This window comes from Archocentrus centrarchus, chromosome 17 (assembly GCF_007364275.1).
Source record: "Archocentrus centrarchus isolate MPI-CPG fArcCen1 chromosome 17, fArcCen1, whole genome shotgun sequence".
Taxonomy (NCBI): Eukaryota; Metazoa; Chordata; class Actinopteri; order Cichliformes; family Cichlidae; genus Archocentrus; species Archocentrus centrarchus.
The window spans coordinates 1386470-1530648 of NC_044362.1; the positions used below are offsets into that span (position 1 = coordinate 1386470).

A 144179-nucleotide genomic window follows, 5' to 3' on the forward strand; every position below is an offset into this window, starting at 1 on the left:
GGTCAGTAAACTCAGTCTGAGCTGTTTGTCCACATTTTTATCTTCACTTTCTGTCTCCTGCAGTTTGTCCGTCAGGCTCAATAATTAGATTTTATAAATTAAATGTGAAATTAGGATTCAGCTTCATCTGATGGAGATTGTGTAAATGATGACAGCAGACATTATGATGAAATGATATATTTGATAATTCAATTCAATTCAATTCAATTCAATTTTATTTATATAGCGCCAAATCACAACAAACTGTCGCCTCAAGCTGCTTTGTATTGTGGGTAAAGACCCTACAATAATACAGAGAAAACCCAACAGTCAAAACGACCCCCTATGAGCAGCACTTGGCGACAGTGGGAAGGAAAAACTCCCTTTTAACAGGAAGAAACCTCCAGCAGAACCAGGCTCAGGGAGGGGCAGTCATCTGCTGAGACCGGTTGGGCTGAGGGGAGAGAAAAGACATGCTGTGGAAGAGAGACAGAGATTAATATCAATTAATGATTAAATGCAGAGTGGAGTATAAACAAAGTAAATAAGGTGAATGAGAAGAACCAGTGCATTATGTGAACCCCCCAGCAGACTAGGCCTATAGCAGCATAACTAAGGGATGGTTCAGGGTCACCTGATCCAGCCCTAACTATAAGCTTTATCATAAAGGAAAGTTTTAAGCCTAATCTTAAAAATAGAGAGGGTGTCTGTCTCCCCAATCCAAGCTGGAAGCTGGTTCCACAGAAGAGGCGCCTGAAAGCTGAAGGCTCTGCCTCCCATTCTACTCTTAAGTATCCTAGGAACCACAAGTAAGCCAGCAGTCTGAGAGCGAAGTGCTCTATTGGGATGATATGGTACTATGAGGTCTTTGAGATAAGATGGGGCCTGATTATTCAGGACCTTGTATGTGAGGAGAAGGATTTTAAATTCTATTCTAGATTTAACAGGGAGCCAATGAAGAGAAGCCAATATGGGAGAAATCTGCTCTCTCTTTCTAGTCCCTGTCAGTACTCTAGCTGCAGCATTTTGGATCAGCTGAAGGCTTTTCAGGGAGCTTTTAGGACAGCCTGATAATAATGAATTACAATAGTCCAGCCTAGAAGTAATAAATGCATGAATGAGCTTTTCAGCATCACTCTGAGAAAGGATGTTTCTAATTTTAGAAATATTGCGCAAATGCAAAAAAGCGGTCCTACATATTTGTTTAATATGTGCATTGAAGGACATATCCTGGTCAAAAATGACTCCAAGATTTCTCACAGTGTTACTGGAGGCCAAAGTAATGCCATCCAGAGTAAGTATCTGGTTAGACACCATGTTTCTAAGATTTGTGGGGCCGAGAACAAGAACTTCAGTTTTATCTGAATTTAGAAGCAGGAAATTAGAGGTCATCCAGGTCTTAATGTCTTTAAGACATTCCTGCAGTTTAATTAATTGATGTGTGTCATCTGGCTTCATTGATAGGTAAAGCTGAGTATCATCTGCATAACAATGAAAATTGATGCAGTGCTTTCTAATAATACTGCCTAAGGGAAGCATGTATAATGTAAATAAAATTGGTCCTAGCACAGAACCCTGTGGAACTCCATAATTAACCTTAGTGTGTGAAGAAGACTCCCCATTTACATGAACAAATTGGAGTCTATGAGATAAATATGATTCAAACCACTGCAGTGCAGTACCTTTAATACCTATAGCAAGCTCTAATCTCTGTAATAAAATGTTATGGTCAACAGTATCAAAAGCTGCACTGAGGTCCAACAGGACAAGAACAGAGATGAGTCCACTGTCAGAGGCTCTAAGAAGATCATTGGTAACCTTCACTAATGCTGTTTCTGTACTGTGATGAATTCTGAAACCTGACTGAAACTCTTCAAATAAACCGTTCCTCTGCAGATGATCAGTTAGCTGTTTTACAACTACTCTTTCAAGAGTCTTTGAGAGAAAAGGAAGGTTGGAGATTGGCCTATAATTAGCTAAGACAGCTGGGTCAGTGATGGCTTTTTAAGTAGAGGTGTAATTACAGCCACCTTGAAGGTCTGTGGTACATAGCCAACTAATAAAGACTGATTGATCATTTTTAAGATTGAAGCATCAATAAATGGAAAGACTTCTTTGAACAGTCTAGTAGGAATGGGATCTAATAAACATGTTGCTGGTTTGGAGGAAGTAACTATTGAAGTTAACTCTGAAAGATCAACTGGAGCAAAAGAGTCTAAACAAATACCAGCAGTGCTGAAAGCAGCCGAACATGAAGAATAATCTTTGAGATGGTTATGAATAATTTTTTCTCTAATGTCTAAAATTTTATTTGTAAAGAAATCCATGAAGTCACTACTAGTTAACGTGAAAGGAATACTCGGCTCTACAGAGCTCTGACTCTTTGTCAGCCTGGCTACAGTGCTGAAAACAAACCTGGGGTTGTTCTTATTTTCTTCAACTAATGATGAATAGTAAGATGTCCTAGCTTTACGGAGGGCTTTTTTATAGAGCAATAAACTCTTTTTCCAGGCTAAATGAGCATCTTCTAATTTAGTGAGACGCCATTCCCTCTCCAGCTTTCGGGTTATCTGCTTTAAGCTGTGCGTTTGTGAATTATACCACGGAGTCAGGCACTTCTGATTTGAAGCTTTCCTTTTCAGAGGAGCCACAGTATCCAAAGTTATACGCAGTGAGGATGTAAAACTATTGACGAGATAATCGACCTCACTGGGAGCAGAGTTTAGGTAGCTGCTCTGCACTGTGTTGGCACTGAAGAGCATAACAATGAAGGAATTAGATCCTTAAACTTAGTTACAGCACTTTCAGAAAGACTTTTACTGTAATAAAACTTATTCCCCACTGCTGTGTAATCCAAACAACTGTTATTCTGTCTATGATGATGTCAGAGTGGGTCAGGCTGATTAAAGTGACTCGTCATGCTCCACACTGACACGTGCGATCCTCCATCATCGGATTAAAATGGAGGCTCCGCTCTTTATTTACCCGTTGCCATGGTGAATCCTGGTATCAGCGCTCCATTGATGATGGCTTTCTTTCCTTACTCATGTGCTGAATCAGGGTGATCATACTCAGGGTTGACTGAACTGACTCTGATCAGCTGTTCTGGAACGGGAAATTCAGAGTTGCCGATCTCAGAGTTGATCAACTCAGGGTCTGTTTTTTAAACTCAGAGTTTGTTGAACCTGCTTCCTGGAATAGGCCCATTGTGCTAGTGATTTCAACACTGGTTCTTCTGTCGCTTTTTACAATTCCTGGGAGCAGTCAATGTGGTTTGTTGAGTCTTTACTTCCTTTCAAGGTAGTTGGAACCCCTCTGAATCAGGTCTCCATTCAGCACATTCGTGTTTTAAGGCCAAGAAAATGAAAGCCAGACAGACAGCACATGAACAATGTTCTTCCACTGCAGCACAATGAGGAAGAAATAATGTCATTGGATGAGCTGAAGTTCAGTGCAATCATTAGATCATTGCTTCAGTTCATCTCAGCCAATCAAATAGTTTTGTGCTTCCACAGCAGCTCTGTCTCTGTCTCTGATCTTTACTGCTTCATTTCTCTGTTGTCTTTGTCATCAGTCCAATGACACAAGAATCAGAGGTTTAACAGTGTGTGGCTCCCTCTAGTGGATGTTGTGGAGTATTCTGTTGTCTTTGCTCCAAAGGTTTTTGTACAGAGTTTTGCTGTTTCCTGTCACTGTGGGCTGCACAGCACAGTAGTACACAGCAGAGTCAGACATTGCAGCAGAGATGATGCTCATCTTGATTTGGTTTCCCTCCACTTGAATCTTCAGTCCAGGAATTTTTTCTGCTAGTACTGATCCTGAATACGTGTGTGAGATCAGGAACTCTGGTGCTTTTCCTGGATATTGTCGATACCAAAAGAAATAATCTCCAGTTGTCACTTTGTAAGTGTAGGACAGAGTAACAGTGCTGCCTTCTAAACTGGACTCTTCTTTCTTTTCTGGGGTGAGTTGTTGACAGCTGATGCCTGAAAGAGGAGAAATAAACTTTAAACCATTTTACAAAACTCTGAAAACATAAACAAATTCATAGAACAGCACAGTAAATAAGTTTTTAACTTATTGTTATTGTTAGTATCTGTAGCAGTAAGAGTATTCAAAGCATTTCCAAACTGTTGGATAAATTGAGTATTTCTTGTCTTATTTGTAGCATACCTGTTAGGAGAGTGAGCATCAGTAGAGAAACTGTAGCAGAGTCCAGTGACAGCATTTTGGAGGAAATTTTTCTGATCTGTAAGCTGATCTCTGCTGAATATTTCAGTTTTTGTCTCTTCTGTAGTTCAGGAACAGCTCGGCTCCTCCCTGAGTCTCTGTGCCTCCTCTTTGATCTTCACGTCTCTGTTTCACTTCCTGCTGGTGAGCAGACCGACAGCAGCAGTTTGAAACCCTGTGAGGTCGGATGTTAACTGGAATTAAGAGGATGGATGGCTTTCTCTGTTGACAGATACAGGGATGTCATTTTTCCATTTCAATCCTGTTTTTGTGCGTTGATCATAAAACAGAAACTTTGTGCCAAATATTTTCTCAGATTATGTCAGCTGTGGGCCGAACATCATCAGACAGTTTAACAGATTTGATTTAACATGTAATAAACCAGCTGCTACATGTGGTAGAATATAAAGTAATGTTCAGACAACTATAAAATAAGAATAGATTATATGTTATTTCCTCATGAGGCTGTATGTCAATAAAAAGAAGATCACCCAGGATTGAACCCTGTGGTGCACCACAAAAATAACAGCTTGATGAGAAAACACAGAAACTTAGTTTTAAAACTCGAGAATAATAACAGTTAAATGTGACTCCAGGAGGCAGCTCTGAATTTAGATGCTGGAATCTAACTTTGGCATCTGTCAGTCAAAAGGTTAGAACTGAAAAACTTGTACATAGCTCTCTATATTTAAGCTGTATGTAAATTGAGAGATAGAGAAACAGAAAGACAGACATGATCCGATTACAAAGGAGGCGGGAAGAAATTCTTCCCGTACTTTCGGATGCGTCTGGCATTGACATTACGGGAGCCTGGACTGTAATAATCATGTAATAATAGTCATGGCCGGGGAGGAAAACGGGCGAGGAAGGACAAACACGTAGGACTCCAGAGATGGGTATAACTTAAAGGTATTTATTGGGACCGGACAAAAAGAAATACAAAACCTTTTGGGAGGAGGAGGAAGACGAAGGGAGCACAGGAAACACTGGAACACGGGGACACGTAGGTACACAACATCAATGACGCGACAAAGAACACATGGAAACTGAGGGCTTAAATAAACAATGGGTAATCAGGGGAAGAGGAAACAGCAGGGCACAGCAGGTGAGGCAAATGAAACTAATAACACAGAGGAAGCAAACTAAACACAGGGAAAATCACACTGGCAAAATAAAACAGGAAGTGATAAACCAAGGAACACGCAGACGAGTCACAACACGGGGAACAAGACAAACCTACTGGGAGGAGAAGCTCAGGAAATAAACTAAACACAAAACGCTGGGCAAACGGCCCAGGACGTGACAAATAAATTACCTCCTCACCTCTCAGCATCTGCTTTCTCTGGATCCACACTATTAGACATTATTATTATCATTATCATTATTTTTTCATTATTATTTCATCATGATTTCAAGTGCTGTAACAGAATTTCCCAATTATGGGATAATTAAAAGATTTCTCACCTCATCAAATTTACTGCTGATTAGAAAATTATTTAACACATTACCATCAGAGAAAGTGTGGTAGAAACGAGAGTTTCCTGAACCCATGTTGGTTTATTTATAATGCCAGAGAAAGATATGATCACAACACACTGATCGTTAAGGCAGATTATTCTTCATTTCCTGGAGGAAATCAAAGATCACCTGAAACCTGAAACTAGAACAAGTTGTGTAACAGTTGCACCAAAGCATCCTGTAGGTTTTTTTTTCTGTTTTGTTTTTGTTTTTTTCTATGAAGTCAAGCTCAGCTTTAAAAAATTCTTACTTTCTAACAGGTGGCATCAGGATTCATGTCATCACTCACACAAAGAAATACTGAATCATTATGAACCTTTATTTAAGCAGGAAGTGAAACTCTTGAGATGAAGAGTCTCTGAGAGTGTCCTGGGCCCAGATACACAAAAACCTTCAGCTTCATTCAGATTTCAGATGATTTGAATTTCAGGACCACTGACAGCGACAATGTTTCCTCCTGACTGTTGATGCTGATATAAAGTGTTGGTTTGTGGTTGATGTGGATTTGCTGCTCATGTGAATCCTCCCACAGTGTTTCATTAGCAGCTGTAACCACAGTGACTCTGATAAAACAGGAATTAGCAGAATCCATCTGATATGAAGCTGTGCTTTGAATACCACTTCCCTCCTCTTTGAAGAGTAGTCAGATATCTGTGTTCAGGTTTTTGTACAGCCTCTTCTACACTTTGTATCACTGTGTTTCTAGAGCACAGTAGTAGAGAGCTGTGTCTGCCAGGGTTAGAGCTTTAATGGTCAGTTTAGTTGATGTATCTGTTGTTTCTGATTCATATCGATTATCAGGAATATAATCATCACCACTCTTTGATTTTGCTCCTTTGTAAAGTATAAACTGAGGAGCCTGAAGGTCAGAATGATGTCTGTACCAGTTAAGCCAAACATCAGCTGCACTTGTCTCATAGCTACATGTAAGTGTGACAGTTTGTCCTTCTGTTTCAGTGACTTCATCTTGTTGAGGAGAGATTGTGTCTCCAACTGTTGGTCCTGGAAAAAGCAGATAAAATGAAGCCATCAGACTAACATTGTCCATGAGGCTGAGAGGAGAAGACAGTGGGAATCAGGAAAAGTAGGAAAGAAGTGAAAATCTACAATCCTCCAGACCAATGATTCATTCCTACCACAGGGTTCAGAACAGAGAAAGAAACGTTGCGTTCTGAGAAAGAGAAAAAAGTTCACCTATGAAGTGAGATGAAAACAAAAAGAGGTGCAGCAACATGTCTTTGGAGCTGCTGAAGCCAGACACACAGCACATGAACAATGTTCTTCCACTGCAGCAGGTTCATCCGGCTGGGCTTTGATTTCCTCCAACTTTTTGCTCTGCAGACAGAAATCATCTCATTGGTTGAGCTGGACTTTTGTGGGCGGGGCCTTTGGCTGATTTTGCAGCTCCAACATTGAAGTCAGTGAAACAGTCAAATATACAGAGATGATAAATAATAAACATGTTGAAGTGGCTCTTTATGCCCATGTCATTCAGATTTTCTTTGTTATTTGAAGATTCATATCTCAGGTGATAAAATGTGACTCAGCAGCTTTTTCACTGGGCTGCATTTAGAGAAACATGAAATGCTGCTTTGACTAAAAAGGAAAGGAGGTCCTGACATACAGGATTGATGAGCTGCTGGAATATGGTTATATTTCTGTTCTGCTCAACTTTGTTATCCCAAACTGCCAGTCAAGCATCTCATACAGCCAGCAGACACTGCTTGATATTGGTGTGAACTGCATAAACAGTTTATTTAATGACCTTCAATTTCCTCAGGAAATCCAAAGGATGCCATGGACGGCTGAATCAACTCCGCCAGGCAAATGGAATTGGTGCAGATGCCGAGAACAAAAATGAAAGCAGGGAAAGTGGGGCAGAGTACTGGCTAAAATAAAGCTAAAACCACACCAACCACCTGCTCCCAGCATTTTTCTTACTAACGTTAAACAAAATGGATGAACTGTGACTCTGGACTAAAACACAGATGTATCAGAGAATCTAACATCATGATTCCAACAGACACGTGGCTCAACACGAAGGAGGTGGACAGACACAGTTTGTTCAGTGGACAGAGTGGCAGAGGATTCCAGCAAGACCAGGGGAGGGGGACTGTGCATTTATATATATATATATATACATATATAAAGCATCTGGCAATATGGACCCTGAAAAGGATTAGCAGAAAAAAATGGATCATGTGTGTTTCTAACTGTTTGGGCCTCTGCTCCTACAGCTGCACTGGTCTGTGCCAAACACACACACACAGACACACACACAATGATTATCTCAAAGAGTTTCTGTGTTTTTACTCTGCAGACATATTTCGGGTTTAAATATTTCCTTTCAGAATTAATATCCCAAAAAAACCTTCATAAGAGATTCTCTGCAGACATTTTGACTTCAAAGGACCAAACCACTGAAGTTTAACAGTGTGTGTCTCCCTCTAGTGGATGTTGTGGAGTATTCTGTTGTCTTTGCTCCAAAGGTTTTTGTACAGAGTTTTGCTGTTTCCTGTCACTGTGGGCCTCAGAGCACAGTAGTACACAGCAGAGTCTGTCACTGCAGCAGAGGAGATCTGAAGATCCATTCCCTTTTTATCATCACTCACATGAAAACTTAGTCCAGAGACTGGATCTGACACCTTCATCCCTGTTCCTGTGTGTGAGATCAGGAACTCTGGTGGTTTTCCTGGATATTGTCGATACCAGTAGAAATAATCAGTGCCATCTGCAGCTCTGGAGTATTTGTAGGACAGAGTAACAGCGCTGCCTTCTACACTGATCACTTCTTTGTTGTTTGGAGTCAGTTCATCACAGCTGACACCTAAAGGAACAGAAACATGTTAATCCTTTTAAACATCATTAAAATTATTTTTAAAAACCCACAGATTGTAACATACCTGTTAGAATCATGATAATCAGTAAGGAAAGTTCATAACAGTCCAAAGACAACATGTTGATGGTTTGTGTGCTGATCTCTGATGAATGTGGAGGTTTCTCTCTCTTCTAGTTCAGGAACAGCTCAGCTCCTCCCTGAATCTCTCCTCCTCCTCTCTGATCTGGATTTGATCTTCTCTCAGTTCCTCCTGCTTTAAACACTAGTAGCAGCATTTTTCACTTTAGGGTGGGAGCTCATATTTCAGCTCTGTGCTGCTTCATTTCACAGATAATTATTGCTGGAAATACTTGTTCCATATTTTATAAGCTTTGCAATCACAGAAAATAATTTCTGCTGGTTTGCAATATTTTTCAAAGGTAAGAAAATAATTTCATTTATTCAATTAATAGAAGAGATTTGGATGCAGTTTAAAATACACGAAGGTTCAAAACACCACATCACTCAGGAAACATAATTTTTTCTTAAATCATATACTTTTATTGTCTCCATTTGGTTCCTCATTTATAAAATCATCACAGAAAAACACATACAGTACTAAGCATCGCCCTGACCTCAAACTTGTTGGATATGTTTTGCTAAACATTTATTTTATAAATATATTTTTTGGATGAGGGGTTGTTTGATGGTCTGGAACAAAAACAAACAAGCACAAAAAAAATAAATGAATTTTTAAAAAGTACATTTAATAATTGTGCCATTTTTCTTTATTTGTGATCAAATTTAAAAAGATCAAAAAACATTAAAAATATTTCCTGTATTTTTAATAATAAACTGATGCTCTGATCATAAAGTCTCTGGAGCTGAATGAGAACCTACACAGACATTCTGATCATCAAAGCTCATAAAATGCTTCAAAGCCATTTTTTTAGGAAGATACTTTGAAAGCTTGTGTCTACTTCATTTCACAGTTGAGAAAGAGAAGTAATTAAATATTTTTTTAATAGACAGTGGGTATAATAATATCAGTAGTTTTTTTTCATAATTGTATCTCATGAGTGATAATAATCTACACTTACACTCCTGCACATCCACCTTACGTGGCTGCTTAGGAGACGACTGGCCTCAGGTTTTCTCCAAAATTCCCCCCTAAAATCCACATTTTAGTTTTCACAGTTGGTTACAATTAAAACGTAAAGATTTTCAAATTCAGAATGAGTCAGAAAAGTCATTATTTTACTCAAAACCCGCTTGAGATCAGAGTGGCAGACTTCCAGGACTCACAGATGGCAGCGTGACGTGCCAACTCTGAATCTCGTGGGTTGTCATTAGTTAAATAAACAGTATTGAGTCTCTGAATGAATCTGAACGAATTTGAAGTGTGTGGCTCCCTCTAGTGGATGTTGTGGAGTATTCTGTTGTCTTTGCTCCAAAGGTTTTTGTACAGAGTTTTGCTGTTTCCTGTCACTGTGGGCCTCAGAGCACAGTAGTACACAGCAGAGTCTGTCACTGCAGCAGAGGAGATCTGAAGATCCAGTCGGGATCTTCCAGACAATTTCGTGGAGAACCTTGCAGCTGATTTCAGAGATGATGATGGTGTTGAAATATTCATCCCTGAGATGTGCAGGAGGAACTCTGGTGGTTTTCCTGGATATTGTCGATACCAGAAGAAATGATCATTAAGATCTGCATCACTGGAGTAAGTGTAGGACAGAGTCACAGTGGTGCCTTCTAAACTGGACTCTTCCTCCTTGACTGCAGTGAGTTGATCACAGCTGACACCTAAAGAGAGAAATGTTGATAAAGACGATGTTAAACTGTGAGCACCTGTTCCAGTGATTTCTAGCAAACAGATCCTTTAAAGACATTTCTTCTTCCTGCTTTAACCTACCTGTTAGTGGGATCAGAAACAAAGGAAACATGAGCCAGTAATGCAGTGACAGCATCTTCCACACACTATCTGTTCTGTATGCTTTAGATACTGAATGGATCTGACAGTGGGAGTCCTTTTCTGCTCTGTGACAGTGTTGCTCCTCCTTCAGCCTGTTCCTCCTCTCATATCACTGTATGTTAAAAACACCAAAACCACACCTCACTACATTTGACAGCTTTCAGCACAGACTCACAAACCTCTCAGTGCACTTTGTGCTTCATCTTCCAGTAAACAAAGATATGAAACACAATCATCTGCAGCACTGCTGAATCCATGCTGTGATTTCAATAAACTTTCAGACAGTTTAGTTTATTCCTCACTCTTTATTATTTTTATTTTTTGATTCCTTTTTGTAATCATGGTGTCCTGCTGTTGAATCCTCATACAGTCTGTGATCAGACTCTGTCCTACTTTATCCTGGAGGCCAGTTTTTATGCATTTTATTTGATTCTTTATCCACCAATCAGAGTAGCCCAGTGAGCCTTAAATTTCCTAATAATGTCAGCAGCTGTGTTCTCTGGATCACCAGGCTGAAGGGCTGATGCTCTTATAAACTAGATTCATTATTGTCTCCCTTTTCTCCTCAGAAGACTCTCCACATCTCTCTTTCACAAGCTACACTTCCACAATAAAGTCCACGGCTTCATTCTGTTTCACCTTTGTTTCAACTCCAGAAGCTTTGGACACTCTGCAAAATGTAAACAAAAGCAATATAACATAGAAAATATATCAAATATTTAAACTGAGACATTTTATTATTTCATGAAAATATGAGCTCATTACATTTCTGGAATGGTTAACCCACCAATGAGCACAAGTTCTTTAATCAAATATAAATTTAATGAAATATGATTATTGCTGCTATTCATGAATTTACAAATTCATTGTTTTACAAAAAAAAAGCTGAAAAAATAGCAGCGTGTGATATTTTTGTTTAAGAAGTCAAATTATTCACTTCATTCCTGAACAGGGAAAAATTATTTTAGTACTTGAATGTAATCTGATTGATTTCTGAGTTCTCAGTGTGCCGGCTCAGATTTGTGTATATTATATTCGGTCTGCTATTTACCTGATGATTAACAGTATAATTCTTAGTTTTAAGCACTGAATGTTTTCTATGTTCTGTTATGAATTAAATATTAAATATGCGTTTATAAGATCTGCAAGTCAATACATTCTGTTTTAATTACATTTTCCACAGCATCCAACTTTTTTGGAGATGAGGTTTCAGGATTTCTAGGATCCGGGATCACTCCGTTATCCGTTATCATGGATGGATGGATGGATGGATGGATGGTTATCACTCCGAGATGTTCAAACCTGAAGAAAATGGAACAGAACTGAGCCGCCCTGCTTCGCGGATCTTCAGCGTGTAACACCGGGCGGATGTAAACAAAGAAACGCCGGAAGCTTCAGTGTGAGTGAGCAGGAAGTGGTCGTGTTGTGGTGTCTGAGCTGAGTCTCTGAGCTGTTGGAGTAACAATGCCTTCAGTTCAGTATCTGAGAGAGTTTATCAACGAGCGGCTAACTGCTGCTGCTGAAGAAATATTCACAGAGTTTGAAAAAACGATCGTCCAGTACGAGGAAGAGATCGACCGTCAGCGCAGACTGCTGGATATCACCTGGAAACCTGAGATAAAGCTGCACAGGACAGGTGAGGCTGGCGTGAGATGACGGTCGCCCCCCTCCTCATCAGCTGTGCGGGGGACAGAAATAATGTGCAGCAACCATGCTGTAACGCGGACACTTAAGATGAGATTGGAGTTGTTTTGCTGTCTGAAGTAAAATGAGAATATTTACATGTTCATTCAGTGTTATTGAGTTAGATTCAATTGTAAGAAGAAAGGCCCCCTCTGCCAGCTCTAAGGGTTTATATGTCAGGACATAATAATAATAATAATAATAATATGCTCCATACCAGGTTCTAAAATTATTTCATTGCAACTCCAACTGATCTGCAACACGTGGCAGCATTTAACATAAAATAAAGCAATATGGAGAAGCGGTGTGTGTGTAAAACTAACTGAGGATTTATGCTTCAGCCTGCAAACCGCTGTGGACCCTCCAGCATGACCTGCGCTGTAACCTGACCTCCCCACACACTGCAGCTGCACAGCTGCTGTGATCGGCCAGCTACTGTTTCACTGCAGTTTTTGAATTTATCACTGTAAAACCCTACGACACGACCGCCCGCTGATCAGCGGATAACGCAGCAGCACGAGCAGCGACATCGGGCTCTGAAGAGGGAAACAGAGTAACTGAACCACACCACACAGGTGGGAAGTGTATGAAGCATTTGTGTACTCTGTGGTCGAGGCTCTACATAGATTCAGTATTGAAGTATAAATTGAGCTTCATGGAGTTACACAGCCCGACAGGGATGTTTCTGCGCGTAGGTCAGTGAGAGCCAGCCTGGGTTACAGCATAGAGGCAGAAGCACACAGACAGTGCTGCACTGGTCTTAACTCTCCGTTTCACTTCAGCTCTTGAATGTTAGAACATCTGTCTCCTCTGAGGCAGCCCAAAGAACCAACAACAGTACAAGAGCTGTTCCACCTACACACGACACAGCTGACAGTATAAAACTTTAGACACTGGCCTGCAAAACCGTACACAGGACCAAAGTCCACCTTGACGGTGTCTTCAGGATCACATGATGTGGTCCTGTTAGCTTCCCTGAGTGAGAGCCAGTGCTTATGGTAACATTTGATACCAAAATTCTGAAAATGCAACAGTAATGTTTTTTTTTTGTTCTGTACTTTAAGTGGAGTAGACAGCACATGTAGTGAGTAGTATTATTTATAAAAAAATGATACTCTGTTTCAAATCAATACTATAAATTACTTACTAGTAATTATAAATTACTATAAATTACTTACTAGTAATTATAAATTACTATAAATTAGATCAGATAGGCAGGCACACTGCCCCTCCCCTCAATAACAGCCGAACGCATAAAAGGCAGCAAAACAAACTTAGTGACGCTTCGTAAAGACTGACTCCCCGGTCTTTATGAGGAATTTCAAACTGGTGGCAGTCTACCTTTACAGGTATTTAATCAGCAGTGAAAATGTAGTGCTGAGTCAGCAGAAGCACAGGAACTAAACAGGACTGCAGCTTTTGTTTAAAAACAGCCGTGCCTCTTAATTTTGTCATTTCTCTCCTCGTAGTATCAACATTAGTGCTGAGTATCAAGTATTTTTGGGGGGGTATCTGTAAGTTAGCACCTCTAAGTCTGGGGTTGTGGTCCTCTCCTTGGAGAGGTTATTAGGCATGTGAAACAGGGAGGAGACCCTGTGGCAGACCCACGAGGAAGAGTGAGTTTTGGGCCTCTGTGCTTAAAAAGCAGTGGATGTTGGATAGGTGGATTCCGGTGGTTCTGTGGGGTTCTGTGTTTGCAGCAGTCAGCAGCAGAGCTGACACAACTCAGGGAACAATGGAACAAATATTCCATTATTGTTCCATTTTATCTGGAAAGCCATTGAGATCAAGCCTGAGCTTTTGAGTTTGATTTTCTTTAAGTGGCATACTTGTGCTGTAGAGTTTAGCAGTTTAAAGTTGTATGTATTTTATCAGATGTCTTTTTGTGTGGTTGCATTAACAACTTTTTTCTTCTGTCATTCCAGAGGAACATGTCGGTGAGGAGGTGGAGGAGGAGGTTCTCACTGAGCAGCAGCTCTGTAACCAGGAGAAGAGCTCCAGTCTGGAACCGGAGGAACCAGAACCTCAACAGATAAAAGAGGAACAGGAGGAACTCTGCAGCAGTCAGGAGGGACAGCAGCTTGTACCAAAGGAGGAGACCGATACCTTTATGGTGACTGCTGCTGCTTATGAGGAAAGAGACCACAGTGAACCAGAACCAGACAGGGAGCAGCTCCTGTCTCACAGCTCTGCTGGAGCTGAGAGCCAAAATCAGGAAGGAAGCAAGTTTGAAGATCCAGGATCAACCAGAAATACAGAGTCAAAGTTAAAAAGACATCATAAAAACAGAGGTTACAGTAACAATGCAGAAGACTCTCCCATGTCAGAGAGTCACTGTAACACTGACACTGGTAAAAATTCCATAAAATGTGATGTTTGTGGAAAGGTCTTTAAGAAAAAGTCCCAAATGAATGAACATCACAGAGTCCACACAGGTGAGAAACCATATTCATGCCAGACATGTGGGAAAACTTTTACTCGAAGGCGTAGTTTGTTGGTTCATATAAGAATCCACACAGGTGAGAAGCCGTATTCTTGCCAAGTTTGTGGGAAATGTTTTACGGAAAGGAACAGTTTGTTGGTCCACATGCGAGTCCACACAGGTGAGAAGCCGTATTCTTGTAAAACATGTGGTAAAAATTTTACCCAAAGAAGTAATTTGTTGGTCCACATGCGAGTCCACACAGGTCAGAAGCCGTATTATTGTAAAACATGTGGTAAAAGTTTCCTGGGCAGCGAGCAGTTGACAGTTCACTTGAAAAACCATGCAGCTGAGAAGCCGTATCACTGTAAAACCTGCGGGAAAATGTTCCGAAGTCATTGTCATTTGTTGGTTCACATGAGGGTTCACACAGGTGAGAAGCCCTATCTTTGTAAAACATGTGGGAAACGTTTTACTCAGAGGGGAAACTTGTTGGTCCATATGAGGACCCACACAGGTGAGAAGTCGTAGTAGAGTGAAAAACTGGTAGAGAAAAACTATCAGCGACTCCAAGCTCAAAAAAAAACATCCAAGAACACCTGAAGCTTCAGAGTAAAGCTTTTGGATTTAAGTCACCTTTAGACTGATTCAGCTCCAAGCATTTCAGTGTATTACATGTCACAATGTAAGACACATTCATCTCTGTTTTCCATTCTGTCAGACTGGATGTGTTGAAGCGTTTGTGTTTTTCAGTGAAAACATGGTTAATTTCTCAGAAATGTGTTGCAGTTATGATTTTTTTTTTTTTTTAAACCCGTCACTTTAAAAGGCTCTGAGGTGAATATTAATTTAATTTTTGCTCTGTAACATTAGATGTGCGGCACTTACTTTAAACACTGGGATTACTGAGACACTTGGAAGGAAAGATTACTTATTATCTCCATGTGTGCGCTGTAGAATATTCAGATATCATCAACAGCCTCCATGAGTTGCTTTATTTTTACTCTTTCTGTTCCAGAAAACAAGTTTAGTGAAAACTCTCAGTTTATAAAATCTGATACGAAGGTTAACTTAAACTCTGAGTTAATTTCTGTGGTAACAGACGCTCTGAACCTAATCAGCTCATTGGCAGGTTTTTATCAACAAACTCTGGCTCCTCCCCCTCCTGCTACACCTGGACCAGCTGATACTCCATTTCATGTCAGAGTACATTAATCAGAATAAATGTACCTCTTTACAATGACTGAATTCTTTATTGTATTTAACCTGAGCACTTTTATAATCTGTCATCTGATCAGTGGACGTCACCTGTCGGCCGCTTCCTCTGAAACATTTACTGTGCAAAAAGCTGTAGGCACAAAAAACACAGATCAGTGATCAGCCATTTATGGTGTTGTTACTGTTCGGTGATGGTTTGTATAAGATTGAGATGATGATTTGAGTGAAGATTAGTCTGAAAGAACTTTTTTCTGTTGTCTTTGTCATCAGTCCAATGACACAAGAATCAGAGGTTTAACAGTGTGTGTCTCCCTCTAGTGGATGTTGTGGAGTATTCTGTTGTCTTTGCTCCAAAGGTTTTTGTACAGAGTTTTGCTGTTTCCTGTCACTGTGGGCCTCAGAGCACAGTAGTACACAGCAGAGTCAGACAGCTGAAGCTTCTGGATCTTCAGAGGAACTGATCTGATGACAGAATCCAGTGTGGATGAAAATCTCTCCTTGAACTCGTCTGCTGTGTTTCCTTCATCCCCACTAACACGGAACAGAATGAATTTGGGGCTGTTGTTTCCATCCTGTTTGTACCAGAAGAGATTATTACTGGTAGTACTGCTGTTATACAGACAGTCAAGTGTTACTGTGTCTCCTTCAGCAGCAGTCTTGTCTCCTTTTGGTTGCAGCACGTTGTCTTTTTGTGCTCTGCATTCTGTAAAACACCAACAAACAGCATCAGTGTGCTGTTAAAGAATCATGTCAGTGTTGGATTGATATCAAAGAAACAGAGTTGTGTTCATACCAAGGCACACAGCAGCCAGCAGCACTGAGATGAACAGAGGCGTCATATCTGCAGTGTAGAGTAACTGTGAGCTACAGCAAGTAGAAAGAAGCTGTGATCTCTCTGTTTAGTCTTCATCAACACTAAGTTGGTGGATTAGAAGGAGGAGCCTGATCACAGTGAAGGACTCATTCACAGCCCTGTGTTACTCCCCCTGCTGATCTAAAGGCTTCTGTTGCTGCAATACATGAATGAACTGTCCCAGCTGTCATAGGGCACGAGGCAGGGTAAACCCTGGAGAGGTAGCCACAGCAGAACACTCTGCATATTTGATATGGCAGATTTTTATGCTGCATGCCCTTCCTGAAGAGACCCCAAAGGGATTTGCATCTTATCCTGGTCTCTAGCCAGCCAGGGACCAGTTTTTTTTTTTTTTTTTTTTAAATATATATTCTGTTTACTGCTTTGGTTGCTGAAACTCAGGAATTTCCCCCCTTTTGAAATTCATAATCCTTATATCCTTATCTTTGCCACTAACAGGTCCACTACATCACATTTTAGTCTGTGTGTACGATCACAGACAGGACAGTGATGGTGGATGTTAATCTGAACAATATCTATTTTTGGAATATCCTGCAAAACTTGATCATCTGTCAGTGTTTCAGCTTTTACTTGGTAATAATATTCGGTTGATTCAAAGAACCTGCAAAGAACCTATCAAACATGAGAAGGTTTAACAGTGTGTGGCTCCCTCTAGTGGATGTTGTGGAGTATTCTGTTGTCTTTGCTCCAAAGGTTTTTGTACAGAGTTTTGCTGTTTCCTGTCACTGTGGGCCTCACAGCACAGTAGTACACAGCAGAGTCTGTCACTGCAGCAGAGGAGATCTGCAGATCCATTCCTGTTTTATCATCACTCACGTGAAAAGACAGTTCTGGGACTGGAGCTAATATTTTCTCTCCTGTCCCTGTGTGAGAGATCAGGAACTCCGGTGGTTTTCCTGGATATTGTCGATACCAGAAGAAGGAATCTCTGCCATCAGCAGCTTTGGAGTATTTGTAGGACAGAGTAACAGCGCTGCCTTCTACACTGATCACTTCTTTGTTGTTTGGAGTCAGTTCATCACAGCTGACACCTAAAGGAACAAAAGCATGTTTAATACTTTTATACATCATAACAATTAAAATGTATTTCGTAACACACCTATAGTAACGTACCTGTCAGACTCATGATAATCAGTAAAGAAAGTCCATAACAGTCCAAAGACAACATGTTGAATGAAGGTAAAGTTGATGGTTTGTGTGCTGAACTCTGATGAATGTGGAGGTTTCTCTCTCTTCTAGTTCAGGAACAGCTCAGCTCCTCCCTGAATCTCTCCTCCTCCTCTCTGATCTGGATTTGATCTTCTCTCAGTTCCTCCTGCTTTACACACTAGTAGCCAGTGATGTCAGTAACCCGTTACTTAGTAACATGTTACTCTACTCTGACTACTTTTTTTCCCTGAGACGCTTTCTTCTTGCGTCTCAGGGAGTGACGTCTGGCCGATAAGACAATTAAGTAACATTTTCAGCATGAGGACAATAATAGCACAGCGACACAAACAAAAACAATGGAGGGAGGACAGAGATGCACGTTTTCTAGCTGGAAATACAGGCACTTTTTTGAGTTTGTGTCAGCTGAAGATGACAATATCAAGGTTAGCTGTGCTCTCTGTGCTGGCGACAAAGTGCTATCTAGCTTCAGAAACACTGTGTCGGATTTGAAGAAACATTTGGAGTCGCAGCACGGCGCAGTCACACTTCCAGAGCGAGTCCCACCGGGTGGATCGAAGCAGATTATTGTATAGTCATTTTTATTTATTTATTTAATTTATTTATTTTTGGGCCAAAAAGTGATCCCAATGTTTCTATGTGCTTTTATATGTGATGTCTTTGTTTATATCGGTAAATAGAGTGCAGTCAGCATGATTTATGAAGGGCTCATAAATAAAAATGAAGAAATAACTTGTTTTTCACAAATCGTTACGAGTTTATGTGTTTTTATACCTATATTATAATCAGTCCTGTGTCCTTTTTGGCCACTTTAAATATTTTTATAGAACTGTGATGTTATATATGTTGTGATTTCTGCAACATATATAACATCACAGTTCTATAAAAATATTTGAAGTGTGATGTTATATATGTTGTGATTTCTGCAACCTTCTGAGACAGATTTCTGTTTAAAAAGGCATTTTTAAAGTCAATGACAGGTTTTATCTTGATAAAAAATAAACATATAAAAGTCACTGAGTGCAGCTTCTACCTTGTGATAGAAATGCTGTTTCTCTCTCAAAATGACCTGATATCATTCATGAGAGATATGTTTGACATGTTTCACAGATTATAGGTCAACAAGTCATTTGCAGCCATTTAAATACAGACAATCATTTTTTGGCAAATACAGAAAATCGCTTCTGAATGTTGAATGTAACTAAGAAAGTAACTTGTGATCTAGCTTAGTTATTTTTAAAATTAAGTAATCGGTAAGGTAACTAAGTTACTTTTTCAAGGAGTAATCAGATTACTCTTTCAAGGTAACTATGCCATTACTGCTATTAGGAGCATTTTTCACTTTAAGGTGGGAGCTCGTTTTTCAGCTCTGTGCTGCTTCAGTCCACAGATAATTCATGCTGGAAATATGCAGGTGGCATCAGGATTCATGTCATCACTCACACCAAGAAATACTGAATCATTATGAACCTTTATTTAAGCAGGAACAGAAATTCTTAAGGTGAAGAGTCTCTGAGAGTGTCCTGGGCCCAGATACACAAAAACCTTTGGCTTCATTCAGATTTCAGATGATTTGCATTTCAGAACCACTGACAGCGATGATGTTTCCTCCTGACTGTTGATGCTGATATAAAGTGTTGATTTGTGGTTGATGTGGATTTGCTGCTCATGTGAATCCTCCCACAGTGTTTCATTAGCAGCTGTAACCACAGTGACTCTGATAAAACAGGAATCAGCAGAATCATCTGATATGAAGCTGTGCTTTGAATACCACTTCCCTCCTCTTTGAAGAGTAGTCAGATATCTGTGTTCAGGTTTTTGTACAGCCTCTTCTACACTTTGTATCACTGTGTTTCTAGAGCACAGTAGTAGAGAGCTGTGTCTGCCAGGGTTAGAGCTTTAATGGTCAGAGTAGTTGATGAAGCTGATGTTTGAGATTCATATCGTTTATCAGGAATATAATCACTACTGCCTCCTTTTCCATCTTTCCAGAGTATAAACTGAGGAGCCTGAAGCTCAGAATGATGTCTGTACCAGTAAAGCGTAACAGCACCTGCAGGTGTCTCATAGCTACATGTGAGTGTGACAGTTTGTCCTTCTATTTTAGTGACTTCAGCTTGTTGAGGAGAGATTGTGTCTCCAGCTGTTGGTCCTGGACAAAGAAAGAAGAAAAGTAGTGAAATGCAGTCTGTATATCTGCTTAATGCAGCAGCTTCAACTAAACTTTAATCCCTGTTCTTAAACTCACCTATAATGTGAGATAGAAGCAAAAAGAGGTGCAGCAACATGTCTTTGGAGTTATTAAAGCCAGACAGACAGCACATGAACAATGTTCTTCCACTGCAGCACAATGAGGAAGAAATAATGTCATTGGAGGAGCTGAAGTTCAGTGGGCGGGGCCAGTTACCTCTTGACATCATTGCTTCAGTTCATCTCAGCTAATCAAATAGTTTTGTGCTTCCACAGCAGCTCTGTCTCTGTCTCTGATCTTTACTGCTTCATTTGTCTGTTGTCTTTGTCATCAGTCCAATGACACAAGAATCAGAGGTTTAACAGTGTGTGGCTCCCTCTAGTGGATGTTGTGGAGTATTCTGTTGTCTTTGCTCCAAAGGTTTTTGTACAGAGTTTTGCTGTTTCCTGTCACTGTGGGCCTCAGAGCACAGTAGTACACAGCAGAGTCTGTCACTGCAGCAGAGGAGATCTGAAGATCCATTTGTGTTTTATCGTCACTCACATGAAAACTTAGTCCAGAGACTGGATCTGACAGTTTAGCTCCTGTTCCTGTGTGAGTGATCAGGAACTCTGGTGGTTTTCCTGGATATTGTCGATACCAGAAGAAGGAATCTCTGCCATCAGCAGCTTTGGAGTATTTGTAGGACAGAGTAACAGCGCTGCCTTCTACACTGATCACTTCTTTGTTGTTTGGAGTCAGTTCATCACAGCTGACACCTAAAGGAACAGAAATACATTTAATACTTTTAAACATCATCACAATTATTTAAAAAAATACACAGATTGTAACATACCTGTTAGAATCATGATAATCAGTAAAGGAAGTTCATAATGATCCAAAGACAACATGTTGAATGAAGGTAAAGTTGATGGTTTGTGTGCTGATCTCTGATGAATGTGGAGGTTTCTCTCTCTTCTAGTTCAGGAACAGCTCAGCTCCTCCCTGAATCTCTCCTCCTCCTCTCTGATCTGGATTTGATCTTCTCTCAGTTCCTCCTGCTTTAAACACTAGTAGCAGCATTTTTCACTTTAGGGTGGGAGCTCATATTTCAGCTCTGTGCTGCTTCATTTCACAGATAATTATTGCTGGAAATACTTGTTCCATATTTTATGAACTTTGCAATCACAGAAAATAATTTCTGCTGGTTTACAATATTTTTTAAAGGTAAGAAAATAAATTCATTTATTCAATTAATAGAAGAGATTTGGATGCTGTTTAAAATACATGAAGACAGACTGAATTGAATAGCTAAGTATTTAAATCATATATCTAATAAAAGTTATTGTCTCCATTTGGTTCCTCATTTATAAAATCATCACAGAAAAACACATACAGTACTAAGCATCGCCCTGACCTCAAACTTGTTGGATATGTTTTGCTAAACATTCATTTATAAATATATGTTTTGGACGTGGGGTTATTTGATGGTCTGGAACAAAAACAAGCAAAAAAAAAAAGAAGTACATTTAATAATTGTGCCATTTTTCTTTATTTGTGATCAAATTGAAAAAGATGAGAAATCATTTCTGTATTTTTAATAATAAACTGATGCTCTGATCATAAAGTCTCTGGAGCTGAATGAGAACCTACACAGACATTCTGATCATCAAAGCTCATAAAATGCTTCAAAGCCATTTTTTAGGAAGATACTTTGAAAGCTTGTGTCTACTTCATTTCATAGTTGAACTAAAAGAGAAGTAATTGAAAAGTCTTTAACAGACAGCAGGTTTAATTGTATCAATAATAGTATCAGTAGTTTTTTCATAACTGCATGAGTGATAATAATCAGCACTCACAGTCCTGCACATCCACCTTACCATGGCTGCTTAGGAGAGAACTGGCCTCAGGTTTTCTCCAAAATCCCCCTAAAATCCACATTTTGGTTCTCAAAGTTGGTTACAATTAAGACGTAAAGATCTTCAAATTCAGAATGAGTCAGAAAGTCATTATTTTACTCACAACCCGCTTGAGGTCACAGTGGCAGGCCAGCGCCAGACTTCCAGGACTCAGAGATGGTGGCGTTACCTGCCAATTCAGAATCTTCTGCCAATGAAAGTCTTAGTGGACCAACATTTGAACTGTCCTGGAGAATTATAGTGAAATATAAATATATAAAGATCGGAGACAGAGACAGAGCTGCTGTGGAAGCACAGAAGAAATAAAAAATTAAATGTCAAGGGAATCTGGTCCACCAAACTACATTGGGTTTTATTATAAAAATGGATCCAATCCAAGATGGTTTCTGTCTGCAGAAGTGAATATGAATATAGAGTATGTCATCCCAATTTAATCTTAGCCATGGTAACAGCGTGCACCCTATTTTTTTAAGAACCTCTGGCAATATTCAAGGGGTTATATGGGGAGGGAGGAACACAAATTCTTACTGAACACTGACAATATTTCTCTGGCTTCCAGTAATCATCACACAGCAGCTTCTGAGATCTCTTATGTGATTTATTCATTTTTTGAATGAATGAATTGGTCAGAGGCCGTGTCACTTTCAAATTTTTGCCCTCCAGCCATCAGAGTCATGGAGGTAGAAATTGATTGTGTCAGGTCTGACATGACATGGATTAAATTAATACCAGGATTAGAAAAAAAAATATGTAAACTAATATTTCTCCTCTTAGTCAAGCTATTCAATCTACCTTGGTAGATTGAATAGCCAATGGTAGATTGGTAGGCCCAAATGCATACAGTATCTCTATGTTAGGATCACTTTGGTTAAGATGATCATCTCTCCCAAAATTACAAAGTCTTGAATAATCAGGCCGCATCTTAAACCTCATAGTCCTGTATCACCCCAACAGAGCACTTCACTCTCAGCCTGCTGGCTTACTTGTGGTTCCTAGGACACTTAAGAGTAGAATGGGAGGCAGAGCCTTCAGCTTTCAGGCCCCTCTTCTGTGGAACCAGCTCCCAGTTTGAATACGGGTGACAGACACCCTCTCTATTTTTAAGATTAGGCTTAAAACTTTCCTTTTTGATCAAGCTTATAGTTAGGGCTGGATCAGGTGACCCTGAACCATCCCTTAGTTACGCTGTACTAAACCTAGGCTGTTGGGGGGGTCCCATTATTACATTGGGTGTTTCTTCTTTATTCACCTCTTTCACTCTTTATTCACCCTACTCTGCATTTAATCATTAGTTATTGTTAATCTCTGACTCTCTTCCTCAGTGTGTCTTTTGTCCTGTCTCTCTCCCCTCAGCCCCAAATGGGTGCAGCAGATGACCCCCCCCCCTCCCTGAGCCTGTTTCTGCTGGAGGTTTCTTCCTGTTAAAAGGGAGTTTTTCCTTCCCACTGTGGCCAAGTGCTGCTCATAGGGGGTCATTTTGATTGTTGGGTTTTCTCTGTAATATTGTAGGGTCTTTACCTTACAATGTAAAACACCTTGAGGCAACACTTGTTATGATTTGGTGCTGTTTAAATGACACTGAATTGGATTCATTTGAATCAGCAGTAACATCTGCTGAAAATGTGGGAAAGAAGTAGACACTGTAGTGCATATTTGTTTTTTTTTCTGTGGGTGTTACTCTGGGAAACAGCAATATCTTTCTTGAATCAGCTGTTTTACTAATGGGTCAGATTAAAAGAAGAGGTTATGGGTCTACTTGGCTACAATAAATCGGTTTAAAATAATTTTGTGATACTGGAAGTCCACCAGCCTATGTCATTTTAGGATTTAACCAATGCCAAAAATGATTGAGTGACATGATGAGTGACATACCATAAAAAGGAAATTAAGATATTTTTGACCAAATTTGGAGCTACGTTCTAACTAAGAACTACGAACTGAGAACAATATAACCTCAAGAATCTCCAAATGAGAAAATAAACAAAACCAGAAAGTCTAAAACTCAAAACAATGGGCAACAAGCCCAGAGCCATGACAACTTTAATTGATTATTTTTCTTTTTTTTCATTTTACTTTGTTTTGAAAAGTAGAGCAGCAATCACTTTAGAATATGGTAATATTATCCTGCTACTATGGAAAACCATCAATAAAATTAAATAAAATTAAAATTAATAAGAATTTAGTCTGTATCCTAAGTAAGCACAGAGATTTAACAGTGTGTGTCTCCCTCTAGTGGATGTTGTGGAGTATTCTGTTGTCTTTGCTCCAAAGGTTTTTGTACAGAGTTTTGCTGTTTCCTGTGACTGTGGGCCTCAGAGCACAGTAGTACACAGCAGAGTCAGACAGCTGAAGCTTCTGGATCTTCAGAGGAACTGACTTCTCTTTGAGTGTAGCAGTAAATCTGCTCTCCTCAGAGTTTTCATGTTCTGTTGATCCAGTGAAGCGTCGTAGTATAAACTTTGGGAAACTACCTTCTTCTTGTTTGTACCAGAACAAATATGTAGTAAATGTATCAGATGTTTCAAATGTACATCCAAGTGTAACTGTGTCTCCTTCAGCAGCAGTCACATCTCCTGCTGGCTGCATCACTTTGTCTTCTCCTTTACACTCTGAGGAAGAACAGAACATGCAGAGGAAGAGATGAATCAATAAAGATGATTGATTAAAGGAGAACAATCAGCAGCTTTAAAGAGTTCTATTACATGTAGAATAGACGTCATTTTCACTGATCATTGTCACTTTGAAGCAGATCAGCTGTTTTTACAAGCTAACAAATGGCAGCAGAAATGATCTGCTCTGATTTTCTCTGTAATGAACATTCAAAGCTCTTCATGTGTAGCTCAGTAATGTGTTCAGCTGTTTGCAGAGGAAACATGTTGATCTTTGTATCTTACCAAAGAAAAGAGCAGCAAGAATAATCCACAGCCAATGTTCCATCTGTACAACAAGGTTGAAATCAGCAGGAGAAACTAGCTGATGTTCAACATTCAGTCTGAGAATTGTTCTCTTCACAGCAGCACTTATTATTGACACAATGGTTGAACACAGTGCAGAAGGAGGGCACCGCCTACTTGGTGATGTCACCCTCTGGTGGAGCAGCTTGTGTTTTCCTGTCACCGTGGGCTTCACAGCACAGTCGTACACAGCAGAGACTCTCCCTGCAGCAGAGGGGATCTGAAAATCTACTCGTCTTTGATCATCAACCACTTTGACAGTCTGAAGTTTTTTTTTTATTTTATGTTCCCAGGTGAAAGATGATGCTGCAATATTATCAAGAAAAGAGAAATATGATAGACAGATAACTCAACACCAGTGGCTACAGTGACCACCAACTGGTGAACTTCGAGGATGTCATCTCTTCATCTTTCTTTATTTTACTCAAAGATAGATTTCTCACACTTATATAGTGTAGTGGTAACATTACTGTCTTTGGAACAATAGGTGCACAGTGCAAAAGGAATGCACCGCCTACTTGATAATATCGCCGTATGTCTCCTCTGTGAGCTGGAGTTTCACTGATTTGACTGAATTGACTGAATTGATTATTTTTCTTTTTTTTCATTTTACTTTGTTTTGAAAAGTAGAGCAGCAATCACTTTAGAATATGGTAATATTATCCTGCTACTATGGAAAACCATCAATAAAATTAAATAAAATTAAAATTAATAAGAATTTAGTCTGTATCCTAAGTAAGCACAGAGATTTAACAGTGTGTGGCTCCCTCTAGTGGATGTTGTGGAGTATTCTGTTGTCTTTGCTCCAAAGGTTTTTGTACAGAGTTTTGCTGTTTCCTGTCACTGTGGGCCTCAGAGCACAGTAGTACACAGCAGAGTCAGACAGCTGAAGCTTCTGGATCTTCAGAGGAACTGATCTTGAGGTAGAATCCAGTGTGGATGAAAATCTGTTCTTGAACTCCTCTGGTGTGATTCCTTCATCCCCGCTAACACGGCTCAGGATGAATTTGGGGCTAATGTTTGCATCCTGTTTGTACCAGAAGAGATAATTATTGGTTCCACTGGTTTCATACTGACAGTCAAGTGTTACTGTGTCTCCTTCAGCAGCAGTCTCGTCTCCTTTTGGTTGCAGCACGTTGTCTTTTTGTGCTCTGCATTCTGTAAAACACCAACAAACAGCATCAGTGTGCTGTTAAAGAATCATGTCAGTGTTGGATTGATATCAAAGAAACAGAGTTGTGTTCATACCAAGGCACACAGCAGCCAGCAGCACTGAGATGAACAGAGGCGTCATATCTGCAGTGTAGAGTAACTGTGAGCTACAGCAAGTAGAAAGAAGCTGTGATCTCTCTGTTTAGTCTTCATCAACACTAAGTTGGTGGATTAGAAGGAGGAGCCTGATCACAGTGAAGGACTCATTCACAGCCCTGTGTTACTCCCCCTGCTGACAGCTTTACACTCAGCACATCTTTGTGCTGCTCTGCTTTCCTTGAAGAACTTATATATATGGCCCTATTCCAGGAAGCAGGTTCAACAAACTTAATTGTTAGTCTGATTAGAGAAAGAAATAAACCATCATTGTGGTACCTATACAGGGTTTACCATGGGTTGGACAACACTAGGCCCTGACAGGATTCAAAGCTACTGACTAAAGAAACTAACTGCTCACCATGAGTGCCTGGCAGCACAAATAAACCAACTGCTAATGGATAAGATGGTGTAGGCTGGATGGTCCTGATCCCCAAGGATCCCCAAAAAGGACCGGTCCCATCCAACTACTGTCCAATAACCTCCCTCAGCACGACATGGAAGCTCCTATCAGGCATCATACCAGCTAAAATGAACAGGCACATGGCTCAAATACATGAGCAGTTATTGATGTGTGCAAACAACAGTTTGTCCATAACAAACACCATGTTCTAACATAAGGATTTCCATAAGTGCATGTAGCACCAGGACACCCTAGGTCACAGGTGCATGATCAATTTTGTAATTATATCATCAGATCTGTGGTCGTATGTTCTGGACATTCCATCAGGACAGACCTGGCACGCCTAAACGTATAGTGAGGGTGTGTTGGAAATGCCCAGCAGAGGCCCAAGTCCATGTGATCTGGGACTTAGGAGGCAGTTGGCAGGTACCAGCAGGCTAAGTGGAACATGACTTGAGTGGTGGCTGAAGCTGAAGGTGTGGGAGGAGTTGGGTGAGACTGTGGGAAAAGACTTTTGGAGTGCCTCAAAATGATTCTGGCAAACCATCAGTCAAGTCAGGAGTGGAAAGCAGGCCTCTGCTCACACAGTGTATAGTGTGGGTGGGTGACTTCAACTGAGGATATAGTTGGATGGTAGAAGGAATATTTTGAGTGCCTCCTTAATGCCACTGACATGTCTTCTGTAAAGGAAGCAGATTCTGGAAACAATGGGGATAACTTGCCCATCACTGGGGGGGGTTATAAAACTTCTTGGTGGCAGGAACCCTGGGCTGGATGAGATTCGTCCTGAGTTCCTGCAGGCTCTGGATGTTGTAGGGCTGTCTTGGTTGATATACTTTTGCAACATCATATGGAGATTTGGGGTGGTGCCACTGGATTGGCAGACTGGGATGGTGGTTTGCATCTTCAAGAAGGTCTCTGCCAGGGTGCTGGAAAAGAGAATCCATGCATTAGTTGAACCTCGGATTCAGGAGGAACAATGCAATTTTCGGCATTCCACACTGGACCAGCTCTTTATCCTCTCAAGGATATCTGAGTGTGTGTGGGAGTTTGCCCATCCAGTATACCTGTGTTTTGTGGACCTGAAGATGAACAACACATGTGCTAATATATGAACAAGACTCTTTAGGGTTAGGATTCACGAGTGCTTCGGCAAACTTCGAGTAGCATGAGTCACAGTCGATCTTTTTTTGTGTTTTTGCCATTTTATAATTGAGTGTTGTGTCCAGCAGCAATCCAACCTCGTCATCAGTCCACACAAAGCCTCTCACATTGGCTGTTTTGTAAATAATGAACAAATCTTTGCGGCACATCCACGTATGCGCGTGTTGTATAAACTTGCTTTGCAAAAAAAAAAAAAAACACTGCCAGCTTGTGGCCTGGCAATGGGAACCACATTGTTTTCACCATTTCAAGCGTCTTCATGTAGACCCAGTTTGTTTCTGAAATGTATCTGTGTAAATGGGAGGCCGAAACGCAGCAAAACAACATTGTTTCCAGTGGAAACGGTGTCGTGTAAACGGGGCCTGAGTTTAAGTATCTTGGGGTTTTGTTCATGAGTGAGGGGAGAGGGGAGCGAGAGATTGGGGGAGACAGATTAGGGCTGAAGCTGCAGTGATGTGTGCACTGGTCCACTGTAGAGAGAGCTGAGTGTAAAGGTGAAGCTTACTGGTCGCACTACAGCCAGACCCACACCTATGATGATGAGCTTTGGGTAGTGACTGAAAGAATGAGATTATGCATACAAGCGGAAAAAAATAGATTCCCCTGAAGGGTGGCTGTCCTCTCCTATGGAGATAGGGTGAAGCATGCAGTCATTCAAGAGGGGCAAGTCTCGAAATGAGCTTTAGTTCCTTAGATTTTCAATTGGATTCAGGTCAGGTGATTGGCCGGGCCATTCTAGCAGCTTTATTTTCTTTCTCTGAAACCACTTGAGGGTTTTCATGGCTGTGTGTTTGGGATCATTGGCTTGCTGAAATGTCCACCCTTATTTCATCTTCATCATCCTGGTAGATGGCATCAGAGTTTTATCAAGAATGTCTCAGTACATTTTTCCATTGATCCTTCCTTCAATTATATGAAGCGTGGCAGTGCCATATGCTGAAAAACAGCCCCACACCATTATTTTCCCACCTCCAAACTTCAATGTTGGTACGATGTTTTTGGTGTCTTTTGACCTCGAAACACAGTGTGTATTGTAGCATCCAAGGAGGTTAATTTTGGTCTCATCTGACCAGACTATATTCTCCCAGTATTTCACAGGCTTGTGTAAATGTTTTCAGCGAACTTTAAACATGCTCCAACATGTTTTTTCTTCAGCAATGGAGTCCTGGTGGTGGGTGTACATAGAGGCCATGGTGGTTGAGTGCGTCACTTATTGTTTTCTTTGAAACAATAGTATCTGCTGATTCCAGGTCTTTCTGTAGCTCTCCACAGTGGTCCTTGGCTCTTGGACAGCTCTTCTGATAATTGTTCTCACTCCTCTGTCTGAAATCTTGTGGGGAGCACCTGGCCATGGCCAGTTTATGGTGAAATTATGTGCCTTTTTGCACCTCCCTTTCTTCATGTGTTCAATTCATTTTCCCTGTGTCCTTTCTCATTATTACACATAACTTAATGTATGGACATGTACGATTTGATTTCTTTGCATGTGTGGATTGGATGGATTATTACTGACATCTGATGCCAATTTGATGTCAACAGCACATTTAGAAATATATTTACTTAGTAAATTGGTGATGTGTTTAATACTTGTTTTACCCACCGTTTATATATGTCAGCAATACATCATGTAAGATGTATCAAATGCCACTGAGCACTAATCTGATCTTCCTCTCCCAATGACTGTTGTCCTTACCGCTTCAGCAGAGGTTTAACAGTGTGTGGCTCCCTCTAGTGGATGTTGTGGAGTATTCTGTTGTCTTTGCTCCAAAGGTTTTTGTACAGAGTTTTGCTGTTTCCTGTCACTGTGGGCTGCAGAGCACAGTAGTACACAGCAGAGTCTGTCACTGCAGCAGAGGAGATCTCCAGATGAAACTCACTGTTTTCTTGGTCTTTTCTAAATCTCAGCCCTTTTGTTTTCTCTGAAAATTGTGTGATGAGAAGTTGTGGAGCTGAACTGGACTTCTGCTGGTACCAGTAGAGGTTGTTGACTATTCCTGAATATTTGCAGGACAGAGTCACAGTGTCTCCTTCCAAACTCATCACTACATCTTTAGATGGTGTCAGTAAATCCTCAGAGGATCCTGAAAACAACAAAGATATATTTCACCATGATGTTTGGATTTTCATTTTGATCTCTTTTAATACATTTAAACATCTAACATCTAACATCAACATCTAAATATTTCCATGTCTATCATCTCCTTTTTCATCTCACTCCATCTCTTGATGACTTACCAGTCTGAAAGGAGACTATCATCATCCAAATGAAAAGCAGTAACATGATTTTCTCTTGGACTGAATGAACAGCAGAGAGAACACAGCAGCTCTTCAGCTCCTAAATGAAGCCTTTCATATTCACTTGTAGCTCCTCCTCTTGCTGTGCTCTGTTTCCATTCAGGCTGATGAATCTTTAGAAATGACAATCATCATCATCATCATCATCATCATCATCATCATCATCATCATCATCATCATCATCATCATCATCATCATCACCATCCAAGAAGGTCAGACTGAAGGAGGAACCTGCAGATGTTTAGCTGGAATGAAGTCCTGGACTTGCTTAACAGAATGCAGTGTAAAACAGTCTCAGTCCTCATCTCACTCATGGACAAAAGGTCTTAAAGACTTTCATCAGATCAGTGGATATTGATTTGTTTGAAGAAATGCACCAACTGCAAATAATAAAACAGAAGAACCTGACAGTAAGCCCAGTGGGATGCCATGAGAAATCATAGCCTAATGAAACAATAACAGAGCTTTTTTTTAATCAAACACATTTAAAAAAAAAAAAAAGCTCTTTGAGTTTGAACTTCATAACATTCACTACAACAAATTACTGTTTTATCCACTACAGGTCATTTCTATTACATTAATATATATTTTAAAAAGTGTTGTTTAATAGACATTTTGAGGTTATAGCAATTGTTTCAATTGTTAATTTATTTATATGCTCTTCAAAAGTATTAAGTGTCAACCAAAGTGGTTCACAATTAAAATAATTAAAATCAAATTAAATCAGTAAAAACTACACAATACAGATAAACACACACAAATAAAAGCACATAATTTCAAGTGTTGGTGGTGCTGTAATGTGAAGGGGTCATTACAGTGAAGGTCAGATCTCGTCTGTGCGTCGAGCTGCTTCTTCAGACGACATCAGCTGACTTCTCTGAACTTCTGGCAGTGTGCAAAGTTAAAATATCAAAAACTAAGAAAGTCTAGAAAGTCTAGTGCCATCTACAATCTTATATCATCAAAGGCAGTCCAGCAATTCCTTAAAATGTGTTGTGGTTTTCTTTTTGTTGAGCAGATAAATCTGTGAATCATCAACATAGCAGTGAAATGAAATTTGAAAGTTGACCCAAATGTGAGCATAAAATGAGAAAATTACTGGACCAAGAATGGACTATTGGTGTACCCCACATATGACGAGAGCAGGTGATGATCAAAAACTACCAGTTTGCATGTTAAATGTGTTTTGAACCACACAAGAGCAGGTTAATGCCCACACAATGGTCCCATAGAGAGCCGTGTCAAATCCAGCGCTAACTTTCAAAAGCACCAAAATGAGTCTCCAATTGATAAGAAACTATTAACCACACAGGATTGATGACATCAGATATTTGGCAGCTATTAAAGAACATGTCTGGTAAATACTTTATTTTTGCTGCTCTGTCTCTCTCTGAGATCCAGGGATCAGTTTTTGTTTTAAGTTGTTAACTTTTAAATGAAGCAACTGAATCCAGAACATTTGAACAAGTGGAGCTGAAGAAAGTGAGCAAGCCACAGTAGAAGTAACCATGTGTGATAAGTGCTGATAAATGAGGCTGACATGGTGCAGAAATGTCAATTATAACTATGATCAGAAAAATTTAATCACAAATTTCATTATCACAGAGGGGCAAACCATAGGATTAAACTAAGTCCAATGTGTGACCACATTCATGTGTGACTGAATAAGACTTTTAATGGGGCAACAAACGTGGATGTTAAAATCCCCAAGAATTAAGTAGCCATCACCCTCAGCATTAAGCCGATTTTAGTCACAAGTAGGAAATCTGAGTCCCAGGAAGTGAAGAGGCCACGATCAATGAGGGTCTTTTTAGTGTGCAATACCGTGCTAAGCACAGCCAAGCTGATTTGGACCTGATTGCTAACTGACTGGGATACCCAACCCAGGAGACGCTCTCACTTCTTGCTCACTTCCTCATAAATGTAAATGTGTGTTACAAGTGAAATCTGGACTGCAGCCCAACAAACCAGACAAGTTTAACAGTGTGTGGCTCCCTCTAGTGGATGTTGTGGAGTATTCTGTTGTCTTTGCTCCAAAGGTTTTTGTACAGAGTTTTGCTGTTTCCTGTCACTGTGGGCCTCAGAGCACAGTAGTACACAGCAGAGTCAGACAGCTGAAGCTTCTGGATCTTCAGAGGAACTGACTTCTCTTTGATCTCAGCATTAAATCTGCTCTCCTCAGAGTTTTCATGTTCTGTTGATCCAGTGAAGCGTCGTAGTATAAACTTTGGGAAACTACCTTCTTCTTGTTTGTACCAGAACAAATATGTATTAAATGTATCAGATGTTTCAAAAGTACATCCAAGTGTAACTGTGTCTCCTTCAGCAGCAGTCACATCTCCTGCTGGCTGCATCACTTTGTCTTCTCCTTTACACTCTGAGGAAGAACAGAACATGCAGAGGAAGAGATGAATCAATAAAGATGATTGATTAAAGGAGAACAATCAGCAGCTTTAAAGAGTTCTATTACATGTAGAATAGACGTCATTTTCACTGATCATTGTCACTTTGAAGCAGATCAGCTGTTTTTACAAGCTAACAAATGGCAGCAGAAATGATCTGCTCTGATTTTCTCTGTAATGAACATTCAAAGCTCTTCATGTGTAGCTCAGTAATGTGTTCAGCTGTTTGCAGAGGAAACATGTTGATGTTTGTATCTTACCAAAGAAAAGAGCAGCAAGAATAATCCACAGCCAATGTTCCATCTGTACAACAAGGTTGAAATCAGCAGGAGAAACTAGCTGATGTTCAACATTCAGTCTGAGAATTGTTCTCTTCACAGCAGCACTTATTATTGACACAATGGTTGAACACAGTGCAGAAGGAGGGCACCGCCTACTTGGTGATGTCACCCTCTGGTGGAGCAGCTTGTGTTTTCCTGTCACCGTGGGCTTCACAGCACAGTCGTACACAGCAGAGACTCTCCCTGCAGCAGAGGGGATCTGAAAATCTACTCGTCTTTGATCATCAACCACTTTGACAGTCTGAAGTTTTTTTTTTATTTTATGTTCCCAGGTGAAAGATGATGCTGCAATATTATCAAGAAAAGAGAAATATGATAGACAGATAACTCAACACCAGTGGCTACAGTGACCACCAACTGGTGAACTTCGAGGATGTCATCTCTTCATCTTTCTTTATTTTACTCAAAGATAGATTTCTCACACTTATATAGTGTAGTGGTAACATTACTGTCTTTGGAACAATAGGTGCACAGTGCAAAAGGAGTGCACCGCCTACTTGATAATATCGCCGTATGTCTCCTCTGTGAGCTGGAGTTTCACTTCTCTCACTTCCTCTTCCTCCTGCTTCACAGATTGTTAGCAGCATTTGGAATCAGAGGGAGGATGGAGCACTTTTTCACTGTTTGCAAGTACAAGGACACAAATGCTCTTCATCACTGAGCTCCTCAATGCTTTTAATGCTTAAAGTGAGACTCAGGGTAAGATAATGTTTAAAAGACATTACTTGTCACGGTGTGCGTGGTTTGGGGTGGGAAATAAACTAAGTTAGTGAATTATTCTTAGAGGGATGGTGTTTCACACAGCTGGTGCACAGCAACGAAAATTAAAATTGAAAGAACAAAGAATTAGAAGCAGTAATGACTGGGAAAAAAGTTAACGGAAAAACTCTTAAACCTGGAGTAAACTAGAAATACATTTTCAGGGGTTAAGCTGAGACCAAACTGAGAGGAATTATATAGAGGTATTTGTGTGGTGCAGACTGAGATCCGGGTGAGCCACAGCGGATTCTTGTTGAGGGATGCAGAATGAGTTTGAAACTGAGAGGTTAAAATGGACAGAGCGGAAGGAAAGTCAGGGGTAGTCCTCCCCCGGAACGTCACCGATGTGACACCAGGCGGAAGTAAACAAAGGAACGGCGAATGAGCAGGAAGTGGTCGTGTTGTGGCGTCTGAGCTGAATCTCTCAGCTGTTTGAGTAACAATGCCTTCAGTTCAGTATCTGAGAGAGTTTATCAACGAGCGGCTAACTGCTGCTGCTGAAGAAATATTCACAGAGTTTGAAAAAACGATCGTCCAGTACGAGGAAGAGATCGACCGTCAGCGCAGACTGCTGGATATCACCTGGAAACCTGAGATAAAGCTGCTCAGGACAGGTGAGTCAGTCTGAGGGGCTCCCAGAGCAATGGGACTCCTGGAGGATCCTGATCAGAGCTCTGCTGCGGTTATTTGGAAGCTGTGAGCGAACAAAGAGCAGACAGAGGATTTCATTCATCCATCCACACAGCAGGCTGGATTTGAGCCTTTTATCCAGCCTGGATCCATAACTGAATTTGTTTCTTTGAGTTGGATCATTTAAAAAGCTTCATGTTTCCCGTTAAACGCCTGAAAGTTTCAAAAATTATAAATAAAAAAGGATTGAGCTGAAATCTGGAAAACCATGTGATATTTTCAGGTTCTGTCAAAATCTGCAGGCATAGGGTGCTGCTGTAGATCACTGGGCTGAGCAGGTGAGCCCCATGCCAACAGGTTACAGCAGGGGTCCGGGTTCGATCCCTCTGCTCTCCCTCCTCTCTGCGCTGCTGCCCTGTCCAAAATAAGGTGCTTGCTGTGGGGTGGGGGGGCTGTAATGAAAGCTGAAGGTTTGCACTTCAATCACTTCATGTGTTTGATTTACAGTAATCTGTGGTCATTTACACACTACACTGCAAAAGTTGTGTCATTAACCAGATCCTCATGCACCCAACTGTATACGTGCTGTTATTTATTTATTTATTTTTTCCATAATGGAAAACATGCCGCATCCAGAAATTTGAGAGAAATGTCTGGATTCAATTATAAGGACTCATATACAGAACAAACAAAAATAAATTAAATTAAGATGTAATCTGATGCTACCAAGTTCAGAAACTGCTGAAGGCTTAAGCTTTGAGATGTAACCTGTTTCAAAAAAAGGGAAGATGTAGGTTTGAATGTCCACGAATAAAAGTAAACTTAATCAAACTTCTGAAAGATTAAAATAATGTTAGTTCATTCATCTTCAGAGTAGTAATGACATCCACTTTGATCACAAAGCAACTGAAGTTTGTTTGCCTGTTGCTGAAGTCGTGGGTCAGAAGCAGATAAGCAGCAATCATGGAAAGTTCTTCTCAAAATGCAGCACCGTCTGCACCGCGCACGTTCTGCCGGGGAACTGTCATGTGATGCAGGAATTAGGTGTTGGTCCTTGATGTGGATTTAGACTGTATGATGTTACTTTATTGTTAAAATGTTTCACAGATGTGTTTTTCTATAATTGCATTAGTTTTGTCCTTTCTTCTTCTCTCCCTCCAGACCTCCCACAGCAGTATGACTGTAAGGAGGAGGAGGTTCTCACTGAGGAGCAGCTCTGGAACCAGGAGAGGATCTCCAGTCTGAACCCAGAGGAACCAGAACCTCCACAGATTAAAGAGGAACTCTGCAGCAGTCAGGAGGGAGAGCAGCTTGTACTGAAGGAAGAGACTGACATCTTTATGGTGACTGGTGCTTATGAAGAAAGTGACCACAGTGAAGCAGAACCAGACAGGGAGCAGCTCCTCTCTCACAGCTCTAATACAGTTATGTTTGGTAAGGCTGAATCCAAAGAAATATTTGAAGTTCTTAATAAATCTGTCCAGTACAGGGAAGAAATCGACCGTCGGTGCAGACTGTGGAATATCACCTGAATATCCACTATAGGATAGGTGTGTAAAACTTTAATGCTCTGCTGTGTCTAACACATGAATATGAATCTTGGAGGGCTCTAATCAGAGCTCTGCATTACATTAATTTTTAGACATGAATAAAATTCATGGAGCTTCTGCTGTTGTTCTTCAGAAAGAAACAGCCGTTTTTTTAAAGCTAGAAACATTTGGGGTTCTGAGCTCCTCGATGGTGTTGATGGGGTCTTTTGATTTTCAATTAATCTGGACTCCCACGCTGGAACAGTTTATCTTAGGACACCCTACCAGAGTGACACCACATCTCCTGAAATGCTGCAGTAGTTTAAAAACTCTTAGGTCTCAGCACCTGGAGGGTGGAGATTTGACTTTGTCAAGCGTCTGAATGTTGTGGGGATATGTTGGTAGATATGCCAGGACAGTATCTGTGGATTGGCAGACTTGTTGCTTAAGCAGAAGCAGTACAGCAATACAAGTTTTCAGCACCATTTGTGTCATAATTTTATGTCATTATGGAACAACAGCTGATTGGATGACAGGGTTCCCATTAGCCTGTGGAATCTAACTTTAAGTCATTTTAATTTCAATTTCTAAAAATTTTTACTTCAAAAAAAGTTTTCCTGTGTTTTTTTTTTAAACTCACTTTAAGTGGAGATACTTTACAAAATGACTTTTAGGAAAGTGCGTCTCTCGCCTGATAAATTCAAGAATAGTTCAGAGTTTGAATATTAAAGCCAGCTTCTCATTTCTTGGTGCACTGTAAGCCAGCCTGCCCCTCACTGGGTTTATATGCTGTAGACTTCACAGCACCTGTTGTACACCTCCCTCCACTGGTAGAGGTCTGCACCCTGTTACCTGCGATCCAACCAGAGAGACATACTTAGTGGTCCTCATTTAGTTTTCATGTACTCGTATAGCAAACACCCACCCAACAGTAAATCATTCACTGAATGAGGGCAGACTGTGACAGACAAACCTGGGGAGTGGCTGAGAGTCCCAAGCCTCTACAACTGCTGATGGCAGACCTCCATCATTTGCTTTATCTCAGGCTGACCACAGTAAGGCCTGATGAAGGTGAACATTAAACAATCCTGAATGAGAGCATTAACACAGAGTCGACTGTGGTTCACTGATTGATCGATTAATATTAGTTCCTATCACTGATCCACATTCTAATAACATAAATATGTGTTTGTGCGAGAAAAGAGGAGTAAAGTAAAAAAACACTCACGTGAGTTCATTCATGGCATGCAGGGTCAAGGTCAAATCAAAACTGGTGATCATTTCAATTCAGTTACTAAATCAAATATTACTTCTCATATTTAAAGTGTTTATGCATCGAACAGCTCTGTAGATCTACACGCAGAATGATCGATAAACACAAACCCGGCAGCTACTCTGTGAAGTGCAACTCAGACGTCTAACGCAGTCAAACTGACAAATATGACAAAACAAAGTTGATGATTTCTGAGCAGTCATTCCGGTCTTAAATAGGCCAACTTTTCCATCCGTTTGAAGGAATTTGTTGAGGCTGAGTTGACTCGATTGGCCTCTCTGCCTCGCGCAAGCAGTCACATTTACCACGTTCTAACTGGTCCAGACAAATGATCTCCTTCCCAGCGGCACTGGGCTCAGTGCATCCTGCACTAGCATTGGTGACCAAGTAACAGCTGGGGAGAGGTTACTGAGAATGGGGCTAACTTCATGTTTTGCAGATCACACCGACACCACAACGTCAAATCCCCTTGTCCCAGATTGAGGTTTTATATTTTAAATGATCAAAAAACATGAGTACAACATATTTTAGCAAGAATTTAATAATTCAAAAATCTATAAGTTAGTTTTTACGTTAATGTGAGTCCTGCTGACTGTGCTGAAATCAGGTGTCACTCATACTAGTGCACAAGTAATGTGGTTACAGATGGTAAAATCCAGGTAAACTATTTAACAGATAAAATTGTTGTATAGTATAGCAGCAGCAGCGTTCATCACTCACGCACAGTTTCAAACATTTCACACATACATTATTCCAGGATTTTAAATCTCTCTTAATGTTGTTCTTGTTAGTTTCATGTTGTAAGGTGACCTCGCCAACAAATAAAATCTATTATTAAAATAAGTTCAATTCCAACTCTTTTATCCCTTAATTTTTCATGGAATAACAGGGAAACAGACCTAAGCTGTCCATGAAACTGTTCGTCAGTTAGTTGTCTGATTTCTTTTGAGTGTCTGAAAATAAGGGACTCTGTATTAACATGGTTATAATTGCTAAAAACAAAGCAATACTTTTGTTAAAGCCCTTGAATTAAAGCTCAGTCTGCACTTCAGTCAAACAGTGTGTAGCTGCCCTTGGGGTCAATGAATGGAGAGTTTTGACAGGTGCTTAATTCTTTATTTCTGTTTCAACAACTTTGTTGTGCACTGTGAAAACTTAGATAAAAACATAAAGGGAACGGGATTAATTCTATAACTTGACATAAATTCACAATAATTCAATTCAATTCAATTTTATTTATATAGCGCCAAATCACAACAAGCTGTTGCCTCAAGGCGCTTTGTATTGTGGGTAAAGACCCTACAATAATAATTGATTTCTTGATTGATTGAATACATTTCACAAAGAAAAGGCTACTCCAATAAAAAACTCAAACAGTTTCAAACAAAAAATATTTCAAATACACACTAGACAACGTTGCTGTCAACAAAATTGAACTCAGAAACCAAACAAAATTTCACACTTTATTATAAGTTAAACATACATTGTTCCACTACCCAAAGGCACTATTTAAAGTAAACAGATGTCATCCGTGGGAATCGTGCGTCTCCTTAAAACAAAATTGTGAAATAAGAATCCTTCAAGATCATAGATAAAATTGAAATAAATTCAGGCAGGCAAACTTACCAAAAGTCTAACAAAGGAGGCAGAAACCAGACACTACACCACACCGGCCAAACAAATAAGGCAGAGCTACTCACTGAAGGCAGGTGAGGACTATATACCTGTTTTCTTTTTCACATAGCCCTCACCTCACCCCAGCACACACACTGCCCCCTGGCGGCCACTCAGTGTCAGTTACGCAGTGATTGATTTAAATTCCACTGTAACTGTGCGCAGAGACTAAATTTTAAAAAAAAAAGTATCACTCTCTAAATACTTTTGAACTTGATTGTATTTAAGTGACACACTCGTTATCACTGTTATTATTAAAGTTGTTTTTTTATATATTGTTTTTAACATTTTTAAGAACTTCTTGTGTGAACCTTTGTATCTGTTGCTGCTGGTACACTGGAATTTCCCCTTTGCAGGACAATAAAGGCTGTTTCTATTCTACTTGTGCTGTAGTGTTTAGTGGTTCAAAGTCGTATATATTTTCTCAGATGTCTTTTTCTGTGGTTGCATTAGCAACTTTTTTATTCTGTCCCTCCAGAGCAGCATGTCAGTAAGGAGGAGGAGGATGTTCTCACTGAGCAGCAGCTCTGGAACCAGGAGAGGAGCTCCAGTCATGACCCGGAGGAACCAGAACCTCCACAGATTAAAGAGGACCAGGAGGAACTCTCCAGCAGTCAGCAGGGAGAGCAGCTTGTACTGAAGGAGGAGACTGATACCTTTATGGTGACTGCTGTTTATGAGGAAAGTGACCATAGTGAAGCAGAACCAGACAGGGAGCAGCTCTTCCCTCACAGCACTGCTGTAGCTGAGAGCCAAGACCAGGAAGGAAGCTATAATGTAGTTTTAGGGTCAACTAGAAATGCAGAGTCAGATCCAAACAAACATCACAGAAACCAAAGTCACAGTAACAATTTAGAAGACTCTTCGATGTCAGAGAGCCAGCATAACACTGATGCTGGTAAAAACTCTGTAAAATGTGATATTTGTGGAAAATTGTTTAAGAAAAAGTCCATAATGAAGGAACATCACAGAATCCACACAGGAGAGAAACCATACACTTGTGAAACTTGTGGGAAAAGTTTTGGTAAAAATAGTAATTTGTTGACCCACATGAAAACTCACACAGGTGAAAAACCGTATTCATGTAAAACTTGTGGGAAATGTTTTACTGTAAGGAGTAATCTGTTGGCCCACATCAGAGTCCATACAGGTGAGAAGCCGTTTCTTTGTAAAACCTGTGGGAAAAGATTTTCGGACTCATCTGCACTTAAAAGGCATAAGGTCGTTCACACAGGGGAGAAACCATATTCCTGTCAAACCTGTGGGAAAAGTTTGACTGAAAGTAGTAGTTTGTTGGTCCACATGAGAATCCACACAGGTGAGAAGCCGTACCACTGTAAAACATGTGGGAAAATGTTCAGACAAAGAAATCATTTATTGGCCCACATGAAAACTCACAGAGGTCAGAGGTCATAGATCTGAAACTTATAATAATGAGTGTAAAGCCAAACTTGAAAAAAGTATCCACAGAGTTTCACAGTAGAGCTTTCAGATATAAAACTGTAGACTCTGCCCCAGTGAGTTTCTTACATGTTGGACTGTGTGAGATCAGTTTAATGATCTGTTTGCATCTATGTTGCTCTGCACAGCCATTCTGAAGCTTTCAGATTCTCTGATGAGACTAAACCAGTTAATCTCACAGAAGCTCCTCGAGGCTTTCTTCTGTGTCGGAGACACTAAACTTCTTTTTTTCCTCTGACTTCCATCATTTTGATTTGTGTCTTCAACTAAATGTTACTGAAAAATGTATTTTGTGTATTTTCTGACCTTAGGCCCAGTCTGCATCAATTATCTGTGGATTGTGAAGTGTGATGTTAAAGTCTTTGAGTGCTCACTGAAAACTGTGGTTCATGTTTCACATTAGTGTTTCAGTCCATGTTTCTATGTATTTTATATTTGCTGCTAATAAAATTATCATAAAAAAATAAACCTGCTACAGTGGCTACAAACAACAAAGCAAATATAGATGTTTGCAATGACATCATGCCCTCCTCTTAAAGAGACATGGAGGAGCTATTTTTCAATCAGCTGAAAGTGGGGAAAAAGCAAAGCCGCACAAATTGTGTGACTCTCAGGGCTTAAAAGGTCAGAGGTCTACAAAGGTGAGAAAGACGTAAAATGTAACTCTGAATTTTATAAGAACTCACACAAAGAAGACATGTTCTCATGAAGTGTGTGGAAAGGCTGTCACTGCCACACCAGATCACTTGCTGTTCTGTTGGGACACACAGCGACATTCTGCCAAATGATCTTTGTTCTTAGTCTTACATAGCAACCTATTTCATATTCAAAATCACATATCAAAGCATGCATTCTGCTTAGTCATCTGAAATTGTAGGTGTACCATTTAAGCAGCATGGTGGTGTGGTGGTTAGCACTCCTGCCTCACAGCTAGAATGACGCATAGACGGTCTGGGTTCGATTCCACCTTGGCCTGGGCGTCTATCTGTGTGGAGTTTGATTGTTCTCCGTGTCTGTGTGGGTTTCCTTCCAAAGATATGCAGTTACTGGGATTAGGTTAATAAGTCACTCTAAATTTACCATAGGTGTGAATTGTTGTCTCTCTCTCTCTGTGATAGCCCTGTGACAGGCTGGCAACTGCTACAGGGTGTACCCTGCCTCTCAATTTTGTTCTGTTAGCAGTGGAGAGTTCCAGTTCCCACCACCATGTAGGCATCGATATGATAATAACCTGCGTCATGACCATGGACACGTCTTACATTTTAGTTTTCTCATCTTCACACACTCAGTCTTTGTACAAGAAAATTTCAATTGCATATCCAAGAGGAACACAGAGGTTATTAGAGTTGAAACATAAATTTTTCATCACACAAGCAACATAGTCATAGCATGTGGCTCGCTAAAACTCTCCTGCACAGTTTGTCAAATGTTCAGTCGTTTCGTGGCCTTCTTTAGTGCCACTGGTACTTGTAATTAAAGTAGCCTTTTCATAGCTTTGGGGACCAGGCTCCACAATGGACTACAGTAGTTCTTATATAGCACATTTCTACTCTGACTGAGCACTCAAAGTGCTTATACAACACGTTTACATTTACCGATTCACACCCATTCATACAAGCACTTCCATATGCATCTAAGCTGGGTGCTTTTATTCCCTAACATTCACACACATTCATACTCCAACACTTGCGTCAGAGAGCAACTTGGAGTTCAGGATTTTGCCCAGGGATGCTTTGGCATGCAGACCTGTAGCTAGTCAGGCTGCTGCAGTTGGTGTGAGCCAAAGTAGATACGCCCAGTTAGCTACCCCCCAGCAGGGCTTCCTGAGCAGCCAGGAAACCAGGCCAGCTGGGTGACTGTGAGAAGAAAGTGTCATCTGAAACAGGATCCCCTGGTACACCACCAACCTGTGCACTTTCCCAGTCATTTTTCCTTACTCAGTGACACACCTGCTGAGGAAAAACTTTGTTCTCAGGAGTGTGAAGATAGACTCTGGTAGTGACAGTCAAATGTATTCCAGAGCAGGCAGCACTGCAGCAAATTTGAAAGTGCTGGCTAAGGAGTTAAAATGATAAGATCATAATTCACATCAGAAGCAATGTTAAATGGACATATATAGCACTTTTCTGCTCTACTTTGAGCACTCAAAGCATTTTATACACATTTTATCCACCCATTCAACTACATCTAAGTGCTTTCTATCACACAATCACACTCCAATGAATATACGGGGAGAAGCTCAGGGCCTAAGGACACTTTAGCATGCAGACTGGAGCAGCCAGGAATCGAATCACCAACCTTCTGATTAGTAGATGACCTGTCCTACCTCCTGAGCCACAGCAAGGTAACGATACCTTGCTGGGAGACTATCGAGTCTCCAAGTAACATCCGGCCCTTTGATTGTCCCTGAATCGCTGGACGACACAAATCAATTTTTGAAACTTTTGGAATGTCTTAAAGACATAAAGGTCTGGACAAAACTGGACAAAATACTGACAGGGATGAGAAAGATATTTCTCCCATAATTAGCTTCTCTTCAGGGGTTTCCTGTTAAATTCAGAACAGAATTTAAAATCCTTCTCCTCACATGAGGGTTGTGCCATTGGATAATGTCAGGGATCAACAGTGGTCAAAGGGAGCAGCGCAGCTCACCAAAGGGATTTTTAATGTGATTTCTCCACTGATGCATTGAATTAATATCTTTATTATTAGATTTATATTAAACTGAATCTCCCTAGCTATTGTTTAATATTGCATTTCCATATACACTTGCAGTACAGACTTGGTGGGGATGCACTGGCCTCTGCACACACAGGTAAAAAACTCTGCTGTGTGTGGCAATGACAGGTGGAGCGCACAGGAGAGACAGGTGAGCTGTTTTTTACATAGCAGAACAAACTGGACTAAACGATGTAAGGGATAAAAAGTAAAGAGCCAGAAATGTTACAGCTTAACACAGTTTTAGGTATTCAGCTAATATCCATCCACTTATGTTTGCTAATCATGTTTGGCAAAATCATTCAGCGCTGTCTGTCAAAATCTAAACATGTCTTCATGCTTAAGTGAGAATAAACTCCAGATGAGGCGGATCCCTTAGACTCGATCAGATGGAGGTGCCTTCCTGATAATATTGAGTTCTTCCTTCTTTCTGTGCTTTTTCACAGATTGTTGGAGTTTTCGCTCTGACACTGAAGCATTACAGTATGAGCACCTTGAGGTGACTGTCGCACCAATAAATAAAACTAAATTGAAAAGTTTCTGTGGTCTCATAAACTAAACTGGGGGGGGGGGGGGTGTAAAGTAGTCTATTAAGATCAGATCATTTTGAGACAGTTTTTGTATTCATGCTGCTGTGCATTTTTTTCTCCAGCAAAGGTTTTTGGAAAATGTCACGTTTGAAGGCTTCACTTATGTAAACTGGGAAGCTTGAAAAAGGAAACAAGAAGAAAACGTTGCCATGAATTCAGTGAGGCACTCTGAGCTGAGTTCAGTACATCAGCCATTGGCTTTGTTTTCATCATTTCATAATTTCAATAAAAGTAATTAAAGATACATAAACCCTCACTCAAGTAGTTATGAAATCAAAACCTGTAAAGATGTTTGTTTCTGCTGTCACATGGATGCTTAAGGAACTGTAATTTTGTAGTTCATGTGGATTTGCTGCTCATGTGAATCCTCCCACAGTGTTTCATTAGCAGCTGTAACCACAGTGACTCTGATAAAACAGGAATCAGCAGAATCATCTGATATGAAGCTGTGCTTTGAATACCACTTCCCTCCTCTTTGAAGAGCAGTCAGATATCTGTGTTCAGGTTTTTGTACAGCCTCTTCTACACTTTGTATCACTGTGTTTCTAGAGCACAGTAGTAGAGAGCTGTGTCTGCCAGGGTTAGAGCTTTAATGGTCAGTTTAGTTGATGAATCTGATGTTTCTGATCCATATCGTTTATCAGGAATATATTCACTACTGCCTCCTTTTCCAACTTTCCAGAGAACAAATTGTGGAGCCTGAAGATCAGGATGATGTCTGTACCAGTAAAGGTTGGCATAATCTGATGTTGTCTGATAGCTACATGTGAGTGTGACAGTTTGTCCTTCTATTTTAGTGACTTCAGCTTGTTGAGGAGAGATTGTGTCTCCAGCTGTTGGTCCTGGAAAAAGAGAGAAGAAAAGTAGTGAAATGCAGTCTGTATATCTGCTTAATGCAGCAGCTTCAACTAAACTTTAATCCCTGTTCTTAAACTCACCTATAATGTGAGATAGAAGCAAAAAGAGGTGCAGCAACATGTCTTTGGAGTTATTAAAGCCAGACAGACAGCACATGAACAATGTTCTTCCACTGCAGCACAATGAGGAAGAAATAATGTCATTGGATGAACTGAAGTTCAGTGGGCGGGGCCAGTTACCTCTTGACATCATTGCTTCAGTTCATCTCAGCCAATCAAATAGTTTTGTGCTTCCACAGCAGCTCTGTCTCTGTCTCTGATCTTTACTGCTTCATTTCTCTGTTGTCTTTGTCATCAGTCCAATGACACAAGAATCAGAGGTTTAACAGTGTGTGGCTCCCTCTAGTGGATGTTGTGGAGTATTCTGTTGTCTTTGCTCCAAAGGTTTTTGTACAGAGTTTTGCTGTTTCCTGTCACTGTGGGCCTCACAGCACAGTAGTACACAGCAGAGTCAGACAGCTGAAGCTTCTGGATCTTCAGAGGAACTGATTTGTCTTTGGAATTCAGTGTGGATGAAAATCTCTCCTTGAACTCGTCTGCTGTGGTTCCTTCATCCCCACTAACACGGAGCAGAATGAATTTGGGGCTGTTGTTTCCATCCTGTTTGTACCAGAAGAGAGAAGGATTTGTTCCACTGGTTTCATACTGACAGTCAAGTGTTACTGTGTCTCCTTCAGCAGCAGTCTCGTCTCCTTTTGGTTGCAGCACGTTGTCTTTTTGTGCTCTGCATTCTGTAAAACACCAACAAACAGCATCAGTGTGCTGTTAAAGAATCATGTCAGTGTTGGATTGATATCAAAGAAACAGAGTTGTGTTCATACCAAGGCACACAGCAGCCAGCAGCACTGAGATGAACAGAGGCGTCATATCTGCAGTGTAGAGTAACTGTGAGCTACAGCAAGTAGAAAGAAGCTGTGATCTCTCTGTTTAGTCTTCATCAACACTAAGTTGGTGGATTAGAAGGAGGAGCCTGATCACCATAGGTGTAGGAACTGGGGGGGACATGTCCCCACCAACATTAAAGACAGCGCATTTGTCCGACCCAAAAATTACACCGTGGAGGAGAAAAATACTTAATTTTGAAATCGCGTGCTTTTATTTTGAAGGCGCAACATAGCGTCATGTCACTGAATAGGCATATTTAATAGATGTTTTTTTGTTAAGGTTGATATTAAAAAGTGAATAATTTGTTCATTATTTTTGAGGGTTCTTTCATGTCAGAACGTTGTTTAATCAAAGAACCTGTTCTATTGACAGTCAACCTACATAAATGCATTTTTGACCAGTCTTAAATATTTTCAACATATCAGACTTTGCACTTGTGTGTGCTACTAAATTATTTTTGTGCCACTGAAATATTTAGCTTGCTAGTACCAGTGTGGCCACTTGATAAAGTAAGCGTATGGCCCTGGAATGACATGGTCATTATGCTTGATAAAAGACTCAAGCCATTTTGTTTGGTGTAATATAGGTGTACACAACACTATTTTTCCAAGAAACATTTGAAAAAGAAGAAAGTAAAAGATCAAATAGCATTTTTTTATGCTTTCTGTCAGGTTTCCAATATGTGTCCCCCCAGTAGTAAACTCTTTCCTACGCCCTTGCTGATCACAATGAAGCCCTGTGTTGCTCCCCCTGCTGACAGCTTTACACTCAGCATGTCTTTGTGCTGATCTGCTTTCCTTGGAGAACTTGTATGTAATCATCATTGGAAATTTCACGTGATGTATCCTACTTTAAAAATGGTGCAGTTTGTCATAGCTTGTTCAGGTCTCAGGTTCATCCTTTCCTTGTTTCCTGTCTCTCCTTTTTGTTTTAAAAGTCTTTCCCTCCAAACATCAGTCTTTGTGCTCTGATTTGTTTTACATGTATTTTTACTCTCTATCTCAGTGTTGAGTCTGAGAAGTAGAGAAGAGAAAGATGAAGATGTGTTTTGATTTGTCAGTTCATTATGTTATGTTATTGTAAAAACAATAACATAATATACCCTCATGGGTGAGGGGCCAGAAAAAGAGGGATTCCATCCACCTCTATGGAACACACAGCAAGGGAACAGTTTATCCTTCCTTGGATAGGGTTACCAGGGCCCCAGTCTGGAGCCAGGCCTGGGGTGGGAGCTGGAGGAAGAGTGTCTGGTGGTCAGGCACGGCCTGAAGAGGAGACATGGGCCCACTCTCTTGTAGGCCCACTATCTGAAGGAAGTGTTGTAGGGATTGGGTGCAATGTGTGTTGAGCAGCGGCCAAGTTCTTATATAGCACTTTTCTACTCTGACTGAGTACTCAAAGCACTTATACAACACATTTACTTATTCACACAAGCACTTCCATATGTAGATAAGTGCTTTTATTGCCTAACATTCAGACTCCAACGCTTGCGTTGGAGAGCAACTTGGGGTTCAGTATCTTGCCCAAGGATACTTTGGCATGCGGGCCAGAGCAGCCAGGAATCAAACCGCCAACCTTCCGATTGGTAGGTGATCTGCTCTACCTCCTGAGCTACAGCCACCCCAGGGCAAAAGCCCTGGTGGACCTAGAGTGTGAGGTTGAGAGATACCAGTTACATATAGTCAGGCTCACCTCAACACATAGCTTGGGCTGTGAAACCAGTCTCCTGAAGAGGGTCTGGACTCTGTTCCTGTCTGGAGTTGCCCTCGGTGAGAGGTGGCAAGCTAGGTGGGTATTCTTGTCTCCCCTTGGCTTACCGCCTGTACATTGGAGTTTTAACTGGTGGACGAGAGGGTTGCTTCCCTGTGCCTTTGGGCTGGGCAATCGGTCCTCACTCGTCTACACTTACGGGCCAAATGACAGTTAAGAGTAACCAGCCTTCTTGGAGTCCTTGGGTAGTATGTGCTCAAGAGTGCTCCATCCAGTGACTCTGTCGTCCTACTGAGAGACTTCAATGCTCACGTGGCCAATGACAGTGAGACCTGGAGGGACATGGTTGGGAGGAATGGCCTGCCTTATCTGAACCAGTGTGGTGTATTGGTATTGGACTTCTGTGTAAACCACCGTTTGTCCATAATGAACACCATGTTTGAACACAAGGACGTCCATAAGTGCACGTGGCACCAGGACTCCCTAGATTGCAGGTTGATGATCAGTTTTGTAATCGTATCATTAGATCTGTGGCCGTATGTTCTGGACACTTGGGTGAAGAGAGGAGCCGAGCTGTCAACTAATCATCATCTGATGGTGAGTTGGATCAGGTGGTGGGGGAGGATGCTGGACAGACCTGGTCCACCTAAACATATTGTGAGGGTGTGTTGAGAATGCCTGGCAGAAGCTCCAGTCCACAAGATCTTCAACTCCCACCTCCGGCAGAACTTCGACAGCATTTCGAGGGAAGCTGAGGATATTGAGTCCAAATGGACCATGTTCCTCATCTCCATTGTTAAGGTTGTTGCTCAGAGCTGCGACTGCCATGTGGTTGGTGCCTGTCCACCATCTGGTTTGGATATCCTCTAACCAGATGGATGTAATCACCTTAGGTGAAGGCAGCCATCAAGCTGAAGAAGGAGTCCTATTGGGTTTGGTTACCCTGTGGGACCTGGGAGACAGCTGACTGGTACCGGCAGACCAAGCGGAACGTGGCTTGGGTTGTGGCCAAAGCAAAAACGCGTGTGGTGGAGGAGTTTGGTGAAGCCATGGAAAAAGACTTTCGGACAGCCTTGAAGCGATTGTGGCAAACCGTTGTTGGAATATTTTTATTACTCCAATGCTGATATTTACAGTTATTTGTCCTGCTTTTGTTTATTTGCAACTAAACTGCTTTTTATACTGAAATAAAATGTATACTGTGTGTCTAAAAGTTGTAGGAGGATTTGAAGCCTGTTGGAATTGTTTTCGTTCATGTTTAGGGCCCCAGAAGCTCCTGCCTCCACTTGCCAGCCATCTGTAATGGCAAGCAGGCACTCTCAGATCATACTCAAGTTTCTGATAATCAATACTCATCTTCCGCTCTGGCCCAGTGTTGAACTTATTGCTTATGCTCTCATTCATGCTCAGGACCTCAAAGCTTCTGCTACCTGTCTAAGGCCTTCTGCTATGCCCGCAAATTGAACTACTTGCCTAATTCAAATTCATACTGTACCTAGCTCAGGAGTTTGATAAAATGTCCTCATCGGGTTCATGTTGAGGACACCTATCCCAGCTGTGGCCAGAGAAGCATAAATCTGTCCTCTCAACCAGCCTTTAGACAAATTTGGCCCTGAACTCGTTCCAGTTTTGGCTATTGTACACTTCGGGATGTTTGTGCCCTTCTAGATAGTAGATGAGAGCCCCTATCATAGAGTCTGCCAAGTATGGCGGATGATTATGTCTCCAAAAGTACAGACTCAGCACAAATCTTGAGCAAAGGAAAACGAAGAGTATAAATACGAGGCTTAGTACTAGGGTAGGAAAGGTAGTGAAAGTCTTTGTGTTGTCCATTTTTTCCAGTAACTGCTAAGGTGCACATTTTCCCGGGAGTGCTTTTTTTGCTTTTTTGCTTTTGGTTTTTTTGTTTATTTGCTTTTTGCATTTGTATATTTCTGAGCACTAATAACTTCGTACAATGGAGCCTGCTCATCGCCATGGATCATCTGGACAGTTTGATTTTATTCAGACATTCACTTGGTCTTTGCATTCATCTCCCCGGCCGGAGAAAGGAGTAATGAGGGAGCCGGAGCGCGAACAACAGTTTCTCTCTTATTCTCTCTGTCCCTTTGTGTGTGAATCTCAATCTTAACTATGTTACCATCTGTGTCTTGTTTTTTGACTGTGCTGTGTATGTAACTAAGATGTCTAATAAACAGCCTGCATCGGAACCTGCTCAACTCCGTGATTTTTTGGAAACTATGGTTTTAATTGAGTTTGAATTTTCGGTCAAAAGGAATATGGAGACCCCTAAAAATAGTACCAACAGTGTCAGGTGACTCAGAAGGGGAAAGCGATGCTCTACTCACACAGTCTATAGCGAGGGCGGGGCTTAGCTAACTTCTACTGAGGCTATAGTCAAGCGGTAGTAGAAATACTTCAAAGACCTCCTTAATCCCACTGACACGCCTTCTGTAGTGGAAGCAGAGGCTGGGGATGAGGGGGATGACTTTCCCATTACTTGGGGTGTGGCCAATGAGATGGTTAAACAAATCCTTGGTGGCCCCTGGTCACAGTGAAGAACTCATTCCCAGCCCTGTGATACTCCCCCTGCTAACAGCTTTACACTCCTCTGCTCTCCTTTTCTTTGGAGAACTTGTCTTAAATGTAATCATATTTGGAAATTTCAGGTGATGTTTCCTGCTTTAAAAATGTTGCAGATTGTCATACCTTGTCCAGCTCTCCGGTTCATCCTTTCCTTGTTTCCTGTTTTATTTTTGATATTCTCACCTCTTTTATTTTTAGTCTTTCCTGCCTCTGATCACTGTTTGTGCTTGGATTTGTTTTACATGGTTTTTTACTCTCCATCTCTGAACTCTCTCTCTCAAAAACATCAAGTGTGTGGAGTTCAGCTCAGAACTGGGGTTAACTTTCATCTAACAACTTGATTGTGTGTGTTTCACATGATGCACAATAGAGATGAGAAAGGTGAAAATGTTTTTTGATTTGTCAGTTCATTATGTTATGTTACTGTAAGAACAACAACAATAACTTTTCTATGAATCACCACCTTATCGTAGTGGAGGACAATGATCAATTTTGTAATATTATCATCAGATCTGTGGCCGTGTGTTCTGGACACTTGGAGGAAGAGAGGAGCTGAGCTGTCAACTGATCACCACCTTGTGGTGTGTTGGATCAGGTGGTGGTGAAGGATGCTGGACAGACCTGGTCCACCTTAACATATTGTGAGGGTATGCTGGGAACGCCTGGCAGAAGCTCCAGTCCACAAGATCTTCAACTCCCACCTCCTTTAGATCTTCTACAGAATTCCGAGGGAAGCTGAGGACATTGAGTCCAAATGGACCATGTTCTGCTTCTCCAATGTTGAGGCTGCTACACACAGCTGTAACTGCCAGGTGGTTGGTGGTTGGTCTTGGTGGTAATCCCCTAACCAGATGGTGGTCACGAGAGGTGAAGGGCGCCATCAAGTTGAAGAGAAGTCCTATTGGGCTTGGTTAGCCTGTGGGCCTCCAGAGGCAGCTGATGGATACCAGCAGGCCAAGCAGAATGCGGCTCGTGTGGTGGCTGAATCAAAAACTCGTGTGGTGGAGGAGTTTGGTGAAGTCATGGAAAAAAGACTTTTAGATGGCCTCAAAACAATTCTGGCAAACCATCAGGCACCTCAGGAGAAAAAAGTGGTGCTCTACCCACACGGTCTATAGTGTGGCTATAGTCAGGGAGTGGAAGGGATACTTTGTGGATCATCTTAATACCACTGACACATGTTCTGTACTGGAAGCAGAGCTTGGGGATGAGGGGGATGACTCGACCCATCACTGGGGGCTGAGGTCACTGAGGTGGATGAGATTCACCCTGAGTTCCTGAAGACTCTGGATGTTGTAGGTTTTTATTTGATTTTTTAAATCATGATTTATTGCATGTAGGCAGTAACTGAGGACACAGTCAACATACACAACCACAATATTGCAGTCAAAGTCATTAATCATTGTTGCAGTGAAGAGAAAGGGCACTGTTGGTGAATGCTTCATTTATATGAACATCTAAGAAGTGAATATCACACAGAACCTGATTACATTTGACACTTCCTGTTATTTAATACTTTATACTTTTATACCAGAGGTTTAACAGTGTGTGTCTCCCTCTAGTGGATGTTGTGGAGTATTCTGTTGTCTTTGCTCCAAAGGTTTTTGTACAGAGTTTTGTTGTTTCCTGTCACTGTGGGCCTCACAGCACAGTAGTACACAGCAGAGTCTGTCACTGCAGCAGAGGAGATCTGCATTTGTTGTTTATCGCCAACCACTTCAAAAGTCACTCTGGAGATCTCTTTTTTCACTAAATTCCCATTTCCCAAATGAGAGAGCAGGAACTCTGGTGGTTTTCCTGGATATTGTCTATACCAGAAGAAACAATCATTGACATTAGCTTCTCTGGATAGTCTGTAGGACAGAGTCACAGTGGTGCCTTCTAAACTGGACTCTTCCTCCTTGACTGCAGTGAGTTGATCACAGCTGACACCTAAAGAGAGAAATGTTGATAAAGACGATGTTAAACTGTGAGCACCTGTTCCAGTGATTTCTAGCAAACAGATCCTTTAAAGACATTTCTTCTTCCTGCTTTAACCTACCTGTTAGTGTGATCAGAAACAAAGGAAACATGAGCCAGTAATGCAGTGACAGCATCTTCCACACACTATCTGTTCTGTATGCTATAGATATTGAATGGATCTGACAGTGGGAGTCCTTTTCTGCTCTGCTCTGTGACAGTGTTGCTCCTCCTTCAGCCTGTTCCTCCTCTTGTATCACTGTCTGTTAGAAACACCAATCACAGGTACTGACCAACATTATTCTGGCTTTCCTGCTTATTGTATCCCATCTTTATTCAGTCAAAAATGACTTCAGTCAGTTGAATGGAAATACTTTCAATCCACATTCTCGATCCACCACAGTTATTAACCTTTGTTACTTACGAATGTGAGCTGCACATTAAAATGCCTTAAAATATGAAATTAATTACATTTATTTTTGCGTTTTTTCTCTGTGAATTGATTGGATTAGTGTTCTTTGTTCCAGTCTGTTCTACCCACATTTTTAGCCCATTTTCAGTTTCCTCTTTACTATAGTTCTTGTGAACTTTTTCTCTGGGTCATTGTATTAACTGTGTTTTGAGTGTGTATCCTGCTGTTCTGTCAAAGCTGGTGTTGTTTGGTGTTCAGGTGTGAAATGGCAGATTTATGGCAGTTGTTAGGATAGTATACACAGTGTGTTATGTTGAAACTTGCAGGGTGTGTTTGAATCCCACCAGTTTTCTAAATGAGGCTGAGAGGAGAAGACAGTGGGAATCAGGAAAAGTAGGAAAGGAGTGAAAATCTGCAATCCTCCAGACCAATGATTCATTCCTACCACAGGGTTCAGAACAGAGAAAGAAATGTTGCGTTCTGAGAAAGAGAAAAAAGTTCACCTATGAAGTGAGATTGAAACAAAAAGAGGTGCAGCAACATGTCTTTGGAGCTGCTGAATCCACACAGCACATGAACAATGTTCTTCCACTGCAGCAGATTCATCAGGTTGGGCTTTGATTTCCTCCAACTTTTTGCTCTGCAGACAGAAACCATCTTGGATTGGATCCATTTTTATAATAAAACCCAATGTAGTTTGGTGGACCTGATTCCCTTGACATTTAATTTTTTATTTCTTCTGTGCTTCCACAGCAGCTCTGTCTCTGTCTCTGATCTTTACTGCTTCATTTCTCTGTTGTCTTTGTCATCAGTCCAATGACACAAGAATCAGAGGTTTAACAGTGTGTGGCTCCCTCTAGTGGATGTTGTGGAGTATTCTGTTGTCTTTGCTCCAAAGGTTTTTGTACAGAGTTTTGCTGTTTCCTGTCACTGTGGGCCTCACAGCACAGTAGTACACAGCAGAGTCTGTCACTGCAGCAGAGGAGATCTGAAGATCCATTTGCTTTTGCTCGTCCACCACTTGAACATACAGACTGGAGATTTCTTGTTTCATTACACTTCCTGATCCCAAATGAGATATGAGGAACTCTGGTGGTTTTCCAGGATATTGTCGATACCAGTAAAACTCGTCAACTGAAGTAGCTTGTTTGTCATATCTGTAAGACAGAGTAACCGTGCTGCCCTCTATACTGGACTCGTCTGTGGTTTTTGGAGTGAGCTCCTCACAGCTGACACCTAAAATGAGAGAAATAGTCTTTATGCAATAAAATGATATTTATAAATGATTCAAATTTAAATGAACATGTTTCTTTTGATTTCCATGTACCTGTGAGAATCATGAAAATGAGCAGCAAAAGTACATCACAACCCAACGACAGCATGTTGAACAGAGTGAATTTTTGTTGAGCTCTGCAGAATGAGGAGTTTTCTCTCTTCTCTGTAGTTCAGCGCCTCCCTGAACCTCCGTGTCTCCTCCTTCATCTTTGTTTTCACTTCTCTGTTAAACGTCAGCAGACTGACAGAAGCAGTTCAATTCTTGTTCGGTGGGAGAGTAACTGGATTTAAAATGTTTACACATTTTCATGATTGTTTTTTATGTATTTAAATCACATTTTAAATGACCTCAAATGTAAGTAAATACATTTTATTTATAAAGTACAGACATGTCGCAAAGTACAAAAGAATAATTTAAAAAAACTAGGACAAATCGCAATAGAATCTCACAGAAAATTAAAATAATGCCAGCGGCAATACAAAACCAAGTTAAAACGAAGTAAAATCTAATAAAATCAAACTTTAATAAATTAATATATATAAGTCTCAACAGAAAGTCTGGCTAACCAAAAAAATTTAACTGCTTTTCAAAGGAGTCAGCAGAGTCTGCTAAACACAGATGAAGTTGGAGATTATTCCAAAGACTCTAACCTGATGAGAAAACAACAGAGTGTGTGGAAGAGTTAATAAAAAGAGAAGTTTGAAGGTGGAAAGAAAATGTAACTGTTTTTAAATCATGATCAGCAGTGAGAGAGAGAGCTCAGACTCCCAGGGATCTGCTAGAGGACCAGAGTCTGAGGAACACACACCTGCAGACCTCAGCATGTCTTTAACATTCATCCTAAATAAACACACAGTTTTGTAGTTTTATAATGTATTGTGGTTTTATGTATCTGAACACTGTAAAGTTCTGGTTGTGCGTGTGGTTGTAAAGCCCAACTAGGGACAAGAGCCCTCTGTGCAGCTCATCAGTTTCATGATCTGGTACTACGTTAAACTGCATCATCCCTTTTAAATCATGTTTTTATTAAATCAATGTTAAATTAAGTTTTCATTTGTTAAATTTTATCAAAATGTATCAAATGGAAATAAAAGAAAATAATCAGCAGTTTAAAAAATGGAACTGTGACATGCACAGAGAGGTGATTGGCTGTGTGGGTGAGTGAGTGAGGCTTGTAGTACCATTCTGGTTAAACTGAACCAAAATATTTACATTTACACAAACATCCCTGATGCAAAGTGACTGTCCTCCCAAACTGACTTAAATTTAAAACATAAATTATTTTTAGGTGTTACTTTGAGTAATTGAATTTTATGACTACTTTTTTTTTCAAGGCAAATACTAAACATTTTGACTGAACCTCTGCATGAGTATGTAGAATTTTAAACAGCAACATTAACAAAAACACAATGTGCTGCCAACTGCAGGCTGAGCTGATGGTGAAGCTCCCAAATTTTGAAAGTTACTGTTTTTGCTTTGCTTTCTTTATTTTAGCAGCCTGACTGTCAGGACATGAATGGTGCTCACTGGAAACTCTTCCTGCTGCTGCTGCTGCTGCTGCTGAGGAAATATGTGAGGAGTCCTCAGTGTTTAGATCAGAGGGAGTCTGGACTCTTGTGGTGATGGAGCAGGGGTGAAGAACCATGCTGAACATCTGGATGGATGTGCTGTGGAGCAGGACTACTGATGAGCCTAGTGGAAGGACCCACAGACTCTGGTCCTGATGAAAAGTGGAGGTGGGTGGATTTAGGAGGGCTGCATGAATCTTACACTGAAATGAAGACTCAGAGAGGAGGAGTTTTAAAATGAGAGCAGGACAATGATGAGGCAGACAGAGTCTGGATCCAAAGGCAGAACTCCGTAGCTAAGAACTCAGTTTTATCTTCAGAAAACAAACCAAAACATACACTGAATTAGGCTGGCCTGGAAAACACAACCATGAGGGAGGATGTGATGACGACCTAAAGGCAGACTGAGGGCTTAAATACACCTGAGGCAATAAGGGGTATAGGACACAGCTGGAGGACACAGATGAATAGAAACAAACCAACAAGACAAGAGACTAGAAAAATACAACAGGAAACAAAACATGACAGAAAGACAGATGCAGAAAATGCAGGGAAACATAAAATTAAATATGAATAAATTATAACCCAAACAGAATTCAGATAACTAAACTAAGAAGGCCTGAGAACCAAAGACATTAAATAACAGAATTTGAAAATCCATAACTGAAAACAGAGTTGCAGAGCCAGGATCATGACAGTGACGAGTTCACAGACAGAGAATGAATGGAATGAGCACGAGCTGGTCTTCCTGGTTGGACTTTTAGCTTCAAGTTAGTTTTGAACTTAAAGAGAAAAAACTTCTGTTACTCTTTTGGCTTTATTTATTTTTCTTCAGATGCCATTTAAAAAAAAAATTGCCATCCACTAGATCAGAATGTATATGTTCCATCTAATTATGTATATTTCATAATATATTATTATATTTTGTAATTATATTTTTAAACACCTTTTATTTTTTTTTCTGTAGAGAGAGACGTGACTGGGAGAAGCTAAGCCATCACATGTGTGGTCTTTGTTTCAATCTGCTGTGAATTGGCAAAAGATAACTGAAAAAGATAACCTGGTCATAACGTGCTGCTGTTATTGCTGATCCCTGATTCCAGCTGGCAAGCTCTCTTCGGTGGGCTTGATTTGACCCTGAAGAATTGGGTAACCATAATTTACCTAGCTGCAGCCCGTGGTCGAAACTGCAAGATGAAGCGGTCAGTGGTCTGGGTGATGTGGCATCTGGTTCTGTCACTGACAAATCCATCAAGCTCCGTGGGGAGCTGTCCGGTGCTGAAAGTGTGAGGCCTCCTGTGTCCTCTGTGACACTGGCCTCTGAGGGGGAGGAGGGTGATTATGGGACAGTGGGAAAAGGATTGAGGACCATCTAAACAGCAACATCAGCAGGTAGGTGTTGCAGGCAGAGCAGCGCAACCGCACACATTTGTGACACCTGATGACTCCCTCCAATTCACCATGATGGCTTATGGAACACGAAATGCGCCAGCTACATTTCAGAGGCTGGTTAACACTGTGTTGTCAGGTTTCTCTGAGTATGAAGCTTGTATGGATGATCTGGTCATATAATCTGGTTCTTGGCAGAGTCTCATGGTTCAGGTAAAAGAACAACATATGTCTATGTGGGGTCATTGAATGTTCCTGTTACAGTATAAACTCACTCAAACAAACCAACAGTTAATGGTAAATGGTAAATGGACTAGTTCTTATATAGCGCTTTTCTACTCAATCAGAGCACTCAAAGCGCTTATACAACCAATGCACTGGAGTGTTTTTCTGTCGGCCTTAAACATCCATGTGCAACATAATGGCAAAGTAAATGTGATTGCTAACTTGTCATGTTTGTAATGCAGTGTTTGTGTATTGGTTTTGTAAAAAAAAAAAAATCACCAGCAGCGGTGATGTAACGTGTCCTTTCCTTGTGTTTGTTTCCTTTCTTGCTCATCTTTTGTTCTGTTCTCTATTTACTGGAATATGGAAATGAATCTGCTAGACCAAGCAACTTTCCATCGTCCTCAGTCCTCACTTTTTTCCCCCATCATAGATAATCTTGACCTTAGTGAACAGTCAGCACAGCGCCTTCACTAACAGACTGACTCAGCTCAGGTGCCACAAGAGCAAACATGTGCTGCAGCACATGTTACATGACAGAAAAAGTGAGAAAGTCACCTTATAATATAATCAGTAATATGCTTAATTGATTATATTTTAACTGAATAGGTTCTACTGTTTGGTTTGTGTTTAAACGTTCCTACAGCTGGTTTGTGGTTGATGTGGATTTGCTGCTCATGTGAATCCTCCCACAGTGTTTCATTAGCAGCTGTAACCACAGTGACTCTGATAAAACAGGAATCAGCAGAATCCATCTGACTTGAAGCTGTGCTTTGAATACCACTTCCCTCCTCTTTGAAGAGTAGTCAGATATCTGTGTTCAGGTTTTTGTACAGCCTCTTCTACACTTTGTATCACTGTGTTTCTAGAGCACAGTAGTAGAGAGCTGTGTCTGCCAGGGTTAGAGCTTTAATGGTCAGAGTAGATGATGAAGCTGTTGTTTGGGATCCATATCGTTTATCAGGAATATACTGATCACTCCATGATCTTCCTTCTTTCCAGAGTATAAACTGAGGAGCCTGAAGCTCAGAATGATGTCTGTACCAGTAAAGCGTAACACCAGATGCAGGTGTCTCATAGTTACATGTGAGTGTGACAGGTTGTCCTTCTGTTTCAGTGAGTTCAGCTTGTTGAGGAGAGATTGTGTCTCCAGCTGTTGGTCCTGGACAAAGAAAGAAGAAAAGTAGTGAAATGCAGTCTGTATATCTGCTTAATGCAGCAGCTTCAACTAAACTTTAATCCCTGTTCTTAAACTCACCTATAATGTGAGATAGAAGCAAAAAGAGGTGCAGCAACATGTCTTTGGAGTTATTAAAGCCAGACAGACAGCACATGAACAATGTTCTTCCACTGCAGCACAATGCGGAAGAAATAATGTCATTGGAGGAGCTGAAGTTCAGTGGGCGGGACCAGTTACCTCTTGACATCATTGCTTCAGTTCATCTCAGCCAATCAAATAGTTTTGTGCTTCCACAGCAGATCTGTCTCTGTCTCTGATCTTTACGGCTTCATTTCTCTGTTGTCTTTGTCATCAGTCCAATGACACAAGAATCAGAGGTTTAACAGTGTGTGGCTCCCTCTAGTGGATGTTGTGGAGTATTCTGTTGTCTTTGCTCCAAAGGTTTTTGTACAGAGTTTTGCTGTTTCCTGTCACTGTGGGCCTCACAGCACAGTAGTACACAGCAGAGTCTGTCACTGCAGCAGAGGAGATCTGAAGATCCATTTTAGTTTCATCTTTTCTGATTCCAACAGAGAGTGTGGAACTGCTTGGAGCTACTATTAAATCTCCTGACTCCAAATGAGAGATAAGGAAATCTGGAGCTTTTCCTGCATATTTTCGATACCAGAAGAAATAATCTGCAGCACCTTTGGTGTATTTGCAGGACAGAGTAACAGTGCTGCCTTCTAAACTTGAATCTTCATCCTTGTCTGGAGTGAGTTGGTCACAGCTGACATCTAAAGGAAGAGATGGCTCTCTGATTATCATTTCAGTGGATAATTGATATTAATTAATGATTTTAATTGAAAATAATTTGCTGTGTAGCTGAGCATACCTGTGAGAATGAGGAGAATCAGAGGAAACACACAGTGATGTAATGACAGCATGTTGAGGAGCATGAAGTTTGTTCTGTGTTGAACTCTGTTGAAGCTTTTTCTCTCTTCTATAGTTCAGTAACAGAATGTCTGAATCTCTCCTCCTCCTCTCTGATCTGTGTCTGCTCTCAGCTGCTCTCCCTCTTGTGGAGACACACACACACACACACACACACACACACACACACACACACACACACACACACACACACACACACACACCCTGAGGAATCCCGAAAATGAAGCTGTGAAGATTGTTGAGGTGAGTAAAGATGTGCCTGTGAGTTGACATTAAAGCGCTGAGCTGATCAGGCTTTTTCTTCACTAAAATGTATCCTATAAATAAAGATGTGTATTGGATATGTGGGATGGATATATGATGCTAAATGGTTTGCAGTCCGAACTGAACCTTTTTGGAGGAGCAGAAGCCCGAAAAGTGCTCGCCCAAAATATATTACAATATGAAAGATAGGGATCCATGAAACTGTCATAAAGAGTAAGGCGACAGTTTGTCAGTGACCAGCCCTCCTTATTATTCCAACAGATTCTTATTTTTTTGAGAGTTTGTTTTTCCAGCTCAAGCTCTCATCAACCATAATTCACAGCTGTATTTGACACCGGAGACATCTCAGCAGAGTCTCTTATCATTTTCTATAATTCTTTGAGTTTATTCTTTTCCACTGAAAATAAATTCAATTCAATTCAATTCAATTCAATTTTATTTATATAGCGCCAAATCACAACAAACTGTCGCCTGATTTATTGCATGTAGGCAGTAACTGAGGACACAGTCAACATACACAACCACAATATTGCAGTCAACGTCATTAATCATTCAATTCAATTCAATTTGATTTATATAGCGCCAAATCACAACAAACAGTCGCCTCAAGGCGCTTTGTATTGTGGGTAAAGACCCTACAATAATACAGAAAAAACCCAACAGTCAAAACGACCCCCTATGAGCAAGCACTTGGTGACAGTGGGAAGGAAAAACTCCCTTTTAACAGGAAGAAACCTCCAGCAGAACCAGGCTCAGGGAGGGGCAGTCATCTGCCGCGACCGGTTGGGCTGAGGGGAGAGAAAAGACATGCTGTGGAAGAGAGCCAGAGATTAATATCAATTAATGATTAAATGCAGAGTGGAGTATAAGCAAAATAAGGTGAATGAGAAACAGTGCATTATGTGAACCCCCCAGCAGCCTAGGCCTATAGCAGCATAACTAAGGGATGGTTCAGGGTCACCTGATCCAGCCCTAACTATAAGCTTTATCATAAAGGAAAGTTTTAAGCCTAATCTTAAAAATAGAGAGGGTGTCTGTCTCCCAAATCCAAACTGGAAGCTGGTTCCACAGAAGAGGCGCCTGAAAGCTGAAGGCTCTCCCTCCCATTCTACTCTTAAGTATCCTAGGAACCACAAGTAAGCCAGCAGTCTGAGAGCGAAGTGCTCTGTTTGGGTGATATGGTACTATGAGGTCTTTGAGATAAGATGGTGCCTGATTATTCAAGACCTTGTATGTGAGGAGAAGAATTTTAAATTCTATTCTAGATTTAACAGGGAGCCAATGAAGAGAAGCCAATATGGGAGAAATCTGCTCTCTCTTTCTAGTCCCTGTCAGTACTCTAGCTGCAGCATTTTGGATCAGCTGAAGGCTTTTCAGGGAGCTTTTAGGACAGAAGAAGAAGAAGAAGAAGAAGAAGAAGAAACAGCCTTTATTGTCCCACAGAGGGGAAATTTGGGTGTAACAGCAGCCGCAGTTATTATAAATATAAATAAAGATATAATAATTCACACTATTAAGAAAAGAATATATATAAAATCAACAAACAATATTAACCTTAATACTACTAATAATAATAACACTATATACAATGTGCATGATGTGCCGGACTATTTACAGTATATTATATATTATCCTACATTGTGTAGGTTATTGTGGTTTTTGTTGGGAGCAGTGATGGTTATAAAGTCTTACAGCTGCTGGGAGGAAGGATCTGCGGAGGACAGCCTGATAATAATGAATTACAATAGTCCAGCCTAGAAGTAATAAATGCATGGATTAGCTTTTCAGCATCACTCTGAGAAAGGATGTTTCTAATTTTAGAAATATTGCGCCAATGCAAAAAAGCAGTCCTGCATATTTGTTTAATATGTGCATTGAAGGACATATCCTGGTCAAAAATGACTCCAAGATTTCTCACAGTGTTACTGGAGGCCAAAGTAATGCCATCCAGAGTAAGTATCTGGTTGGACACCATGTTTCTAAGATTTGTGGGGCCGAGAACAAGAATTTCAGTTTTATCTGAATTTAGAAGCAGGAAATTAGAGGTCATCCAGGCCTTAATATCTTTAAGACATTCCTGCAGTTTAACTCATTGATGTGTGTCATCTGGCTTCATTGATAGGTAAAGCTGAGTATCATCTGCATAACAATGAAAATTGATGCAGTGCTTTCTAATAATACTGCCTAAGGGAAGCATGTATAATGTAAATAAAATTGGTCCTAGCACAGAACCCTGTGGAACTCCATAATTAACCTTAGTGTGTGAAGAAGACTCCCCATTTACATGAACAAATTGGAGTCTATGAGATAAATATGATTCAAACCACTGCAGTGCAGTACCTTTAATACCTATAGCAAGCTCTAATCTCTGTAATAAAATGTTATGGTCAACAGTATCAAAAGCTGCACTGAGGTCCAACAGGACAAGAACAGAGATGAGTCCACTGTCAGAGGCTGTAAGAAGATCATTTGTAACCTTCACTAATGCTGTTTCTGTACTGTGATGAATTCTGAAACCTGACTGAAACTCTTCAAATAAACCGTTCCTCTGCAGATGATCAGTTAGCTGTTTTACAACTACTCTTTCAAGAATCTTTGAGAGAAAAGGAAGGTTGGAGATTGGCCTATAATTAGCTAAGACAGCTGGGTCAAGTGATGGCTTTTTAAGCAGAGGTTTAATTACAGCCACCTTGAAGGTCTGTGGTACATAGCCAACTAATAAAGACTGATTGATCATATTTAAGATTGAAGCATCAATAATTGGAAAGACTTCTTTGAACAGTCTAGTAGGAATGGGATCTAACAAACATGTTGCTGGTTTGGAGGAAGTAACTATTGAAGTTAACTCTGAAAGATCAACTGGAGCAAAAGAGTCTAAACAAATACCAGCAGTGCTGAAAGCAGCCGAACATGAAGAATAATCTTTGAGATGGTTATGAATAATTTTTTCTCTAATGTCTAAAATTTTATTTGTAAAGAAATCCATGAAGTCACTACTAGTTAAAGTGAAAGGAATACTCGGCTCTACAGAGCTCTGACTCTTTGTCAGCCTGGCTACAGTGCTGAAAACAAACCTGGGGTTGTTCTTATTTTCTTCAATTAATGATGAATAGTAAGATGTCCTAGCTTTACGGAGGGCTTTTTTATAGAGCAACAAACTCTTTTTCCAGGCTAAATGAGCATCTTCTAATTTAGTGAGATGCCATTCCCTCTCCAGCTTTCGGGTTATCTGCTTTAAGCTGTGCGTTTGTGAATTATACCACGGAGTCAGGCACTTCTGATTTGAAGCTTTCCTTTTCAGAGGAGCCACAGTATCCAAAGTTATACGCAGTGAGGATGTAAAACTATTGACGAGATAATCGACCTCACTGGGAGCAGAGTTTAGGTAGCTGCTCTGCACTGTGTTGGCACTGAAGAGCATAACAATGAAGGAATTAGATCCTTAAACTTAGTTACAGCACTTTCAGAAAGACTTCTACTGTAATAAAACTTATTCCCCACTGCTGTGTAATCCATTAAAGTAAATGTAAATGTTACTAAGAAATGATCAGACAGGAGGGGGCTTTCAGGGAATACTGTTAAGTCTTCAGTTTCTATGCCATATGTCAGGACAAGATCCAGAGTATGGTTAAAGTGGTGGGTGGGCTCCTTTACATTTTGAGAGAAGCCAATTGAATCTAACAATAGATTAAATGCAGTGTTGAGGCTGTCATTCTCAGCATCTACATGGATGTTAAAATCACCCACTATAATTATTTTATCTGAACTGAGCACTAAATCAGATAAAAAGTCTGAGAAATCAGACAGAAACTCTGAGTAAGGACCAGGTGGACGATAGATAATAACAAATAAAACAGGTTTTTGATTTTCCCAATTAGGATGGACAAGACTAAGAGTCAGGCTTTCAAAAGAATGAAAACTTTGTCTGGGTCTTTGATTAATTAATAAGCTGGAATTGAAGATTGCAGCTAATCCTCCTCCTCGACCTGTGCTTCGAGCATTCTGACAGTTACTGTGACTCGGGGGTGTTGATTCATTTAAACTAACATATTCATCCTGCTGTAACCAGGTTTCTGTAAGGCAGAATAAATCAATACATTGATCAATTATTAAATCATTTACTAATAGGGACTTGGAAGAGAGAGACCTAATGTTTAACAATCCACATTTAATTGTTTTATTCTTTGGTGCAGTTGATAAAGCTGTATTATTTATTGTTTTTGAATTTTTATGCATAAATAGATTTTTGCTGATTTGTTTTTTTTGGTGGTCTGGGAGCAGGCACCGACTCTATGGGGATGGGGTTTTGGGGGGATGGCAGGAGGAGAGAAGCTGCAGAGAGGCGTGTAAGACTGCAACTCTGCTTCCTGGTCTCAACCCTGGGTAGTCAGTTTTTAGGAGGGTTAATAAATTTGGCCAGATTTCTAGAAATGAGAGCTGCTCCATCCAAAGTGGGATGGATGCCGTCTCTCCTAACAAGACCAGGTTTTCCCCAGAAACTTTGCCAATTATCTATGAAGCCCACGTCATTTTTTGGACACCACTCAGACAGCCAGCGATTCAAGGAGAACATGCGGCTAAACATGTCGCTCCTGGTCTGATTGGGGAGGGGCCCAGAGAAAACTACAGAGTCCGACATTGTTTTTGCAAAGTTACACACCGAGTCAACATTAATTTTAGTGACCTCCGATTGGCGTAACCGGGTGTCATTACTGCCGACGTGAATAACGATCTTACCAAATCTACGATTAGCCTTAGCCAGCAGTTTCAAATTTCCATGAATGTCGCCTGCTCTGGCCCCTGGAAGACATTTGACATTTGACTATTTGACTATATTAAATAATTTTTTAAAATTCAAAAATAGTTTAATTAACCATTTAGCAGAAGCAGACATGATTCACATCCTTAATTAATCAAATTAAATTGGATTGCACATTATAGTATGGAAGTAGTAATAGGGAGGCGGCACTTCACACCTAGGTGTGAAAAAAAATGGATCTGATAAATACAAGGCAAGGTATGTAGCAAAAGGTTACAATCAAAAACAAGGCATTGACTATGAAGAGACATTTTCACCAACAGCTGACATGACCAGTGTAAGAGTGGTCATGCAAAAAGCAGCACAAGAAAATTTAATCCTGCACCAGATGGATGTTAAAACTGCATATTTGCATGCACCAATTGATCATGAAATTTACATAGAACAACCAGAAGGTTTTGAGGAGAAGTCGAAAAACAGAAGAAAAACTAGTTTGCAAGCTACAAAACTCCTTGTACGGTCTAAAACAATCTGGCAGAAACTGGAATGCTTTACTGCATGCATATTTGTGTGAAAATGGTTACAAACAAAACCCTAGTGATCAGTGTTTGTATACTAGAGAGAAAAATGGCGAAAAGGTTATCTTACTGATATGGGTAGATGATCTTATCATTGCAGCAGACAGTGAAACAGTTTTGAAGGAAGTAAAGAAGATGCTAAATGAAAGATTCAAAATGAAAGATCTAGGAAAACTGAGGCATTTTTTAGGAATAGATTTTGACCAAACAGGAAAACAAATTAAAATGTCACAGAAACAATATGTGATCAAAATATTAAAGAGATTTGGAATGGAGGATTGTAAACTCAGGGAAACCCCATGTGAAACAAAACTAGAATACTCAAAGGATGCAAATAAAATGGAAGATCCAAGGAAGTACAGAGAGGCAGTGGGAAGTTTAATATACTTGTCCACTTGTACACGGCCTGATATAAGCTTCGTGGTCAGCAAACTTTCCCAGCACTTTACTGAACCATCCGTAGAACACTGGAGTACAGTGAAACATGTTTTGCGATATCTTAAAGGCACAGTAGAAAAAGAGTTGAGTTTTAAAGGAAACGACTCACAAAATCTAGGACTAAAAGTTTTCTGTGATGCCGATTGGGCATCAGATGCAACAGATAGAAGAAGCACAACAGGGTACTGTGCTAGTTTAAATGATGAAAGCTCATTGATCTCTTGGAAGACAAAGAAACAAACAACAGTGGCACTCTCTACCTGTGAGGCAGAGTACATATCATTAGCTTCAGCTATTCAAGAATGTCTCTACTTGGAGCAACTTCTAAAAGGTATAGACAGTTACCAATATGCTCAAACAAAAGTGTATGAAGACAATCAAGGCACTATTGCACTTGCTAAGAACCCAGTCAACAGGCAAAGATGCAAGCATATTGATATTAAGTATCATTTTGTAAGAGAAGTTGTGAACAATGGACACATACAGTAGTGCTGGAATATTGTCCTACTGATCAAATGCTTGCAGACTTGATGACAAAACCTGCTACTAAATTGAAACTGAAAAAATTTGCTCAGGACATGTTTGGCACATAAACGTGCAGAGATATTTTCATTTCTGATAAGGTAAAAAGGCAAACCTTGTATTCTGTATATTTTCAAGATAACCCAGTGAGTTACGAGCGAGTGGGGGTGTTAAATTATACTGTTACTGACGCTCTTACTCGAAAAATGTGTCACAATACTGACACCTACTGTTGTTTTTCATTATTGCCTCTGATGTACATATACGTGCCGTCGTTACATCATGACTTGTTTGTGGTGTGGTGGAATAATGGCGCTCTGAGTAAGATTTGTTTCATACAGACTGTTTTTGGAGTTTTGTTAAATAAATATGCCAGATAGAGGCTGAAGAGACCCAGTGACTCATTTATCTCAATCTCTGCAACGCAAAGACCTCTGCGCAATGCTGCACTCAACAGCTAGTAATACAATGCCTGTTTTACCAAGACACCCTCCCCCTTTCACACGCAGTCTTTAAAAGCCGTGGTCGATTGTTGTAAGGTCATATATTTTCACAACACAGACTCTGGGACGAGAATATGGCGTCTCACAACTCTTCTGATCAGACAAACCTCGACGAACAAAGTACAAACAGTACAGTCAGTGAAAACTCTGAAGTCTCTGAATACTGCGTCCCTACATCTGAAAAATGGTGTGATGATGATGATGGCTCGTCTGAGTCGGTCTGGTGTAGCTCGCCTCGGCAACCCTGGACTATCGAGCCTTGCGAGGATGATGAGGAAGATTTGTGGCATTTTAATCCTTCACCAGGCATCGATGCAACAGAGTGGGCCTGGCCTCCTTTCAGCGGACCACCGAAATCCCAACCCTTGTTCTTGTTGGTGTGGATACGGTAGCAACGTGTGTGGAAGTTTGGGTCGCACCACGAACATGGGCATATTCCTGTCTGTGGACCGCTCCACCAGATCGGATCACATGACGAATCCTTAAGCAGTTCGGGGTCAAGTGTTTTCTCATTACCCGCAGACCCGATGCTGCCCGCTGATTTCTTTGCCTCGCCGTGTGGCTGGTTAGGATTGTCTGACATGACATCTTCAGACTTAAGTGACTGAGGGTCAGGTGTTTTCTGTGGTCCGCTGAAAGGAGGCCAGGCCCACTCTGTTGCATCGATGCCTGGTGAAGGATTAAAATGCCACAAATCTTCCTCATGGTAAAACAGGCGTTGTATTACTAGCATCTAAACTGCCAGTAAATTCATGCATAGTCTATAGTACGAATGTTTGATTCATATCAAGTGTAAAACAAATGATTGACAGGCATTATCCTTGGGAGATACACACATAATCACTAATAAAATGATAATATAACAGTTTCTGATACCTAGGGTGAAAAAAGCACCACTGAGATCATATGTTTCCATACAGACTTCTCTTTATTAGTACCCTGCTAAATCCTAGGGTTAGAAATTTAAAAAAATCGTCCATCACATATACAAGGTATTGAATAATCAAGCCCAATAGAGCATTATGTCCCTCAGACTGATTCCTTACTTATCCTTGGATGTGTAGGCTTAGAACAGTACGGAGAGCGTTCAAACGTCCCACTCCACAATTTGGATTTGGGAGACAGATAGTTAAGGATAGATCAGGTGGCCATACATACATAGTTATGTCAGTATTACAGATCTAGACTGTTGAGTTTTTTGTGATATGTGATGGAATAAACGTTCATAAAGCTGGAGCGATACACCGTTTTGTGTACGGGTTAAAAGCTATAGTTTGGTGTTCCAAAAAGAAAAGGACTTTTCTGTGCTTACTGCTCTTTTTTTTCCCCACCTACAAAATGTGCAAACTAACAATTCTTTTCAGCTTTTCTTGTCACAGAGACATTAAACACATCTGTTCATTAAAAAACTGTTACACAGGTAAAAAATTCATGATGTTTACTACAGAATAAATTTGTGGTTACAAACTAAGTGCACGAGACCCGTTTGATTACAACAAAATACGTGTGAATGTATCTTGTTAAATAAATGTTTGAAATTGTTTCTTCAACTACATGAGCCTGGTATTCCTCTATCAGGTATGAAGTAAGTGTAAATCCTGCAACCCTCGTGCAACTGCATTATTTTTATCTAACTTAGTTTCAGAATCCACTTACAACTGATGTAGGCTCTGAAAACACGTGGCTAATTTACTCAATCATAGGTCATGATGGGTGGCGTGAAAGGAATTAAAACAGCTGTAAATTCATAGGCCTTTTATTCCTATAAAAACTTTTGGGGGTTTAGTGGAGAGAAACATATTTCTTTGAGTATAGTCTGTACTGATGAAAAGATGTTATAGATCCAATCATGAGCAAAATAAAAATCCTTGCGGTTATACCGTGTGAGTTAAAAACATAGTTTAGTCACTACAAATTAAACATCAGACTGTAACTTTAAATCAAGCGCAAGACTGTTGGTATGGGGGTGATGTGGGGGTAGTACTGTCCTGATGGGGGGAAAAGTGGTGTTGATAGTCTGGTGGGGTGTGATAGGGGGGATGTTACAACAGGGTGGGGGCTACTGTCGGTGTTGGTAGGATTTGTGGATGTGGGGGTAGTTGTTGTTGATCTGTGTGAATGAGGTTTTCTGAGTTATCTCCTTCTCCAGTCTGTGGGATTTTGCATTGCTTAGAGTCCATTTTGCTTAATCTGTGAACTTTATTGGGACAAAGTTTGTAAAGTGTGTATAAATGAACCTGCTGCAATAATGTTTTCAGAGTGCTGAATGTTTTGATTTTTGGATACATAAACACCACAACCTTGTGTGATGATATTAATTTCACCTCATAGTTTTAAGTAATATAATTCAGTACAGTGATTTTACTCATAAAACAAAGCCTGGTAGCCAATCCTGTTCACCCATTTCATAGTAGATGTGCACGGTGCAGCGCTGGTTTGAGTAAAACTTTGAACTTTCTTTCAAGTGTACTGTTAGAATATAGCTGATGCTTTTCTCTCTCTTATACAGCTGCTTTAAACTAAAACCACAATAGGAGTGATATACAAACTGTGGAGATAAACAAAATTACTTTGTGTGTCTACATGTTCACTAGTCCTGTGTGTCCACCATGGAGTTTGTGAAATGTTTGGTGTGATATATGATCATATAAAGTCTTTATGGATCAAACAGCAGATGAATAGGTGGGTAATTATCTTTAAGAATAATGTTGATAACAGCTGTGCTGAAGTACAAAGATGCTTTAACACCTTTAAGGTTTATGAGCAGCGTTGTGTGGACTTTTTTTTTTCTTTTAAGCTCAATGACCCGTCTGTAACACACGCTTGAAACATAAAAATATATAAATACATTATGTTTTGGTCTTTGTAGCATGGATCATAACTATACGACCCATTGAGTGTCTGATCAATACTTAGACCGGAGACAGTGTGCAGATTTGTGTATAAAACCGCTGCTGTGTCTCACCAGTACTGCACTACAAACTTTTTATTTTAAAAACATCTTGTTGCAGACTTTGCGCATCAACAAACAGTGATATGATACTATGAAAAAATACTTAAGTCCACTATAATGAAATCAAACTAAGATGATATTTTAGCAAGGAAAGGATCCCTTGAGATGAAAAATCTCTTATTTTCATGGATGATCAGACTAAGATAAGCATCAGCAGAATATAATCATGTAAAACAGAAATACAAACGTCACATAGTTAAAATACATGTTCATAGACATAAAATAATTAAAAGTTTATAACATAAATTAAGTAAATCAAGTACAAACGATGGAATCAGCCAAAAAGTATGCAGTTTCGATTTAAATGCACACAATGAAGTTAAATCCACAGATGATACTTCTGGTTTAACACCTGGTCAACAGATGCTCGTTTGACACCGATAACGCTGTCCTCCAATTCAAAAAGTGCACGTTCAATATCATTAACCTCTCTTAACTTGTGGAGATAAGCCTCCGTAGCGCCCATAAGCCTGTGTGTGTCCGGGGTGAAGCCTTCCAAAAGGAGAATTTGCATCAATATAGGGATGAAATGTCTATTCCAAAATCTTTTTGATAGTTGGTCATAATACTTGAAAAAGTAGTGTCTCTCTAAAGGAGACCCACAGGTGTGTCTTCTTTGTGAGGGGTGTGAGGCTTCACATCCTGCGCAAATCTGTCTTTTGTGTTTTTGAATAATCATGTTTACAACGGACTTGACGGTAAGTTTCACAAAGTCAAGCATGACCACGTGTAGCTGACACGTCTCCACAGGGAAGTTACGCACTTCCACCAGATCGTAGATCTGTGACATTGTGAAATCCTCACACTGTGCAGATGCTACTGTAGCCCGGATGGAAAAATGGGGATTAAATAAGCTTAATTCCTTTGGACATAAAAGCAAAGTTAACAGGAGTGTAATGTACTTTGCATATAATGGGTATTGTGTAATGGAAGAGGAATAATGTTATGTAAATATAATGTTTTCTTACAAAGTTGCTGAATGTAACAGAGCTAACACTCTTAGTTCGTATTTTCTGAGTGGTCAGTGAAGGTGGTCTGTGCATGTCTACCTGTTGTATTTGGCTGGGTGTGTTGAGAGAGGAAGGAGAGGAGAAGAGAGAAAAACGGAGAACGGACGCAGCAGTGTTGGCTCGGAGCGCGCTAGCACACGATAAACTAACAGAAGAGAACTGACTAGTAAATACTACCCAGTGACTGTTAGTAGGAGGCGTTGGGAAACCGCCTGCCCGACAGCTGTGCAGCCGCAGACGACGGTGATTCAGAGCGAGGCATCAGCATCGGCGGCTAGCAGCTAACGGCTAGCAGGAGCTCGTCGTGGTGACGAGCGCCATCTTCTTTGCCCTGTCGGTGGCGAGTGGTGAGCGGAAACAGACTGCAGACGAGAACTGGTTGACTGTCGTCCGGAGGGGACGAGAGGGTGAGCTGGTTCGCAACGCGGAACTGTAAGTCAGACGTTTCTGGTGCAGCTATCGGTGAGTGAAGAGGAGTTTCGCCACTGTGCTGCAGCACGCAACAATCAGGCCTGCAACGTTGGTGTGAATGCGAGCGTGTGTGTGGGGCCCATGTATGAGTACTGTTAAGTGACTGTGTATATTTGAATGACGGAGTAGTCAGAATTAACCCTTATAAGCCTAATCCATTCGGACTGATTGGGAAAAGCAAAGGTTGAGTTCAATATTTTTACTGGTATTATAAGAATACAAGTGTTTTAGTGTTTCATTTGTATCTTACATTTTGCATTTTAAAGTGTGGTTTTCTATCTTGCGTTCACGTTCAGTAAATGTTCAGTTTTGGAGTTAAAGAGTCGTCTGAGTCAGTGTTATTTTAAATAGTGTGTGATTTAAGTTTCTTAATAGTCATCACATCATTGTCCACAAGTGAACCTTCGTGGTATCCACTTTGCATCGGACCCACACCCCACCTAGTTTGGTCAATCCTGGGGTTCCCGGTCAGAACACAATATAAAGCGGTGGGGTGCTACACTACAGAGACAAGCTTATCACCAACTCTTGAACTCCTGACCTCGTCCTAATGGTCATATACAGGTACTGCAGCTTTTAGTCACACAAAGCACAGACGTATTCTGAAACAGTCACGGTGACCGTAGGCCATTAGCAACTACAGCCATCACAGTCACGGTGTTCCATTAACTAGCTAACCTCCATACCTGAAAACGTGCGTGTCTGTTTACCTGTTTCATGAGCTTGTGTCACTGGAGAAAGTTTACATGAATAAAAGCTTCTTGTGTCAAAAAAAAAAAAAAAAAAAAAAAAAGGGAGTGGCTGTAGCTCAGTAGGTAGAGCAGGTCACCTACTGATCGGAAGGTCAGCGGTTCGAATCCTGGCTACTCCGGGCTACATGCCAATGTATCCTTGGGCAAGATACTTAACCCCAAGTTGCTCTCCGACCGTTCTGTCGGAGTATGACTGCGTGTGAATGTTAGGTAATTAAAAGCACTTAGTTTCGTAAAAATGGAAGTGCTTGTATGAATGGGAGTGCATGGGTGAATGCAAACAGGTTGTATAAGCGCTTTGAGTGCTCATACTGAGTAGAAAAGCGTTATATAAGAACTAGTCCATTTACCATTCACATCTCAAACTAATAATCTCGATGAGAGAGCAGGAAAATATAGCTGATAACTGTAACTAAACACATAAACACCGAAATGAGAACTCCCATGATCTTTTGCTCTGACGGGGTCCATCCTTGACTGTCTCTAACCCTGTGTGCACTATGCAGACTACGATACAGAAAAAACAAAGTTTACACATGAAAAAAAAACCGTGCTAGTCTGTATGCTCTGATTTATCAACACCCTAATCCTTTTGCACGATGCAGACACAGGGGCTGTTAGCATTGTTATTTTATAAAAGGTTATTTAGGAGTGTGAGGTTTTTTGTAAGTTGATTTAAACATGTTAGTCGAATTGATGTGTTTTAACAACACCCTGTAATAAAACTTTTATTCTGCTGTAGGCTATTGAGTTGATTCTGATGAAGACAAACTGTGCAGAGATGTTTCATTAACAAGCTAAGATCCTCTGATAATGATGATGAAAAAGAATAGAAACATGGTTAATGGGTAAATCGATGCATCGTTTTGACTTACACAAAAATAGGATTATACACGTCACTGAGACATTATTTCCTCCTGTGTGATATTCTGTTGTGACTTTGAATCGTGCTTTGGGTAAGCTGTGTGGAACGGTCAGAAAAAGGATGAGATTATGCAGCTATAATGATTTCACCAAACTGTCAGGTTTTATCAAACTCAATGAAACAACATCGGTGCTGAAACAGAAACTAGCACTACACGTTTAATTTCTGCTTAAAACTGACAGACTCATAAATAGATGAATATGGGAGTAAAACAGATGTTTGAGTAGGTGTACATTCTGCGCTATGTTTGAGGTATTGGTGAAACATATAATAAATCAACCAAGATGGATGCTGTTTATGATACACTACATGTGTGCTTAAGGAGCCTTACAGCTATCATGAAGCATACATTATAAAGGTTCATTGATATAATGCAGAATCTGATATTTTTTAATACAATCAGGAGTTGTTTTTTTTTTTTTCTTCACAACAAAACTGTTTGCACAATCCACTAACACAGCACACAGAAAGTTTGTGACACACTCAAGTACAAGAAAACACCAGAGAACTTGAGTTGATTTTAGAATTTCTGACATACGCTCACTGATCAGAGCCAGGTGCTGCAACTTTATTGACAAAAATACAGCCGTGCTGCTCTCAAACAGCCGCGGTGACCCTAGGCCATTAGCTGCTACAGCCATCTCAGTCACGGTGTTCCATTAACTAGCTAGCCTCCGTACCTGGCAACGTGCGTAATTCACATCTCAAATTAATAATATCGATGAGAGAACAGCAAAACATAACCGATAACATTGTAACTAAACACATAAACTCCGAAATGAGAACTCCCATGATCCTTTGCGCCTTCATCTGAACAACAACAAAAATCACCATGTCAGCTGATCACACTCTCATCGCTCCATGCTTGAAAAATAATGTGATGTTCGCAACTAAGAAACAGCCAGGGTTAGGCTGTGTTACTCATCACACAAAGCTTACACAGAACGTGGAAAAAAATCCCACATAGAGAGAAAAAACAACAGTAAGCCCTGCTTTCTCGACAACATGGGGGAAATTCATAGATAAAAAACCTACTTTAATTAACAAACACGTTAGTAATAGATATTTTATTAAATTATGCTTAATAGATACTGTCAGGATACATTCAGCTGGCCACCTCGAAAACTGATACGTATAAACTGTTTGTAGCTTGTAACAATGACTCCAAACAAACAAAAAACTCTGTGTCAGCTGATCGCCCTGCCAACACTCCACGCTTTAACATGGAAAAAAATCTTGTACTGCTCATCGCGCAAAGCTTATGATAAGCATGAGATTCTGTTTTCTGTCTTAACCCTGTGGGGAGAATGTTGATATAGGACTGTTCACAAGGCCTACCTAGTTTGATCATAGTCTGACATTTTTCAATACGATCGGGATTTCTTTGATTACGCGTCTCACTCAAGGAGATGATAATAGCTCGTGGGGCGGTCCGGTAAAAGAAAGAAAGCTCAGCGATCTTCAGGCTGCCGTTGCAATACCTAGACATTTGTTTGTAACCCCATACAAGAAGTGCATTTTTATCCACACAGAAGCCTTTTGCAGGTCAGGTCCGTACTGCAAAACAGCCACAGCGACCCTACGCCATTAGCGGCTACACCCATCACGATCACGGTGTTTACCATGGAAGAATGGACCCCCCAACATGTGAGTTGTTGTTATTTCCTGAGAAAGTCTCCGATGGGAAAATCAGATTAAAAAATAATCACAAAGCGATTTAAGAAACTAGCGCTGAAATGTGAAAACGCTAAACACTACAACCATCTGTTGTCGATGGATTGTAGCGTTGTAAATGCCACATGTTGCTGAGTTGGTTAATGGGAAATGTAGTGGATGTCAGTATATTATTTATTTATTTATTTTATCACTGCATAGACTTTTAGTAAGACCGATGTGTAATTATTTTGTGTGTGTGTGTGTGTGTGTGTGTGTGTGTGTGTGTGTGTGTGTGTGTGTGTGTGTGTGTGTGTAAATAAAAGATGTGGATTCAGGCTGAATCTGCTAACAGATATTTTTAACCTTTGATGTGCGCCCTGGGCCCTCCAGCTTTCTGTATGTAAATGATGTATCGTAACAGCCAAGTGGTAAGATCGGATATTGGCTATTATTTCACCATAGTATTTTAATTAACCACTGTGTTGTGTGTTTTATGCTCGACAGGTGAGCTCGGATATTAGATTATTTACCTCTGTATTTTTAATTAACCGCTGTGTTGTGAGATTGAACCTCTTTGATGACAGTCTGGGAAAAACCCTTGTAAGGAGAGGCAGGAGGAAGAGACACTGAACTCGATTGTTTGATCGGACACCTTGTACGTCATTATCACAAATCAGCGCAATCACGCACGCACCTCTCATGCACGCGCGTTGCTTTTTTCACACCTAGGTGTGAAAGCCGCCTCCCTATTACTACTTATGGAGTATATGTTAATATTTTATGAAAAGTATGATTATCTGGTGGAAATAAAAGGGTATTATCTGTATATATGTGGCTACACAAGCAGAGTGATGGTCTAACTTCCGGCGCCGCGCAAGCAGGCAGCCAGTTTCAGCAGCTCCGCACTAATTCCGTGTTTTTTCTCATTTTGTTTAGTATTAGATGTGTTTTTGTGTTTCTGTATCTTCTGCTCTTTTTCCTCATGATGGAGCAGACTTTTTTCTGGAAAACTTTGTTTTTATTTACCCTTTTTATGGTGTTTATGTTTGGAGACTGCGAGAGTGGCCACGCTCCTATTGTTTACTCTCGGGACCAGCTGATCTCCATCGGGCGCTCCGCTGTGCCTACTCCTGCTGAACGACTCGATATTCCCCGCGAACTGAGAAGGAAGAGACGCGGGAGACGTGCGGGCATAGGTCGTCGTTGTCAGGGGAGAAGGTACAGGCCCGTCATCCCGTCCATCATCATGGGAAACGTGAGATCTCTTCCCAACAAAGTGGACGAGCTGGCGGCGCTAACGCGACATCAAAGGAGCTACCGGGAGAGCAGCCTCATGTGCCTGACGGAGACGTGGCTAACCGAGCTAACCCCGGACTCACACATAAACATGGACGGCTTTCATTTGATCCGTGCCGACAGAACCAAGGAGAGTGGTAAGAAGAGGGGCGGGGGTCTGGCTGTGTTTGTAAACGATAGATGGTGCAACTCCAGACATCTAACCATCAAAGAGACGCTCTGCAGTAAGGACATTGAACTGCTCGCTGTTGGTATGAGACCGCACTATCTTCCTCGGGAGTTTTCACATGTTATTGTGATAACTGTGTATGTGCCGCCCTCTGCTAACGCTGCTGCAGCCTGCGATGTCCTCCATGCTACTACCAGCAGACTCCAAACACAGCACCCACAGGCCCTCTTTCTGATCTCAGGGGACTTTAACCACGTCTCCCTGTCCTCCACTCTCCCCACCTTCACCCAGTATGTCACCTGCCACACCAGGAATACCAACACACTGGATCTACTGTATGCCAACATCAAGGAGGCATACAGCTCATCACCTCTGCCTCCCCTGGGGGGCTCAGATCACAACCTGGTTCATCTCCAGCCTGTGTACAAACCCTTGGTACACAGAGAACCAGTTGTGACACACACAGTGAAGAAATGGTCTGAGGAGACTGAAGAAGCTCTGAGAGACTGCTTTAGCTCCACTGTGTGGGAAGAGCTTTGTGCCCCTCATGGGGAGGACATCGACAGCATCACGGACTGCATCACTGATTACATCAATTTCTGCGTGGAAAACACTGTGCCCACCAGGAGGGTACGGTGTTTTTCAAACAACAAACCCTGGATCAACTCTGAAATAAAGGCTCTCCTGAAGGAGAAGAAGAGAGCCTTTAGATCAGGAAATAAGGAGGAGCTGAGAGCCGTGCAGAAGGATCTGAGAAGGAAAATCAGGGATGGAAAAAACATCTACAGGAAGAAGATGGAGGACCAGCTACAGCAGAGCAACATCAGTGGGGTTTGGAGGAGTTTGAACTCAATTTCAGGCCACAAACCAAGCCCTAGGGTTGTGGGAGACTTAGAGTGGGTTAACAACCTGAACCAGTTCTTTAACAGGTTTGACCAGCCACCCACCCCTCCCCCAGCCCAGTCCCCCCTGCTGTCAGCCCCACCATCTTTAATGACTGCCAACCTTTCTTCTTCTTGGGACCTCACACCTCTCAGCTCTCAGCCATCACCCACCCCCTTCACTTCTGAGGACTCCATCTCACAACCCCCATCCCCCACCTCCATCTTGTCCCTCTCAACTCATCATGTGAGGAAGGAGCTACGTAAGATCAAGGTGCGAAAGGCTGCTGGTCCAGACGGCATCAGCTCCAGGCTCCTGAGGTGCTGCGCAGATCAGCTGTGTGGCATCATGGGATACATGTTCAACCTGAGCTTGAAGCTGGGGAAAGTACCACAACTGTGGAAGACCTCCTGTGTGGTACCGGTACCAAAGACCAAACATCCAAAGGATCTTAGCAGCTACAGGCCGGTAGCCCTGACATCGCATCTAATGAAGACCCTCGAGAGGCTGGTCCTCAACCATCTACGCCTCATGGTGTCGTCTTCGTTGGACCCGCTGCAGTTCGCCTACCGGCCTGGCATCGGGGTGGATGACGCCATCATCTACCTCCTGCACCGAGCTCTGACCCACCTGGAGAAGCCTGGAAGCACTGTGAGGATCATGTTCTTTGATTTCTCCAGTGCTTTTAACACCATCCAGCCAGGACTTCTGAGAGACAAGCTGGAACTGTCAGGAGTGGACCACCACATCTCCGAGTGGATACTGGACTACCTCACTGACCGCCCACAGTACGTGAGGACACAGGGCTGTGTCTCTGACAGGCTGGTCTGCAGTACGGGGGCCCCACAGGGAACTGTGCTGGCACCGTTCCTCTTCACCCTCTACACTGCAGACTTCTCCATCAACTCCCCACGCTGCCATCTGCAGAAGTTCTCTGACGACTCTGCCATAGTTGGCCTCATCACAGGTGAGGATGACTCAGAGTACAGACAGTGGACTCAGGACTTTGTGGACTGGTGCCAGCGGAACCACCTCCTGATCAACGCCGCTAAAACCAAGGAGCTGGTGGTGGATTTCCGCAGGCGCAGACCCACCACACGGACACCGGTGAACATCCAGGGAGTGGACATTGAGATAGTGGACTCTTATAAGTACCTGGGTGTTCACCTAAACAATAAACTGGACTGGACTCATAACACTGATGCGCTCTACAGGAAGGGTCAGAGCAGACTCTACCTGCTGAGAAGGCTGAGGTCTTTTGGAGTGCAGGGGACACTCCTGAAGACCTTCTATGACTCTGTGGTGGCATCAGCCATCTTCTATGCAGCAGTATGTTGGAGCAGCAGCTTGTCTACAACTGAGAGGAAGAGGATAGACAAGCTCATCAGGAAAGCCAGCTCTGTCCTAGGATGTCCTCTCGACTCAGTGCAGGTGGTGGGAGACAGAAGGACTCTGACCAAAATAACATCACTGATGGACAAGGTCTCCCATCCCATGCATGAAACTGTTGCTGAGCTGGAGAGCTCCTTCAGTGACAGACTGCTGCATCCTAAATGCACAAAGGAGCGTTACCGCAGATCCTTCCTCCCAGCAGCTGTAAGACTTTATAACCATCACTGCTCCCAACAAAAACCACAATAGCCTACACAATGTAGGATAATATATAATAATAATAATAATATACTGTAAATAGTCCGGCACATCATGCACATTGTATATAGTGTTATTATTATTAGTAGTATTAAGGTTAATATTGTTTGTTGATTTTATATATATTCTTTTCTTAATAGTGTGAATTATTATATCTTTATTTATATTTATAATAACTGCGGCTGCTGTTACACCCAAATTTCCCCTCTGTGGGACAATAAAGGCTGTTTCTTCTTCTTCTTCTTCTTCTTCTAACTCCTTAAATCATATTTCACTAAAGATTTATCAATGCAAAACAAGATTCAGTATTCAACACTACTTTAATCAACTCATTCATGACAATCTTTGTGTTGTTGTGAATTTCAGCATGTTTCATCTTATAGATGCTTCATTTGGATCTTCCAGACAAAGAAAAATGAGGTAGTTTTGGTCTTATTTGGTCTTATTATAAGAGTTCTCATTGTCATAGCCGGCACATTTTCTGTTTGTTATGTTGTTTTCACTCCTCCAGTTTGTAGCAGCAGGTTCTGCCTTTCGGCGGAGTTTGGGCTCAGGTTGTCTCTCATACCTGTTCATCATCACCTCATCTGTTGGCTGCAATTGTCCTCCATCTTCCATTATCACAAGCAAATAATTACATCGTGGACTGGAGTGGAATTAGCCAGAGAAAAAAACCTTCCTGCCTGCCAGACCATGCTTACTGTAATTTGCCATTCAGGAAAAAAAAAAATCTGCCTGTCCACTCTCCACTATGTTAACCCACTGACTCAGTAGCACCTCACTCTCTGAACCCCCCCTCTCAGGATCAAATCCACATACCACAACTTCAATCTCCCACAGTATTCCAGCACCTGGTAACCTTTCTCCTCTCCTCCCATTGAAGCAAGAAGAAGAAGAAGAAGAAGAAACAGCCTTTATTGTCCCACAGAGGGGAAATTTGGGTGTAACAGCAGCCGCAGTTATTATAAATATAAATAAAGATATAATAATTTACACTATTAAGAAAAGAATATATATAAAATCAACAAACAAGATTAACCTTAATACTACTAATAATAACACTATATACAATGTACATGATGTGCCTGTGTGTTGAACCTTAACAGGCCGGACTATTTACAGTATATTATATATTATCCTACATTGTGTAGGTTATTGTGGTTTTTGTTGGGAGCAGTGATGGTTATAAAGTCTTACAGCTGCTGGGAGGAAGGATCTGCGGTAACGCTCCTTTGTGCATTTAGGATGCAGCAGTCTGTCACTGAAGGAGCTCTCCAGCTCAGCAACAGTTTCATGCATGGGATGGGAGACCTTGTCCATCAGTGATGTTATTTTGGTCAGAGTCCTTCTGTCTCCCACCACCTGCACTGAGTCGAGAGGACATCCTAGGACAGAGCTGGCTTTCCTGATGAGCTTGTCTATCCTCTTCCTCTCAGCTGTAGACAAGCTGCTGCTCCAACATACTGCTGCATAGAAGATGGCTGATGTCATATTCCAAGTTGTGTTGTGTGTTGTTTGAAAACTGCACCACCAAGAGGACAAAACGAGTGGTAGCAGGCTCGACGGACAAGTCGTAGAACAGACGCATGTATGTGAGTGCTGCGGTCCGTAATAAAGTCGACGTTATGTTATTAAGCTGGTTGTCTTCTTATGGTCACCAGAAACACTACATTGGCGACGAGGAGTAAATTTGGATGCATAGCGTGTCAGCGCCGACGTTCAAGAAAAGGGTAGGAAGCTATAACCTCCCAGAAGCTAAGCTACGCTAACAGCAATAGCAACAGACCCCTACGCACCAGGCAAGCATGGCGCACATGACTGCTCTCCCGTTCTTCGACACAGAAACGGATCCTGGCTCTGTTGGACCTCGCTGGAATAAATGGCTGCAAAGGTTTGAAAATTATACCACTGCCATGAACATATCAGGAGATGCAAGACTCAAAGCACTGCTATTACATCTTGCTGGAGAGAGGGTGCATGATATCTACGACACAGTAGCAGCAGCAGATGACAAATATGCTGACACAAAAAGGAAGTTAACCACGTACTTTTCGCCGAAGAAAAACGTCCAGTATCAGATCTACATGTTTAGAAAAGCAACACAAGAACCTGGGGAAAATGTGGACAGTTATCACACCAGACTGAGAATGCTGGCAAAGAATTGTGACTTTGCAGATGTGGAAACTGAAATTAAAACGCAAATCATACACAGCTGTGCATCATCTCAACTGCGCAGGAAAGCACTGATGGAGGAAAAACTAAGTTTGGAGGAGCTTCTTAACTTTGGGAGAACACTTGAATTGGCAGAAATGCAAGCTAGCGACATAGAAAAAGGTGCCGCAGCCACAGTTAACAAGGTGGATCAGAAGGCTTCTGAGATGCATCAAAAGAATCACAAATGGTCAGCTAAACGGCGTTCTACCAATCAGTGCAGGAACTGTGGAGGCAACTACCCCCATGCTGGTGAGTGCCCTGCTAATAAGAAACAGTGTAGAGCATGTGGCAAATTCAATCACTTTGCAAGACAATGCAGATCAACACCAAGAAACAGTAACAGAAAAGAGCCCCGACTTGGTAGTAATGCACATTTCAAGAACGTTCATCATGTCAAAAAGATTGCCCCAGATGAAACAGAAAACACCTCTTCTAGCAGTGATGATGCTTATGTTTTTGTGGTTGATGCAGATAAAGTTTCTGAGCTACCACAGACTCTGATCAAAATAAATGGCACCATTTCGTCAGTTCTGATAGACACAGGAGCCTCAGCCAACTGTCTAAGTGACACAAGCTTCGAAAAGCTAACACCACGTCCACAATTGTATTCAACTGAAACAAAGATTTATCCTTTTCGCTCTACTTCTCCACTCCCAGTGAGAGGGATTTTCAAGTGTTGTGTGGAAAAAGGACACAAGAAGGCAATGTGCACGTTCTTTGTAATTAAAGGTGATGGCTTCAACATTCTGAGCTACAAAACTTCAACAGCACTGGGATTAATCAACGTGGTCACAGCAGTGTCAGCTAAAGCACAGTGTCGTACCGTTGCTGATGAGCTGGTGGAAAGTCATCCAGACTTGTTCCAAGGGATTGGAAAATTGAAAGATTTTCAGGTGAAGCTTCACATAAATCCTTATGTTAAACCTTCATGCCAGCCACATCGACGTGTGCCCTTCCACATACGCCAAAAAGTGGAGGATGAACTTAAGAAACTACAGGAGGACGACATCATTGAAGATGTGACTGGTCCCACACCTTGGGTTTCACCGATCGTCGCACCGCCTAAACCCAAAGATCCCGAAAAAGTGAGGATCTGTGTTGATATGCGTCAGGCTAACACGGCCATTGAGAGAGAGCGCCACATTACCCCGACCATGGATGATGTGGTACATGAGTTAAATGGCGCAACAGTATTTTCAAAGCTGGATTTAAGAGCTGGGTATCATCAGCTGGAGCTACATCCGGACAGCAGATATATTACCACGTTCACCACTCATCTTGGATTGAAACGCTACAAAAGACTGAGTTTCGGCATTTCGTCTGCCGCTGAAGTTTTCCAGAATGCCATCTGTCAGACCTTGCAAGGTCTCACTGGAGTGAAAAATCTCAGCGATGACATCATTGTCTACGGTGCGTCCCAGAGTGATCATGATAACAACCTCAGAGCTCTGTTTCAACGACTGAAGGAAAGCGGTCTCACACTCAATCGTGATAAGTGTGAATTCAATAAGTCCAGATTGGAGTTTTTTGGTTTCATTTTCTCTGCAGAAGGGGTTTCCACGGATCCGAAGAAAGTTGCCGCTGTTCATCAGGCTCCCGACCCTACGACTCCAACTGAAATTAAAAGCCTGCTTGGCATGGCCAACTACTGCTCCAGATTCATCCAAGACTTCTCTTCCATCTCTGAACCTCTGCGGCAGCTCACCAGAAAAGATGTTTCTTGGGTGTGGGGTCCAGATCAGCAGACAGCTCTTCAAACATTAAAAGACAGCCTCACTAGTGACACCGTTATGTCCTACTTCTACCCAGGCCGTGATACAGAGTTGCTTGTGGATGCCAGTCCCGTTGGACTGGGTGCCATCCTATGTCAAAAAGACGAAAAAGGGGTGAAACACATAATAGCATATGCCAGTCGTTCTCTCAGTGACGTTGAGAGGAGATACTCCCAGACTGAAAAAGAGGCACTTGCTATTGTCTGGAGCTGTGAACATTTTCACCTATACATATACGGACATCCCTTCACACTAGTGACAGATCATAAAGCACTGGAAATCATATGGAACAATCCCCGATCAAAACCACCAGCCAGGATTGAAAGATGGGGTTTGAGGCTTCAGCCCTACAACTTCAAGGTGGAATTCAGAAAGGGAGCCAACAACCCAGCTGATTACATGTCTCGTCACCCGATTCCATCTCCAAAAATTGAGAGTACACGTGCTGCGAAAGTGGCGGAAGAATATGTGAGCTTCATTGCAACTCATGCCACACCAAAAGCCATGACACTTGCAGAGATCAAAGCAGAGACACTCAAAGACTCCATTCTTCAGGAAGTCAGTACTCACATTAGAGACAACACGTGGCATAAAATTGAAAAATCACAGCATGTGAACATCATGAAACACTTCCGTTGTGTCAGTAGTGAACTGACAGCATCACCAGCATCTGACGTCATTCTGCGTGGGACAAGGATAGTTATTCCCACCACTCTGCAGGAAGGAGTTGTCCAGCTCGCCCATGAAGGACATCAGGGGATCGTCAAAACAAAAGCACTGCTCAGGTCCAAAGTTTGGTTTCCAGGCATTGACTGCAAAGCAGAAGCAGCAGTACGTAGATGCCTTGCATGCCAGGCTGCCACCCCCTCCATCCAGAAAGAGCCATTAAAAATGACACCACTGCCTGAAACACCATGGCACTGTGTGAGTGCAGATTTCTATGGACCTCTTCCAACTGGAGAATATCTGCTGGTCATCATAGATGAGTACACACGTTTCCCTGTAGTTGAAACTGTGAGGTCAACATCAGCTCACACAGTCATTCCCATCTTTGACAAAGTTTTCGCTATGTTTGGGATTCCCAGAGTTGTTAAGACTGATAATGGTCCCCCATTTAACAGTGGGCAATTCTCCCAGTTTGCCAACTATTTAGGTTTCCATCACCACAGGATAACACCACTATGGCCACAAGCTAATGCTACAGCTGAAAGATTCATGTGCACCCTAGGCAAAGCGCTACGGGTGGCAGACACACAAGGAATTCCTTGGAAACAGCAGTTGAACATTTTCCTACGAGAGTATCGTTCCACACCCCACAGCACAACAGAGAGATCACCTGCTGAACTCCTATTTCGACGTGCAATGAATACAAAGATTCCCTCGTTCAATAGCACACCAAAAGGATGTTCAGATTCGGCTGTGAGAGCAAGAGATGCCAAGGCCAAAGCCAAAATGAAGTCTCACGCCGACAGGAGCCTCCGTGTCACTCCACACACTCTGGCTCTTGGTGATACAGTGTTACATCGACAACCCAAGCGCAATAAGCTTACCACACCATATGATGTCAGACCATATACAGTGACAAGAATCAAGGGTTCCATGATCACAGCTTCCAGAAATGGACAATCCATCACAAGGAACTCTTCATTCTTCAAAAGCATTGTGCCACAGGTGGGTGCTCCATCAGGCCACGATGATGTCTGCAGTCAGCCTGACAACGCTGCAATGAGGAATACTCCATCGAGGTATCCCAATAGGAACAACAGACGCCCACCTGCATATTTAAAGGACTTTACTTGATATATGCATATTGATGTTATGTGGATGATGTTCTAACCACTAAATTTCAGTGCAGGTAAAGAGACGTGACACTGAATCCTTGAATCTTCCTGTTGATTCTCGTGTTAGTGTGGCTGAGCGTTCTGATGTGTTTTTTTTTGTTCTTGGAGCGTGTTAATATATGTGACATTATGTTGAGACCCTGACTACTAATTCTGTTTGTGGAGATTGTCAAATTTATTCTTAGGTTGAATAATCTGAATTTTAGCAGGACTGGAGTTGCTGGTTAAGTAAATGTTTTTTTTTGTTTAAAGCAAGCAGAGTTTGTTTATGTATTATCGGAGATAACTGAAAAAAAAGGGGGTAATGTCATATTCCAAGTTGTGTTGTGTGTTGTTTGAAAACTGCACCACCAAGAGGACAAAACGAGTGGTAGCAGGCTCGACGGACAAGTCGTAGAACAGACGCATGTATGTGAGTGCTGCGGTCCGTAATAAAGTCGACGTTATGTTATTAAGCTGGTTGTCTTCTTATGGTCACCAGAAACACTACAGCTGATGCCACCACAGAGTCATAGAAGGTCTTCAGGAGTGTCCCCTGCACTCCAAAAGACCTCAGCCTTCTCAGCAGGTAGAGTCTGCTCTGACCCTTCCTGTAGAGCGCATCAGTGTTATGAGTCCAGTGCAGTTTATTGTTTAGGTGAACACCCAGGTACTTATAAGAGTCCACTATCTCAATGTCCACTCCCTGGATGTTCACCGGTGTCCGTGTGGTGGGTCTGCGCCTGCGGAAATCCACCACCAGCTCCTTGGTTTTAGCGGCGTTGATCAGGAGGTGGTTCCGCTGGCACCAGTCCACAAAGTCCTGAGTCCACTGTCTGTACTCTGAGTCATCCTCACCTGTGATGAGGCCAACTATGGCAGAGTCGTCAGAAAACTTCTGCAGATGGCAGCGTGGGGAGTTGATGGAGAAGTCTGCAGTGTAGAGGGTGAAGAGGAACGGTGCCAGCACAGTTCCCTGTGGGGCCCCTCAAGTCCACTGACACAAGAATCAGAGGTTTAACAGTGTGTGGCTCCCTCTAGTGGATGTTGTGGAGTATTCTGTTGTCTTTGCTCCAAAGGTTTTTGTACAGAGTTTTGCTGTTTCCTGTCACTGTGGGCCTCAGAGCACAGTAGTACACAGCAGAGTCAGACAGCTGTAGCTTCTGGATCTTCAGAGGAACTGATTTGTCTTTGGAATTCAGTGTAGATGAAAATCTCTCCTTGAACTCATCTGGTGTGTTTCCTTCATCCCCAGTAAAGCGGCTCAGGATGAATTTGGGGCTGTTGTTTCCATCTTGTTTGTACCAGAAGAGAGATGGACCTGTTGTACTGCTGTTATACAGACAGTCAAGTGTTACTGTGCCTCCTTCAGCAGCAGTCTCGTCTCCTTTTGGTTGCAGCACGTTGTCTTTTTGTGCTCTGCATTCTGTAAAACACCAACAAACAGCATCAGTGTGCTGTTAAAGAATCATGTCAGTGTTGGATTGATATCAAAGAAACAGAGTTGTGTTCATACCAAGGCACACAGCAGCCAGCAGCACTGAGATGAACAGAGGCCTCATATCTGCAGTGTAGAGTAACTGTGAGCTACAGCAAGTAGAAAGAAGCTGTGATCTCTCTGTTTAGTCTTCATCAACACTAAGTTGGTGGATTAGAAGGAGGAGCCTGATCACAGTGAAGGACTCATTCACAGCCCTGTGTTGCTCCCCCTGCTGACAGCTTTACACTCAGCACGTCTTTGTGCTTCATGCTTTCCTTGGAGAACTTGTCTTAAATGTAATCACATTTGGAAATTTCAGGTGATGTTTCCTGTTTCAGAGTTTCTGTTGGCTCTTTGTTCACAAACATATAAAAGGTGCTGATAGTCACACCTCACCCTGATCTTCCGGTCAGCTTTTCGTTACTTCCTGTTTTATTTTGACATATTCACCTTTCTATTTAGTTCATATTCTTCCATCACAACTTTCTGTGCTCTGATTAGTTTCATATGTTATCTTTCTTGGAAATCCACATCTCCTTCTTCTCGTCCTTGTCCATGTTTTTTTCATTTTTCAAACAAGAAGAGGGGGCTTACATTTTAATCTAAATGCATCTTTGAAGATTTTCACTTTGAATAGTTGTGTGTCTTTCACATAATGTCTGATAGAGGAGAAAAAGCTGAAGTAAATATCATGTTAGATTGTTGGCAGCTCGTTATTTTATGTTCCTATAAGTGCAATAACAGTTTCCCAACAAGTTCTACTCAGTGACTAAAGACAGACATTAACCCCATCCCATGACAAAATGTCATGGGATGGGGTTAAATAAACCCAACATGAATTTGGAGTCTGATTCATGGTACAAATAGTGGCAACTGTGTCAGCAGTTCACCAAGGCATGGAAAGGCTGTTTGAGCAATTTTATCAAACATGGTTAAAGCTCTGATTTTGTCACACCAGACTTTATTTTCTGATGTTGCCTAACAAAAACACTGCCATTAAAAATGTTATTAATGTTCATGATTCTCAGCCAATTAATCAGCATGAACATCATGAGGATCCCAGTAAGGCTCAGAATTTTAAAGGTTGAGCTTCTTCTTGATGCAGCATTGCTAAACCCAGCTAAAGCTTGTGGAGCTCTCTCTGCATCTTTGTGGAGATATTTGATAAATCTGATCACCTTTGTACTGATTTTCCATAAGTGAACAATGTGAAGAAGCCTGATTGGTTTGCCTGATGGAAATTGCAAGGGTGTGGCCCAGGATGGAGGCTCATGTAGGCACCACAGCACATCTGTCTGACAGGGAAACATCTGTTCTTCTCATGCTGAGTTTATTTCAAACCTGGGCTGTAACAACACTGTGCACTGTGTTATTCTAACACAGTTGAATGCCAACTGGCATCTGTGCAGCTTGTTGTTGGACATTTAGTGAGTCACCTTATTCCTTTTTCATTCTGTGTTACTGAATTTACTGACTTATTATACTTTATACAGGTTTATTATATTCATCCTTTTACATAATATTTATTGAACTTTAGCAACCTTTTTGTTTGCACTTTTATCATGTTTTATTTATTATTATTTATATTATTATTTTATTAATTTTTACTGAGCTCCTCAATTTGAATTTTGTGTTTTGTATTTAATTGAGCTCCTTTCTTTAATTGGACTAATTGGACTTTATTATGCTCTTTTTTTGTCATATTATGTATTATTGAGCTGTTTTAACTTATTAAATCAGTTCTGTGACTAAATATTCATGAAGCATCTGTGTGAAGAAAAAACTGGAATCAAAGAAAAAAAAAGTGGGTTTCAGGTTAAAATTGAAGCTTTGAGAGCTAAAGTGGCTTCAGACTGAGCTTCAACACTGTTACAGTGTCTGAAATGAGTCGGTGACGGCACTGCTGTAAAGCCCAGTCAGAACACACAGATGAGAAAATGTATGTGTGTCATAACTGAAAAATCACAGAAAGTGGTGATTCTTGTTAAATGGAGGAGTTTCAAAGTAACAGTTTAAACCATGCTGGAGAAACTGTGAGAACACAAAGTAAATCTTTCAGCTGTGAAACATGAATTTACTAACAATGTCGAGAGTTTATTACTAGTTACTTCATTTTATTTCTGATGCAATTTTTCACACTATCATCCACTAAATAAGGAATTACAAAATATGTTACATCTGGTTACTTGGATTTTATTCTACACAAACAGGTTTTACTGTTTGCATTTATTTTAATGTTGTTTATTTGTATTTAAACGTTCCTACAGTCGGTTTGTGGTTGGTGTGGATTTGCTGCTCATGTGAATCCTCCCACAGTGTTTCATTAGCAGCTGTAACCACAGTGACTCTGATAAAACAGGAATCAGCAGAATCCATCTGATATGAAGCTGTGCTTTGAATACCACTTCCCTCCTCTTTGAAGAGTAGTCAGATATCTGTGTTCAGGTTTTTGTACAGCCTCTTCTACACTTTGTATCACTGTGTTTCTAGAGCACAGTAGTAGAGAGCTGTGTCTGCCAGGGTTAGAGCTTTAATGGTCAGAGTAGTTGATGTAGCTGATGTTTCTGATCCATATCGTTTATCAGGAATATAATCATAACCACTCTGTGATTTTGCTCCTTTGTAAAGTATAAACTGAGGAGCCTGAAGCTCAGAATTATGTCTGTGCCAGTAAAGCCAAACACCAGCTGCAGTTGTCTGATAGCTACATGTGAGTGTGACAGATTGTCCTTCTGTTTTAGTGACTTCAGCTGGTTCAGGAGAGATTGTGTCTCCAGCTGTTGGTCCTGAACAAAGAGAGAAGAAAAGTAGTGAAATGCAGTCTGCTTAATGCAGCAGCTTCAACTAAACTTTAATCCCTGTTCTTAAACTCACCTATAATGTGAGATAGAAGCAAAAAGAGGTGCAGCAACATGTCTTTGGAGTTATTAAAGCCAGACAGACAGCACATGAACAATGTTCTTCCACTGCAGCACAATGAGGAAGAAATAATGTCATTGAATGGGCTGAGGTTCAGTGGGCGGGGCCAGTTACCTCTTGACATCATTGATTCAGTTCATCTCAGCCAATCAGATAGTTTTGTGCGTCCACAGCAGCTCTGTCTCTGTCTCTGATCTTTACTGCTTCATTTCTCTGTTGTCTTTGTCATCAGTCCAATGACACAAGAATCAGATGTTTAACAGTGTGTGGCTCCCTCTAGTGGATGTTGTGGAGTATTCTGTTGTCTTTGCTCCAAAGGTTTTTGTACAGAGTTTTGCTGTTTCCTGTCACTGTGGGCTGCAGAGCACAGTAGTACACAGCAGAGTCTGTCACTGCAGCAGAGGAGATCTCCAGATGAAACTCACTGTTTTGTTGGTCTTTTCGAGACGTCAGTCTTTCTGTTTTCTCTGAATAGTCTGCAATGAGAAGCTGTGGAGGTGAACTGGACTTTTGTTGGTACCAGTAGAGGTTGAGGACAGAGCCTGAATATTTGCAGGACAAAGTCACAGCGTCTCCTTCCAAACTCATCACTACATCTTTAGATGGTGTCAGTAAATCCTCAGAGGATCCTGAAAACAACAAAGATATATTTCACCATGATGGAATTTAATTCTGTAGCTTTAAATTTTTTCCAACTTTTAAATATGAATAAATTCAAACAACAAATTATTTCCATGTCTATCATCTCCTTTTTCATGTCACTCCATCTCTTGATGACTTACCAGTCTGAAAGGAGACTATCATCATCCAAATGAAAAGCAGTAACATGATTTTCTCTTGGACTGAATAAACAGCAGAGAGAACACAGCAGCTCTTCAGCTCCTAAATGAAGCCTTTCATATTCACTTGTAGCTCCTCCTCTTGCTGTGCTCTGTTTCCATTCAGGCTGATGAAGCTTTAGAAATGACAGTGATGCTGCAGTCATCATCAATTCAACTCAATTCAGTTTTATTTATATAGCACCAAATCACAATAAACAGTCACCTCAAGGCACTTTGTATTGTGGGTAAAGACCCTACAATAATACAAAGAAAACCCAACAGTCAAAACGACCCTTTAACAGAAAGAAACCTCCAGCAGAACCAGGCTCAGGGAGGGGCAGTCATCTGCTGCGACCGGTTGGGCTGAGGGGAGAGAAAGACATGCTGTGGAAGAGAGCCAGAGATTAATATCAATTAATGATTAAATGCAGAGTGGAGTATAAACAAAGTAAATAAGGTGAATGAAAAGAAACAGTGCATTATGGGAACCCCCCCAGCAGACTAGGCCTATAGCAGCATAACTAAGGGATGGTTCAGGGTCACCTGATCCAGCCCTAACTATAAGCTTGATCAAAAAGGAAAGTTTTAAGCCTAATCTTAAAAATAGAGAGGGTGTCTGTCTCCTGAATCCAAGCTGGAAGCTGGTTCCACAGAAGAGGGGCCTGAAAGCTGAAGGCGCTGCCTCCCATTCTACTCGTAAGTATCCTAGGAACCACAAGTAAGCCAGCAGTCTGAGAGCGAAGTGCTCTGTCAGGGTGAATATGGTACTATGAGGCCTGATTATTCAAGACCTTGTATGTGAGGAAAAAATTTTAAATTCTATTCTAGATTTAACAGGGAGCCAATGAAGAGAAGCCAATATGGGAGAAATCTGCTCTCTCTTTCTAGTCCCTGTCAGTACTCTAGCTGCAGCATTTTGGATCAGCTGAAGGCTTTTCAGGGAGCTTTTAGGACAGCCTGATAATAAGGAATTACAATAGTCCACCCTAGAAGTAATAAATGCATGAATTAGCTTTTCAGCATCACTCTGAGAAAGGATGTTTCTAATTTTAGAAATATTGCACAAATGCAAAAAAGCGGTCCTACATATTTGTTTAATATGTGCATTGAAGGACATATCCTGGTCAAAAATGACTTCAAGATTTCTCACAGTGTTACTGGAGGCCAAAGTAATGCCATCCAGAGTAAGTATCTGGTTAGACACCATGTTTCTAAGATTTGTGGGGCCAAGTACAAGAACTTCAGTTTTATCTGAATTTAGAAGCAGGAAATTAGAGGTCATCCAGGCCTTAATGTCTTTAAGACATTCCTGCAGTTTAATTAATTGATGTGTGTCATCTGGCTTCATTGATAGGTAAAGCTGAGTATCATCTGCATAACAATGAAAATTGATGCAATGCTTTCTAATAATACTGCCTAAGGGAAGCATGTATAATGTAAATAAAATTGGTCCTAGCACAGAACCCTGTGGAACTCCATAATTAACCTTAGTGTGTGAAGAAGACTCCCCATTTACATGAACAAATTGGAGTCTATGAGATAAATATGATTCAAACCACTGCAGTGCAGTACCTTTAATACCTATAGTATGCTCTAATCTCTGTAATAAAATGTTATGGTCAACAGTATCAAAAGCTGGACTGAGGTCCAACAGGACAAGTACAGAGATGAGTCCACTGTCAGAGGCTGTAAGAAGATCATTTGTAACCTTCACTAATGCTGTTTCTGTACTGTGATGAATTCTGAAACCTGACTGAAACTCTTCAAATAAACCGTTCCTCTGCAGATGATCAGTTAGCTGTTTTACAACTACTCTTTCAAGAATCTTTGAGAGAAAAGGAAGGTTGGAGATTGGCCTATAATTAGCTAAGACAGCTGGGTCAAGTGATGGCTTTTTAAGCAGAGGTTTAATTACAGCCACCTTGAAGGTCTGTGGTACATAGCCAACTAATAAAGACTGATTGATCGTTTTTAAGATTGAAGCATCAATAAATGGAAAGACTTCTTTGAACAGTCTAGTAGGAATGGGATCTAACAAACATGTTGCTGGTTTGGAGGAAGTAACTATTGAAGTTAACTCTGAAAGATCAACTGGAGCAAAAGAGTCTAAACAAATACCAGCAGTGCTGAAAGCAGCCGAACATGAAGATAAATCTTTGAGATGCTTATGAATAATTTTTGTCTAATGTCTAAAATTTTATTTGTAAAGAAATCCATGAAGTCACTACTAGTTAATGTGAAAGGAATACTCGGCTCTACAGAGCTCTGACTCTTTGTCAGCCTGGCTACAGTGCTGAAAAGAAACCTGGGGTTCTTCTTATTTTCTTCAATTAATGATGAACAGTAAGATGTCCTAGCTTTACGGAGGGCTTTTTTATAGAGCAACAAACTCTTTTTCCAGGCTAAATGAGCATCTTCTAATTTAGTGAGACGCCATTCCCTCTCCAGCTTTCGGGTTATCTGCTTTAAGCTGTGGGTTTGCGAATGATACCACGGAGTCAGGCACTTCTGATTTGAAGCTTTCCTTTTCAGAGGAGCCACAGTATCCAAAGTTATACGCAGTGAGGATGTAAAACTATTGACGAGATAATCGACCTCACTGGGAGCAGAGTTTAGGTAGCTGCTCTGCACTGTGTTGGCACTGAAGAGCATAATAATGAAGGAATTAGATCCTTAAACTTAGTTACAGCACTTTCAGAAAGACTTCTACTGTAATAAAACTTATTCCCCACTGCTGTGTAATCCATTAAAGTAAATGTAAATGTTACTAAGAAATGATCAGACAGGAGGGGGCTTTCAGGGAATACTGTTAAGTCTTCAGTTTCTATGCCATATGTCAGGACAAGCTCCAGAGTATGATTAAAGTGGTGGGTGGGCTCCTTTACATTTTGAGAGAAGCCAGTTGAATCTAATAATAGATTAAATGCAGTGTTGAGGCTGTCATTTTCAGCATCTACATGGATGTTAAAATCACCCACTATAATTATTTTATCTGAACTGAACACTATATTATATTATGGATCTGGTCAGCTGGTCTCTCAACACTACTGATGGCCAATTTCTCATCACGAGGAGATTGGGAGAAGGGGAACCCTCTTTCCTCTGGTCCGACTACATACCCGGCTGGCTATGTTATGGATTCCTATTCCTGTGAGGATGGAAGATAACGTTCCTGGCTGCACTGTGTGGACATGGCATATATATATACCAGGATTTCTTTTCCTGAATTGGACCAGGGGATACTTGATATCCGGGCAGCTGTTCAGGCCCTAGTAAGGCTGCCTATGAGGGATGCAGAAACAGTATGAACTCAATCAGACTCAGTGGAGCTGAATCGAAATGGATTACATCTGGAGGAGTGTTGGAGTCTCTGTTCTGCATGGCGGAGTAGAACCAAATTTGGATTATTGGACTTCTGAGACCAGAAAACTGTAAGGTCTGTCAGCAAATAGTTATGACGGCCTGAACCAAAACAATTGCACTATTTAGAATTTCGCTCCCAGACGGCCTTGGATGGCTGTCTATCTAAATCGCCTCTTGGAGATGTTATGTAAACAGATGCTCTTCCCCCCGCCCCTTGTTGTGACCTGTATGAACTGGTATCCTGGCAACCAAGGCTGACTATACCATCTTATCTTGAACATTATCATGAACTGCTGGTCTGGAAGCTGTGCGGCCATCACAGCATCCTGCTCGTCTCCGCTGGCAGCCCCTCCCCTACCCACCCTAGTGCTCTCCAGGCTTTAAATGTGCTGCTGCTTTGCTGAGGTGTTTTTTTGGAACCTCGTAAGGTGTTCATAATGAACACAGTACCAGATGATTTTTTTGAACCTGCCTATCCCAGTGTATCTCTTTCTGTTTTCCTGCTAAAAGGTAGCGCCGGTAAAATGGCTGCATGACCTCAGACACCTGTCCCCCCTGTTTGTGTTTGTCTCTATCTTTGTATTTCTTGGATGGGTGTTCTGTTAACTGTAATTTCCCCATTGTGGGACTAATAAAGGTATTCGTATTCGTATTCATAAATCAGATAAAAAGTCTGAGAAATCAGACAGAAACTCTGAGTAACCAGGTGGACGATAGATAATAACAAATAAAAGAGGTTTTTGAGTTTCCCAATTAGGATGGACAAGACTAAGAGTCAGGCTTTCAAAAGAATGAAAACTTTGTCTGGGTCTTTGATTAATTAATAAGCTGGAATTGAAGATTGCTGCTACTCCTCCTCCTCGACCTGTGCTTCGAGCATTCTAACAATTAGTGTGACTCGGGGGGTGTTGATTCATTTAAACTAACATATTCATCCTGCTGTAATAGAAACCTGTTCTGTAAGGCAGAATAAATCAATTTGTTGATCAATTATTAAATCATTTACTAATAGGGACTTGGAAGAGAGAGACCTAATGTTTAATAATCCACATTTAATTGTTTTATTCTTTGGTGCAGTTGAGGAAGCTGTATTATTTATTGTTTTTGAATTTGTATGCTTAAATAGTTTTTTGCTGATTTTAGCTTTGTTTTTTGGTGGTCTGGGAGCAGGCACCGACTCTATGGGGATGAGGTTTTTGCGGGATGGCAGGAGGAGAGAAGCTGCAGAGAGGCATGTAAGACTGCAGCTCTGCTTCCTGGTCTCAACCCTGGGTAGTCAGGTTTTAGGAGGGTTAAAAAATTTGGCCAGATTTCTAGAAATGAGAGCTGCTCCATCCAAAGTGGGATGGATGCCATCTCTCCTAATAAGAGCAGGTTTTCCCAGTAAACAATTATCTATGAAGCCCACATCATTTTTTGGACACCACTCATCACCATCATTATCATGATCATCATCATGATCATCATCATCATCATCATCATCATCATCATCATCATCATCATGATCATCATCATCATCATCATGATCATCATCATCATCATCATCATCATCATCATCATCATCATCATGATCCAAGAAGGTCAGACTGAAAGAGGAACCTTCACAACATTAGCCTGAATGAGTCTGCAGAGAAACAACTTTGAGAAGAAGAAAAAGCTCCAACTGCATCCTGCACACACATTCTGACTGTGATGGAGGGAAACATGTTTAAGTAACAAAATTTAATTAAACAGTTTAACACTAAGTTACTGAAGACAATGCAGAGATATGAACTTCATGTTTAATGATGATCCATGTAATGAACCATTTTTGGGTGAGGTATCTTGTCAAACCATTTGTCACGCCAGCAGGAGGAGCAGACTACTCACATCTGTGGATGCAACAATTGGAGCACAGAGAGTGGAATATGGAAACCAGTATCACCAGTTAAAATGAAAACCAGTAAAAGTGGAACACATGGCAGAAAAAAGCATATTTGCGAGATCATGCAAAGGTTTTCAGTTTATGACCCTGATGCAGTAACATCCATCAGGACGATGAAAGGATGGGCAAGAAATTTCAGCAAAAGCTTAATTTATTACTCAGCGGATACTGTTGGCCGTAACCATGGCAACACTGTACAGGCATGAGGGAATGAACCTGGCTGTGTCTCTCTCACATCCTCACACACACACACACACACTGCTTGAGATTTTATTTTGAGTTTGTAGCTTAGATCAAGCTCAAAATAAAAATCTATGAATCTCGCCCACAGGTGTGTGTCCTCCATCACTGTGGTTGTTTATGAGGTGAGTGGCTGAGAGGAGAGTGTGTGTGTGTGTGTGTGTGTGTGTGTGTGTGTGTGTGTGTGTGTGTGTGTGTGTCAATCGAGTGAAGGAGTGAGGACACTAGAGGGAGACAGTCAACCAACTTTATCGACCACCTCAGAAATTAATCAAATAAAAAAATGCCTTGACAAAAATAACTCATCTCTAAATTTGAACAAGACAAAAATTTCAGGAAAATAATTAATAAAGTACAAGTACAAACAGAGAAAGAGTACATGAAATTAAATACCTGGGTGTGATAATTGCTGGAAATCTCAGGTTAAACATTCATTTTCAGTAATAAATCTGAAATTACTTCAAAGTCTTCACTGCTCTCTGATGCTACCTCATTTTAGCTACGTGTGGGGAAATATGTATGAAAGTTCAGTACAACCAAGGTGTATTCTGCAAAACCTGCCATAACAACTGCAAATAATGTTGTAAACACTCTAATTTCTATTTTTTTGTGGTCAAAAATCTTAAACGTTGACCTTGTAGAATCCAAACCAGCAGAAATAATATAAAAATATGAGGAACAATCAGCTGCCAGAAGTTATTCAGAGTTTTGTCTGTGATTGATTTTACAGGGAGGCAGAGTGGTGTAATAATTTAGATTGTTGATTTGGTTTGTGGATTAAATATTGCATTACATACGTATGTGTGTGTATAGTCTTGTGTATATTTATGAATGCATATGCAATTATATAAATAGACTTTGAGTTAATAATAGCATCAAATGAATGTATAATTTATCCCCCTCCTTTTTGATCAGGTAGACTGAGCGGTATACTGTTAGTGTACTTATCTTTGTGAGATACATAACCATTCACACTCACATACACACCTATGGGCAATTTCGAGTCATCAGGTAACCTAACCCCACTAATTGCATATCTTTGGACTGTGGGAGGAAACCGGAGAACACGGAGAGAATCCACGCAGACACAGAAAGGCCCTGGCCAGATGATGGATTCAAATTCAGGACCTTCTTACTGCCACGCCACCATGCTGGCATTATTTTTAATTTTAGTCTATGTACGTATGTTCAAAATAAGCCAATCAATCATTCAATCACCCAATCAAGCAGTCAAAAATCAATAACAGTCTGATCTGTTCTTTGTTGGGGACACACAGGATGATATTCTGACCATTCAGCTTTCCTGTGTCCTTACTCAGGGGCAGGTTATTATGCCACAATATTGTTACCTCTAAAACTCTTCAACAAAACTGTATGTCATGAGTGAAATTAATGCAGTCTGTATCCTCACAAACCACAAAGCTTTAACAGTGTGTGGCTCCCTCTAGTGGATGTTGTGGAGTATTCTGTTGTCTTTGCTCCAAAGGTTTTTGTACAGAGTTTTGCTGTTTCCTGTCACTGTGGGCTGCAGAGCACAGTAGTACACAGCAGAGTCTGTCACTGCAGCAGAGGAGATCTGAAGATCCATTTGTCTTTGCCCATCCACCACTTGTACGGACAGTCCGGAGATTTCTTGTCTGAGTACACTTCCTGATCCCAAATGAGAGATCAGAAAGTGTGGTGCTTTTCCAGGATATTGTCGATACCAGTAAAACTCGTCACTTCCAGAAGCTTGTTTGGAGTATCTGTAGGACAGAGTAACAGTGCTGTCTTTTAAACTCGACTCTTCATCCTTGGCTGGACTGAGTTGGTCACAGCTGACACCTAAAGGAAGAGATGGCTCTCTGATCATCATTTCAATAGATAGTTGATATTAATTCATCATTTTAATTGAACAGAATTTGCTGTGTAGCTGAGCATACCTGTGAGAATGAGGAGAATCAGAGGAAACACACAGTGATGTAATGACAGCATGTTGAGGAGCATGAAGTTTGTTCTGTGTTGAACTCTGTTGAATGTGGAGCTTTTTCTCTCTTCTATAGTTCAGTAACAGCTCAGCTCCTCCCTGAATCTCTCCTCCTCCTCTCTGTGTGCTCTCAGCTACTCTTCCTTTTGTGCTTACCCCCCCCTCCACACACACACACACACACACACACACACACACACACACACACACACACACACACGCGCACACGCACACACACACACACACACACACACACACACACACACACACACAGCTTGCTCTTTTATTTTGAGTTCATAATGTAGACCAAGCTAAAAATAAAAATCTATGAATCTCACTCACAGGTGTGTGTCCTCCATCACTGTGGCTGCTACCTAAAGGATAAAAGTAAAATAAAATGACCAAACAACTGAAACCTGGACAATAATACTTTGGTCAAAATCAGTTACAAAGCAGCAAGTTAATGGTATTTTAAATATCCTAACATTTGATAGAGAAACATCTTTAAGACAAGGAAAAAATATACCATAATTTACAATGCCTAAATTTCACTTTCAAGACCTTGTATGTGAGAAGAAGGATTTTAAATTCTATTCTAGATTTAACAGGGAGCCAATGAAGAGAAGCCAATATGGTAGAAATCTGCTCTCTCTTGTCCCTGTCAATACTCTAGCCATTCCTCTGCAGATGATCAGTTAGCTTAACTCCTATAAGTACTTTAAATAATAGTGTAATTACTGCCATGTTTCACTGATATCACTCATACAGTGTCCATCAAACCTGATGTTGGATCAAAGTGTTCTATATACATTGTTTGTTTTGTTTTGTTTTGTATATAAGGACCTTGAGGCAACTGTTTGTTTTGATTTGGCACTATATAAATAAAATTGAATTGAACTGAATTATATATTCCCCACTTGCCCTGTGGGCGGTTTTTGTCCTCCAAAGATTAAATGACGGGTGGTGTATATACAGAGTTAAAGAGATGAATGAAAGGAAGCACTGTGCATCAACCCCCCAGCAGCCTAGGGCTATTTCAGCATAACAGTAGTCACCTGATCCACTCCTAACTATATGCTGGTTCCACAGAAGAGGGGCCTGAAAGCTGAAGGCTCTGCCTCCCATTCTACTCTTACAGATCCTCAGAACCACAAGTGAGCCAGCAGTCTGAGGGCAAAGTGCTCTATCAGGGTGATATGGTACTATGAGGTCTTTGAGATAAGATCAGGCCTGATTATTCAATTAGTCAATTAGTATTGGTACATCTATGACTATGGCCAGTGGCGGTTTCTGATATGGGCGACATGGGCAGCCGCCCAGGGCGGCATTTCATCTAGGGCGGCATGACGCCCCCCTTCCCCCAATGCATTGCGATCGCCGCAGCAGCGCCTACCGCACTACTCCACTTGTGGGGTAATGGGCGCCCTCTGCCTGCTGTGTATTGCATGTAGCTTTCTGCCATGGTCTGACAGGTTGTAACAGAAGGAAAGGGGCAGGCGGGGGATTCTCTCTCTCTGTCTCGCTGTCACTGCTTTACTCGATCGTCACACACACACAGCGCTGCCCCGCCCCCTTCTCCTCTCAGCCTGGGGTGCGAGTCAAGTGAAGCAGTGATGGCGTGAGAGTGAGACAGTCAGCCGGGTTCATTCATTCATGCCTGTACAGTTTTGGCCTGGTTACAGCCAACAGTAACTGCTGAATTATAAATAAAGGCAACTCACCCAAAGCTCTGTATATTTACCTCCGCCAAGGAGGTTATGTTTTCGGTTGCGTTGTTTGTCTGTTTGTCTGTCTGTTTGTCAGCAGAATTACTCCAAAAGTTATGAACGGATGTCACTGAAATTTTGTGGAGCGGTTGGAAATGACAAGAGGAAGAAGTGATTAAATTTTGGTGGCGATCCAAATCACGATCTGGATCCAGGAATTTTTTTTAAGGATTCTTCAGTATTGCGGGATACAGGCAGAGCCTTCCCCTTTAAGAGACACCACCCACTTTTCTCTGCCCCGTGTGTGTGTATGCGGGCTAGCGTGGGAGACGAGCGCGAGGGAAAAAGTGTGTTCGGTGGCGGTGGAAAAAGGAATAAAAGTTCTGTTGCTAAAATCCTTCGACTTGCTGCATTTCTCCGCCTTGCTAAAGGTGACCCACATGGATGAGCAAGTTAGTTACCAGCCACGAGCCAAGCGAAGTAGAGACCAGAGGTCTCCCTACTACGGTTAGGAGCCGCGATCTGGTCGAGGTAACACACTATTGCGGGATAGGGGGTTATTGTTGTCTGGGAAAGATGAAAGATTATTTCAAAGTATTTAGATACACGTATTACAGCGTCAGTGACCCTATGGCCTTGGCGGAGGTTTGCGCTCTCTGAGTGCTTCTAGTTAAATATATATCACACCTGGTGCTATTAACATGAGTTTCAATGGAGGTTTTGTTGTGTTGGGCTGGCAACTGTCAGTCAGATCTGACAACCCTGTGGATGGGCGGTGGTTATAACCTATTCCGCTTCAGTGCAAATTACGGCAGATGGAAAGGAAAAGGTCAAAGCCATCAGGTGTGCAGTTTAGGAAAAAGAGAAAAGAACAGGAGAAATAAGCAAAGATGAAGGTAAGCAGTAGCTGTGTAATATTTCAGTTTCTTCCATGTTTTTTTCAAATAAAATTTAAAAAATTTTTTTTTTTTTTTTTTTTTTTTTTAATTTTTAAAAAATTTTAAAGAAATTCTGAGTGTGCCTGTGATGGTGGGGAGACCTTCAGTTAAAAGCTGTCTGTCAGACCATGGCAGAAAGCTACATGCACCACACAGCAGGTGCTCATTACCCCCCAAGTGGAGTAGTGTGGTAGGCGCTGCTGCGCGATTGCTATGGGGGGTTGGGGTGGGGGTGGGAGGGCGCCGGCAGGGATGCTCGCCCAGGGCGCCAAACAGGCTAGGACCGCCACTGACTATGGCTTTCTTCCTTTGCTTGTTCACCACTACTATGTCCGGTTGGTTAGCAGTCACCAGTCTGTCCGTCTGTATCTGTAAGTCTCACAAGAACTTAGCTCAGTCATTCCCAACTATCTTTGGAATACCTGTAGTAATGCCACAGCTACAGCTGAGGAAACACACTTGGGGGCTGGAATTCTCTTCACCTGATTTGCAATTTATTTACAAGTGCTGTTTACAAGGAGGGTCAGGACGGTGATATGACCAAAAAAAAAGGAATACAAAAACTATAGAAAAACAAACTTAAAACTAGTGATGAGAGTGTGAAACTGAAGCTTTGATACGTGCTTCAAACCCTGAGCTTACAACTCCATAGAACCACTGCTTCGAAGCTTGCTTCAGGACCGAACAAATTACGTGACATATGACGTCCGAAGCAGCAACTGCTTCGTTTACGAATGAATCAGCTGACTGGTTCAGGTGATTCGCAGGTTACAAGTGAAGACTCGAGAGCGAGACCATCAGTCAGGTTCATACTCACACAGTTTTAGCGTTGTTATGGCCGACAGTTACTGCTGAGTTATGAATTAAAGACAACCTTTGCTGGCTCGTCCTTTCAGCGTGATGACAGACACTGTCGTATGAAGATTAGCGGTAGTTACACAAGCACACCCAGTTAATACCACGTTTCCCAGCACCCTGCTCAGTAACACAACACACATTCATCCATCTTTATTTGTAAACCTGATATCATGATATTCGGTCATAACGTGTGTGCCTCAAACAATCCAAAGATACTTCCGATCATTGAGGTGTGTGAGCGTGTGCGTGCAGGTGTGTAACTGAAAGCATTGCACTTTTCCAGGAGAGGGCGCTATAACTGAAGCTTCGCGTAATTAACCTATTTGCGAAACAACTGGTCCAAGTGGTTCAGTGCTTCACAAAAGCTTCATTTTCTCATCACTAGTATTAACTCTAGCTTATAAAGCCAAAGCCCCTCCCCAGAATAAACCACACAAAAATTCACCAATTAAGTCTCCCAATTAGTGATTTTTCTACCTATGAGCAAACAAAACATTCCAATTACGTCCTCTAAAGCTCTGACATAAGATCATCAAAACATTAGTTGGTTTCCTGTGTACCAAAGACTTTTTCACAAGAAAAGAAAAGAAAAGAAAAGAAAAGAAAAGAAAAGAAAATTCCCCCTCTGCATTCTTACTCAAATAGTGAGCTCCCAATCTTCCCTTACTATAAAAAGATTTGGATCCTTCTGCATCCTGTGCTGGATTGTCTCAGGGGCATCGCTGCACAGCCTGCACCTGGGGTAATACCATGTGTGGTAGCCCCATCGATCTTGTGCTTAGAGCTTGTTCTTGTGCTGTGCTGATTAGTGCATCTGTGCTGTCTTTCAGCCCAGCTTTGTCCAGCCATCGGTAGGACTTTTCAATATCAGCTACTTCTTCTATCTGCCAGTGGTACATGTCATGCAGGAGCCTGCCCTTCCATGATGGATTCTGTTCTTGCTCCTCTTCTTTCTCGGGTTTCTACTGCTCGAGCTACTCACTAAAAAAGTGACCATTTGTGGCCATCTTCCTGATGTGTTCATGGATGTTTGTTGTTTCATCTAGGATAGTGGTTCTGACACTCACTAGTCCTTCCTTGAGGCCTCCTTCCTTCCACTTAGCGTACAGTCTCAGGGTGCTGGATTTGGGGTGAGACCCTCCATGTATGGTGAGGAGTTTTCTTGTCTTGATGTCAGGGGCTTCTACCTCCTCCTTTGGCCAGATTGTTATCCCAGCAGGGTATCTGACAGTTGACAGGGTTTAGGTGTTGTTCTTCGCATTCAGCTGACACCCCAGGACTTGCCTTACTCTCTGGAGTTACTTGGTGGTTGCAGCTTTCCTAGCACCTTCAGTTCTTAACCAGAAGGTGGATGTGATTGTGACTCACTATTATTCATGTGCATAATTACATGCGCCAAAGTGTGAAAGAAGGCGTGAGTCACCACAATCAGTGGTTTTGAGTGAAACCAATTGGGACTTCACCCCACTTTATGAAGTGACTTATTTAGGTCACTCGAAGAAAGGTGTGAATGGAGGTTGAATTGTCTGTGGAGGGAGCTCAGGACGGCATTGTAGAGGGGGGAAAGTTGGTGATGTCGTCCACCTCCTCTGTTCAGTGATGGTCGTTCACAGTAGACATAGATGCTTCTTTAACTCATTTTTCAAACCATCTGTCTTCAAAGTCCAAATTGTGAACATTAGCGTCCTCAAATGTACATTTCTTTACTTTAAAACTGTTGCAAAGCAATTCCGAATTGAGACTAGAGACAATGTACTCAGTGCTGGTCACAATCTCAGATAAACGGGGAAGGGTGCATCAGGAAGAGTAAAATCTTTGTCTCTGATCAAACATGCAGATCAGAAAGGATGAGATTCCTACACCAGATCGGCCCGGGTCGTCATGTGCAGAGCTGTAGCAGCTGTAGCAGAGCTGATGAGCAATACCATGAAGATATGGGAAAGAGTTTTTGAAGAGAGGTGACGATCAGTATGACTTCATGCAGAAAATGAGTGCGACACTAGAAAGTCACTAGAAGCAAGATTATGTGTATTAATGAGAAGTGAAGCTGCAAGGAGCAAAGGGAGTGGGTTTAAAAACCTGGGGTTAAACATTCAAAGCAATGGACAGTGCACAAGAGAGGTGAAGAAGAGAGTGCAGGCAGGGTGGAGACAAGTGTCAGGGGTGATTTGTGACAGCAGGAGAGCAGCAAGAGTAAATGGGAAGATTTACAAGAGTGAGACCTGCTATGATGGTGGCACTGACAGAAAGACAGGAGGCCAAGCTGGAGACAGAGCTGAGGATGCTCAGATCTTCATTGGGAGTGGTCAGGATGGACAGGATCAGAAATGAGGCTATCAGATAGAAACAACTTAGTCTCCAAACTCATTGAACTGAGCAGCTTGGAGACAAAGTTAGAGAGGTGAGGCTGAGACAGTTTGGACATGTGCAGAGGAGGTATAGTGGCTATACTGGACAAAGGATGATGAGGATGGAGCTGCCAGGCCGGAGGAAAAGAGGGAGACCTCAGAGAAGAGTCATGGATGTAGTGAAGGAGGGTATGCAGAGGGTTGGTGTGACAGAGGAGGATGCTGGGATAGGGGGAGATGGAGGCAGATGGTCCGCTGCGGTAACCCCTAAAGGAAGCAGCTGAAAGAAGAAGAAGAATTCATTATCAATAGGGATAAGGAAGAAGGAGGAAAGAGAGGAGGAGGAGGAAAGGAGAAAATGAAAGAAGTGAAGGGGATGGAAATTGAGCGAAAGAGTAAACCGAAATATTAAAAAGGGAGATATAATGTTGATATCAAGTCCCTCCTTCTTTTCTGCTCGTATTAATATCACTTCATTGTTTGTTTGTTCCTTCCCATTATTATTAGTTATTTGTAAGTAAAAATATTTTTATTAAGTATTTATTGTCTTGTAAAATTAAAAAATTGCAGTGTGGAACCAAAATATGTATTTCAGTACTCTGACTGTTTACTGAGGCTTTACTTGGTATAGTTTCATTTAGTTTTGTGAAATCACTTGTGGAGTGATGGGCTTTTATAAATCTGATAGTAACTGTATGCTATGTTGGTGGGCGTCATATCAGAGCAGCGGTGTTGCAGGACCCACCATGGTTCATGAGGAAGAAGCCTTCTGCATTCTTGAAGCTGTGTGAGGAAAGAGGTTTATTATCCAAAAACAGAAGAAAAAAAAGCAATACTAGTTCACACTGAGCAGGGTTACAGCAGGGCAGGGTCAGGATGCTCTCTCAGTGTTGAATGATGTGGCAAAGGATTACGAAGGCACAGACACCTTTGTTTTACTCAAGAGGCCTACAGATCCTGAGGAGGACGTCATCAAGGGAATGATCATTGGAATATTTTTAGTGGTTAAATATTTAAGGGAACCTCTTCCAGCTTCCTACAGCGATGTTGGCATTGTAATCAAGGAAAAGCTCTCCATACATCACTTACATATTGTACTCAGTGCTTTTGTGAACCTGATGGGACTACACCTGTGAGGAAATTCAGCACCTCTTCATTGGGAGTGGGTCTTGACTTCATGTACTGCCGAAGTCCAGTCCCTGAAGAATAACTTGCTCAGCTACAGGGATGGCCTGGAGAGACGTTTCGTCCTACAGGGACTGTACTCGTGACTTTGTCCTTTGGTGCTAACATCACTAAAGAGCTAAAGTTTCTACTGCTACGACATACTGCAGTTTATTTTATATTCTCTGTGATCTCTGGAGCAACTGTCTGTGAGACACTTGAACTCTGAACAAGTCAGTTGTTGACATTAATTCAATAAAATTCTTGATTGAAAAACATCTTCAGGTGTTTTGTGTGTATAGTGATTCTGTAGGATACATTTTAGGGGTCTCCATGTTCCTTCTTGACTGCAAATTAAAACCCAATTAAAACCATAGTTACCAACAAATCACAGGGTTGAGTAGGTTTCAATGCAGGCTGTTTATTAGACATCATAGTTGCACACAAATAGACAGTAGCATAGTGAAAACTGAGATACACACACAGAGTAACAGAAAACAAGAAAGAACCTGTTGATCATAAACCCGGCTTACTCATCACTCCCTCCGACTGAGGAGAACCCATGCTGAGATTAAGTATGAGTGTTCTGTCCTCATCAGGTGCCCATTTACTTGACTAGACAGACAGCTAACGATGGAATGGATTTCTGAGGCCGAAGTAGGTTTTGAAAGTTTATTCCAATCTTCAGATACACGAAATCCTTCCTTGGGATTCGTAAAACTAAATAAACAAACAGAAATGTACATAAAAGTGTGTTTGCTTCATCCTTCTACATACATTCATTGTAGCATACAAATTACATGCGGAAATGAACATGCTAGTTAGCTTGCTAGCTCTACATGACTTGCAGAAAATCTTCAGACATATTATCTACCCACAAACAATATATTGCCATTAATTTCACTACAAATTAACTTAAGATGCATGAAAGCATACATTGGTCCTTAATACACAAAATTACAAACAATATTAACTTACAAGCAAAGCCTTTCCAAGGGCAAGAACGACCTACAAGGATGAACGCCTCTTCACCTTAGCATGCTCTGACCCAACTGACGTAATGAACTTCTTACTCTAGCTAGATATGACGTCACAGGAAGTTACATCAACTGAAGGTAAGTGTCAAAATAAAATGCAGGCTTAACATTGAATATTCCCCCACTAGAAAGGTGGCGCTAAACCCCCAAAAAGTTCCAATGCCATGACACTCCCCGCCTGGTATTGTGAGATACCACTACAATTGCAACTATATTACGTAAACACACAATTAAGTTTCTATACACAGTCCTGTGACTCTCAGATGTCGCGGGACATGAGAAGCACTGTTTCAGAAACAGGCCTCTGGTAGGTCTTAGCTGCTCCATTCTTGAAGATCTTGACCTCGACTTTTCTGACTTTACCATCTTTGTCTGGAAAGGTGTTGTTGATAAGCCCCATTGGTTGCGATTCACTTGCTGGTTTTTCAGCAGCACCAAATCCCCTACTTGAAGGTTTGGACGGTCGGCTTGCCACTTTCCCCGGCTCTGAAGCGTCCCAAGATACTCCCGCCTCCATCTTTTCCAAAACACGTCTGCAAGGTGCTGCACCTGCCTCCATTGCTGCCTGTGCAGATCTTTTCCGTCGAAACCTCCTGGGGGAGGAGGAGGAGTGTAGACCTTTTGGGTAAGGAGCATCGGTGGCGTGAGCAGGAAAGGTGAGTCTGGGTCTTTCGCGATAGGGGACAGTGGTCTGGCATTGATTATGGCTGTTATCTCTGCCATGAGAGTAGAGAGCACTTCATGTGTCAATCGAACCTGGCTGGACTGGAGAAGTATCGCATCTAGGATGCGTCTGGATATCCCTATCATTCTCTCCCAGCTGCCTCCCATGTGGGAGGAATGAGGTGGGTTGAAAACCCACGTGCAACCTTCTTCTCCTAGGTACCTTCTGATGTTGGACAGGTTCGGGTCTGTCTGCAGGAACCCCAGCTCCCGACAAGCACCAACAAAATTGGTACCACAGTCTGACCGAATCTGCTTGGCAGGTCCACGCAAGCTGATGAACCTCCGGAAGGCATTAATGAAACTTGAGGAGTCCATTGACTCAATCAGCTCAATGTGGATGGCGCGTGTACTGAGACACGTGAAAAGGACAGCCCACCGCTTGCTGTTTTCCTGGCCTCCCCTGGTGTGCCGTGTGACAACTGGCCAAGGACCAAATACGTCCAGGCAATACAAAGGTAAAGGGGGTTTCCATGCTCAAGCGATCGGGTGGTAGGTCTGCCATCCGCTGAGTGTTTGCTTTGCCTCTGAGTTTTCTGCAGGTGATGCAGTTGTGCAAGACATGATTGATCAATCTTCTTGCTCCAATGATCCAATATCCAGCAAATCGCACTGCTCCTTCTGTGAAAACTCGACCCTGGTGCATCACTCGCTGGTGATGGTGCTCTACGAGAAGTTTTGCCACGTGACCCCCTGGAAGAACAAGAGGATGTTTCTCTTTGTATTGCAGATCGCCATGTCTGAGCCGTCCTCCTATTCTCAGCATTCCTTCTTCATCACAGTAGGGACTGAGCTTGTGCAGAGGACTGTGTATGGGGATGTCTTTCCCACCGGCTATGCAGGTAAGTTCCTCCTTGAAGGTTTCCTTTTGTACACTTTTGATGATTACTTCTCCTGCTTTTGCCAGCTCTTCAACGCTGCGTGGCCGTTTGCAGTAATGCCATGAACAGCATGTCTGATCCTTGGTTCTGTTCTTGACAGATTGGACAATGTGGACTAGCAAGCTCATGGCCCTGATCAGCTTCTTCCATGAAGAAAACCGTTCGAATCTCTGACATCCAAGCTGAGGCCACTTGGTGAGCAGGTGAGTGGCAGTTACTCGTACCTCTGCATCTGAATCAGGGTCAATGAGTTCATAGGCTTCTGTGTCCGGGTCTCTGCTAGCTTGTGACAAGAAAGCAGGCCCCTTGAGCCAGGTGCTGTCACTCAACATGGTTGCAGACACAACCCGAGTACCTATGTCGGCTGGGTTACAGTTTGTGGAGACATAGTGCCACTGCTTGGGTCCTGACGATCTTCTGATACGTTGCACCCTGTTGCCAACATATACATAGAACCTCCTGGTCTGGTTACTAATGTATCCAAGGACTACACGACTGTCTGTGTAGAATTCAACAGTATCCAGATCGATGTCCAATTCACTGGCGATGACCTCTGCAATTTCCACGGCTAGAACGGCAGCATTCAGTTCTAACCTGGGGATGGTGAGCGCAGACTGTGGAGCTAGTTTAGCTTTGCCCAGTACAAATCCGACATGGGGCTTCTCTTCTGCATCAATGACCTTGAGATAGGCGACAGCTGCAATAGCTTTCACTGAAGCGTCTGAGAAAACATGTAGCTCTTTCCTTGTAGCCATTGAAACTGAAGTAGCAACATAAGGTCTTCGAATCTGTAACTGCCGAAGATCACTGAGAGAATCTTTCCATGCGTTCCATTCAGCTTCCCTGTCTGCAGGAAGAGGAGAGTCCCAATCCAAAGCCTTGCTTGAGAGCTCTCTGAGCAGCATCTTTCCCTGAATTGTGACTGGCGCAGCAAACCCCAGTGGATCGAATAGTCCGTTGATGGTGGCTAGGACACCTCTCCGTGTGTAAGGTTTGACTGTGTCGGTCACTTGAAAGGTGAAAGTGTCATTAGTTAAGACCCACCTTAGGCCTAGGCTTCGCTGAATAGGTGTTGCATCAGCATCTAGGTTGAGTTCTTTGAGCCCTTTAGCGCGGTCGTCTACAGGAAATGCTTCCATGACTTCCTTGCAGCTGGATGCCACTTTGTGGAGATGGATGTTGGATATGGCAAGCATCTTCTGTGTCCGTTTCAATAGATTGATTGCCTCGCTGGCTGTGGGTCGTGACAGAAGCCCATCATCCACATAGAACTCCCTCTCGATGAAGCAGCGCACATGCGAGCCAAATTCCTCTTCGCCGTGAGCTGCAGCATGCCGAAGTCCATACATGGCAACTGAAGGAGAAGGGCTGTTGCCAAATACATGAACCTTCATGCGATACTCACAGAGGTCATTGGCGGGATCATTGAGCTCGTGCCAGAAGAACCGCAGGAAATCTCGGTGGTCCTCCCTGACAACGAAACTGTGAAACATCTGTTCTATGTCCACAGTTACTGCAACGGCTTCACGTCTGAACCGCAACAAAACACCGACCAAGCTGTTGTTTAGGTCAGGTCCAGACAGCAGGACGTCATTGAGCGAAACGCCATGGCTCTTCGCGCTTGAGTCGAAGACCACCCTGATTTGGCCAGGTTTCTGCGGGTGATAAACCCCAAAGATGGGTAAATACCAGCACTCTTTTCCAGCTGGGAGAGGAGGAGCCCGCTCAGCGTGGTCACGATCAAAGATGTTCTGCATGAAGGTGACAAAGTGCTTCTTCATTTCAGGTCTTTTCTCCAGAGTGCGTTGGACAGAAGCCAGCCGCATGAGTGCCTGGTCGCGACTGTGAGGTAGGCGTTCACGAGGTGTTCTGAACGGAAGTGGGGCAACCCAGCTGTTTGCATTGTCCATGAACATCTCTTTATCCATAAGCTCTAGCAACAGTCTGTCTTCCACAGAAAGTCCTATCTTGTTGTCATCTTTGGTTGTCTCAAAGACTGTGCTTCCTAGTGTACACTCGAAAGATCTGCGAATGTCTGAAATGGCTGTTTGTTCAGACAGGGACCCAAACTTCTCCTTGACATGAAACCTGTTAGGACAGGGGCTGAAGAAGGAAGGGCGTTTGTTCTCAAGGACGTTGGTGCAGTAAGTTTGAATAGCTACAGGCCTGTGAGTGCTCCCCAAGCAAACATCGCCTACGATGACCCATCCCAGGTCCACTCTCTGTGCATATGGAGCATTGTGTGGACCATTCCGCTGCTCTCTCACTTTGTGGACTCTCGGTAAGTCGCGACCCAGCAACAGGAGGATCTTGGCCTCAGGATCCAGTGGTGGGATGGAGTGAGCTATGGGTTTGAGGTGAGGGTGGTATGAAGCCGCTTCAGGAGTTGGGATCTCAGCACGGTCGCTTGGAATGTTGCTGCATTCAATCAGCGTGGGCAAGGTGAGCGTTGTAGTTCCATCTAGTGACTGCACAACGAACCCTGTGGCTCTTCTACCCGTCATCTCTGTTGTCCCAGCGCACGTACGCAGTGTGAAGGGTGAGTCTGATCCCTTGATGTTGTACATGTCAAAGAAGTCGGGTCTTGCAAGAGACCGGTTACTTTGATCATCTAGAACTGCATAAGCTCTTATCACTCTCTCAGGGTGTGCTTCAGGAAAGACTTTTACTAAGCAGATCCTGGAGCAGGACCGTGGCCTTTGACCTTCTCCACACACCTCTGTGCAGCTTGACTCGACAGTTGGTGGCGGTGTTTCTCCTGCGCTCTCCCCGCCATGCCCAGGTGATGACAGTGGCGGCCCAGGATGGAGAGCTGAGACGTGATTCTCACTATCACACTCCTTACACTTAATGACTACAGTGCACTCTTTGGCCATGTGACTTGTTGAGGAACAGCATCTAAAACAGACACCAATGTCCTTCAAAAAGGCTTTACGTTCCGCTAAGGGTTTGCTGCGGAACCCTCTGCAGCGCTTGAGAGGATGTGGCTTCTTGTGAAGGGGACATTGCTTCTCAACATCACCAGCCTTGTGGCCTGAAACCTCCCTCTTGTCTTTCTCTTGTGATATATCTGTCTTGTGGGCAGACACTAGACTCTTCTGCGGTTTCTTCGCGGTGGTGCCTTGCTTTAGGTACTCAGTGTTACCAGCTTGCAGCCTGAAACCTGGATCGTTGCGTGCTCGTGCCTCATCGCAAACGAACTCACAAAAGAAGGAAAATGGAGGGAAGGTTACACCATGAGCGGCCTTGTACCTGAAGCCCTGTGTAAGCCACCGCTCTTGGAGGTTGTATGGTAATTTCTCCACTATAGGAGCGACACCACGTGCAGTGTCCAAGTAGCTAAGGCCAGGGAGATAGCCTTCTAGCTTAGCGGCTTCTAACTCATGAAGGAGGTCGCTGAGCTCTCTCAGCTTCATTGGATCCTTGTTGGTGACCTTTGGGAAGTTCGTAAGCCTGTCGAAGAGTGACTTCTCTATAATCTCTGGAGAACCGAAGCATTCTTCCAAGCGTTCCCAAGCCTTGGTCAATCCGGTAGAGGGGTTACCTACATGCACAGCTCTTATTCTCCTAACTTGCTGTGCAGATTCTCGTCCTAACCACTTAATTAGGAGGTCCAGCTCTTCACTGGCACTCAGGTGTAATCCAACGATGGCGTTGATGAATGATGATTTCCACGCCCAATAGTTCTCAGGAGCATCATCGAACTGCGAGAGGCCGGAGGTAATCAGATCTCTGCGTGCCAAGTATCTAGCTACATCGCTAATGTCTGGACTGTCATCTACTGGCTGTTGTGAAACACCTTTGAAAGGTGAGAACTGTCCCGCACCAGCTGTAGATTGCCATGGAGATGTGTGATGAGGTATAGTCTTGGTGGGTTGCAGTGCTGGTCTGGAAGGTTTGAACATTTTAGAAGAATGAGCTTCAACTGTGAACTCAGTAAGGCGCTGTCTTGGGGGAGACTCAGATTTCAGCACATGAGTTATTGGTGTTATGGGTTTTGCATGTGGCTTAACATCTTCTGTTAACTGTAGCTGAACATACTGACGTGTTCTTTCTTCCACTTCTTGCAGGAGTGATTTATTATCGGCCTCTTCGGACTCCTCTGCTGCTTCAAGCGCACTAGCTTCTGCCAAGGCAGCTGCCAACTCCCTTTCATGTCTGAGTGCATTTAATCTAACTTCAATTTGTGCTTTCTCAATCAGAATATCTGACTCCTTCTTAGCAAACTCAGCTCTTGCGCGGGCTGCCTCCACTTTAGCATGAGCTGCAGCTATGGCTCTGCTAGCTGATGATTTGTTTGACAAAGATTTACTGGTAGATGCACGAGCAACTGACCTGGTTCCCACAGTAGAGTGCTGCGCTGTCTCTTCAGCTGCTGGGTTGGGTTCTACAGTGGGGTGTTGAGATGACTCGTCAACTGCTGTTTTCCCCCCATCCATCATTCAAATATGAAGCGAGCAAGGTGTGAGCAGTGGTGACGATGATGAGAAGGAGGACGACAATCAAGGGTTACTCTCCTTGAATAGTTCTGCCCGCTGTGCTGGATGCTTTTTTACTATTCTGTCCTCATCAGGTGCCCATTTACTTGACTAGACAGACAGCTAACGATGGAATGGATTTCTGAGGCCGAAGTAGGTTTTGAAAGTTTATTCCAATCTTCAGATACACGAAATCCTTCCTTGGGATTCGTAAAACTAAATAAACAAACAGAAATGTACATAAAAGTGTGTTTGCTTCATCCTTCTACATACATTCATTGTAGCATACAAATTACATGCGGAAATGAACATGCTAGTTAGCTTGCTAGCTCTACATGACTTGCAGAAAATCTTCAGACATATTATCTACCCACAAACAATATATTACCATTAATTTCACTACAAATTAACTTAAGATGCATGAAAGCATACATTGGTCCTTAATACACAAAATTACAAACAATATTAACTTACAAGCAAAGCCTTTCCAAAGGCAAGAACGACCTACAAGGATGAACGCCTCTTCACCTTAGCATGCTCTGACCCAACTGACGTAATGAACTTCTTACTCTAGCTAGATATGACGTCACAGGAAGTTACATCAACTGAAGGTAAGTGTCAAAATAAAATGCAGGCTTAACATTGAATATTCCCCCACTAGAAAGGTGGCGCTAAACCCCCAAAAAGTTCCAATGCCATGACAATGAGTCTAAATAAATCAGGTTGTCTCTCATACCTGTTCATCATCGCCTCATCTGATGGCTGCATTTGAAGGCTGGGAGGGCAGCAGATCATAGCCAGATTATCTTCACTCGTGTGGGGTGAGGCTCCTAATGTTTATTCTACCAGATGTCTGTTGATATTAACCCTGTGTTCCATCTGCCAAGAGCTCCAGTCTCCTGGGCAAAGTCCTCCATCTTCCATTATCACAAGCAAATAATTGCACCGTGGACTGGAGTGGAATTGGCCACAGAAAAAACCTTAATGCCTGCCAGACCATGCTTACTGAAATTTGGCAATCAGGAAAATGCTGAGGAAAAAAAAATCTGCCTGTCCACTCTCCACTATGTTAACCCACTGACTCAGTAGCACCTCTCTCTCTGACCCCCCCCTCTCAGGATCAAATCCACATACCACAACTTCCTCCCACAGTATTCCAGCACCTGGTAACCTTTCTCCTCTCCTCCCATTGACACAAGAATCAGAGGTTTAACAGTGTGTGGCTCCCTCTAGTGGATGTTGTGGAGTATTCTGTTGTCTTTGCTCCAAAGGTTTTTGTACAGAGTTTTGCTGTTTCCTGTCACTGTGGGCTGCAGAGCACAGTAGTACACAGCAGAGTCAGACAGCTGAAGCTTCTGGATCTTCAGAGGAACTGATTTCTTTTTGGAATTCAGTGTGGATGAAAATCTCTCCTTGAACTCATCTGCTGTGTTTCCTTCATCCCCACTAACACGGAGCAGAATGAATTTGGGGCTGTTGTTTCCATCCTGTTTGTACCAGTACAGATAATGATTTGATGAACTGCTGTTATACTGACAGTCAAGTGTTACTGTGCCTCCTTCAGCAGCAGTCTCGTCTCCTTTTGGTTGCAGCACGTTGTCTTTTTGTGCTCTGCATTCTGTAAAACACCAACAAACAGCATCAGTGTGCTGTTAAAGAATCATGTCAGTGTTGGATTGATATCAAAGAAACAGAGTCGTGTTCATACCAAGGCACACAGCAGCCAGCAGCACTGAGATGAACAGAGGCGTCATATCTGCAGTGTAGAGTAACTGTGAGCTACAGCAAGTAGAAAGAAGCTGTGATCTCTCTGTTTAGTCTTCATCAACACTAAGTTGGTGGATTAGAAGGAGGAGCCTGATCACAGTGAAGGACTCATTCACAGCCCTGTGTTACTCCCCCTGCTGACAGCTTTACACTCAGCACGTCTTTGTGCAGACACAAGAGACAGAATAACTCTGTAACTGAAACTCTGTTCATGTTAAATATGTGGTCTCCCTCTCACTGTGAGCAGAACAGACTGAGTTACACTGACAGCATCTCAGAGATAAAGAGAATCTGAGTCTTTTCTGGACTTGAGTCACAGTTGTGCTCCTCCCTTCAGCCTCTCCTCCTTCCTCTCACAGCTCTGATAAAGAGTGTGTTTGTCTGCTGTTGTTCGCTCAGTTACACATTGATGCAGTTGATCATCAAATAATTATTCTAGTCTGTGAATTTTGTCCTGCTCATCCATCCATTCACTTCTGCTTATCCTGTTCAGGGTCACAGGGGGGCTGGAGCCTATCTCAGCTGACATTGGGCAAGAGGCAGGGTACACCCTGTACAGGTCAAGGTGGAATTGAACCGAGGCCTTCTAGATAGCAGCGGTGCTAACCACCACGCCAGGCTGCCGCACCTCATGTTTTTTGGGGGGTTTTTTTTAAAGCCTGTCATGCTCTGGTGTACCAAACATATTTGTTTTTCCAAGAATAGCTCTGTAAGTTTTCAATTCAATTCAATTCAATTCAATTTTATTTATATTGCACCAAATCACAACAAACAGTTGCCTCAAGGCGCTTTGTATTGTGGGTAAAGACCCTACACAGTAACAATACTGTGAATGCTCACAGTATTGTTACTGTCGTCTTTATTCTATAAAAATAATAATATTAAGATTACACAATGCGCAACAGTACAGCGTGAGTCTGTACTGTACTAATCTGTATTACTCGGGCTTTGTACTATGGCTCAGGTGAACAGAACCAGGGCACGAAGTGTCACACACTGTCTTCTCCAGGTCAGTTTTTTTCATAATCAAAGCTTATCGGTTTGGTTACAAAAACAACAGACTTATGACTGTATTTTTTTACGTCATAAGGATAGAAATTTAACTAACGATGAATTAATGAAGGAACTACAGTACCCATGACTGCCAGTGGCCACCTGGAAGCAGTGTTTACTCAAAGCTGTCATGCAAATCGGATTTCACACTGACCGGGAGCAGCCGCCCTGGTGTGGCCCCGGTACAAAAGGCCAAGGGTGACAGAGAGCGCTGGGATTAAGCATCAATACAATATGCCTGTTGATTGCTAGGCTGTGTTGTAACTGTAAGTGGAACTGTCCATTAAAAACAATAGAAAGATGAGATTAAAGCGGTCATTATAGTGGAGCAGTAAGTCTTGTCTAGAGGGACGGGCTGAGCTTGAAGTTCAGCCCGGGACCTCGGACAGGCTGTGAGCGCTGCATCGCCAGCAAAATTGGGTAAAAAAATTGAATATTAATTCTGATCACCAGCCGGTTTGGCCTGGGAATGACCGGCCGGTTGGCGAAACCTCCCGATGGCCACCACGCCCCTGATTCTGTGTATGACGACGAGCTGGATTCCTTTTTGTCATCCACAGCGTCTTGAGAGTGAAGGTCACTATATGTAAACGGCAACAATTTCTGTATACAATACATATTAAAGTCTTTGCTCTTACATTCTGTGTTTCAGAGGTCTGTCTGATATACTGTAAAATATACTGCTCAAAAATATTAAGGGAACACTTAACCAACACAACAGAACTACAAGGTGACCTGCTCTACCTCCTGAGCTACAGCCACCAGGAGGTTTGTTGTTGTTAATATAAGTAATACCATTTCCTCTGATATAATTAATTACCCTTTTGATGTTCAACTTGTATTGAATGCAACACGTGGCTGGACATTGATGTCTCTTATAACATGCATTGAACAGTCTAGAGCCATTGAACTTGCTGCGGTTCACTTCAAAAACATAATATCTTCAGTAATCTCTGCTTAATGAGTTCATTACACTCCATATTTTAGTGGAAAAGTATAGTTAACTACTTTTATTTCGTAATGGGACAACATTTTTGCCAAACATGAAAGAATGAGTAGTGATTACTAAAAAGTTTAATTACAATTAAGATCTGGGTTAGGAGTGCATTTGCTTCATCATGTCTTTTGGTTTTGCTGTGTTTCACACTACACAATCAATTTCAAAATGTTGGGTAGTGTAAATTGTGCTTGTTTTGACTTTGAGTGAAGATTATCATGACCAAAACGCACGTTGTCACGGTAACATGGTTTTTATTTTACATGAAAATGTTTGTACATGCAATACAATACACAAACATTTTCCAAAGTGGCACCAAGACATTCTGACAGCCCTTATAATCAGTATGTTTCAGCAAAATATGTGTACAGTATGTCATTTATCAAACGGTTTTATTTTCCACTCTGCCCCCCCTTCTTCTTAACTATAAGCCGCAGAACTTTGTGCAAGCCAGTAATAATTCGGTTATAGAAGTCCGGAGTAACCCGCGTGGTCCAAAATAGTTGTATTGCTTCAATAAGTTCCTATTTTTTTTGGCAAATCCGAGCTGTGACCACTGCTTTGTTTGTGGGGAAGAAGGGCACCGTGCTGTCGGGTGCCTGAAGCGAACCAAGCCGTCGGGAAACTGGAGGCGGTCAGGGCAAAGGGACCACCCCTGATCGGCAAACCTCAACAGTCCCACTCAAAGAAAAAGTCCAAAATCAAGACTGGCAGGGAGATGGGTGCTGCATGTTCACAAGAAGCAGGTGACAAAGAAACATCACATGGCTTAGTAGCTCCCTTAGTAGGTAGCCAGTCCCTTCTCAAATGTATGATGGCAGTTTACCTAGTAACAGTAGTTTTAGACACAGGGGCGGGGGTAAGTCTTTTAGACCATGCATGGCTAAATAAATATTTGCCCGGACAACAGGTTAGACCCTTAAGCAAACTCATTGATGATGATCTTAATGTGAAAGCAGTCACAGGAGACTCCATACCCTATGATGGGTGGATGGAGGTTGTAGTCAACTTAGAGGGGAACAACGACCCAGACCTATCTATACGTGTGCCCTTCCTTGTGAGTCGCCTCAAGAACGAGAGACCCATAGTAGGCTTTAACGTGATTCATGAGTTTATTAAAGGCAATGGGGGGAACTGCAAACTTATTGAGCTTATAGGCAGGGCTATGGGGATCGACACTGCTGCTGTAAGCACTTTAGTAAGCTTCATCCAGGCTCAAAAACGTCCTGTAGATGAATCGGCTACCGTGAAGGTGGGCCAGAAAGGGGGGACGGTCTACCCTGGGCAGGTGGCTTACATTAAGTGTAGGGTCCCAGAGAGTATTAGCGCTACAGAGTCGCTTGTGTTGTTTGAGCCTGTGCTACATGATGTCCATCTAGAACAACTTAGCATTGGGGCAGGACTTTTACAGATAGAAAAGACAGACAGGCCATATGTTAAAATACCTGTGTCAAACTATTCCTGCCAGAACGTGACTCTACCCAGCTCAACAGTTTTGGGTTCTATTGAGCCCATAGCAAAAATAGTTGAGACAGACACCCCCAGAGACTTTTGTGAAACAGCACCAATCTCCACCCCTATTGTTGACTCTGTGCCCCAGTCCAGGCAAGACCAGGAGCCATCCAACACAGCTCGCTGGCACCCCCCCGTGGACATTAGTCACCTAACACCAGAGCAGCAAAAGGAGGTAAAGCAAATGTTGTTTGAGTCAAATGCTTTTGCCCGAGATGATGGTGACATTGGGGACATTCCAAGTTTGAATATGACCATCAACCTGAAAGATGACATTCCAGTCCAACACACATACACAGCCATCCCCAAGCCATTGTACAAAGAGGTGAAAGAGTACATCCAGGACTTGCTGGCTAAAGGTTGGATAGTCAAGTCAAAGTCACCCTTTGCTGTGCCTGTAGTATGTGTAAGGAAGCACATACTACATGGCACGCTGAGACTTTGTATTGATTATAGACTGTTAAATCAGAAAACCGTGCCCGACCGCCACCCACTTCCACGCATCCGAGATCTCTTGGATACGCTGGGCGGCCACAGCTGGTTCAGCATCCTGGACCAGGGTAAGGCTTATCACCAGGGGTAAATGGCGGAGGGGTCTCGCCATATGACTGCCTTCATCTCACCCTGGGGACTATATGAGTGGGTGAGGATCCCCTTTGGCCTCAGTAACACCCCTGCTGCCTTCCAACGCAGTATGGAGGAGATGCTGAACACCCTGCGTGACGACTGTTGCATCCCATATCTGGATGACATCCTTTGCTATTCGAAAAGTTTCACTGAACACGTGGAGGCGGTGCGCAAAGTTCTCCGAGCTCTCCAACAACATGGGGTCAAGCTACGCCCAACCAAGTGTGAGCTTTTCAAAGCGGAGGTCAGATATGTGGGTAGACTAGTTTCAGAAAAGGGAGTGCGAGTCGATCCAAAGGACTATGAAGCTGTCAAGTCACTCAGTCAGAAGAAACCAACAAGTGTGGGTGAGTTAAGAAAACTGCTTGGGTTCTTGAGTTATTATCGGGCCTACATTCAAAATTTTTCCAGGATTGCCAAACCCTTGTATGGCCTCCTACAAGTCAACGGAGTTCCTGAAAACACACAGATGAAGCCCAAACAAAAACAAAATGCTCAGTTGCCCTCAAAGACTCCCATCTGCTGGACAGGTGAGCATGACCACGTCCTGAAGCAGCTTGTTGACATTCTCTCCGATTCCCCGGTGCTCGCGTACCGTGACTTTGAACTGCCATTTGTTTTACACACTGACGCCTGTGACAAAGGTTATATCAGAGGCAGGGGGGGAAATTAAGAGTCATCGCATAGGGCTCAAGAACTCTGACCCCAGCTGAAAAAAACTATTGTTTACATTCCGGCAAGTTAGAGTTCTTGGCTCTTAAATGGGCCATATGCGAAAGGTTCAGGGATTATTTGTTCTATGCCCCAGAGTTCACAGTGTATACGGACAATAATCCCCTGACGTACGTGATGAGCACAGCGAAGTTGAACGCGACGGGCCATAGATGGGTAGGAGAGCTGGCCGATTTCAGGTTCAACATCAAGTACCGGCCTGGTAGAGTCAATGTGGACGCTGACACTTTGTCACGCCTCCCTCTAGACATCAATAGTTATGTAGGGGAGTGTACAGAGGAGCTCAGCCGAGACATTGTCTGTGCAACATGGGAAGGGAGTGAGGCTGCAAAGACAAGTGATGTTGCCTATGTAGCTGCCCTAAATCTGGCTCAAGACACTAGAGCAGACAAATCAGCCTTGCACAACATCAGCCACGAAGAGTTAGTAAGGGCACAAAGACAAGACGTGACAATAAAAGAACTACTCAGATTGAAGGGGACAAAAACAACACTAACCGAAAAAGACAGGGAAAATGCAGGTGGGTTAGTGAGGAGACTCATGCGCGAATGGGGAAAGCTGAAGATTGAAAATAATCTACTGTACAGGGAAGCTGGGGGCAGACAACAGCTTGTGCTACCTGCAGAGTACAGGTCCCTGGTGTTAAAACACCTGCATGGGGACATGGGCCATCTCGGTGCTGAACGAGTTATCAGCCTAGCCCGAGATCGCTTCTACTGGCCCTTTATGAAAAAGGACATTGAGGCGTATGTAACAAGACAGTGTCCTTGTATAAAACAAAAAAAAACCCACTCTACATGTGAGGGCGCCCATGGGGAGCATTAATTCCAGTGCACCCATGGAGCTGGTGTCCATCGACTATATACATTTAGAAAAGAGCCGAGGTGGTTACGAGTACATACTTGTTGCGGTTGACCATTTCACGCGCTTCGCGCAGGCGTGGCCAACCAGAAACAAGTCAGCAAAAACAGCTGCGGAGAAACTATATAGTGATTTCATTCCTCGCTTCGGTTACCCTGCTAGGCTACACCACGACCAGGGTCGCGAATTTGAAAACTCGCTGTTCAGGGGTCTGCAGCAATTGTCAGGTGTCAGTCAATCTCGTACCACACCATACCACCCACAGGGAAACCCAGCCGAGCAATTTAATCGCACCCTGTTGCAAATGTTGAGAGCTCTTGAGGAGATGGAAAAGAACAACTGGAATGACTTTTTGCCCCAAGTTGTCCATGCATATAATTACACGAAACACGAGGCCACAGGGTTCTCCCCACATTTCTTAATGTTTGGCCGACACCCTCGCTTACCCGTGGACCTCCTGTTTGGACTCAATGCGGAGAAGGACAGTGAAACACCACATGGATATGTGCAAAAATTTGCAAGGAGGATGAAGGAGGCTTATCGTATTGCTACAAACAACAGTCAGCAATCGAGTGCTCAAGAAAAAAGACACTACGACCAACAGGTGAGAGGAGTGGTCTTAGAGCCTGGGGACAGAGTGTTAGTTTGCAACCTAGGGGAAAGAGGCGGACCTGGGAAACTCAGGTCATATTGGGAGCAAACTGTGTACATTGTCGAAGAGCATATTAATGACAGCCCCATCTACAAGGTATATCCTGAGAACAATGCACAGAAAACAAGGGTGCTCCACAGAAATCTCCTCCACCAAGTGAATGACTGACCTGTAACCGTTGATCCCGGTGAAGGTAAACGGCCCATTAAAAGCAGAGCCAAAGGTTACAGAGTCAATCAAAATCAAAGTGACAGGAACAGTGGCACCTCAGACTCTGAAAGTGACTCAGAAGTACAGTATTGGCTCAGAGTCCCAGTAGCAACTGGGCCACACAGACCAGCTGCTCAAATTGATCCAGAACCAGGCCAGGTTTTCACACCTGTGGGACAAGAGAGACACTCGCAACTGGACACTGCAAACGAAAATGTTCCCATGGAGCATCAATGCCTGGATGAAACTGAACTGGTCCAAGACTTTGAAAATGACAATGGACAAAGAGAACAAGGACTTGAAAGAGATGCTGAACAGGTTGAGCTTGAAGATGGTCCTGAGCAGGTGGAGCAAGTGCCAGCTCAGGAGGGGTCCCTAAGGATTTCTTCAAGGACAAGGAGACCACCTCAGACACTTACCTACAGCAGTATGGGCCAGCCTTCTTACCAGCCACAGAGAGTCATAGGTCATGTTGGACTGTGTGGGTTACAAACTTTGCCAGTTTGGGTAATGCGACCCGTACAAGGACATCTTTATGCTCCTCATCAGACTGTACCTTATGCAGTGACAATACCTTTTTGTAATGCCTTCTGAGTGTGTTTACTGAAATGTGTGTACTGAAGGTAAAGACTCTTTGAGTAAGGTTATTGTGGTAATAGCCAAGTAATTAACATGTTATAAATGAGGAGTTCTGACTTTAAAAGTGTCGGGAGCCACCTTTTATGTTGGGGAGCGTGTGGTGCTCCTAAAAAGGTCACCACATTATTTTGGGTTTTGTAACATTGAAATATTTTTCATATGCAATTTATACTGTCTTCAGAGAAAACAAATGAACAAATTATATTTTGTATGCATTTTGGCGTATTAATCTGCCTGTATTGAGTTCTGTACTAATGTGGATGGGAGAGAAATGGTGGCGAAGCGGAACCCTTGTTTAGTGGGCATTGCGCTGGATTGGTCTGGGGGTGGACCTCCTGCCTGCCTCAGACGCAGTCTGGATGTGAACAGCAGTGCTCTGGTCGTCATCGCTCTCTCCTATTCTATTGTTTTCAGGTCAGTGCACGGTAAAACTACACCGAAACTATTCTGTAAGGTACTTACCTCTTGCTTTATCAGGAGATGACACTGTGATAGAGTTTTGTGCACTTTTCTGCTTATGTTGGCAAGTTTAGTCAGCCGAGGTTTAGATCAGCAGAATGCTAGTCCGCGCTGGGGAAGTCTCGCGGGATTAGGTGAATGAAAGACCGCGATATTTTAACAACTCCGGTTTTAGGAGTTTTGTTTTTCTTTGGCTTGAATAATATTCAGTGTGTTAATTTGTGATTCATAAAGTAACAGAGTTTGAAAGCAAAGTAAGCTAAACTGAATTTATTGAGAGAGAAATTGTTCTTTGTACTTTAAGCATGAGAATTCAAAGGGTTAAATTTAGAGTACATTTTGATGCTTAAACCAGTTAATGTGCAGCTAAATGCAATTAAGTTTAAAACCAGTTGATTTATCCTGTGTAATACACTGTGCCTTAGTTGTCTCCATCTAAATGACAGTTGGTGATGTGAAGAGATGACAAAGGAAGTGTGTTGGAGTTAAGTATTACTTGTGTGTAAGATAAACAAAGTTTATAAAGAACAGTAATGCGTTTATGTTGTACATTGAAAGGTTTGTTGGTTATAACAAATAAAAGACGCAGTCTGGATGTGAACAGCAGTGCTCTGGTCGTCATCGCTCTCTCCTATTCTATTGTTTTCAGATTGCGCACATCACTGTTGCAGTAATCCTGACACTTGGGACCTGTAACATCTGCGTACCACTCCTTTCTGCTTCAGGTTCTCCTCAGATCTTTCGATGTACACTAGGTTGTCAGGGTCTCCTGGTGCTCTGTTATCCTTACCAGGTGTTTCGTTGTTCATCTTAATACCAAGCTTGAAGACGTGTCGAGCATCATTTTCATAATATACTACTCTGAGTAGTTTTCCAAAAGCTCCATTAACCAAACCACTTTGAATGTCAATGTTTCTGGTGAGCATGACACGCGCTCCCTCTGCAACCTTCAGTGTGTCGGGTAACTCGTTTTTATTGCCTTTGAACGGGCTGTCTTGTCGTGCCATTTTGCCAGTTCTCGGATCCTTTCTGTAGTCATCTGCATTGATGTCAATGATGTTAGAATGTAGCAGAGTCAGTGTGGCAGAGTTGTGTTCATCCACTTGCTTATTAGTTGCAAAATTGCGCAATGCATCATTTGGACAATGGGCCGGTTCAGTTACGGTCTGTGACAACAAATCTTTGTCTTCTTCAGAAAGCTGATCCAACTTTCCTTTCACACGGATCCTGTTCAGCATCTCTGCAAAGGCAACATCATCTTTCTGATGCATAATCTCAGTCAGTGTGATCATCTGAAAATGCTCTCGCCACAGGTCAATCTCTGATGGGTCATGCACACATAGAGGGTTAGACTGTCCCACTGGTGGTAGCTGATAGAAGTCTCCAAAGCAATGACTGACATGCCTCCAAACGGTCTGTGACTCCCTTTGATCTGCTTGAGTCTAGCATCTACATAGGCAAAGAGGTTTCTTGACACCATAGACACTTCATCAATGATGATTATTTCAGCATTCAACAGTTCTGATCGGACTTCATCCAGCTGGTTGCCGAGGCCGTGAATGGGAGGTTTTAAGCTTCGAGGCAGCTTGAGAAGAGAGTGCAGTGTTGTTCCACAGATATTAAATGCGGCTGTCCCAGTGAAGGCAGTTAACAGCACAGTGGGGTTCGATATGTCGGTCTCCTCTGCATGTCTCGGCACTTTGCTCAGTATCTTAGACGCTTCTGAGTAGATGCATTTGATCAGATGGGATTTTCCTGTTCCAGCACCACCATTAACATAAAAGAAAAACTGTTCTGGATTTAGACCACACACTCTTTTAACCCCTTAACTGGCAAGGGCCCGGTGACGGGCCGTTTGTAGTCCCTTTTATATGGCAGGCTAGACCCTCCCATTTTTATTGACACGTCATTCGGCCAATCATGTAACTGGCTGCACCAAATCACCTGACAAAGCTACGTGACGCCCTCTGAGTATTATTGGCTCTGGGAAACCCATTTCTTAACATGATTGGCCGAATGAGGTGTCAGTCAAAATGGGCGGGTCTAGCCTGCCATATAAATGCACTTCATTCGGCCCGCGGACCAGACGCAGCCGATTAATAGGCTATGAAATGGGTTGTTCAGAGCCAATAATAACCAGAGGGTGTTATGTAGTTGTTTCAGGTGATTTTATTTGCTGCCAGTTAAGGGGTTAATGCACCAGTCTCGAACTGCATAAAACACACAGGCCTGCTTCTGATTCAGATTCTGTAACATGTGGCGTAAGACTCTGGAATCAAATGCGGGGGGTTCTCTGATAGCTCGGACTTCTGTTCCAGCATCAGCCTGACGACTGTAGTCGGGGACATCTTCCTGTTCATTGTCATTGTCTAGTTCCTGCTGTTGGTCAAGAACTGGCAAAGTCACTGCTTCAGATTCAGGTGCGAGATTACACCATTCATCAATCACCTCTCTGTTCTGTTCAAACTCTTCAATTGCGTTCTCAATATCTTCACTGTTTTTCTCATATTTCTCTCTGTTTCTTTTCACAATGTGTTGCACATACTCAGGGCGGTCTGCACCTTGTAGCTGTACATAACCGGCACTGTAGAAAGACTCATAGGTTGGCAAAGATGGTCTCTTCAGTTGGTGATCTGAACGATGAGAAAGGTAGAGTTTCAGCAGTCTTCTGTAATATTGCTCTGGATGTTTTTCTTGTGAGCAGCGGTGAAATCTGATGACAGCAGGCTTATTGTTTTTACGCCTTTGCACAAATCCCATCTCATTGAGGAGGGGCAAAACATCTTTACCTTTTTTCTGTTGACCATAAACAATTCTGCAAGTAGCCACAAAGTCTGCCAGGCACATGTCCTCATACTCTGGAGTTTCAGGTCTGGATTTGTACTCATCACTCAAAGATGTCATCCAAATGTTGGAACATTCTGCTGTTGTGTTCTCTAGGACCGACAAAGGCCGACTCATTTTCACAGGGTTATCATCAGTAGGTATGAATATTACAGCACGTGAACACTGCTTCATGTGAAGACCACATGCACGAGCAACACATTCCTGAGTGCTGACCTCTTGCTTCTTCGAGTATGCCTGCATGACTGCTCTCATCTCATCACACTTATTCACATTGTTGGTGTTGGAGTTTGCAATGACCGTTTTCAGGTACTCAGAGAGGCCTGCTTCTTTTTTACTGATATAACTGGTCAAATAGATTATGGCGCCATAGGCATCTACTATGTAGCTGACATCGATATTGGCATTCCAGGCTTCAAGCAGGTGTGGATTATAACCATTTACCCAACAGTCCTTTGGATCCCGCTTTAGTAAGACTGTGCTCCTTGAGTTCATCATATTCAGGTATCGCTCATATTCTGTGTGTGTTAATTCACATCTAGCCAAGAGTTGCTCTAGAGTGAAGGAAGCAATTTCAGGTTCATTCAGCAGCTGGTTCAGCGGTCTGAGCTTGTTCTTTGTTGTTTCTACATCCAGTTCATCATCGTCACAGGGTCTTGTGATCATTGTCTGCTTGCAGGGTGGTTTGGGAAACCAAAACGGCATCCAGAGTTTAAACTCTTGAAACATGTCTTGGAGTGGTTCCTACTGTGTTTTTGCACTTCTGTTACTTTCTTGTGCAGTTCAGGTTGTGTCTGTGGATCGGGCAGCTGAGCTGTGATGTATTTATTTACAAAATCCACAGCAGTCTGATCATCATTCTCATCAAACACAGGAGCGCCTTCTACCCATAAGAGACAGTGTATGTGTGGGCTTCCTCTGTGCTGGAACTCAACTCTGTAAAAGTAGTCAATGACTTTGCCAAGTGGCTCTGCAGGAGATAAGAGTAAATCTCTGAATAAAGCCTCAACTCTCTTATCAAACATGCGCATTGTTGTCACAGGATTGCTTCTCAGTATGTCGCACTTTGCTGACCAGTCAAGTTCTTCAAAGTTGACCTCTTCACATTGCTGTCTGGTTATTGCCTCAATCACTTCAGGCCAACGCATTTCAGCAGCTGAAAATGTGCAAAAGAATGTGGGCGTTCCCAACTGTCTGATCATGGCTAAGAGATCTCGTGTTGTTTTCTCCCAATAGGCCGGGGTTCCTCTCAGTGGCTGCATGAATCTCACTGCATCTTTATTTCTCACCAGCTTCTCAACCTCGCGTTTATCTTGTAACATACCTGAGGTTATTCTCCGTCCATCCCGAGTCATTGGTTTTGCCTTCCTTAACTGCACCGTCATGCTAGAAGTATTTCAGTGACAAACTGTGCAAAAAACAAATAGTTGGTGTCTTTGGCAAAACGTTCATCGATACAGAAAAGTCTGGATTTGAAATAGGTGCTCGGTGATACTTTAATCAGCCTCTGTTCATCCAGTGTGTTTTGGCCTGTAGGAAACTGCACAGGGAATGCCATGGCCTCCAGTTTAGGTGTTTTGAAAAAGCTTATCGGACTGTTTCTTTCAGCTGGTGCAACAGAGTAGATTCCTTCACTGAAACTTAAGATCTCCTCAGACACATCAGGGGGCTGCAAACAGGACTCGAGTGCAAAACCACCATTAGATGATTCATCTGCTGGCTCTGGAACATCTCCCACCTGCTCATGTGGTTGTTGACCATCACACAATAACATGTCCTGTTCATTTTCAGGCTCATTTACAGCTTCACACAGTGCATTTTGTTCACATCTGTCAATTTCCATTAAATCAGCCTCATCGTAATCCTCCACATCCATGCTGTCATGCTCATCCTCTTCATCATCATCATCAGGAAGTGTAGGATCACATAGCTCAGCTTCGTCTCTGATACTTACATCTGCATACTGTGGATGAATCTCTTTCAGTTTATGGAGTGCCTGCACAAGTTTAGACCAGGTTACTGTCTGAAACACCTGATGACCTTTGTCAGTTTAACTCTCATCACTTGACAATCACTTCTCAGTCGATGTCTTTCCAGTATGTTGAGATCAGACAGTTCAGGTGGAATATCAGCAAGCTCCAATTTATTGGCAGCAGAAAGTGACGGCATGCATCCAATTTTAAGATGGTTGTGGCAGGTGTGACAAATCCACTCTTTCTTTCTCTCATCAGGCAAATTGCACTGTTCATTTCTGCAGGCATCATCACACACATGAACAAACTTTCCTGTCAAACATGTTGCAACCATATGTGGATTCTTCACATACTTTGACCTTCTACAGAGTTGCACTTGGTTCGGAAATGCAGCCTTGAAACATACAGTACAGGGGTATGATGGACCGGCCTTTATTTGAGACTTGAATACAGATATGGCCTCTTTGATCAGACTGTTGTCACTTGCTTCTGGTTGTCTGTTTATCCGTCTGTATTTCCTTTTGATTTTCATGGCACATCTCATGTTATGCATAATTCTAAATGCAAGATTGTTATGGTACCTGTTTTGCATGATCCGTTTCATTGTTTCTCTGTGTCTTATCCTAAATGCTCTGTCATGTGCATACCGCTGAGTCATACAAGATCTCTGCCTCTGTCGAAACTCTGGACTTTCTGTGTAACGGTTAGTAATATAGGATCTCTGCCTCTGTCTGAACTCTGGGCTTTCTCTGTAATGTTTTGTGATGTAATGTTTCATGAATAGTTTTTGTCTCTGTCTGAATTCTGCATTTTCACCATAACGTTTAGTAATGTAGTCTCTTTGTCTCACTCTGAATTCTGCATTTTCTGCATAGCGTCTAACAATGTAATCTCTTTGTTTCTGTCTGATTTCTACATTCTTGTGATAGCGGTTTGCAGTGTACTGGGTTTTCTTCTGACTGTTGTGTTTATATTTCTTGCTTGCATATGTTTTTTTTGTTGTTTTGTAACCTTCATCAGTATCATATTTTTGCCTTTCTTTCATTTTTTGATTCTCTTTTCTTCTTTGTTGTGGTTTCTCTGACACCATCAATCTTTTTTTTGCTACATTTTTTTAGCTTGTGAGAAATTGATTCACTCTGTGAGTCACCATGTGCTTGAGAGCAACTAAACTGATCTGATGGTTCTGGTTCAGTTTGAATTTCAGGAAGCATGACCTCTTGTTGTCTCAAACATGATGTAAAAGTGACATCAGTAGTTGCTTGACAGATGAATTCGGGGTTCATCAGTTCACCTCTGAGTCCGGGTTCATTCTGAAGATCATTGTTTGAGGGTACTCCTGTGATTTGGATGTCTTGTTGATTCACAACTGTGTTTTCAGTGTTCAGTGCAGATGAAATGCTCTCAGGAATAGCATTCTGTTCGATTCTCTTTAGCGTTGATGACTGTGATTCCTCAGCAGCTTCAACCAACAGAGCAGGTGCAGCAGTAGTGTTAACTGGACGTGTGCAGTCTGTGTCTGGGACAGCATCACTCAGGTTCACTGGGCTCAAACTGTAAAAGTGCAAAGGCTTCAGCTCGTATTCACGGGAAAGAGGTACCTCCATCTTTTTATACAAAGAGTCTGTTGATCATGTCACTCAGACGTGTGAACTTCAACATCACAGATTTACCACAATTGCGTGACTCTGGTGGCAGAGGAAGACCACTGGCTGTCCTGGAGTGTGGATCAAAGAAACCATATCTGCCTGATCTGGATTTGAACACTGCGATGCACAATGAGTTCATAATCAACAATGCATACTGCACATCTGACAACAAGCAGCTCAGTCGTGCCTCTAGGATCAAAAAGGTATCTCCACTTTTTTTTTTTAAAGGTTCTCCATATTTGCCATACCTGGAAGGCTGTGTCATGTCCACATGATACGTACACCTGCGAGCATCAACTATGTTTGGGAGTTCATCAGTTGCCAAATGGATACTGTTGGGAAACCTTTTCCTGGCCTCATTGTACATCACATCACCTTTATCCAGGACGCGATTCAGGTCAGCTGTAGTTATGTTTTCATCCTCATGAAGGAATGCCAGGAAAGTTAGAGTTACACGTGCACTGGCTGTTTCTAGATTCACCATATTTGTGATGAGCCTGGCTGTGAGATGCACAGACATGTGTTTCTGAAGGCTGATTTCCCACATTCACAAAGGATGGTCCTGCTACATCATTGTGACATCCTCTCTTTACAGTGTTGGACACCTGTGGTACACCTGACAAGTCTTTCACTCTCTGGTTTACCTGCTGTTGCTGAGAAGGTCCTGCTACACATGTATCATCATCATGACGAACTGCAGTTCTGCTCCGAGTTCTGTACTTTAAATGACTCTGAGGAGGTCCTGCTACAGACACAGCATCACGTTTTACATCAGCGTAGGTCACCTCTGGCACACGCAAGGAAAAACATTGACTTCCCTGTTTGACACATTCACCTGCTGACTTTGGAGACACGGTTTCTGATGCACACTTCTGGGGACCAACTTCTCCTTGTTGCTCACTTGTTGATGCCTTTTGGATGTCTGATGTCTGCCAGTGTTTCTTTGCAGCTCGTGACCTGTTGCTTGACCTTCCCATTGTTGCTCTCCAAAACCACAAATGTTAGTCTTATTTCTGTATTTCTATAATCCAGATACAACCACAGAACTGATTCTAGTGTAAAGTTTACTTTTAATGCAGATTTTAATTTCTTTTAGCACAAATTCCAAGCTTCTTCAAAAGTCCTGAGATTGAACTGTCACACTCACTGTTTTCTGAAAAAAAAATGCCTCTGTATAAATTCAAATGCAAAATCACTATGATCAGGGTAAGATATAAGGTTTAACAAATAAAATTTCAAAATTAGCTTTTCAATAAATCAGTTTCCTTTTTGTCGTACTATGCCAAAAACAGGTGATCTGTACTTGTTAAAATACTTCAGTATAAAGCTGTTAGCCTGCAGTGCAGCTATATCAAGTACTTTATATTTCACCCCTATTAACAGAATATTTCTCAGTACTTCAGTATCAGCTACTCTGTCCTGATTCTCAACTGCTTTCACTCACCAGCAGAAAGTAACTGATAAAAATTTAATAAGAACAAACTGAATAATGTGGGATAAACTCTGGGTTATATTTTAACGTGTAGATTCAGTCAGCAGCACAGGTGCAGCAGTAGAATGGCAGGTGAGGGCTTCTGGCAGCAGCAGGCTTTCTCCACTGTCTAGTTGAGTTGAGACAGGAAAGAACCACTCCAAAGAACTGCAGGTCCTCCTTACGGCTGTATTCAATTTTTATTTGAATTTTCACAAGACAACCAAAACTATCAAAGTAAAAAATATCAAAATATCTTATAAGAGCAAAATTATCTTGTATTGAAATTAAATGTTGATGGTTTTTGTTTTTCTAAATTATTGAAATTTTTTCTTTACAAATTAAACTTTTGTTTTCCTTTGTTTTAAATAATATTTAATGCCAAGATCAGTTAGATGAAAATAAGAGAGACAAATAGGAAGAGAAAGTAACTTGAGATGGAACTTGTATCCAAAACTGGTACTTGTAACCAGAGTCTTGAAAATTTGGTCTTGAAAATATTTGGACTTGAAAATATTTGGTCTTGAAAATTTGGCCTTATTTCTCCGACCATGCAACTGTGAGGATGTGACTTTTTGCCTTTTCATAACATGTCAGCTGTGTAAGGAGTGACCCACTCTGAGAGTTAAGCATGTAAAATGACTGTATGTTGGTGTGTAGGTGCTACTCTGAGCTTTGATGTGTACATGTAGCTGTGTGTTGTTGGTGTATTAACTAAATTCCTGCCATGGAGACTCAGATGTTAGAGCAGGCAGCAGCTTTCAGTCACTACACAGAAGGTGGAAGTTAAAAACAATAAAATCTGTTGCAGACACTGCTTCTAATGCTGCTTTTTTCTATTTCTTGAATTCTGCTGCTCCCTTACCTGTTCAAGCAGTCATTTCAAATGATCAGCATTTTATCTGCAAATATTATAGCTATCATCAGACTAATCCACCAGCCCTTCCCAGAGGACAACAAGCATACAAATCTGCATAGTTCACATCCTCAAAGCCCTTCAATGTGTGCAAGGCAAGGCAAAATTTATTTCTATAGCACATTAAAAACAACTTTCGTTCCCCAAAGTGCTGTACAGATCATCAAAACATGCAATAGTCATTAAAACAGCAATAAATACAATAAAAAAACATAAAAAATTAACTGGTCAAAAACCCTAGCAAAGATCAATGATATATAAACCTATGATACCATAGTAAAGCCAGAATACTCCCCTCAACTAGCAAAAACCACAAATGCAAGCGAAAATGCAGTTAAAGAGAGCCAAAGTTCTGCATTTCACATCATTTAAAAGTAGCCTACAAATATTCCAGTAGCTGTAGTTTTCTCTTATTAACCTCTGACCTCTGGTTTAATAGCAGAATCCAATGTTTTGTAAATTTCCCACATTGCGGGATGAATAAAGGATTAACTTTAATTCACATCGTTAATCACTGCTGAAGTGATTATTCAGCACTAAAAAGCAATTTTAAAATATCAGTTCAAACAATCCAAGACGTACATTTCATGATATGCCGGCCATGGTAAATTATGCCGGAATAATTATTTTGACTGTTGGGTTTTCTCTGTATTATTGTAGGGTCTTTACTCACAATACAAAATGCTTTGAGGCGACTGTTGTGATTTGGTGGTATATAAATAAAACTGAATTGAATATTAAATATTTATTAATGTATTCCTATACTTACAAGCCAAAGCACCAAATGCATTCAGGATTCTGTAAGAGAGAGAGAGAAAATAAAATAATTACACAGTATTATTATTAAAACTAACACCCCAAACGAGGAGCAGTCTGTGGAGCTGACAGCCCCCCCATTTTATAATTCAAACTGACTGAAAAGGCTGCACCTATGATTGACTTCATCATAGGTACAGATCATCAAATGGTATTTGTTCATTTTTCATGACAGACTGTTTAGTTTTTCAATTATATTTAAAATATAGAGGTACACATTGTAAAAATACAGGTCAAAATGTAAAAGGTGCTGTAATACATTTTTCTGTTCTGTGATTTCAGTCGCTGAAGTGACTGTCAACACTGATGCGTTCAAGTGATACCAGTATTATTATTATTATTATTATTATTACTACAATAATCTGCCTCACTACAGTTTCTTGTCCATGTGATTTTTGCATGTGCATGTTGTGCACATTATATGTGGAATATAATGTGCACAACCATGCACACACAAGATCATCACCAGACTTCTGTGAGTGTCAACACTGAGCCATCATAATCATTATCAAACAAGGATATTTCAGCCTGCTGGGCTGATATGGATATTTTAATACAGCTGTTCATTTGCAGTGATGCTTGTTTATCTGGACAATACAGGAGAACAGCAGGTCTAAGGTCAAAAGTCAAATATAGCTGTTCAGCTTCTATCAAGCCACTTATGCTCACTAAATGTTTTATATGTCAGCATGCAAACATTTCCTCACAATGAGAAAGACCTCAATGTGCCTTTATTGTGTTTGTCTGGGCCACACAGTATGTTACAGAGGGTGGACAGCCCTACCAAAACACAGGGCTTTCAAATTATGCCGGCAGCAGGCGCATTTTCCGCCTACTCCACCACTCTGCGCCGTCTACTTTTTAATTTTCCTAAAAAAAAAAAAAATTGCGCCATCCACCGTCTCCTTTTCCAGCACCATGTGGACCCACGTGGCAATATTTACATTCTTTCAATCTGAGCCATTTGATTGGTTCACGACTGCCATGTGACTATTCATATGGTCTGCTGACGTCATGGCTTCTCGTGCATGTAAGAGAAATAAGAGAAAACAGCAGCCGTCACAAGTGGCCGTCAGGCACGCGGACCAGATGATTGGACTTCAGAAATGGTTCAAGCCCACGTCCGAGGTTGAAAGTAAGTCATCTAGGTATACATGATCAATGTAAACAATAGAATTCTAATGATCAGATGAGAAAAAGGTCGCCGGCCTCGTGGAATGCGATCGTCTGCATGATTTGATGATGAATTTCACCTATGATTGAAAGAAAAGAGCCGACCGTGCTGTTTGTTCAGTTTGATGATAAAATAATATGCATTAGCAGAGCTTCTGTACTTTTGAAGATTAACTTTCAAAATTATTTAAAATCAGAGGTGGGAAGTAACGAAGTACAAATACTTCATTACTGTACTTAAGTACATTTTTCAGGTATCTGTTTTTTATTTGAGTATTTATTTTTCTGACTACTTTATACTTTTACTCCCTACATTTTTACACAAGTATCTGTACTTTCTACTTCTTACATTTTCAAACAGACTCGTTACTTTAGGTTTAACACGTCAGAGAAAAGTTTGCATTTCCATGAAACCTCAAATAATCTGAGCCTAAACGGAGGAATAATAACATATAAGAAACAATCGTACTGGCGTGTCCTCCATCACCGGGCTTATCGGGTACAAAGGGATTAAATACGCAAACCCATATAATTAATGTATCATTTATAGCACTATAATCAGGGGTCACAGCGGGCCAGACCGAGTCTGTAAGTTGTGCTCACGGCACATAAACAGCTTAGCTAGCGCTACTGAAGAGGAGCGAGCATGAAGGGAGTAACGTGTGGCAGGTAAATGCAGCATTTCTAAATGCTCAACAAATATCAGCAAACACACAAAATGTGTGCAGTTTGTCACACAGTGTGTCTGCTCGCTAAAAGAAGAGCTGCTGTATTTCAGGGAGAGCAAAGAGAGAGAAGTTCACTCAGAGATGGAGAAAGAGGACAGGAGAGGAAAAAGAGAGGTTAGAGTTAAAGGGAAGGACTGCAAAACAAACTGAAGTATGCTGACTTTGTGTAATTCAAAGATTGTATGAAAATACTGCAGTTTAACACGTAATAAACAGGTCAGCTTGTTGTACTGTATTTACAGTAAAGCTCTGTGTTGGTGCACAGAGGATTGTTCATGGTCAGAGTTACAGGTTACATCAGTGCAGCAGAGATGAGTTTGAATCAAAGCTGCTGATGCTGAGATTCATTCACTGAATCCAACAATTCTACAGCCTGTATGCTGTCAGTGTAGGGGATGGAGATCAGCTCAGATAGCTGTGAAATACTGGGTTACATCTTTGTGAGTTCACTTCATCCACACAGAGCAGTAAACCTCAGAGCAGCAGCAGCAGGTCAGCTGATCACAGCCTGCACACCAACATCATTTACTGGCAGAGGTGGGAAGTAACGAAGTACAAATACTTCGTTACTGTACTTAAGTAGATTTTTCAGGTATCTGTACTTTACTTAAGTATTTATTTTTCTGACTACTTTTTACTTTTACTCCCTACATTTTTATGCAAGTATCTGTACTTTCTACTTCTTACATTTTCAAACGGACTCGTTACTTTTTAACGACAGAGAGAAGTTTGCATTTCCGGTCAGTGCGCCTTCAAACATAAAACGATCTGAGCCTAAATGGAGGAATAATAACATAAGAGACAATCGTACTGCGTATCCTCCATCATCGGGGCTTATCTCGTACAAAGGGATTAAATACGCAAACCCATATAATTAATGTAACATTTATAGCACTATAATCGGGCCGGACTGAGTCCGTAAGTTGCGCTGCAGCTTCCAAAGAAGCACATAAACAGCTTAGCTAGCCCTACTGAAGAGGAGCGAGCATGAAGGGAGTAACGTGTGGCAGGTAAATGCAACGTTTCTAAATGCTCAACAAATATCAGCAAACACACAAAGTGTGTGCAGTTTGTCACACAGTGTGTCTGCTAGCTAAAAGAAGAGCTGCTGTATTTCAGGGAGAGCAAAGTGAGAGAAGTTCACTCAGAGGTGGAGAAAGAGGACAGGAGAGGAAGAAGAGAAGTTAGATTTAAAGGTAAGGACTGGAAAACAAACTGAAGTATGCTGACTTTGTGTAATTCAAAGATTCTATAAAAATGCTGCAGTTTAGTGTTTAATAAATAGGTTAGTTTGTTGTACTGTATTTACAGTAAAGCTCTGTGTTGGACTGGAGCACAGTGTTTGTGTTCATGTTCAGAGTTACAGGTTCCATCAGTGCAGCAGAGATGAGTTTGAATCAAAGCTGCTGATGCTGAGATTCAGTCACTGAATCCAACATTTCTACAGCCTGTATGCTGTCAGTGTAGGGGATGGAGATCAGCTCAGATAGCTGTGAAAAACTGGGTTACATCTTTGTGAGTTCACTTCATCCACACAGAGCAGTAAACCTCAGAGCAGCAGCAGCAGGTCAGCTGATCACAGTCTGCACACCAACATCATTTACTGCAGCTCACAATAGAAAGTTGTGATTCTTCTCCCCATGCAGAGCCACTACAGCTGATCTTAGGGTTCCTCCACCTGAATCCCACTGTAACCCCTGAGTATCCTCATGTTGGTGTTTAGGTGGAGACACAGTCACCCTCTACTATGGAGGACACAGAGAACAGAGCTGTGTTTAAATTCCCTTTCACAGTTTGTGTCCTACATAACAGATTCAAGCTAAGTGCATTCATTAGAATTAAAATTTAGATTGGAATAACATTTGTATTCTCATGTACTATTTTATATTATTACAATAATATATAATGAGGTTCGGTTTGTTTTACACAAAAATAGCAGGCAGAAACATCCTCCAAAGAACTACTTTTACTTTCTTACTTTGAGTACATTTCAGAGCCTGTACTTTTTTACTTTTACTTAAGTAGAGAAGTTGAACCAGTACTTCGACTTTTACTAAAGTATTTTTTAACATAAGTACTTGTACTTCTACTTAAGTACAGAATGTCAGTACTTTTGCCACCTCTGTTTACTGGAGCTCACAATAGAAAGCTGTGATTCTTCTGTACTGAAGTACAGAATGTCAGTACTTTTGCCACCTGTGTTTAAAATTAAACCATAACATTGTTGAGATGCATTGCATATAAGTAATGGTTTGTGAACACATTGGCTGTGGCATTTCTTCCTTTCATAGTATAAGTTGTTCATATATAGTAACTTTGATATATTTATGGGAGTACTGAAAGAAAGTCTTTAAAAAGTAGTAAAATTTAGGGGATAGTACTCATAAAAGCAAAACAGATGGGAAAAGACGCCCATGGAGGACAGCAAAGGTCTCGGTCACAAGGTGCCTGCTACTTTGGCATGCCCCCCTGCTACTCCAAAACAATTTGAAAGCCCTGAAAACAGGAGGCTCCTGTGCTTCCATGATCTAAAATACTTTAACTGTAAAATATAAATTATGTTTAACTGGTCTACTTTACTGACAATACGCCCATACTTACCAAACAGCAGCAATTGCAGTCACGTTTCTACTAGTCTGATAGAGGGAGAAAAAAAAATTAGTTTGTCCAGCTGAGTGTTCATAGCAGGAGAAACATTAAACACAATACAATAGGTTAGCTTGATGGGTGTGGTATTAGGTGTGATTGTGTGTCTCTGTGGTTTTATACCAAAATTTAATAAGCAGACATTAAAAAAATGTTGCCAAGATCAGGAATTAAACCCACAACCTTGCCTTCCTCAGGCAACTGACTGATGGAGCTAAAACAGAAGCTCTCGTTTCCTGCAAATGGGGGATACTGGAGAGCATTAAGTGCTGTAGACCTAATCCCAAAGAAGCGCTTCTCGGACAAAAACTGGTGGTCCCACTCACAAACATTTTACATTGTGACTACAAGGAGATTCCACTGAAGCAGGAGATGTAATTTTTATCTCTGTATCTCTAAAATAGAATGAGAAATGGCAGTATAAAAAATTGTCATCACTTTGGTTTTATGCTGTCATGAGATGAGAAAATGTAACATTATAGTGAATGACAGATGGGGAGAGTACACCTGCCACTCCAAGTCTCCTAGTTTAAGTTCTGAATATGGCAAAGTTTTGGAAAGTACATTTTCTGAAAGAGCACAACCATAGCTACAATTTGAAGTATGAATTGTGTGGCTACAACAACATTTGAGGGAATAAAGAGAGCTGAAAGAAAAAATCTTAAATTTTAAAACAGCTGAGATTCACAGCTAATCTTGTCCATGCTATCTTTGGCTAGCTTATCTCTAGGCTAAAGAACAGTAGCCACAGTTGGAGACTGAGCCACAGACTGAGAGCTAATGTCTCTCTAAAGTTCACATTGACAGTATTTTGTTGTCCGTCTTTTACTTTTATTCTATTTGAGTCTACCATAACGTGTCACATCAATTTGAGCCACCAAACATATAATTTTAGTGTGTAAAAACCGAACGGGACCGAATCCCGACTACTCACCTCAAGAAACAAACAACGGAATGGCGGCTGCAACAATAGGACGAGGCGTTCAGGGGTGCTTGGAAATTTCAGTGTCACACTGAAACGATGGTATGAACGTATAAAAAAAAAAAAAAACACATTACTATATGTAATGTTACGGAACCCTACGGAACCCCGCAAGGGACATGGGGGGAAAAAAAAACATGGGAGGAAAAAAAAAAAAAAGAGGCACTTTTGCGAGACCTCGCAAAACTTTTGCGAGATCCCGAGATACCTTTGCGAGATCTCGCAATACTTTTGCGAGATCCCGAGTTACTTTTGCGAGATCCTGAGTTACTTTTGCGAGATCTCGCAAAAGAAAGATGGTTTCATAGGTTTGGGCCATTGAAGAATGAGAAGGTTTCATGGAACAGAGCAGAAATGGAGGACGATCTAGAAGGTTTCCTGAGGTCAAGAGAGGTCCCACAGGAGGACATCATGCGCATGCAACGAGACAAGGTACTTATAAAATTCATTAAGTTATAAAACAAAATAGCATTAAAAATGCGGGGGTTGAGAAGGTGGCTAACTTGGTAACAACAGAAGCAGCATTTACAAGCATTAGATACTAATTGTCGTCATTACATGCCAGTTCATCTCATTAAGGTTATAGATGGTTGTAGCGGGCAGCACAGTGGTGCGGTGGTTAGCAATGTTTTGTTATATTTTGCTATTAGCAATGGTATTTTAGTCTGAGGAAGGGTAATCTACGGCACGAAACGTCCCTCTCATGTGAGGTTTGTCTCTAACAAATATTATTCCGGAGCTTTGCTGGTGTGCGGACCCTTAATTTTTTTTCATCCCGGTTAGCAATATTGCCACACAAGAAGGTCCTGTGTTCAAATCCATCAGATCGGGACCTTCCTGCGCGGAGCTTGTGTGTTCCCCCGTTTGCGCGTGGGTTCTCTATGGCCTCCTCCCTCAGTCCAAAGACATGCAGTTAATGGGATTAGGTTACCTAGGTTAAACTGTCCATAGTTGTGAATGTGAGTGGATGGTTGTCTGTCTCTCAGTGTTAGCCCTGTGACAGGCTGGCAACATGTACAGGGGCACCGTAGTTACACGGTGTACAAATATTACTACAGTTACAGCACATGAAGAAGACAAAAATTGACAAAGTAACTTGTGCCATTGAAAATAATACAAGTAGAATCTTAATAAATTCCTTGAAAAAAAAAATACAATTAGTGTGTGCTGCGTGGCTTGCTAGGATGAAACTACAAACTCAATGTAATTATTTTTTTTTCTGTAATATTTTTGTGTACAGGTGGACAAGGCAGTGATATCCATCATGACTGATGATCAAATGTCAAAATATATTACTTCATATGGTGACCGAGTAGCTGTCCTGTCCTTCTGTCAACAATCTACATACAGCACGGATAAAGAGACTCTTCTGCAGAATCTAAGAGAAAAAATTGGAGCACGGAAAATGAGATCAAAGACTAAAGGAGCACTGTGTGGTACATCTGGTCTGTTTCAAAAGCGTGGTGAAGGGATGTCAAGATATAGAAATAGTGCAGCAGAGAAGACATCCAGAAGGATTGAAATTGGATGGCTTCATTTAATTGACAATGAATATCATCAAGTGAGAACCAGAAATGGTGGTGGAACAAGACATGCAACGGTGGAAAAAAACACGACTGTAGCACAGATTCTGGAAATGGGAAAGGACCTGTTTTTTCCAGATGGTAACTCTACAAAAGGGAGAGTTGAAGACTTTATATTTACTGTTAGTGACTTTAAAAAAAATCCAATTCCTTTAGATGACACTGTTGGCAGACTTTATGAAAAAACAAAATTGAAGCTGCTAAGGTTTTACATTTGCACAAAAGAAGAAACATCTTTAACAGTTCTTTCCTCATCTGAAGTGGATGAATGTGGGGAAGATTTCTTATCTGAGGAGGATTCTGTCAGTATCACCAAGGAAGAGTTACAGTTGCCTAAACATGGACCTCACACAGAGTCGGATGATTTTATCACAGATCTCGTTGACCGTGGGGATTCATCTGACAGTGATAATAGCGAACAGGTTTGTGGCAATAGAAAATATATTACAAATAATAAAAACCCCCTTGGTTGGTCAGGTACATTTCACATATCTTTGAAAGACTCCCAGCTTTGTATTTATTAACATATACTAAATGCTTGGCTGCCAAAAACAATAATTATGTTCTGTTAGTTTTTGTGCGTTATGTTGTTTTTTTTTTCTTGTTTGCAGAATCACGATTTCCAGATCCAACCAAGACCAAAAAAAAAGAGATCAGCGTGTGAGACAGTGACAACACATAGTCCAGGACAGTCACATTACATGCATTCAACACGAACAGAAATTAAAACAACTGTCACGGGACAGTGGCAGGGCACTGACTCAAGTGATCATGGTAATGAGAATGCTTGGAATCAACTTCAGCTTTGCAGCGATTTATATGACCACAGCTCAGGAGTTATTGATCTGACCAGTGCAGTCCCTAAAGAATCCCCCCAGCTAGAGTCAGCTCACACCCATCATGAGGCCTCTGAATTTGATCCAGGTATAGATGAGGCTGATACAGTTGTATGGAATCCCGAAGAGGACCTTGTCAGAGCCGATGCTGATGAGGCAGTCGTGATAATGCTGAATTGTGTCAACAGTGACGATCTAATACAGGTAAGACCACGAACAGTTTTGGATAACGTAGAAAAGTACAAAATATAAAAATATGATTATACTCTAACAATAACTTGCATAGTTTTAGAGTCTCAACTCAAAAACATCAGCTATGGATTAGTGCTTTGAAAAGAATTAATCAGGTCCAATATTTTCTGTACTGCATTATTCTGTGCACTCACAAATAACAAATAATGACAAATAACGAGTTGTCAAGGTAACATTGATTTCTGAGTGGACAGACAAGTTAACCTAAAACTGTGAAACATTCAAATCACTGATATTTTTTATGGCATGTGTGTGTTTGTTTGTTTTTTCCAGGACAATGGACTGAATTTCACAGCACAAGATTTGCCCTTGGTTTCTAGCAGCCAACTTTCCCCATCAAATTCAGCTGGCAACCCAGGAAATCCAGAGAGCCCCCGACGTATATCTGTTCGCAGGGTAAATGTTGTTGAAGATCTTTTGGCTATATTTATGGACAGCAGCATAATTACTGTGACTTTAAAGATGGACTTTGTAAATGAAAAAGCTGTTGATGATGCTGGGGTGTCAAGGGAGCTTTACACTGCCTTTTGGGAGCAATTTTTGGAACAGTGTGAAGGTGAAACAGAACGAGTTCCAAGGCTGAGGCCAGACTTTGGTGAGGCAGAGTGGAAAGCAGTTGGACACATTTGGGTGAAAGGATTGCTGGATTATGGTGTCATTTCGGTGAGACTATCAAAGGCTTTCATTTTAGCATGCATTCATGGAATCGACTCAGTTGATGCAGACATCCTGATGTCATCGTTTTTAAACTACCTCCCTCCTGTTGAGAGATCAGCTGTTGAGAAGGCTCTCAATGGCACAATGGATGAAAGTGATGAAGAGGACCTGCTTGACCTTTTTACAAGGATGGGTTCCCACTCCCTACCTCCTCAGAACAACATGCAGCCTGCCATTGAGGCAATGGCTCATAAGGCGATTCTCCAAGAGCCAAAATATGTAGTTGATTGCTTCTCCACAGCCATGGCATGTGTACAACTGAAACTGTCAAACAGGGAAAGTGTGGTGTCTCTGTATGAGACAAAGAAGGCCACCGGCAAAAGAGTATCACAACTATTTCAAACAACAAAGGTGATGCTGTCTCAAATAGAACAAACAACCTTTAACCATCTTCAGCGATATGTCAAAAATGCTGATGAAAGCAAAGCTGAGAAAATCCTGCGTTTCTGCACAGGGTCTTCTGTCATCTGTGTTGACAAAATTCTGGTGTGCTTCAATGCTGAAACAGGGCTGAACAGAAGGCCTGTTGCTCATACCTGTGGAGCTACTCTTGAAGTACCGTGCACTTACACTTGCTATCCTGATTTTCACACAGAGTTTGACAACATCCTTTCCAGCAATTACTTGGAAATGGACATCATTTGAACTTGCTGGAAGTAGTGTTGTAGTACTCGAGATCGGTCTTGGTCTCGAGACCGCTTTTTGATGGTCTCGGTCTTGTCATGGACTCGACCGCATTTGGTCTCGGTCTTGTCATGGACTCGGACCTTGCGGACTCGGGATTTTATTTCAAGACCAGTCAAGACCACAGCTGTGGAAATATCACTAAATTGCCAGAATACTGTCCAATTTATTTGTTAACATCTTTGCTTTTATTGGATGCAAAACGTACTGATTCAAATCCCACAAAGATTGCGCTCCTCTGCCTCTCAAAGGAGCGCACCTCACAGACTCTGCCCCAGCTAGGTCGCTGCTATTATCGCTGCTTACGCCTGTATCATTTCACCGCGGTTTGCAATCTACCACAGAGCACGGACAGTTTCATTCACAGTGTGTACGTTTGATCTCACTATGGTCACGCGTGTGCTGCATAAATCGAAATAACCGCATGAACACGAAGAGAAGTAAGAGGGAAAATGAAGATCAAAGGAAAATTTCAGGCTTCCGATTCAACAAAAAAATCCCAGCATGAAAGGTAAATACCAACCTTCATGTATTTTGATACACAAACTAAAAATTTAATGCAAGTTTTAGGGCTGCAACGATTCTTGGAATAACGCAATTCGATTATTAAAAATCCTCGACACAAATTTGTTGCTTTGATGTTTGGTTTCAGCTCTGCAGCTCAGGTGTCTCCGTGTAAGTGGAGCATTTCCAAAAAAACCAAAAACGACCCTTTAACACGAGTGGATCGCTGAGATGTTTTTTCACGCCCCCACTTCTCTGTGCTGTGAGTGCGCATGTTTGAATGTGCGCACGTGTTGTGCAGAGGATGTCAGCTGTTATTTTTTTCTTTACGTCAGCTGTAGCCACCAGAACAGATCTATACCCACAGTGTACTGGGGAAAGGGGGGCTGCCATTAGCACTAACAATCGTTCGGTGCCCCCTCCACCACCTTCAGTACAGAGGGGCTCCTTCAAAATGTTTTTATCAACCACCTGATCAGCAACATGAAGAACAGAGAACTTTGTAGCTGCTCCATCCACCCTGTTTGTTTCACCCAGAGAAACATCTGCAGTACGGAAGTTAAAATATGCTGATGAATTGTTAAAATGAAAAATTATTTCTTATCCAATTACTTGATTAATTGACGGAGTAATCAATTGAATACTTGATTAGTAAAATAATTGATAGTTGCAGCCCTACTTGTATTCAGAAAGCCATAGTCAAACATTAGTTTTCAGCACCAGTAGAGCTATGAGAGGCCTTCAAGAATAAAATACTACAGTTCCCAGCAAGATGATGTCACTTCCTATTGTTGCATTAAAAACGTGATAGTTTATGCTCACAATATGGTGGCTGATATTCAAATGTAGGAAATGCTATTAGCAGCCGAGGAATCTGGATTATGTTTTTGTTGTGTATTTTTTTATGTGATTTCTGCAAACACAGTGGAAGGAAACGGCACTCTGGGACACATTAAATGCTTGATGTATAAATGTAACTTTTCTGGATTATATGCAAAAATGATCATTCTATCGATCTAATAAGGCCTGATTTAGAGTTCTGCATTGATCCTTTGTGTATAACTGAAAATCCTCTCTGAAGCAAACCTCACATGCACCTCGAGAAATGTAACTACACGTCCAAAAAAACTGATTACTGCTTTCTGGTTATGTCTTAGGCCCCATCATTCAATTAACAAGTGGGAGCGGCATTTGGTGGTTAGTATTAGCTTACTAATTAGCATTAGCTTTAGTGCTGGGGTGAGGAATATTTCTTGCTAGAACCCGGAAGTTACCATGGCCACCACCAATGGTAACAGCAGAGAAGTAAGTAAGTTGTTTCTCCGCCATCAGTACATTGAGCAAGTGGTGGGCAGATTGATCCTGATATCGATAATATGGATGCCAACGTTGGTATTGGTATTGATCAATACCAGTGTGATGAGATCGATACTTTGGCTTCAGTTTCTCTCCTGTATGCAGTGCTGAGGTTTCATCAAAGATGCGAGCTGACTGTCTAAGTGTCTCCTGTCACAGCACAGAGCACTTTGCTCCTCCCCTCCCCACAGTGTTTTGTTATACTGTCATGTGATGCATAACATATTTTATTTGGGAAAAAAAAGGATTTTGCTATGAAACATTTAAATCAAATTTAAATTTAAATTTGTAGAAAATTAGTGAATGAAGGAACATTTTTTATTAAATTTTTTTATTATACTTTCTGAAAAATCTACCTGGAAAAAAGTTTGCATTTGTTCTTGAGTGATGATTTTGTACACTTAATTTATGAAAAAAAAAATCCAGACATCAATGTATGGGGAAAATTGTTTTATTCTATTGTTTCAGAACAATAACTTTTATTTTGATAAAGTATTTTCTACTTACATATAAACTTTGCCCAATTCTATCCTGTGTTTTAACTAATTAATGATCCAAAGGAAAAAAATCTCAAACCAGTTAAACTTCATGGAAATTCTTCATAATTATTAAAAAGTATTGGTATCAGTATCGGTGATAATGGCCCTGTGTTTACTTTACATAGGATCGATACCAAATTATGAAGTGTTGCCCACAACTACATTGAGCAGCATACACCAGGAGTGATTGACAGTGCTAAGACCCTCCTCCTGGCTCTGACTGGTTGTTTTTGACTGGGAGCTTTTCAGGGAGGAGGTGGAGGAGCTCCATTTTTTTCGCAGATTATCGGTCTCATACTGTCTGACATGGTGACAGTTTTAACAAATATGTAAAAACCAGATTTTTTATAAAAGTTACATCCTGCAGCTTTAATCTGTATAAGATTAAAGGCTTTAGTTCTTACTGTTGATGAGTGTTTGCCATTTTTTCAGTTTTACACATTTAGCTATGTGGTTTTGAAAAAGCACCCATTTTTACAAAGGTTGTTGGTTTAAAAACAACACAACTTTATGCATAGTTTATGAAAGGCAGAGAAAAGTTAAGACTATTGTGATGAACTATGAATAATTGTTTTACATTCTGTGATAAATGATGGAAGTCACCCAGGAGTATTAAATAAAGATGGTTATATTTATTTGAGCTGTGAGTTTTTAATATCAGGATGATTTTATGGGAATGCGGATCTTTCAGATCAATTTGAGAAGTGATTTTGATCATGTTTCACATTTTATTGTGTCATGTAGTGTCAGGCACTGGTCTTGGTCTTGTCTCGGTCTCGCCCCCCCTCGGTCTTGGTCTCCACTGGTCTCGGACCCTAAAAGTCTTGGTCTTGTCTCGGTCTCGATACCCTCTGGTCTTGGTCTTGTCTCGGTCTCGGGTTAGGTGGTCTTGACTACAACACTAGCTGGAAGTCTTTTTTCTGGATTAATAATTACAGCTGTAATTGATTACAAATATGTTTACCCTTGATTTCACTGTTTTCTATTTAAATTTGTTATTGAAATGTTGAATGCATTCTGCCATATAGTGATCAGTCATCGGTTTCATTTTCAGATCGTGTAATGTTATGTTCTGTTGCATTTCATAAGGATTTTCTTTAATTTCTAATATGCTCGTACATTGATTGTAGGTTTCACTACTGCTGACACCATGTTTGAGGCTGGTGTCAAAGTTCGGCTCACATGAAAACCACCTATACTTATTTTGCTGTGTCTAGCTGTTTATAGGAACTGTTGAAGAATCCAGGCAAGAAGAAAGAGATATACACTTGATTTCATGGTGAAAGGTCCATGTACTTTTAGTTTTTTGTTGAGTAAAAAAGATTTAAAGTTAATGATGATTTTCAGTCATTTGTGTTTGTTGTCTGTACAGTGTATATTTCAAGTTAAGAAATAAAAGTTTGATTATATTTCAGTTTATTTGTCCCATATTACAAAAACATATACCATGACTTCATTATAAAAGTGGTGTCTAATGTCAAAGTGTCATTTGAATTAATTTACATTTTATTAAAGCTCATCAGGACAGGTGTGTTCAGAAAATTAAACTTTCTGCTCATAAAATACATTTTTGAATAATTTGGTGACCAGAACCTAGTGTTTATGTACCTCAGAGCCTCCAACACTGCAAAAGATCAGCATTTTATTTAGCTTTGCACACCAATAAGTCTTAAATCATTTAAATTGGGAAAAAAAGTAAATATTGTTAGATTGTATTGATCCTGAAAGTCAAGTTTCTCAAACTGCAGCCCCTAGGGTCTTGATGCCCCATAATACAGTTTTGTGTGGCCTGCCAGATACAAAGAACAGAATTTGTATTTTACCCATTATATTCTAGACACCACAGCTAACTACATTCCAGTCAATAAATGCCAACTCACTTACTGGAAAACAAAAAAACATTACTATAGAAGTCATTTCACAGCTTACCACTGACCTTCCTGTAATACAAAATGAAATACTTGTGCAATAAGTCATTCTCAAACATGGCTGTGTACTAGAGAACTTGAGTCCATTTTACATCCAGATGTTTGATTTCATACGTACAGCACCTTGAGGTCAATGTTAAGAAATGTTCTGTGCTGCACACGTTTTACATGATGGCCTCTCTTAGATGCATATACAGATTCACAGCCTGATATGGGTCTGTGGAGTCCGATGGGACTCACTCATAAGGATACTGCATAGTTCATATACATCTTGATCACATGGTTTGGTCTGCCGAAAAACACACTCATTTTTGCACAGTTCAACATGCTCCTCCTCAACGTGGCAAATGAAGTCTCTTGTCCTGTAGAGCTCAGGTAATGTATACATCACATTGGGCCGGCCACTGGGGATGTTGATGTTTTTTGATGGCCTGATGGAGTGTGCATTCCAAACCTGTGCAGTCTCATCCAGCTCATCCTGTTAAAAAGAGTGCATAAATTGAGGAACTGTGCGTATATGGTGGTCTAAAAATAGATGCTAAATATAGCAATTTCAGTTTTCATTGTATTTACTGTCCTGGTCCTCTTGATTCTGTTAGGGATTATTTTTTACTCAGTGAATAAAGGACAAATGTTTAAAGGTAAACTCCAGTAAATTAAATAATGAACAATGGATCAACCAAATAATAAACAATTAAACAATACATTAGACAGAGAGCAACAGATCAGAAAGTAGTAGACTAACTTCTCTGTTTCAGTACATCTTATCTTGAGGACTAGCCACAAGGACACATAACTAAAACATCTGGAAGATGATGTGCTTCATGACTCCACAGCTGAGGAATCATGAGTCATGAAAACCAGCTTGTGATGACGGTCAACTCATAGCGCCCAGAGATTGTTTATGTTTAAGATAACAGAAGGCTGACAGTATAAAAATGTTTTGGTTAGACAGGAACACGAGCTCAGAGAGAGAGAGAGCACACAAACAAGCCTGTCTCTTCTGAGTCCCCGCATGCATG

General features: G+C 41.6%; 3 protein-coding genes and 8 gene segments (V, D, J or C); 2 read left to right on the forward strand and 9 right to left on the reverse strand.

The window, feature by feature from the left end:
* Positions 1 to 3474: 3474 nt before the first annotated feature.
* Positions 3475 to 4212, reverse strand: LOC115795268 (T cell receptor alpha variable 3-like). The segment is given in 2 exon segments: positions 3475 to 3965; positions 4153 to 4212. Coding segments are annotated over 2 exon segments (423 nt in total).
* A 4058-nt stretch (positions 4213 to 8270) lies between these two features.
* On the reverse strand, positions 8271 to 8696 carry LOC115795278 (T cell receptor alpha variable 26-2-like; the record flags this gene model as incomplete). The annotated part of the segment is given in 2 exon segments: positions 8271 to 8554; positions 8631 to 8696. Coding segments are annotated over 2 exon segments (339 nt in total), but the record flags the coding sequence as incomplete, so codon positions are not given.
* Positions 8697 to 11908: 3212 nt separating this feature from the next.
* On the forward strand, positions 11909 to 15530 carry LOC115795235 (zinc finger protein 664-like). The gene is made up of 2 exons (XM_030751064.1): positions 11909 to 12153; positions 14126 to 15530. The coding sequence occupies exons 1-2, from the start codon at positions 11982 to 11984 to the stop codon at positions 15151 to 15153; spliced, it is 1200 nt and encodes a 399-aa protein (XP_030606924.1). The 5' UTR covers positions 11909 to 11981; the 3' UTR covers positions 15154 to 15530.
* A 573-nt stretch (positions 15531 to 16103) lies between these two features.
* Positions 16104 to 16775, reverse strand: LOC115795262 (T cell receptor alpha variable 38-2/delta variable 8-like). The segment is given in 2 exon segments: positions 16104 to 16543; positions 16634 to 16775. Coding segments are annotated over 2 exon segments (435 nt in total).
* Positions 16776 to 17306: 531 nt separating this feature from the next.
* LOC115795526 (T cell receptor alpha variable 9-2-like) lies at positions 17307 to 17892 on the reverse strand. The segment is given in 3 exon segments: positions 17307 to 17315; positions 17456 to 17745; positions 17828 to 17892. Coding segments are annotated over 3 exon segments (354 nt in total).
* A 7792-nt stretch (positions 17893 to 25684) lies between these two features.
* LOC115795256 (T cell receptor alpha variable 19-like) lies at positions 25685 to 26314 on the reverse strand. The segment is given in 2 exon segments: positions 25685 to 26082; positions 26173 to 26314. Coding segments are annotated over 2 exon segments (435 nt in total).
* A 7359-nt stretch (positions 26315 to 33673) lies between these two features.
* LOC115795231 (zinc finger and SCAN domain-containing protein 2-like) lies at positions 33674 to 40571 on the forward strand. Its single transcript, XM_030751059.1, has 3 exons — positions 33674 to 34210; positions 35388 to 35660; positions 39181 to 40571. The coding sequence occupies exons 1-3, from the start codon at positions 34039 to 34041 to the stop codon at positions 40116 to 40118; spliced, it is 1383 nt and encodes a 460-aa protein (XP_030606919.1). The 5' UTR covers positions 33674 to 34038; the 3' UTR covers positions 40119 to 40571.
* A 4036-nt stretch (positions 40572 to 44607) lies between these two features.
* On the reverse strand, positions 44608 to 45330 carry LOC115795257 (T cell receptor alpha variable 38-2/delta variable 8-like). The segment is given in 2 exon segments: positions 44608 to 45119; positions 45210 to 45330. Coding segments are annotated over 2 exon segments (435 nt in total).
* A 1115-nt stretch (positions 45331 to 46445) lies between these two features.
* Positions 46446 to 58504, reverse strand: LOC115795527 (uncharacterized). Its single transcript, XM_030751492.1, has 5 exons — positions 58453 to 58504; positions 52887 to 53176; positions 51611 to 51791; positions 51215 to 51501; positions 46446 to 46580 (listed from the first exon to the last, which is right to left on the reverse strand). Exons 1-5 carry the CDS (start codon positions 58502 to 58504, stop codon positions 46446 to 46448), a joined length of 945 nt encoding a protein of 314 aa, XP_030607352.1.
* A 25810-nt stretch (positions 58505 to 84314) lies between these two features.
* LOC115795273 (T-cell receptor alpha chain V region CTL-F3-like) lies at positions 84315 to 84782 on the reverse strand (the record flags this gene model as incomplete). The annotated part of the segment is given in 2 exon segments: positions 84315 to 84631; positions 84722 to 84782. Coding segments are annotated over 2 exon segments (363 nt in total), but the record flags the coding sequence as incomplete, so codon positions are not given.
* Positions 84783 to 111275: 26493 nt separating this feature from the next.
* LOC115795259 (T cell receptor alpha variable 38-2/delta variable 8-like) lies at positions 111276 to 111901 on the reverse strand. The segment is given in 2 exon segments: positions 111276 to 111669; positions 111760 to 111901. Coding segments are annotated over 2 exon segments (435 nt in total).
* Between the last annotated feature and the right edge of the window lie 32278 nt (positions 111902 to 144179).

Coding starts and splice junctions, on each gene's coding strand:
- LOC115795527 (XM_030751492.1), bottom strand. CDS start 58,504: ATGCTGTCATTACATCACTGTGTGTTTCCTCTGATTCTCCTCATTCTC. Junction 53,177..58,452: donor GATTCTCCTCATTCTCACAG/GTATGCTCAGCT, acceptor CTCTCATTTTAG/GTGTCAGCTGTGAGGAGCTC. Junction 51,792..52,886: donor ACTCTGCTGTGTACTACTGT/GCTGTGAGGCCC, acceptor TGTTTCTAACAG/ACAGTGATACAAGAGGAGGA.
- LOC115795231 (XM_030751059.1), top strand. CDS start 34,039: ATGCCTTCAGTTCAGTATCTGAGAGAGTTTATCAACGAGCGGCTAACT. Junction 34,211..35,387: donor GATAAAGCTGCTCAGGACAG/GTGAGTCAGTCT, acceptor CTCTCCCTCCAG/ACCTCCCACAGCAGTATGAC. Junction 35,661..39,180: donor CTCTAATACAGTTATGTTTG/GTAAGGCTGAAT, acceptor CTGTCCCTCCAG/AGCAGCATGTCAGTAAGGAG.
- LOC115795235 (XM_030751064.1), top strand. CDS start 11,982: ATGCCTTCAGTTCAGTATCTGAGAGAGTTTATCAACGAGCGGCTAACT. Junction 12,154..14,125: donor GATAAAGCTGCACAGGACAG/GTGAGGCTGGCG, acceptor CTGTCATTCCAG/AGGAACATGTCGGTGAGGAG.